The sequence below is a fragment of the Hippichthys cyanospilos genome, chromosome 6 (genome assembly GCF_059441005.1).
Source record: "Hippichthys cyanospilos isolate Australia breed blue-spotted pipefish chromosome 6, RoL_Hcya_1.0, whole genome shotgun sequence".
Classification (NCBI taxonomy): domain Eukaryota; kingdom Metazoa; phylum Chordata; class Actinopteri; order Syngnathiformes; family Syngnathidae; genus Hippichthys; species Hippichthys cyanospilos.
The window spans coordinates 11,502,054-11,642,896 of record NC_142374.1 but is presented as its reverse complement, the minus strand read 5'-3'; the positions used below and the strand labels follow the sequence as shown (position 1 = coordinate 11,642,896).

Sequence of the window (140,843 nt, the reverse complement as noted above, 5' to 3'; positions counted from 1 at the left end):
AAATAAGTCCTAACAATTTAGTTTTCCCATTTGCTGATGTGGTTTGGTTAACGACCCTAATGTTTGAAGGGTTGTGGTAGTCAACTGATTTCTCTAAGTATCAAGCCCACCAGTAGCTTGCTTGTGTTTTACCTTTCAGTTTCTCAATCTAAAATTGTTCCCACAAAAAAATTAATGGAAAGGAGATTCATCATTGGTTCAATATTTTTCCAAGCGTCACTTAGTGAGAGATTAGCTTGGGCGGTGGTCATTTTGGAGCCCTTTATCACTGTAGTCTCTCCACTTTGTTTAAAACCACTACAGAGTTAAAATTTTGTGGTTTTCATTTGTTGGATTGAGTTTAATTGCAGTCACAGACCAGAACTATGGACACTTTGTTTTAATTGTACATTTGTAAGGGTCAAAGATATACTCTTATAATAGGTTCCATTCCTCGCATTAAAATGCCCAATTGCTGGCCCTCAAAGAAACACTCCTTGTGCTTCTTTCACCCTCCAAGCAAAATATGGATAGAAAGACTCTCCTGCATGCATATGTGGTGTTCATTACTTGTGCAACATACCAACCCAAGTTTGTAAATAAAAAAAAAAAAAAAAAAATACACCCACACACGTTTTTGTTTACCACATTGTAAACATTGCTGATGGATCTTTTTCGTTGTATTTTTTTTTTTGTAAATCTGAATATTTTTGGACGTGGTTTAATGTATGTAAGGAATCCAAATAAATGCCACAGTCTCCAGTAAGCTTCTGAGATACCCTTGTATCCTCTTTTGCATGGTGCAATGATGGGCAAAGCACAGCTTCAACTTTTTTGAGTGATAGCCTGAGTTTTTGAAGTGTATAAATAATTTATTATTTATTATTAATAATTTATTTCTTGCAGGATCAATAACGAGGACTACCATATGAAGAAAGGCAGCAAACGTGATGCCACAGCAAACTGGTCAGTTTATCTGAACTTGATACAAAAACAAAAGTAATTTAAATTACATGCCAGAACAGACGAAAAGCCATAGATAAAAAAAAAGAATGTGCGTATTAGTTGATTCCTGCATGGCTTATACATTCTTGTATGCTCTACCAGCTGCGTCCACGCATGCTTTTGATGAGTGGGTGCTACTGATAGAACCAATTCTCGCAAAGCTGCAGCAAATCTCTTGCTCCCGCTAGGGGTCAGTAGAGCTTTGCAGGTTATGGTGTTATGTCAAGGTTAACATTTAGAATGACAGTACGTAGTCTGTAATAAAACAATTTATGTTCATGAAATAGATACATCATTGAATTAACCTAGAAATAAATGTTACTAAATCGTAAGAAAATTTGATGGACAAAATAAATGAGTTCAACACAGCTCATTTTTTTATCGTTGCACATTATGCCTATTGTTTACAAGGTTTATAAGTCATGCAATTGTGTTTAAAGGTAATACAAGATATGTACAGTGCTGTCAAAGGGAAACTATTTTTTTGTCAGTATGACAGTGATGTAAATACGGTACATTTTTTTTTAAACGGCGATTTTATTTCTTGGGAGTTGGGGGGTTCTCTGGCACCGTGTGTGGCTAATCACTTTTTAGGAAAACAGTCCAATTTCGTTAAAAAAAAAATAGAGAAAAGAAGATGAGAAGTTCTTACCTTTGATTACAATTGTAAAATAATTACACCATTTTTAGTTAGTTTTACCATCACTTTGTAGGCGAAACTTTGAAATTAATGAAAATAAAACCAGCGATCATCTGAAACATAATTTCAAAAGCACAGTTGTGTTAGGCAAGCTTAAATAAATAAATACACAAATAAATAAAACTCAACCAACACGAAATAATATTTAGAAATAATTTTAGGTCATGCATACAAGGGCCCTGCTTGAAAGAGTTAATGAACGACTTTAATTTTTGCACATCTTCGAGGTGAGATTGTATTGCGCCCCTCTCCGCACACACACACACGCACACACACACGCGCGCGCGCGCACGCACACTATCAAACAGTTACCAACTGTCTCTGCTAAAGTCCGTCATGCACAAGATTGAAGGCTTCAACATAACCTCAATAATGCTGAACATCACCAGGAAGTACGGTAAACATGCACCATTTGCTTCTGGGTCTATCAGGAGTCCACAAAATGGGTTCACGCCCAAAGAAGATGGCTGCCAAATGTATATGGGCAGCATGACTCAAACACACCACTTATATTTCAACCCAAGACACTAATTGACTATGGTTGTGTTGATCAATCGTGTGTGCTCGTAAGTGCCAAAATGCCTGTAGATGTTTACCACTGTTGCACATAGCCTTGGTTTGCCCAAGTTGTAATGCTTGTGTGACAAGCCTGTCAAACAAACCATGAGTCCTCTATCACTTGTTTAACATGCTGTGGTTGATTTTTCAGTTCTCAGCAATTGCTATCAATGCCGATACCCATAAAATTGTACTGTTTTGACTTTGGGATGAAATGCTGGTGGTCCTTGGGTGCCTTAGAATATGAAATTGCCCCTGTGCACTTAAAACCTGTCCTAAAATATGCGGGTTACGTCTATGTCAGTATGTTTTATATCTGATGTTTAATATAAGCACTCAACATTTACAAAATATTTCAACCATCAGTAAGAATGGCAGTATTTTCTTTTATGAATTGACAAATATTCTGAAAACACTATTAAAATAAAACATTGTCCACATGTCCATGGCAGACTCTCAGACGTGTGGTGTTTTTATGTTTAGTTAGGCAAAGAAGTTTGCTATGGCTTGTTACATGATGGAGCATGTTTTTTGCTTTCGTTTACTTTGGCTGCTGTCGCAGCCGGGTGCTTTGCATTTATATGGTAGGCTAAGGGTTATGTTGGGTGTGTTTTGTTTTACGTTAATCTTACTAATTATTTGATGGACAATTCACATACAGTATGCTCTTCCATTTTCTTGTCTTCTCCTGCCCTCCCACCCACTATATGAGAAAAAATAGATCATCGCAATTTAAAGAACTGACCCTGGCACCTATTTTTGACTGACTTAATTCAAAAGCTGCCCTCCTCGTTGCTCTGTGGTGTGCTTGTGTACAAAGCTTATAATTATGGTTATAAATAAACACAGCAATGTAAAGTGCACTGACCACTGCTGTAGACATGCAATATTTCAGCAGGTAACAAGATGCAACTCGCTCTCAAGCCTTGGGGATAGCAGCAGCAGTTTGGAGAGCAGAAGTGTCAGACCCTCCGAAAGGAACAGAAAACACGGCAGATGGAAACAGTTGGCATGTGCGTTTGTTGGAATTTGTGTCAAACTGGAAACTTGACAACAGTTACAACCCATTCCATTATTGTTTCAATTTTGCTGTCAGAAGTGATGGCATTTCAAACACACGCAACAACATATTACGGAAAATGCATTTTTCTATGACTTGTATAAAGTAGTTGACACCTGTATAGGGAGTCTGTCCACCTATCAAGTGTAAAATTAAGGATCCATGTAAATATTTATTTGCCTGTCTAATTCCACCGGACGAATTGACATGATAGCACACCCGCTGCAAGATGATTGTCCATCTGCTCATTTGCATGAGTTTGGGTGAAAAACAAGCTGAGGTTACCATACAAGAAATAATCTCATTCTTGATTCCTGGGATATTTTGATGAAAACATGTCAGAGGGGACTAATTGGTCAATTATGAGGAACATGCACAATATGTCTCACCGTTAACAGGCAACGTTTGAAGTAACATTCATATCTTAAATGCAACTGTAATAATAAAATCACTGCCCTGAGTATAACCTTAACATGTATGATTTGAGGTGCAGATGAAAGAATAGTGCCGAGGGCAACCGTACGTTATGCTTCATGTTTTTTGACACTGTCTTAAAATGGAACCATTGCTGGGTAACTCAACCCTGAAATACTCTATACTAGAATATTTTCTATGTAGCCCTATTCTAAATAGCGATTCCAAATAGCTAGGTATTCTGTTTGAGGAATATGACTAAAGCTACAAAATTCACATGTTTTTATTCAACTGCCCTCAAAATGACATAACAGTTGCTCAATAACCTCGGCTCAGCTGGCGAAAGTCACATTACCAAATGCAGAAACCTCCCAAACGAATAAAAAGAAGAGGACGTTCCTGTTTAATTACATTCAAAAAGGAACATATGAATCATAATGTTATGTTTGGACTAGTGGTGCAGCACTGAACTTATTTCGGTAATTATTGTTATTTCTGTTCTGTTGTGCAACCTGTGTGCGCCTAAGATGCCTCGGGAGGTGTGCCTAAATGCTGGGTTGTTTTCCTAACCCAATTTGTCAACATCTGTGGAGTTGGAGCAGATTGGGTTAGCAACGGTTGGGGTAATTTCTCTGATCCAGGAGCTGGAGAGCTAGATCTGGTCACCATTTTTGAGTTATGTAGAATTTGAAAAAACTTAAAGTTATATTTATAGGAAACGTTGATAGTCATTGGGCGGTTCAATTCCTCACACACTTGATGTTGGACAGGGTGTGTGTCTTTTTTTCATGATAACCCGCAAACCCATTTATTGGTAACTTAAAATCATCAACATAAGTAACTTTTAACCTTTTAAAAGTACAACTCCAGTGGCATTCTACTTTCCTGCTTCTTCGGTGTGACTTCCTTTACTTCGATTCAAGTGCCTCAGCTAAATGTTGACCATGTTCTCCATTTAAAAGAAAACCCTGAAAACTTTGTAAGGAGCCAGTGAGCCAGAGTCAGGAATGTGTACAGCATCTTGGATGTGAGTGTTCTGCCAAGCAGAGTTATGTGTGGAATTTGCTGATGGCAGTGGGAACAGCGGGTGCCTCTCAGTTACCTTTCTCCGTCTCTTTTTGTGTAACCTCAGCCTCTCCAACCTCTTCTTATTCGCTGTATACGCATCCTGTTCAAAGCCTCTTTCTGTGGCTTTCCCCCACTCTTTTCTTTGTTTTCCTGGGGGTTCCAGGGGTCTTCAACAATACAAGTGTTGTTCTGCCAAAAATTCACAATCCCAGAACAGCTTAACTATCTGTGGGGTTTGGTTCTCCCCATTTCCTCTCCCCCAGAACCCCACACATTCTCCTTACTGCTCTCGCTTCTTCCATTGCTTTTGTGTAAGGAAACATTTTATGCATTGCAGGGCCTCACAAGTGCCTCATGAGTTACTGTTGCAAAAATCAACATGCTTTCATATGCAGCTTTCATGCTAGTGCTTAGCTCTTTTATAATTTTTCAGGAAAAATCGATTTCTATGGTGTACTGCATGCCTGTTTACCACAAGATGAAAGCACGTTGGCAGATCAGCGTGGGGTCGGTTAAATCAGTGATTCTCAACCTTTTTTCTTTTTAATGATCCTCTAACCATCGCAAAAAATAACCAAATAAAACAAAGTGTCAGTGTTTTTCACAACAAACACTTTAACACAATTTACTACTAAGTTGCTTCATGTTTCATGTCAATTTCTCTTGATTAAAAAAAAAAAGCTGTTGCTGTCAGGACATTAACTCATCCAATCTCAGACATATTGTCACTTTTGGCTAGAAGAGGGTCTAAAACGGCTGGTAAATTAAAAATAAGCATTTGATGAAGTACTAATGTAATTGATTACCGGGCACTTTAGGTACTAACAGTACTAAAATACGTGATCACTTTACATACCCAAATATTAAAAGAAGTAATTAGGTATTTAAGAACTGAAGCAATTAATTACTTTAAGTAATAAGTACCAAAGTAATCAAGTACTTTAGGTACTCAAGCAGTAAATTAATAGATTATTTATGGTACATATAGTAATTACTTTAGTTTCTGTGGACCTATGAAAGAACTTAAAGTAAATGATTACTTCGATGCATAAAGTAATGAATAACTTTAGCACTTAACTACTTAATGCAATTGATTACTTTAGTACCTAGTTCATTGAGTACCAGTCATTCTTAGACCACTTGAAAAATAAGACTTATTATTATGATTTTTTTTTTTTTTAATAGGTACCTGGAATTGAATGTCTGGACTCTTAAAAAGTAAAATAGAAATATGTCTTTGGATTTGAATGAGTGAAGAAGCATTAGATTTGCTGATGCCTGCTGGAGAAACTTTTCCGAAATGTAACATACCGCCAACCGTTGGATTAAATAGAAATTTATTTGACTGAGGAAGGCTAACGCTCATCAAAACCATGTAATTTCAGTTGATTGTTATGTATGTAATTTTTTATCCTTTGCGAGTTTGACCCAAGAGTCTCAGAGAACAATTGGCACTTGGGAACAGTTTATGCGTAAATATACGTGTTATATCTCCATGGATATTGCCAGTGTGGCTATTGAGGGTGATGTCGCTCCCGAAGAAATAACAACGAATCTCTATAGCACCTTCAAATAATTGCGTGATTAACTCATTAATATTTGAATATTTACTGTTGTTTTAAATAATAAAAACATGTAAAAATAAGAAAGCTGGTCAAGTTCTTTAAACCCATCAAGATAACAGGCACATAGTGTGAAGCCCTCACAGAAGCAATCACAGATAAGTGAGTAAATGAAATGAAATGACTTTTTCAATTGATTGGGTGCACATTTTGACACTGTGTATCTCAACTATCTCAAATATTTGCTTGCACTTTGCAACTGTGATTGCTATGGGATGCCAGATAAAATCACACGGTATGGTGTGAGGATGGTACACTTGGAGGCTGTTAGCACGTTTAGTTTACATTTACAAGGTTGTAGGTTCAGATTCAACGCAAAATGTTTTTTTTTTTGTGATAAGTAATGAGATAAACTTCATCCATCCATCCATTTCTCTAGCGACACCCTGGGCTGGTTGTCAGCTAATCCCAGGGCGATTGCATGGAATAAAGATGATCAGCCTTTGGCACAATTCAGGTTTTATTGTAGACCCAGTTGCTTTGACACTGGTCTTTAGATTGTCTGTGTTTGGGGGTTTATGCTGCCTCATCTTCAGCTTGACTCTTGCATAGATTTTCAGAGGGGTCAGATGAGTTTGCTGGCCAAACGTGACCATAGTTATCAAACCGGGCGGAGGTATAGTTTTTTCCTACTGGAAAATGAAATGATTGTTTCTTCAATAGCTCATCAGCAGTGGGAAGCTTGAAGAGCTCTAAAATGTCACCACCAAATGGCTCACCAATCTATCAGTGACTGTGGAAGCGTTACATTGGATTTGAACGCTTTGACTGTTGTTGATGTGAAATGATGTCAAAACAAACTCTACCCTACCGCCATCATTTTTTTTATATGAATGGGCAGAGAATTTTGCTTTTGTGGGAAGAAAAAAAAAACACTAGCTGTGGCAGGAAGAACATGCAAACTCCACACAGGAAAGCCAGCTGGATTCAAACACAAGCCCCTAGAACTCTCAGGCGGACACTAACCACTGCTCCACAGAACCGCCCAATAATAATAATAATAATAATAATAATTATACTAATACTACTACTAATAATAATAATAATAATACTGTTGAAATTAATTGTTATCGTTCTTTTTTTTTTTTAAAGGCCAGTATATCTATTGCATCCTGCCTAGTCATAAAAATCGAAACAGATGATAAAGTCCTGAAACATTTGGCATTATTGGACATTGTATTGCTCTTTACATCAAAGGCATTTCACATCAAATTGAAAACATTTAAAGTAGGAACTAGGGAGCGGAAATCTCACCCAGATGGTGACAAGATGGCACTTAGTTATCACACTACCAGGAGTATGCCATCCAGTAGCTAAAACACTGAGAATGATGTGGAATAAAATGACACAAAAATGATCAAATACAGCGCAGAGGTTTGTTCTATTTGTTTGTGGCAATCTCGTCGAACATAATGTTTCACTTTCCGATACCAATTACTGAAGTAAACGATATTTCTCTCTCTCTATTTTTTTTTTTGGGGGGGGGGGGGGGGGGGCGACCCACCTGTATGTAAAACTTGCAAAACTTTGATTTTATGATGTGTTCGAAGGCGGGAGGGGGAGGGGGAGGGGGAGGGGGGGGCGCTGGGGCGCGCTCCCGAGGCAAACTTTAACAAGCGTGCGCGAGCCCTAGCGGCTGCTAGCTGCTGCTACTTAGCGCCTTTGCGCCTGCCTCCGCTTCACGAGCATTTGCGAATGTGCATCCCTGCAGCTAACCAAGGAAACACGGACTACACATAGCCGCTGTCGGCCTCCTCTGTGCACGCACGTCGTTTTACCTGCGGCGAAGTCAAGGATATTTCTTTCGAGGTAAGACGGGTCGTGGTATCGATGACGATTTTTTTGGAGCGAGTGTGCCGTGGTCAAAACAACAGCGTTAGCTTTCCTCCTATTAGCGCTAACATTAGGTAGCCGAGTTGCTAACTTGTTTGCGAGCGTCACTTGTTCAATGACCCTGTAGTTTTCACTTTCAGGCTAACAGTACGCGCTGCGTTTTGGAAGTGGGCGCTTTTTCGTTTGTTATGCATTAAGCTCTTTAATTATCAAGTAATCCATTTCTTGAGCTTCCATGCTAAGGCTGCTGTTGTCCGTCACGACAAGGCCTTGTGTGTCTGTAACACAAACAGAGCAAGTAAAAATGTCGTTGTCTTCCAAATGTGTCGAATTTCTATTCGTTATGTTATGTCGACGTTAATAAATGCACTTGTCGGAATGTCTGCCCGTTAAGAGTTCGTTCGTTGAGCGAGAGCGTGAAAAGATTAACACTGACTTGGCTGTGGTTGCCGCGAGTGACTTGGCTCCAAGTGGAGGCTTGAATGTCAGCATTGAGCATGAAATGTAATTGAAACGTCTGCGTCCAGGAACATTATCTTATCTTTTTGTTAGAGTGCTGCAAGTAGACCTGGTCGAAACATGTACGCAGGTATATGTGTATAGTGAACAAATATATGGAGGGTACATTGACATTACCTCCAGCGTTTTGTCTTTAAGCGTCTGTTCTTGTGGGGATTAATACTCCTGTGTAAGAGAAGCTTTACTCCGTGTATCAGCATTACGAGTAACCAACTGTTGTCCTGACCTCATCGTCAAGCTTGTATGTATTGCTGAAATCAGCTCAACTATTGTTATCAAATGAAGGAAAGACAATGCACCAAAAGAGGTAGCAATTTGTCATATTGCACCTTATTTTCATTGGGCTCACGAATAACTGTGGGTGATCAGCTGAGTAGCCTGTTGCCATAACAACTCTCACTGAGTCAAGCATCAACAGCGGCGGGTTCACACCGCTAGAAGTGTATTTTGTCTTTCCCAGCATAGGTAGAACAGTGTGATGGAAAGCATGATTTGTGTTGTTGGCGTTGTTCTTGGTGGCAGTATGCATCCTGTACTTGTCACTTGTCCATGTGTCTTCGGTTGTTAACTTGTTAATAAGAAGACAAAGTTTGTCATTGCATCGGTTTGCAATCAAAATCAAGGTAAAGTATTACAGTCAAAAACTTTCTTCTGCGTGCGGAATTATTTTTGTTTTCAAAGGGTCCAACTATGATGGAATTGACAAATAAAGATAGACATGCAGTTCTGGCTATCTTGGACGTGCTCTTTTTCCTCCTCGTCATCTCGTCAACCATGCTCGTTACTCTTCCACGGGTTGTCATCTTTGGACCTGTCTATTTTTTTTTTTTTAAATAATGGGGGTCTTCAGAAATGCTGTGCTGAAGCCTTCTTTACCCAAATGATTACTGTGTAATCCTGTGCCTGACAGTAATACATGCCCTTAAATGTGGTGAGTAGTCCATCCAACGCTTCAAAATTATCCTTCAATCAATCTGAAGAATGTATAGACGCCATTGCCTTTGTATGCTATTATTTCAGTTTTATATTCTCCCAGATTGAATCGCGTATCACAACTTCTGACTTAATTACGCTAACATTTTTATGTACGGTGCCCGTTACCCCAGCGACTCTCGTGAAGGTAAGCGGTTAAGGTGGGTGGATTGTGCCTGTTCCCAGTATTTTTTGCAATTTATTTGAGATAGCAGCACTTAGGTACCTTAGAGAGCAGTTGAATTTGTTTCGGAAGTATCTAACTCATATTTTTCAGTTTTTTTTTTTAAGCATATACATTCCATCCCAGGTTCTTGTTTGTCTTTTCTTTTGTTTTTTTCCTCCATTTTTTTTTCAAGTGTTCATTTCATGGAGGGTCTAAGAATGGCTGGCATTTTTTTTAAATTAAGTTCTAAAGTAACTAATTACTGATTGAATAAGATGTTCTAAATCACTCTTGCACGCTTTGATGCTGATGACCTGACACAGTTGCTGTTCTTACTGATCTTTTTTTTTTTTTTTTTTTTTTTTTTTTTTTTACTAACAGGCCGACACGATTGCATGTTCTGTGGTATTGACTTTACTTCGTTTGATGACCAAAATGTATGGCAAGCTGTAGAATTACAGGATGCTTCAATTCACTTGTGACGATATTTTGCTTTTCCAGTTGAAGAAGAGGACGTTAAAAGTTTTGCATATAAAAAAGGAAGTTTGGAAACACTGCAAAACAAAAAAAAAATATGCTAAGCACCACAGCTAACATGGGCTGCATGCATTTGTTAAACTATCTCAACTGCATCTGAAAAATGAGCCTGTAACAAAAAGTTACTCCTCTTTACACTTGCAGGCTAGATCGTTAATTCTCCTCCTCATGGGATTTGTGTCTCTTCCCATTCTTAATAATTACACTAAATTGTATTAAAAAAAAGAAAGTATTCTTAGACAAACCTTCAAATATCATTCAGTAAATATTTGTATGAAAAATACTTACGATCTGTCTGTAAATCAATCAAATGGAAATGTACTAAGCACACCAGTAACTTTTGGGTGTCACAACTTTCTTACCACTACAGAAACTATTAATTGTGAAATTAATTGTGCGCCCATATTAAACTTCAAATTTCACAAGTTAATGTTTGAATGAAAACTACTTCAAGGACCCCAATACATGAAAATTAAATACACACAATAAGTGCTTTAGTAACTAAGTTTACCGTGCATCCTTGTGCTGCGTTATGTATCCTTGCAGCTGCAGTTTATTGCATGCCCTTAGTAGCCTCAAAATGGCACTACTTGGTAAATAGTTTGATGAAAACCACTTCTGTGACTCCAATAAATGATAAAGAAAGTGAACAATTACTGCGCTTATGAACATTTGTAACATCAAAATGCCACTAAGTATTTGTGTGCAATGTACTTATAACAAATCAATACAAAACATGGAAACATTGTACTTAGCCTGGTAACTGAGCATGCTTTTTTATGTTGCGTTTATTCTTTCCCTAACCCTAACTTTAGGTCACCAACCTTTTTGAAACCGAGAGCTACTTCTTTGGTACTAATACGAAGGGCTGCCAGGTCATGTTATTGATTCCTCACAATAATTAAGGAACAGCTGTAGTAAATATGTAAATCAAGTGTTATATGTAATGTGTATGTCATATATGCATAATCGTTACAGGTCTGCAGGCGACTCATGGGATACTAGGGGGCTACCCTTTGCCCGCGGGCACCACTTTGGTGACCCATGTTCTCAACTGTTTTGCATGTTCTTCTTAGATTTTTAGTACAATAAATTTTGGACTATTAACTGCTACTTCTTTCTCACTTTGAACCCTGCGACTTATAGTCAATTGCAGTGTATGAAGCTTTTTTTTTTTTTTAAAAGAACCACTGGGGGCACTCTCCTCTAGTCCCCTTGACAACTTCGTCCGTCGTGTTTATGATCTTGCGAAAAAAAAAAAGAACACAGCTTTGTTTAAATAAATGCGGTTCACACCATGAGCCTCATGGCGTCAGATGATGATCAAGGAGATAAAGAGTAAAAATGTCACCAATTAAAAACAAACTTCACATCGCACGTCACACACTACTTAGTATAGTTATTCATTGCTACGGATGGAATCAGATGTTGGTTCGGTCTGCTTGCTTCTTTTAATGAAAATAATGTGGTTCCACTTTGGCTAACAAAAGCTGCTTTAAGCAACTCCTCTGGGTTGTCTCTGATTGGATTGTTCTGTAGTTGGTGACTTGTTTCCCAGTATGATGAGAACTGCCTCCTTTGTGGCAAGAAACTGCTCTTGTATAATTTAAAGAATCCGCCTGAGACAAGCTAACAAGCAGACACCAAGGGAGGGAAGGGGCTTTTGTTGTCACCTTTCTCAACTCTATGTTCAAAACTAAAAGACTCTGTCACAATTGCTTAGAAGGAAAGGCAACCTTGTTTGATTCACCACAGTAAACCGCATAAAACATTATTACTTTAAAATTGAATATTACAACACAAAATGATGACTAGGGCTGAAACAAGTTCTTCAGTAATTGGAGTACCTTGGTTAAAAAAAAAAAAAGAAAGAAAAAAGCTCAGCATATTTTCTCACCCCAAGTAAATTATGTAAAGTATCAAGAAAAATGTCAAGCCAATCGCAGCAACAATTGTTATGCTGCAGCATGACAGTAAAACACGCCACCAGTGTGGTGAGAAAACCAACTTCAAAATAAAGCTTCACTTCACTAGGCTAAAATTCTTTGATTTGCTTTAATTTTGAAATTGTGTCCTTCAGTGTGTCATGGCGTAACTGCTGACTTGACTAGTCTTGACTCGGGAAGCGAGCACGCATTGAGTCAAGTGGGACGACGTTACGTGTTTGTTTTCATATAAAGACATGAACAACGAACTTTTGCATTTTAAAATGTTCTGTTTTATAAGCAAAGTTTTGCAAAAACCAAAGAAAGCAAGCACTGTATTTCTGCTTTGCAATTGACTCCCGATTCCTACAATGACCACTCACGCGGAAATACATCTAAAACATCAACAGAAACACTCAATAAATGCACCAAACAGCAATTGTAAGCACATGAAATTGGTACAGGGAAATATTTTATCATTTATTTGACCCATCAAAATCAGAGCAGCTCAAGATGCACCAGCAGTGGATGCAAATTTTCTCAAGGGAAATCACCTATGTGGCAACGTTTTGGTTTTCCAGTTGAGGAAAACGATTCTATTGGCTCATAAGACGTACATTTTATAAACGGCGAAAAAGAACAAATACATCACGCATTGCACAGGTAACAAGATTCGGGCAGTTTGTTAGACTATTCAGGAAGAGGAAAGAACGCAGCATCATGTGATGAATGAACATGTAACAAAAGTGACTCCCCTGCTTGCATTTGCATGCTATAGTTCATTTTCTTGCAGTCTGCTAAATGAAAAAAAAAACTTTTTTTTTTCTTTTTTTTTTTAAATCTTGTCTCATTCTTGTGGACTCAATCTTGTGAGGCATCTCGTCTCATTTTTTTCTCATCCCATTCCCAATGTTAGCATGTGTAGTTTTTTTTAATTACTTCTATCTGCTTTTTTCCAAATCGGTCAGGGTTTTTAAAGATTGTGGATTGGTTACTAGCCCTTAAAAAGGAATCAATGCACTCCTTGTAAAGAAGTAATTATGGTTAGGAATTTAATGCTTAATTTTTGTCAATTTTGAATCAGTTAAATAAGCAGGTTGTCAACCATGATGCTGGGTAATTCCATCCTGTGTTTGTGTTTCTGTTCAAATGTGTCCAGGCCAAAAGCATTTCATGCACGTTGGTATTTGTCTTTAGTTTAGCCGATGACAACACTTCAGTTCATGACGGCGACTTAAAGAAATCTTTTGTGGCCAACCTCACAAGAGTTGTCGGTGAGCCATCACATACAGAGCGAACAAGGGAAAGTGCAGCGCATTTGTGGGGAAATCCCTGAGATTATGGTTCCCGACTCCTGGGTGAAACCAAATATACAGGCCTGCTAAGCGATCCGTTGTTATTACTGTACTGTATGAGAAGAAATGCTTTACATTTAAAATGGCAGCCAGTTGGCAGCATCTTCCAGCCACTTCACGGGGGGCGTAATGTAAATGCGGTTGTATCACTAGTGAATGAATGATCATCTGCACGTGCAGCTGCTGCCTGTGTGTGCAATAGGTACTCAGATGTTCAAACAGAGCCTAGTCAATGACCTCTTCTGCCCTATTGATGGCCGGCTTTGTTCTCATTCTTCTCCATTCGTCCATTTATCTTTTCTCTGTAAATTGAATTAAGCTCATGGCTGAAAGTGTCTTGATAAAACCTCATTGTTGCTGCTTGACAAACACTTTGATTTGATGATGCGTGCATTATTTGTGTCAGCTGCGACGCCTGCTCATAGGTTCATACTGATCGAATCTCATTTAAGCATTTAAATGACGATTTCGCTGTGATCCAAGGGCGGCGGCGTCTCTCGGAAATTCAACCATGTTCGATTCATTGCATTAAAGGCGTTGCGCAACGTATTAAATCGATGGACGTTTTGATAGGGATGCCTGATCCCACTTTTTTCCACACATACATGTATGCAAATCCGACCTATACCACAGGTAACATTTAATACGCAAAAATGAGCCCTATTATGAATGTACTCCTGCTATTAGGGGACCGGTTACGCCTAGACCTTGCAAATAAACAGGATTCCACTATAATGGTTGGTTGTCACTCATTTGTCTAAATTCTGGTTGACCGCGTTTGGGTAGTCTCATGTGTTCAGTGAATGTAACCACAGTGTTAATGGATATGTGTTACTTGAAGCTTACATGTAAATAGACTAAATAAATGAAGGCACCAAATTCAAATTGGACACCAACACTTGTAGTCTACTGTAAATTTCAGCCTTGTACCGGAAGGGTGTATGCAACATTGATAAGCAACCGTATGAAAGTAAAATTTGTGTTCGTAAAGAATTCTGTCAGTTGAAGTGTTGCTAACATCGAGGAGGGCACTGTTACTTTGTTACCGACTTTATATGTGTGTGTGTGGAAAGTAGGTTTTTATTTTAATGCAATTAAACACCCTTTTGAGCGGGAATTAGTTTGGATGGTGAAGCTATCTTGAAAAGTTCTTGGCCAGGTGTCTGTGCTGTTTGTAATCAGCAAGTACATCGTGAAAAGAAAGTGAGCTTTGGTGTCAGAAACGGCAGCTGGTGGTAGAGCCTGCAAACAGCCAAGGGTGAAATATGAGCCCTGCACATCCAGTTGGGCTTAGGGAGTGGCGGGTGGAGGTGGCAGGGGGAACGAGGGAGAGAGAATGTCCACGGTGGCAACAGAATGAAGTTGAACACAGCTACTGACTTGAGAAGGGCAAAAGAAAAAGAGAAAGATAAGAGACGCAAGTAGAGATTGAAGGATTATTAGTTTGGCTAGTGTATCGCTGGTCAAGAGGTCAGAAGGTGGGTGGGGGGGGAGTGAGCGAGCGAGTGAGCGAGCGAGAGAGCTCTGTTAGTGCTGACATTGGACACCGATTCGGCTTCACACCCTAGAGTGACACCTACCGCACTTCAGGAGTGGGAGTGTGTGCAAGTCAGACAGTTTGGGAATTCCCCTCCTCCTCCTCTTACAACTGCAGCCTTTTTTTTCCCTCTCTGGAACACCATGTGGGCAAATATGTTTTGCAATTTTTCTTCAAAACGGCACCGTTTTACTTTGCAATTGCTGTTTTCCATTGGAAAAAGGCAATAGCCCTTGAAGACTGCAATAAACTAATATCTTTAATATGACACATGAATGATTTCAAAACATTGGAGTCCTGTGTTTGAAAACAAGCCTCAGTGATTTGTCATTGTGCATGTGGCTTTTGCTGGCTTGAACACACTGAAATACTTAATAGCTTCAGATTTCATTTGCAGTAAGCAGTCTGGCATTATCTGCAGTAGTACCGAGCAATGTGGCAAAACAAATCTGTCATGATACTGGTCATTTTATATCATGGAAATGATATGCCACTATATAGAATTTTCAGTTATCCTATAAATCATATAAATGAAGTCACTTTTTTCCTCACTTTTTCAAGACCTGTATCAAATAAGAACATTCATTCAGTAGTGCTCCTACAGGATATCCCATTATCAAATCTAAAGAGGGACTGTAGTCCACATATTTGTGCGCAAATGTAACCATCAATCAAATGAGGAGTCAAAAAAGAAAGACATTCTTACTAATAAAATAAAAATGCAAATGATTTATCAAAGCGCACAGTTTCAATTTTCTTCTTTCTGGTCCCTAGTATTTAGACAGAACAGAAGATCTACATCTGTAAAATTGCACAAAAGACAGGTCAAATTACGTATTTGGAAGTCAAACCCTTTTGTCATCCCAAACTTGGATGTATTGTCTAAAAACATCATTTGGAACGGATGGACACACAAGGTACATTTTGCCATGCGACAAAGTTTGACCATTTAAAACAGGTTGTCCGTTCTTTTGTAACCATTTGATTTCATGTATCACGTCAACCATTATACTAATTCTGCTTTTTTTTTCTTTTTTTGAGCGGTCCCAACTTTTCAAGAGAAGACGAAAACCTTACTTGGAAATCATATGGACGAAGGTGAGTGCTTTTCTGTTTTCGTTTGTTTTTTTTTTTGTTTTTTGTTATGTATTGGTAGGCATATCTTAACTAATAAAAGGCAAGGCTGCACTCAAGGTTAGTGTGCATGGCATAATTTAAAATGTAATATTTAAAACCATTCAGAAAAAAGGTACAGATGTGTGAAAGCAAGGGAAATATGTTAAAGCAAAGAAAAGAAATAAAAACCAAAAGAATATGTTTAAAGCAAATCAAATCAAATGCAGTGGCTTCCACTCTCAGCTTTTTGGTTTCCTTTAAAAGAGGACGGTTTCTATTCCAATAGGATATTTAAAGTCGTTTAGGACTTGAATCTGCTTGAATCTCATGTAACTGGTGCTCGAAAGGAATGGTATATAATAAAGGAGCTAGATCATTATATTTTTACACTTTTCACAGTTTAATATATATGTCTATAAATTACATCTGGCACATTGCTGTTTCAATTGATTAAATATGAGTTGCTGTGAACTTAAAATCAAATTGTTGATCTGAAAACATAGTGGCGGTGCGTGCACAACATGAAGCTTGGTTTTCTTCAGTTTTCAAGCCAGCAGTCATATTCCTTCTCATTTCGGCTCTGTTTTTGCAGAAAAGCTTGCTTGGCTTTTACATCATACGCACTCCCGCTTCCTCCCACTCTTCAAACACATGCATGGAAGTTGTATTGGACATACTAAATTATCTTTTGGTGTGACTCATGAGGTGGAACCTGCATCGGAACTTTAGGTAATTTCAAGCAAAAAAAAAAAAAAAAATAGCTGTGATTAGTTGACTAAGCGAAAAAATAATCTCTGATTAATCGTGACCGTTTTCCTATTACTTTACGGGGGGGGGGGGGTCACCAAGCAGTTTTGTTGCTAACACGAACGATCGTCCTATTCCTATTAGGCGTACCTTAAATAAATACCCAGAGCAAGCTGTTTTAAGATATGCACTCTTTGTAATGCATCAGTGCCACTCTTCTCCTTGATTTGTCCTTAAAATAGTTCAGGCAACTTAGTCACGGCCTCCGAGGACCTGCCTTAGCTTGTTATATCAGTTGCGCATGCAAACTGACTGTGACCTTGGCCTCGGACTTTGTCGGCGCCCTGTGCCAATTTGGTCCCGTTGCTCTGGCTTCTGTCACTGCTGCTGGTATGCTTGCCAGCTAAAAAGCGCTATTAATAGTTGCTACGCCATTATCCCCTTCGTAGCAGATGTGCGCATCAAATGGGCAAGCACGATATACTTGGAGAAGCATTAACCTTGCACATACAGATGTTGTGATCAACCTGGATAGATAAAGTCTGCATAGTTGTTTTCTTTGCGATGCAAAAGAAATACCTAAAATAAAACAAAGTAACGGAAATGTTTTTTAACACCTTTTAACTCATGGGATGCTTTTCAAGTTTACGAAGAAATGGAAACGCTTGTCAGTCCTGCTTTTGTAGTCCGTACTAAGCTTCGATGTCAGTCGTAATCATAACGCGGCTATATTAATGGCTGCTTGTTTTTTTTTTCGACCAGAAATGAGTCGCCAGACTGCCACCGCGCTGCCCACAGGAACGTCCAAGTGCCCTGCCTCCCAGCGCGTGCCCACCCTGTCGGGGACCACTGCCTCTAACAGCGACCTTGCCAGCCTGTTTGAGTGCCCGGTGTGCTTCGACTATGTCCTGCCCCCCATCCTTCAGTGCCAGTCGGGACACCTGGTAATGTCGGCTTGTCTTTGAACGTTTCTAATGAACGGATCCTTTTGTGTGCCACAAATGCACGCCTTGGTGCCTTTACACAGTTAATAGTATTCCAGTCCAAATGAGCAACTATCAGTTTTTTGTTTTTTTGTTTTTCCACAAAATAGTTTGGAATGGTCTCGAGTAACCGTGAAGACGACAACATTCTGGTCCGCGTTTAAAAAGCGCTGCGCAATAAATGCACCTGTTTGTTTTGCGATCCGGGCAATGAAACAAAATCAAAATACTTTCGGGGAAATGAAAGCCGCTGCTGCAACAAGTATCCATCAGTCTGTGAGGGCTGGCCGACATTCTGTTTTTCATTTCGAACTCGCGGGATAACAAGGAATACCGAGAATGCTTCCTTCTGGCCCGCCGGGCGGATATAAAGTCAATTTCTCACCGACTGCCAAGTCAAATGAGTTGTTGCCGGCCGGACTATTAAACATTCGTCTCTTCGCGATCCAAGACGTAACACAAAGCAGAGGAAAGCGCCATTCGACGTAGCGGCTGCAATTCCGGCCTGGGTGGCAGCCGACCGTCCCTTTCCGCCCGCTCAAAAGTTGCGTCTGCCCTCGTCAGGTATGCTCCAACTGCCGGCCCAAACTCACCTGCTGCCCCACCTGTCGAGGGCCCCTGGGCTCCATCAGGAACCTGGCCATGGAGAAGGTGGCCAACTCGGTGCTCTTCCCGTGCAAATACGCCTCGTCGGGCTGCGAAGTCACGCTGCCTCACACCGACAAGACGGAGCACGAGGAGCTGTGCGAGTTCCGGCCGTACTCCTGCCCGTGCCCCGGCGCCTCCTGCAAGTGGCAGGGCTCCCTGGACGCCGTCATGCCTCACTTGATGCACCAGCACAAGTCCATCACCACACTGCAGGTCAGCCTTCATCTCGACGCTGCGCAGCGTGTCCACGCGGTGGCGCCTTTGTCAAAGTTTTGCCATGTTTCCAGCATGACCAGTGCAGGGGCGGCTGACTGCATTATTAAAACGCCTGCACTTAGATTAGTTCTGTCCAGAGATTTGAGGAATGAGGTGATCCGACGAATCTCTTTTCAAGCTTGTTTCATTTTGTTTTGAGAGAAAAATTTTAGATCCATTGTTATTTGTGCAAATCAAAAGCTTGATATACAGCTACTTCAGCCATTTAGCTTCTGCTGTGTTTGAAACGAGTTCCAAGTTCCCGCCGCAACGTTGCGTTTCGACCGTCAAAAGGAATGTCGCTGTTTTCGTCTGTCAATCGCTAAGTAATTGTGAAACGACATAAAAATTCAACATTGTGGATTCTATCCATTGCAGGCTTGCTCAAACATTATGCACAAAATACCCTTAGATCTTTGGTAAAATCAGTCTCTTCTGTTTTTATTTGAATGGCTCCTGCTTGATGCGTAATTTCATGAAATGTCATGCGATGCCTTTCTAAATGAGGTAATAGGGAAGAAATATTTTGCAGAGGCCTCGTGTCACCTGCACTAGTGGGCATAATAAGTGAGCGCTAGCCTTACAATTGTTTTGTTTAATTGTACTCAATTAGCATCTTAGTTATTTGAATCCCCCTCCCGTTACGATCGGATTGCAATCAGGGAGCTGGAGCCTTCAAGCGACGGTAGATAGGCGGCTGATGAGCTTGCCGGGCTGTCTTTTCCAGGGGGAGGACATTGTGTTTTTGGCCACAGACATCAACCTGCCCGGAGCGGTGGACTGGGTGATGATGCAGTCGTGCTTCGGCTTCCACTTCATGCTGGTGCTGGAGAAGCAGGAGAAGTACGACGGCCACCAACAGTTCTTTGCCATCGTGCAGCTCATCGGGACTCGCAAGCAAGCCGAGAACTTTGCGTACCGGCTGGAGCTCAACGGCCACCGGCGCCGCCTGACCTGGGAGGCTACGCCGCGTTCCATCCACGAGGGTATCGCCACCGCCATCATGAACAGCGACTGCCTGGTGTTTGACACGTCCATCGCGCAGCTCTTCGCCGAGAACGGGAACCTAGGCATCAACGTCACCATCTCCATGTGCTAAGAAATCGCCGGATAAGCCGACGGGGTTGGGGGGGGCGGAGTCGTTGACTTTTCAGATGAGTTGGCCGGGCATTTTCGCGGGGCGGAGTCAGTTCGGCTCGGGCTCCCCCCGACTCCTTGAAGACACTATGGATGCGGAATAGGACCGCCTTGTCTGGCGGCCGCCAGGGAGCGACGGCGGGCGGATCCACGTGACGACGGAACTGCGTGGAGGTGGCCGTCGCCTTATGAACACGCACGAAACAAACGCACTCTCTCGGTTTCGCCCGGTTAGTCGTCAAGACGTTCGTCATGTCAGTCTCTCCTAGATTTGTTGCTTGGGTACCCGCCCGGCCGCTGGCTTACCTCCACCGCCGCCTCTCACACACACTACCTGTCGACGCGGACGCCGGTCCGCGCTCGACACTCATGCGAACGGACCCCTCCTACCCGCCGACGCCTCGGGTTCCTCAGCCCTGGACCAAACCGCTCGTCGCCGGGGACGCGCGGCCCAGTTACGTAGCTCCCGGTTCCGCCGAGGACTTTGTAACTCGGCGTGTCCTCCGGCCCGCCTCCCTCCACCCGGAATCCCGACAACTGTGCAACGGACACACGTTTAAACACCTGAGTTGATTGTTCTTTCTTGATGTTACAACACGCTCTCCTCACATCCGTGCGACGCCTCTCGGATGATCTCACCGGTCGGTTCACTTGATGCTAAGTGTGTGTATGCCTGTGTTTGGTTTTGGGGGGGGCGGGGGGGTCACAGCATTTCAGATCAGATTTTCTTTGTGGGATTTCTTCAGTCTGTCGAAAGAAAGGCGAATCAATCGGCCCGCTTAACTCCACCGGCTCTTCAAAGTGACCGGGATTGATGTTACACGGAAATGAATTTAACGTTTGTCGAATGACTTTCCCAAAACAACAGGCGGTTGTCAAACTTGTGGCTAAACAGTGTTTTTGTAGTTAAAAGGCAAGTTGTGTTGAATAACCCACCTCTCCCTCCTCCCCTTTCTTCTATTTGTCAGTCTGTCCTCTTGTGGTATGTCTATTTTTGTTGTTTTTAAACAAGCATTCTCTTCATGTGGAGTTTCCATCATCTTGCTGCTCTTCCTCAACTGGACCCTCCCTTGACCTTTTCTGTTTTAACATTGTCATTAAATAAATTTATCTTTTTCATACAAGGTTGTCTGCTTTTTTGAGTGCTTTTATTTTTTTCCTTACAACTGAAACTATTCATTTTAATTTCTAAGCGCTTGCACCGTCGCGACCTCGTTCACATGGTCTCTCCAGCCATGTTCCCCAAGCACGCTTGTTGAGACCGATTGTAGATCGCACGTGAGTATTTAAATGGCCATGTGTTGTCGGCCTCTTAGGGCAAAGGGGACCATGTATATAAGACAATGTGTTTTAAAAGATGTATTTTTAAATAACTGCATACTCAAGGCTTTAAGCACACACGCTCATAAGTAATGCTGAGACTTTGTCAAGAGTTGGTGACGACTACCGCGACCCGATTTTACAAATATTGAATTTTGCAAGATCACAAATGAAAAGACTACTACGTCGTTTGAAAACTAAAGTGACCATTGGCGATAAAGTTTGGACAAGTTCCGTCCTCGCCAATCTGCTGTTAGCAAATACCTTTGGAGGCATCAAAATCGGCGAGCCGCCCCGGGCATCCACAGTGCTTTGCATGCCACATGAGAAGAACGGAGAGGCTTTCAAAATGCAATTGAACGGTAACTCATACTGTGCATGCTTTTTTTTTTTTTTTTTTTTTGGGGGGGGGGGGGGGGGGGTTCAGCTGTCATCACACACGTGTTATATGACTTTGCAGCATGAGTTCAAGAAGAAATAATTTTCCTTTCTTTCAACGTTCGAAACGACTTCGGAATGATGATATGAGACGAGAGTGCACAAATTCTTGCGCTTTGATCTTTACAGTGGAAAGATGGTACTTGCAATTTATGTGCACCTGAGGCGTGCTTTCATCAAATGTATGGAAATTAGATTGGCGTTTGCAGGTGGGCTGGCCAAAATCCAAACGTGAGTCGTTGGTAAGATCAGGCCGTCATTTCATATTGTGTGCATTACAGTGATAGAAAATGCTCACTTGCTGTAAATACATATTTGGAATATGGGGGGAAGATAACAGCGCGCATTCCGTCACGTTCATGCTTGTTTGAGCTGCGATGCTAAGCTAATGCCCATGCTATAAATTGCGTTTGATGAATGCCAAAATATTCAACAACTGCAGAACTACTGCTTACATTACTTGTAACACGAGTTTTAAAATAGCCGTACGAGCAAGTTTCGCCTCATCGAGCCAAAGTTATGGCGTGATTGGGACTAGCGGTCACTTCTGATTAGTATCCGTGGTACAGAACAGTGCCGCGGAGGAGAAGCCTTCTCGACTCTGACATTGTAGTGGAGAACACACATCTGAGTTCATTTGGCAAAATGGGCTTCAAATGAAATATAAACTCTCCCTCTGTTTCTGATCAAGACAGATGACTGCGAAAAAAACAAAAATGTGACGTTACGGCCCCCAAACCTGATCAAAGCTTAAGGTGGATCTTTGGGGTCACTGGCTCATGACTAACACAAAGAGCGGCGCTCCTCTGCAAATATGACGGCTGCTCTGTGTCGAGCTGCTTTTCCACTTCGACATTTGGAAGAACTTTCCAATTATTTGTCAGGTGTGGAGGCGGCCCATAGAAAGACTGATCTGGGTTCAGCGGTTGCCCGGGTTGCTGTTTTTTTTTTTTTTGTGGAAAAGTGGTTTATGTGGGGCAAATGGGTGTTTGCTGACATGTTTTGTGGAAAAAAAAAAACACACCTAAAAACAGCATTTAACCGAGAAGTCACAATCTTAAAAGACTTTGTTTTAATATAAAGAAGTGTTGATTTTTCAAGCATTTATTCTCTTTACCAGAAGGGTCTTTAACTCCATATATTGTGGGTTAAATGGAATATTCACATCTCAATTCAGTTTGAATTTCCAAACAACAAATTCCAGAATTTGAGAATATAAAACTGGGGCCAAGATAAATCATTTCAAATCTTGATTTCTTTTTTTTTTTTGGAGTATGTAAGTAAAAACAAAGAATAATGTGGTTGCACAAGTATTCCCATTTTGGTTGCTTGTTTAGTAAGGGTGGGAATCTTTATCTGTCTCACAAATCGATTCTGATTTTGGGCTCTCCAATTTGGTTCAGAATCGATTTTCGATTTTTGGATTCAAGATGATTCCGTTCAAAATGATTTCTGCTTCAATCTGTAGACGTGCTAAGAATGCTACTACTTCAGTCTGCTTTACAAGCCAGAACAACAAGAATTTAGACAGTATTCTCATTCTTTCCACATATGTGAGTAATATGTATTTGTCACTTAATTTGGAGTTACATTGCATACATTGTATGTATTATATTTTCTTTGATTTTATTTTGTGGACATGCAGATGTTTTGTGTTGTGTTAATTATGCAACATTTGCTTTCTGTTCTTGATGAATATTTGTTCCCAGGTAGGGAATTTAATTCACGTGCGCATGAGAGAGAGAGTGAGGCGAATGCTATTCCTGTTGTTGTTGATGTATATGTACAGTATATAGTAGGAAGGTAACATAAAAACGTATCACGGCTTCAGCATGAAAAGAATGCATATACAATCACCAGACCTGAGACTGTCAAACTCTATTTGTTAAAAGCGGAGTGAAATGTTGCATTCACATTCGCGGCCGTGTGGCTTTCGTGTGCCACGTGAGTTTGTAAAACACAACAAGACTGCTTTCGATGAGGACGGGGCCTTTGAATTTCCTCCATTGGTTTTTTTTGTGTGTGCGTGTGTGTCCTGCCCCACTAGCTCGATTTTCCAGAACGGGCTGCGTGGTGACAACATGGCAAAGTCGACTGGAAAAGGATCGTTAACTTCTAATATTTAACATCGATTTAAGGACATTTTAAATTCTTATATAAATCGATTTCTTTTCTGGCACACGCCTAGTTTTAGCAAAAATCTTCTGTATGATGGCAGACCCGCTGCAACCTGCAGGCTCCACAAAATTGAGGAAAACAAACAACACACACACACAATAAAAACAACTGCCAAGAAAATTATGCAAACATGTTCCGAAAATACAGCAAAAAATGTGCATCTACTAAAAGGAAATGGAAACAAACTTGCCACAAAAAAGTGCTAAAAACACAGCGATTAAAACAGTTGCAAACAAAAAAAAGCAAAAGGTTTCAAAACGCTGGAAAAAAACAAATGCAATCACAAAAACATCATGGACGCAAGCTTAAACGCAATGCAAAAACAAAAACACAAGAAAAGAATATCCTGGCAAGAAAACAGTTGCAAAGGCAAAATATGCTGCCAGTTGCTGCGGCACAAAAGAATTGACGAGAGTACGGTAAAGGACCAAAAGGCATTTGTTTTCACTTTTAACTTATCACTCATTTTGTTTTTGTGATTTTTTTTTTGCTGCATCTTTGTACCAATTCCTTGTGTTTGTAGCCTTGTTGCACATTTGATGGGCGAGCAAGTGCTTCAGTGATCCAACATTTTTGTTTAACAAACGTTGTAAAAGTCCAATTTCCATAACGTCCCCAACTGCCATAATAAGACCCAATTTTAGGCACTTACATCATTGACCGCTATGTGGCTTTGAGTTGGAATGCTAATATTGTATTGTACTAAGCTGGCGGCCTAACTTAACCCTTGCGCACACACTTTGCAAACTATACACATTGCATTTTCCCTAATGTTGTAAATGCTTCTAAAGGCGTAATAATTAAAGTTATTTATGAATATTTTTTCCTCAACCACTCAAATTGTTCAGTGGCATCAGTTCTATACATGCATATTTAGGATACATTTATTAACACCCGCAAAAAAAATTGATGGTGTTGGAGATGGTGTCTGTAAAGTGATGGTGATACTTTAAGGCATAGCCTTTAACTGGTCTCCAACGCCATCCACTGCCTTGAAGTGAAACATGTCAACAAAGAATGTTCTGTTTGCTGACATAGTTTGAGCGCCGCTCAACGGTATGTTGCAAAAATGGCAGAAAAGTCAATGTAATAAATCCTGTTAAAATGCATCTCAAAAATGATAATTATAATGGTTTTATATGGTCCAAAATTTGTACAACGATTATTTTTGTACACAGAATCTCACGTGTCTAGCTGCAATCGCATAGAAATGTCAGAATCGTTGCATTTGAAATTGTACGTTTTAATCATCTGCTGGAAATTTCAGCTCTCTAAGTGTGTTTTTTCTCTCCATTGATTCTTTCCTGATATCATAAAAATACCAAAGGAATTTCCATAATTTGTAACATAATGCCACAAGGTTAAAAAGCAAGATAAACACCGGCTTGATTTTTTGCAGGCGGCAAGGGTTGGGTTCTTACTCGGGGATGGAAGTTGACAGGCTCTGTGATCGACTAACAGCCAGTTCACCTTAATGTCGGCTCCTCCAGACCCTAAACACAAAAAGGCGAATAGAAAATGAACGAAAGGGCGACATGCACGCCTATCGCCTTTGACGAGGATGCACGCCGAGGGCCCGAACCTGTCCAACGTTCTGCGATGTTACAACTTGCTGCCGAGCTGAGGGCGTCGGTGCACGCCGCCCGTTCCGGGGAAGCCTCCGTCAAATGCGCCGTTCAGCACCTGATCCAGGTCGGCGGCGGCCACGAAGTCCAAGTCGTTTCGAACGTTGGCCGGAAGCTCCTCCAGATCCTTCTCGTTACGCTTGGGCACAATGACTCGCTTGACCCCCGCCCTGTGGGCCGCCAGCACCTTGTCTTTTATACCGCCCACCTGAGGAGGACCACCCAAATATCTGATTGAATCTGTGCATCATCCATTCCCTCATTTGGAATTGCCAAACCTAAACATGAACATGCATACATTTTGAGCTGAAAATGAAGAGGAAGAAGGGAAAAAAAAAGCGTTTTTGGTTTTCGACCTAAAGACAACTCCAAAACACAACACAACTAGGTAGAGGCGGTGGGGCGGGGCGGGGCGGCGCGCGCGGCGTACCGGAAGAACCAGGCCTCTCAGCGTGATCTCCCCGGTCATGGCGACGTCCGATCGGACCGGACGTCCACTGAACAGGGAGGCCAGGCAGGTTACTATGGTAACACCGGCAGAGGGGCCATCCTTGGTCACGGCTCCAGCGGGGAAGTGAAGATGGATGTCGGTCCCCTCTAAAGGATCCGGACCTCCCGCCACTGTTTCCGACGTAAATTCACGTGATACATTTTCCGTACGGCGCGGGTATGATTTGAAACGCGTCGACGGACTCACTGTTGGTTAGCTGGTAGCGTTTAGCATTAGCCCTCAGCCAGCTGATAGACAGATGCGCAGATTCCTTCATCACGTCACCCAGCTGACCCGTGAGAGTCAGCTGACCCTCGCCTTCCGTCCGACTGGCCTCCACGAACATGATCTCGCCGCCCAGAGGGGTCCAGGCCAGGCCCAGGGCCACGCCGGGCAGAGTAAGCCGCTCCGAGACCTAAACACACATGCGCGCGAGACGCATTCGGCGGAGCAAAAGTCGTTCTCCGTAAACGAGGTCATGGATTTGGACAACGAGGTGACACGGAGTGACGAGGAAATGAAAATGTGATGAACAGCAGATGTAAAAGCTAAAAGACTCACGGAAACAAGTACTTAAGACAGACGACAACATTTGGGGACCAGTCGAGCGCCGCTTTTGGATCGTTCGCGACACGGCGAGAGCATCGGCGGTATCGTAACCATCTGCGCGTGCGCTTACCTCCGTGTCGAAGGGCGGGGATCCCAGGATGTCTTTTAGGGCCCTGTGGTCAATCACGATGGGCATCGCTGGGGGGGCTGCCTTCTCTGCTGATTGCAAAATAGTTACATCGCGGTCGGTCATGTGCTAAAGGCGTCTGTTTCACGACCCGAGGGTGTTGAACCTTGGCTCTGAGTGTCCTTTCAAACAACAACAACATGCGTGTTAAGTTAACTGCAGGCTCTTAGTAACCAACAAAATGAGCGTAAAAGGCTCTTTGTGGTCTGGCGACGCGTCATCTGCAAAAATGACCTGGATCGGCACCAGGCCGCCCAAGTCTTGATTCCAGATAAGTTTCAGCGTAATGTGCAAAGACGAAAAAATAGCACCGCAGCAGTACCTCTGGGAAAAACAAAACGCAAAGACCATCTTGACATACGGCTGCATTGTTTGTCTTGGTGCACCACCTAGTGAGCGAATGGCTGATGCGATACGTTTGCTCAAAAAACGCTGACAAATTCATTGGCAAGTGGGCTTTTGGTAAATACAGTACTAGGAGCTAAAAAGGTAGGAACCCCCCCCCACAAACGCACGAGGGCTGTATTATCTGAGAACGTGACCGGTCACTGCAATCTATAGTGGCTCAGTTTTGCTTGTTCAATTTTTAACCACTAGGGCACAGTCAAGCTCCAAAGTTGCCCAGTCAGCCCATCAAGAAGAAGATGAAGAAGAAGAGTGGAGAGGAATTTAATGACCTCGTAGTAGCTAACGGGAAGCTCCTCTCTCGAGTTGACACATAGTATATTGATGAAGCACCATCTGTAAGAGACTTGAAGGACAGTAGTACATGTGTGATGTATGTGTAAACTAGATGTGAGTTCGTTTTAGTTGACCGTAAATGGTAATCTCTCGCACAGTGGTTCTTTGATGGGGGTACGGGTACACCTTGGGGGTATTTGAAGGAATTCAGGGGTTACGGGGACATGCAAATATCCCTTAAAAGTAATTATTTAACTAAATATATGTTCATAAAAGTTTTTAAAGTTCATAAAACATTTTTTATTTTCAAGAGGTTATTCAATTTCATTATTTTAAAAAGCCAGATTGTCCCCCATACTAGAATGGTTTGACCCAACTTCTCATGTGCCACCTCTTGTTACCTGTAAAGTCAATTTATTTTTGTGGACAGATTTCCACTATGATCCCAAAAGAGGACATTTTAAGTTGAATATTTTTCTTTGGGGGGGGGAAAAAAAAATAAAAAAATAAATATATATATATATACACACATTTTTTACAAGGTCTGATGCTTTATGTTGATTTTTTTTGGGGTTAAATATTTTTTTATAGTTAATGAGAGGATGCTTTGTCTAATATTTTTCTGCAGACAAATATATATATATATATATATATATATATATATATATATATATTTTTTTTTTTTTTTTACAGCAGGGCTGACACTTGATTATGACACTGACACTGATTATTTTTTGTGGAAAAATATTTATTAAAATTTAAGTTAATAGTTTATTTTTGTGAAAAGAACTCTACTGTAATGCCAAAAGAGGACAGTTTATGTTTAATATTTTTCTGTGGACAAATATTCATAATTATTTCTGGTCTGTCACATTATGTTGATTATTTTTTTGTGGAGAAATATTTATTAATAATTCAAGTCATGATTTATTCTTGTGCACAGATTTGTAATGTCATACCAAAAGAGGAGGCTTTATATTTAACATTTTTCTGTGGACAAATATTTATTTATAATTATTTCTTTTTTAGAACAGGTATGGCACTTTATGTTGGTTATTCTTCGTAGACAATATTTATTAATTAAGCTATTTCTTTTTGATAACAGATCTCTTCCGTGATCCAAAAGAGGACACTTTGTTGATTATTCTTTTGTGCACCAATACAAATGAAGTTTGAAAGGTTCTAAATTTTAATAAATCAGGCACTGATGGCATGCCTTTTTTTTTTTTTGTTAACCAAAAATGCTTTACACTGGTTAAGAGGTACTTGACTGAAAAGATATTTCAGAGGGGGTGTCTAAAAATAATATGTAGCATAGATAATACATGAGTAATAATAAATAATACATGAGTACGTAATTATAGCCACTCACGTCAACTCACGATCAAAAAAAAAAAAAGGATCCTTGATCGATAGGTTATTTGATTTGAAAAAGATTCAATAGTGTCAGCCCTATTGTGAAAAAAAAAAAAAAAAACTTCTGGATTTGCCGGGTGAAAGTGCCATACGAAGGCCAGGCCGAGACGCTGAAATCATTCTTCTTCCCCTCAGTTATCCAGATCATCATGTGCCCTTATATCTGCGGCCCACATCATTCGACGGCTCTGCAAGTTGTCAGGACATAATGTTCACTCGCTCTTGCAATTTGTAAACCTCGGCAGGCCTATCTTTGGCTTGATCGCCAAAAATACATACTTTAGTGCACAACTGCCACTTTGCCAACTTGTAAATGTCAAATTGGCAGCCAAAAAAATAAAAAACAAAAAACATTGCAAAACGTTTGCTTTATAGGTCACTTGATCAGAGGCACTGCCAACATGAGCCATCCATGCATTCATCTTTGTCTATAGCTGCTTATCCTCACCAGGGTGAGCCAGCAGGCTTGCCGGCGTCTATTGCAACAGTCTACGGGCAGTCGGCGGGGGACATCCTGGACTGGTTGCCAGCCAACTGCAGACTGGCAACATGATGTTAAGTAATTCAACACAGATAAGTTAGAAGCCAGAGAATGATTATAAGCGCTCTATGTTGCGCCAATGGGCCACAAAAGTACTGTCCCATGCACCCTTGGGAGAGAAATTCAACGTTTTGGCAATGGGCAAGAATCAAAACAGTCCTTGGAAAGGAACCCAATTAAAAACAACAGATGTTTGAAAGAGGTACATCGTGCCTGAAGCTATCTCACTTTGGCAAGCAGTTTACTGTACATGATCATGATTTTAACAAGCCCAAGGAATTGGCTTGTATTATTTCATTTAACTTATGGCAGACAGAATGTTTACAGCATTCGCAGAGCACATCTGAGAAGCATTTTCTGGCCCATGGGAATCTCAACGCAAATCAACAAAATCTATTGTAGTCAAGTATGATTATCTTGCAAAAAAGCAATGCCGTAATAATGTTGCTCCCTAATAATGATGATCTTCCCTGGTTTACTATACTAGAAATCTGATGTCCCAAAGGAAATGTAATGAACTGATATAAACTTCTTAAAAGCTATAAGGTAGCCCAACAACATTCTATTCAGTCAAAACTGCTTAAAAGCTGAAAACGAAGACAAAGTTCATGTTTCAGCTCTACCAACAAGCCAAACAAAAATTGGAAAAAGGCCCAAACGCAACACTTGAATTCAATTTTTGCAGATTTGGAACATGCGAAGCATGGAGAATAAAATCCAGAAAAAGTGTTAAATGTTGAAGGAGGAAGGAGGGTGTACAATGTTTCTGAATGTATGCACACATCAAATCATCCATTTTGGACTTGTTTGAGCTTATTAAATCATTACCTGAAGTCGACCTCAAATGACTTTGGCCAAGTGGCCACTGGCATCCTGGACTGCTTAGCAGTCAATCCAACGGGCATTAAAGACAGACCACCAACGCACATCAATTTGTAAAGAAGTAAAACTGCATCGGTTGGAATGAAACAACGCTGAAAACCAACATGAAAACAGTTTGGTCTTCTGTAGTCCCTTCTCAGCATGTTGCTGTTGGCTACGATAAGGAGACAAAGTTTATTGGAGGGGCGATTGAGGCGTATAAACAGGCAGCTGTAGCATACAAGTGGCCAAATCTCTTGTAAAGCATGGGAATTTATCGCTAACCTACACTAACACCGTAGGAAAGTGGTAACTACAGTAAATATTTGCATGGCACTGCAGTGCACATTTGAACGCGTAAAACGGAGCCGCTATATATTGTTTGTAGCGACAAGTTATGTTCTCGGCCCTAACGATGCAGTCCTTATACTTTTATTTTGGGAAGCTCCGTATTTTAATATTGGCTTTATTGAAAGTTCACTAGTTACTGAATCAATAAGTGTTTTTGAGCAAACAAAAAGCATCAACCATTTGGCCACTAGATGGTGCACCAAGACAAGCATATCCGTATGACAAGATGGTCTTTGCATGCAAGGTTTTCTTTTCCTCAAGTACTGCTGTGGTATGCAATTTACACTTTGCAATAACTGAACATTATTATTATCACTTTTTTTTTTTTTTAAATTGGAAATGATCCCAAACTTGTGAGATCCCCTGTCCCATTCTTTTGGAGGAGACTTTCTCTCTTGCCACTATTGCAGCATATATTATATTAAATCTAAAATCTAAAAATATATATATTTTTAGTCAAACTGTTTTGGAAACTAAGTAGATTTACCTGACTTAGTCTTTTTTATTTGCAGCCCTAGTATGCGACACTGTCTTGTATATGTTGGCAATGGTAGTGTAGTCTTTTGGGATTGTCACGTGAGATGCAGTAAAACCTGTGGGAGATCTGAAGAAAGAGTTCGCCTTGTTTTGTTTTCATTTGGACAACGGGTTAGGTTACAAATCTTTATTTAAAATTAAAATACTATTTTCCTCGACCTTTACATTCCAAATCGTTCTTTTAAACTGTTGAAGTTTCAAAGGTTTCAAATGCTCCTGCTTACAGAAAACTTGAACTGTGTTTGAATCAAATTATACAAATACATTTTTAATCTGCTGCTTCAAATCTCTTGAATGCAGCAGGAGCGCTTCTAAAATTGGCACACTATTGTCAACGCACCAGTACAGCCATGAACACGTTCTTGGTGAAGGTGCTGTGTGGCCCGCCGTCTTTAGGACTTTGTGCTGTTTTGTGTTATGATGAAATATGCAGAATAACTTGCTGTGGAACGTCATCTGCTCTTACATTTAATATTCGCTCTAAGGCTGAAGGACCGAGCATTCCTGCTTCGTCCCTCATTTCACAAAACTACAATTCCTGAAAATGATTTGTTTCATGATGTGGGCAAGTTCCAATGTTTTTGATTGCCAAATAATATTGGCATATTTCCCGATGTTCTGTCCTTTGTCATAAAAGCATTCTTGCTTGTGTAATCTTCACAATCTTACCCCCCTGCTCTGCGTGACTCTCAGGAGGCAACTCTTTAATCTTAGAATCTTCCTGGGATTCAGCGATCTTCACAGCAACAGCTCGACAGATGGCTCCAATCTTCCTCTCCAGGGAGCGCACACCAGCCTCACGGGTGTACCTGTTGCAATGCAGGCAATACAAACAAGACCATTAAGCACTTTCTTGAGGACTAAAAAAAAAAAAAAGTCACATAAAAAAAAAAAAAAAGAGTGAAGTGGCTTCAATAGGTGATCTTGAAACTTCAAAACAATTTCTTGCAGATCCAAGGTGATCTTACATAAAGAAGCCTTCCCCAACAATCCAGGGCTTTCGCTGTTGTATTTTATGCTTCATAATGCGACACACTTTCTAAACAGGTCCAAATTGCAGGCAGGTCATTGTAGTACCTGCACTCACTCTCTGGTTTGCCTTCATCTTGCAGAAATAATCAGGCGAGGCCATGAAAAAGACATTGCTCGGATGGCAGCACCTTTCTCCAAAACTTAAATGTAACTTTAAGCATAAATGCTTTCTTCCCAGTTGACTAAGTTACTCATGCCATTGACATTAACATACCCTCGCAACATCCCAGATGCTGGCTCCAGAACGGTCCGGTTTTTGATGCAGTACCATATGAGGGATCGAAGATCACAAGCATTCTTTGCTTGCCGCTTATATGCAACCGTTTCTGCAGATTCTCGGAACCTTTCAATATTATAGACCGTAAATCCCTCACAATGGTATGTTGAGGAAAATTGCCCTTAAACTGTTAGACCATTTTCTCACACAGTTGTTCACAACAAGGTGAACCTCATCCCATTCTTATTGTGAAGGGCTGAGCTATTCAGGGAACCTGAATGTTTATTTCAACGTTCCTTTTCCAAGAAAATAATTGGATTTTTTGTTTTCAATAATCTTGGGCGGAGCACAGCCTTTTTTTTTTGCATTTTCTGTGCAAAATCCACTTGCTCTTGCAAGAAATAAAGTTCTTAGAATGCTGTTCAGGTGTCCAGAGAGCATATTATGTCCTTAAAAGACCTAGATCATGGTATCACTTTTCACAATCAAATATATGCATGTACTGCACATTACATTTAGGACATTCATGATTTCATTTCTTATTATTATGGTGTCTTGTTGTTATGGGTCACCAAGTGAAGGGAGGAGCCAAAAACAGGCATTTTACTGAAATTAAAATGCATTACCGATTACCGATATATTGCACTCACTGACACACATTCCCCCTGTCAAATCATTCCGCGTGGGAACCCAGTTTTCATACCAAGAGTCCGCCGGCGGGTGACTGATATTGAATGTCCGTCTGTGCGCTCCCTCGCTCACATTTTCGCCACCTCATCTTTTTCTACAGTTGAAACACTGTAACTGATAGAAAAGCGATGCTGTTAACTTGACCGAATCAAAACCTCTCCTCCTCAAATCCGGAACTAAAATGAAACTTCAAGACTTGGATGAGGTCAGCGGTGCAAGGGAGGTACGACTTCCTTCTGTCGTCAGGAGTTTTTCAGCAAGGAATGCTTCGAAATGCATCAGGGAAAAACACATTTTGGTGGTGTTTCGGGTGAGAAATCAACATTCCAGCATGGTTGAAGAGCTCCAAAAAGTTGGCTTTTCATGGTCGGGCCCCTTTAAAATCCATCCCAGTAATAAAGAATAATAACGGACCAGCCAGACCACCTTCTAATTTGTACACTTTCTAAAAAGCAAATCTGCCATACACATGTTTCGTGAGTAGGGGAAGGATGTTCTCCCCAATCAAAATGTTGCAGTGCTGTGGCGAATCAAGTCACTAAAACACTTGACAACTTAATGACAGCTTCCTTCCTTTAACAAGTAGTGGCGTTGTGAATTAGCCACAGATGTACGTTATTATGAGCTGGAATTGTGAGAGAGGCCTCCTCGCACAGGCACCGGCATTTATCTTCACATTCATGCTCTTTCAAACATTATGTAATTTGAAGAGTTTTTTTTTTTTCTATAGACTTCTGTGCACCTGTTGATAATATCCTTGGTGGTGTCTGGAGGTATATGCAGCTGTTTGGATGATAACCCGTGTTGCTCCATTTGGTTAGGGATCAGGTGCCGGTGACTTATCTCCACCTTTTCCTCCTGCGTGTAGCCTAAAACAACCGTAGACACGTGGTCAGTTATTCAGAACAATGTCAATAAGCCTTTCTAACTACTCTAATCATTATATTGCAAATGCACTTCAGCAGGAAGCAAATACAGCAAAAAATGTGTGTATCGCACACAACTAACTTTTGTATAGTACCACCAACCCGAAACCGTTCTTTAAAATAATATGTTCTTTGCTACTATTCTGATTAATATCCTGAATTAAGCAACAAAATCCACCATTTTTTTTTTTTTTTAATCGCAAATGATAACCATTTGGTCATTTCCTCCTGAGTGAAGCTGCTCAGGGCTCAGGTAAAAGCAGAGACAACTGAGCAACTGTGATGACATTTTTATTCACACCAGGAGGCAAAATGGCTTCCCCGTGATTAAAAAAAAGTTACATTTTGCGACCTACTTAAAATTCCACAAACACAGTAGTACAGTAATTAGAATGTCATGTTTGGACTAATGGGGCTGAGTAAATCATATTACGGCAAAACTTTCCCTTTAACATTACATCAGCAAGGAGCGCAAACCATTTAACGCTTTAGATTAGTCAAACATTTGTAAAAATAACACTAACGTGTATGGACTTAGCCTTCGTATAATTTGTAAAAAAAAAGTAAAATAAAATAAAAATTGTGACATAGGAGGTTTCAACAGGATGTCATATGCACTCTTCTTAATATTCGCTCTGAGCCAGCTAAATTATGACCTCTTTCCAGAATGCTTATGGAGCTAAACTCACCAGGAACCTGCAGCACCTCCATTCTGTCCAGCAAGGCAGGGGGGATGGTCGCAGTGGTGTTGGCTGTGGCAATGAAGAGCACTTGAGAGAGATCAAAAGCCACGTTGAGATAGTGGTCTGTGAAGCTGTGGTTCTGCTCCGGGTCGAGCACCTAAGGGAGCAACGGGAAGTGTCAGTTGATGTTATGCGAAAAAGAAATAAAACACTGCTTATTAAGCATTTCAGGGGAAGAAGAATCATTCTGTTTGATCTTGTATGTTGTCTGGAGAGACCTCGCCATGTTGAGAAAACAAAATTGAAACACTCTCCCTTCACTGCACATTCCTTTGCGTGGAAGAGGTGTCTTGCACGTTTGGCAATAGATGTGTTTTGCGATCATGCGACCACTGCTTTGACAGGGTGATTACACTCATCTATATCTGAAGTCATTCCGACACAAACACACATGCAGTGAGAGGCGCCGACCTCTAGTAGTGCAGCTGCAGGATCTCCTTGCAGGCTCTTCCCCAGCTTGTCCACTTCATCCAGAAGAAAAACTGGATTATTTACGCCCACCGTCTTCAAACCGTTGATGATGCGGCCTGGCATGCTGCCTACATAGGTACGTCTGGAGGCAGAATTTATTAGATATTAATATTATTATTATTACAAAGAAAGACATGAAGAAACATGAAGGCTGGAGTTTAAGTGCCAGTCATTTAAGTGGTTTCATTATTTATGGATCAATTATATTCTTATGAAAACCAGAATAGCTACTCGTTGATCATCTGACTTTTTAATAAGATGCATTCGGCGACTAACTGAGGAACGGCATAAGGTAATAATGAAATAAACAACTTTGTTTTACAACAGGGACAAAAACAAATCCCGGCTGCAATAATAGATGCGAAAACAAATGATTACATTCACTTGTTAACTGCTGATTCGAACTCTATTGCCCAACATATGACAAAGACATTTGTCCACAATCGACCTTTTTATCTTGTCTCAAACTATAGTTTCATCTAACAAGAATTGTATCTAATTTAACTTCAAAGGGCGTTTTGTTTACCTCGAAAGATGTTTCAAACCCCTGGTCATTTGGTATTAGATCGCACAGTAATGTGTGTGTGCGTGGGTATGTGTGTGTGTGTGTGTGTGTGTGTGTGTGTGTGACACCTCACAAGGTGCCAATGTGATTATTGAAAAGAAGCACATGAAGAAACCAAATGTAGCCCCCAGGCAATTATTCGTGTCAAATCCAGCCACAAATAATACTTCACAGTCTTGTGGTGCCACCATACTGAACCGTAGCAGCATTCCTCCACATTTGTTGTAATAAGGGTAAAAAGAATAAAAATATTGCAGTTCAAAAAGATCCAAGAGCAAAAATATTGCCAGTCATATCAGCCACTTATAAGCTAACGATTGAGTTTTTACATGTTCACTGCTTTCACTTCATCATGGAAAACATGGGAAGAGTAACTGCAATAAACTAAGAATTGGGATTGTTTTTTTTTTTTTTTTCAGGCACTTTGATGCACTTGGAGCCATGCCACATCACTTCGGAAGCGCCTAGATCTTCCAGCCAATCAGATGAGAGTGAGGACACGGTCCCAGTTGGCCTGCATTTTAGAATGGCCTTGGAGGATGTTCTGAAAAGTGGCTCGCGGTCACATTTTCAACCACTGGTTTAAAATAATATTAATAATATATATAATCTTTTTAAGAAAACATCAAATGAATTGAAATTCAAGTTTTGCAGTCCCTAGCAACTTCAAATAGCTGAGATCCACTTTACCTGTGTCCTCGGATGTCCGACTGGTCACAAACACCCCCAAGAGCGATGCGGTGGAATTCTCTGCCCAGAGTCTTGGCAATGGAGCGCCCCACACTGGTCTTACCGACCCCTGGGGGTCCAACAAAGCACAGGATCGGGCCCTGATGGCAAATCCAAAGTATGTCAGATTTTATTGTCTTAACAGACATATATGTAATGACGTCATCTGACCTTCAGTGAAGCTTTAAGCTGTCTAACAGCCAGATACTCCAGCACTCGTCTCTTCAGCTTGTCCATTGCATAGTGGTCATTATCCAACAATTTACGGGCAGCTCGGATATCCAAGCAGTCTGAGGCATGTGAAGTTGTAGAGAAGGATGACACAGAGTTAACAATACATCTAATGCACAGACTTGGATACATCATCAGTGTTGTACACTATGATCATCGAGTGTTTCGGGTCTTGCAACAGACACCCTCCTCTAGGCGACCCGACCGAGGAGATCAAATCTCGGCCTGTGTCCACGTGTCCCGCTACACCCACCTGGAGGCTTTTTCTACCGCCTCCACATTGTTACCTATGGCTCTTCTACAGTTCTCATCCATTATGCCTAGTGTTCCATAGGCTTTGCTCAGGGAGTAGCTGGCAAACCCTCAACAGCCTACCTCCACTGGCATGCACCTGGTTTTCCACCCGTTTCTCCGACAGTCCTCCACCATCTCCCGGTACGTCTCCACCTTTCTTTCCTGGGCCTCGGCCATCCTCTCTTCCCAGGGAACAGTCAGCTCTAGCAAGATGAGTTACTTTGTGGCTTCTGAGACCAAGATGATGTCAGGTCTCAATTTGGACTGGGTGACATGTGGTGGAATCTTCAGCTGCCTCTCCAGGTCAACTGTCATCCCCTAGTCTCAGGCCGTGGAGAGAAAACTTGCAGAGCAGTTGCTTGATGTTTTCTCTGGTTTCTGTCCTTCGCTGACAAAGCAGATGGCCTTAGCTGTAGCTTGGATATGTCTGCTGCCCTTGCTGATTGCCCCAGTGATGGATTTGAGAACCTGGTCATGTCTCCGTCGGCGCCGGCTCTCGCTCAGCGCCTTGGAGCAGCTGTTCAGGATGTGTTCCAGGTGTTTCTAGTTTGCCATATGTGTGGAGGTTGGATGGGCTTGGGAGGACATCATAGACCCCCTGGATCAAGAACTCTATCCTCTGGGGATTCCACTGCCTCAAATCCTTCCAGGTGACGCTTTGCTCCATCGCCTGCTCCCACTTCATCCAGGGACCCTGCTTCCGCATGGCCACTGCCTTATTGGTTCACTCTTCTTCGACTGAAGCTCGCACCTCCTCCTGCACCAACCTCTGCCTCTCTCTTCCACTGGCGCAAATGAATAGGGTTGCTGGTTGGCTCTCATGTGCTGCTCTGCCTTGTACCACTGTCCCCAAGATAGCTTTATGCTTCAGCCGTTGCAGACAGTTTCCGCAATACAACTTTTTTTTGTCTTTCAAGAAATACTTCATCAATCAATATACAGAGATTTTTGCACATTCAAATTAACAATGTAATTGTACCCTCGTTGTGAGGGTTGGACAGCGCCAAAGGCCGCCCTTTGTCGCTGATTCTGTTCATAACCTTTACGGACAGAAGTTCTAGGCCCGGAGCATGGAGGGAGTCCGGTTTAGGAGTCTCAGCGTTGCATCTGAGAATGAGAGCAACTGCGGTCATCTCATCAAACTCACTGCATACTGCTATCTACTTAGGGTCCATGCAAGCTAAGCCGTAAGGCGCATGCCCGAATCTAGTCCTCTTCAATAATTTCATTTCCAGAGCATGTTTGTCCTAACTATGATTTGGAAGAAAGGAGAATCACCAAGGGGTGCCTGCTGCTTGCAAGGTAACAGGGATCTCTCGCTGGTAAAATAAAGGATATGTTTTTATTAGCTTTTACGGTAAGTCATGCAGAGTTACTCAGGAAAGTCTTGAGTTTTGCGTTCGTCACGGTGGGGGGGTGGAAGCCGGGAAGTACTCTTTTCTCGACCTGCTGAAATGCTTTACAGCAGTTGCCTACCAAACGACGCCCTTTTCCTTCTCTATTGAGCGTGTGAAATTCAGACACTCGCTGGCAGTGGTTTTTGCATCGTAACCCCTTTTCTCAGGAAATACTTTTTCGGTTTGGATTAACTTTTGGCCGAAAACCGAAAATGCATTTTTTTGGACGGAAAACGTCAGTAGCCGAAAATTCGGTGCATCCTGAGTAAACAATCCTGTCCTACCTTTTTTGTAACGTGTCGCAGCCATAAAATTTCAATAATTATTTACTAATAAATAAATAAAATTCCAGAAAAGTGAATCAGTTTGAACATTGTTTTATTTTACGTTCTACACAACATACTAACTCGTTTGGGATGAACATTAGTATTTCATTTCATTCCATTTCTTCCATACACAGACACCCTTCAAAACATTGGAATAGTCAGGACTATTCCAGTTCAGCTGTAGACTGAAAACATTTGGGTTCGACATCAAAAGATGAATACGAGACGGGATCAGGTTTTATTCCTACGTATTTACAGCTGGATCTTATGTATGACCTAAGGGAAAGACATTCCTCAATTATTCATTTTCAAGCTTGACAGGAGTTCCTGTACAAATGTAGTCTGATACATTTACAGTTAACGTTACCAGGAACCTCAAACTGTGCATTTTGAAAAATATTTTTAAGTTTAATTTTATTTTAATGTTTTAATTTTAATACTTAAATGTTTGCCCTTTATTTAGATAGATATCCACATTGGTACAAAAATATCATGTCTCTGTTTATCTTTGATCATTTAATTTAGCAGCAGTACCGGATTCATCTCTTATCTGATACAAGCCTGTGATGTCTTTTAAAAATTATGTGAGAAAGGATCAGCAGCAACAGTGTTGTGTGTGCGTGTGTGTGTATTTATATATATATATATATATATATATATATATATATATATTATATATATCTTTTTTTTTTTTAAATATAAGAAAAAATATATATAAAATATATAAAAAATAGAAGAAAACAAATATCATTGTATATCATTATGTTAATATAAAATAGTTTTTTTATTACCCAGTACTTCTTGACAAGACTTAAAAAAGAAGACAGACTGCAATGGTGTTTAATCAACAAAACTCCAGAAAACTATGATTGTTTTGAAAAGGGGTTTAATTGGCTGCCTCATGAACTGGTCGGGCCCTAATACATAAGGGTTGGCAAGTGGCAAAAAAAAAAAAAAAAAAAAAAAATACAAATAAAGGAGAAATTTAAACGAGCCTTCACAAAATTGTTCTAACTCACAGGCGTCCCCTCGAGCCTTCGAACACTGCTCGCTTTAAACCTGATCTCACTACATTTTATTTTGACAAGCAAGGAATGACAACGCAATGAGAAAAAGCTGATTTACCTCTGGTGCTTTTGCTCCATGGAAGCTCTACCATCAATTCCAAGTAGTTTCGAGTGAGGGCATATTCAGGCATCGATTGTGGCATCTTCTTCAATCTATATAAAGATGAAAATTGTAAACTTTTTATTCATTTCTTTATTTATTTTAATTCACTCATTAGTGACAAAATCAAGTTTTAGAGTAAGGAGGTACTAATAAAATGTTGGTAATTTTATTAGTTAAATCTTAGTGACACACATTATCTGGTCAGTCATCAGATGTTTCTGCCTTTAAAAAAAGTCCACTCTTACGACCCACAAACAAGTGTTTTGAAAGTCGTCTTGATTAGATTAATTTAGTCAATATGGATGAGGGCAAACCTTGTTGCATGATCCAAGTCTACTGTCATGGACCAGCTCTTCAATAGGGAGATTCAATACCACATTTTCCGACTAATTCCAGTGACCGATACCAATCTACACATGAACCCCCCCCCCCAAAAAAAGACCCATATATCCTTACAATATATCCTAACTCACCATTTTCTTTCTTAAAACTGCAAGAAAATGTACATTTTCCAGGTGATACTAGCATTGGCTTGGTGATACTAGCACTGACACGGAAACCTGGTATCAGTGTCCACCCATCCTCACCTTTCACTTTCTGTTAACTACTAATTTTTCAATAACATTCAAATCCCTACTTGCTTGAGTTTACTAAATAGTGTACAACTGCGATAGAAAGTAGCCCTAATAAGATTATTACGTGTTGCTCTGGTATTTGTCAGTGCGCAACAAAAAATACATTTTCTTGCCTGCTTTTCTTCAATTTGGCTGTTTTTGTCGCCACCCATTCTCTTCGCTACAAATTTAAAATAGATATAACTGGGACAGGGTGAGAGGATTCTGTTTCCTTCCACTTGGTGTCATTTACGGACTGTGTTTTACCGAAAGCCGTGATAAGGATAAGCTATGGAAGCTTATTACAAATAAATAAATCACCCAAGGCAATAACACTTTGGAGTCGAGTGGGAGCTGCAAGTGGCCCCACTGGCCCATGAGTTGAGATCCCTGAAAGTAACGTAAGAAAATTGCAGCATGAGTAATGTAACAGCAGAAACTTCTGTTTATGCAATTCAAGTAAACAAGAACTTTTCTCCGAACCCTGATTCCTGGCACAAGGATAACCTTGAAGCACAAAATGCACTGAGTGACTTATGTTTGATTTGTGATAGGTTCCAGCTCCCTCTAACTGTGAACAGGATGAGTGGTGTAGACTAGGAAGTAGACTGATAGATGGACGAAATGCGATCAACTGTGATTACTTCCTAAATCTACATTAGATTTTTGAGTATTTTCAATCTGAGTTGTGATACGACTAAACGACTTAAATGTCTTGCTCAAAATATAATAATGAAATATGCTATTATTTATGCATTCAAGACCAAACTGAATAAAAGTAGGCCTTAGCCGGGACCGCTGTAGACAAATATTACTTCAAGGGTTCCAAAATCTGTTCAGTTGTATTCAGTCCAATGTTTGAACTCATAATGAGTGAAAACACATTGCTGCGTGGGGATAATTTGGAGGTTGTTATAATGACATATTCACCTTTTGAGCTCTTTTAAGCAAACTCGGAGAGCCGCCTCAGGCATGTTAACCGCATGGACCTTCCTCTCCAGGGAGGATGTATCATCACTATCCTCTTCCTCATCATCCTCATTCAGATTGAACTGGCGGCCTGGAAACACCCCACCTTTGCGCACAGATAGCACCTGACAGGACAGCGCACAAGAGTTTAGAATTAAGCTCTGGATAATAAATGTTATTGTTTTTTTTCCTTTTCTTTACCTTCTTTTCTGGGTCAGGTATCATTTTCCTGGTTTTCTGCAGCAGTTTAAGTCCTTCTATCTGTCTGGTCAGCATCGGCAATGTTTTCTTAAATCGCTCTTCCAAGCTAATAGCATCCAGTACCTTTATGACAAAGTTCAGTTGCAAACGTTATTGAGCACCATTGGCAGAATGTCAACCTTGAGGATCATCATAGAACAGCTGGCTCTCCTTCAGTTTTTTTCCTGTCTTTTCCGACCAACCTCATCTATGTCTTACAAGTCAATCATATGAATAAGTAAGTATGCATGTATGGAAAGTACTGTAGAAAATAAAGAGACAAACGTGGTATTCATGTTGAAATCAGCCCTACCTGCAATTTTTCTTTGTTTGAAGTGCGGATCATGGAGGCAACTACATCAGGCAGCGTATCCTTGGGAAGGCTGTCCAAAAGACGTCTGAATTTGGCCACCACTGGAACAGACATGTCCAGCATACCTAACAACTAAAAACATGGGTGCACACACACACAAACAATAAGAATAAAGACCTTAAGTACATATGTTTAAATAAATATGATCCAATACATGACGTGACCTGGTAATGAGCCATCAGCCATGTGGAATATAAAACCTTAATACCCACTGTATCTCATTTGAATTCCTGACAACCTGACCACCTAAAATCTAGAGATTATTATTTGATTATAAGGAATCTCTTTCTCTCCTTTCCTCATTTCCACTGAGGATCGCTCTTGATGTTGTGTAACATTCTTGCCAATACTTGATTAAACTCTTTGGAAGGACAACAAGTACAACCACACGTTTCTTTGGTTATGTTCAGACAGCAGTTTGAAGTGACCCAATTGAGTTTTATTTTATTTTTTTTCCCATCGCCCCTGTGCGACTTGTATCTGATCTTTTAATGGCATCTTAAACAACACAAAGGCAATTTTTTCAAACGTGATCCAGGTCACTTGGGTATGTGGTCGCGAAACCAATCCATACCAGGTCTTTTGTCCAGTGAGTTCAGTCTGAACGGGCAGATTGTTTTCCTCTGACCTGCACGTACTTAAGTTGTGTGTAAAATTGCTGTCAGTGAAATGAAGCACATCTCTCTCCCACCACTCTTGGCTTCAAATTCACATCCAACAAGCTCCACAAAATGCCACAGCCAAAAACCTCACCTTTCTCCTCCTAAATTTCCACCTTAAATTGAAGAGATTGAAAAAATTCTGGCTTTGATTTAACACCATTTCAACATGGCCATGTGCTCAATTTGGACATCCCCGGTCAAACTGACAGTTTTGGGCCATTTATTCGAGAATGGATTTTATAAACATAAAATTTAAAGAAAAAAAAAATCTGAATTGAGCATTAGAGGGACAGAGTGTAAGATTGTGATTGTTTTTAATTAAAAGGGAAAAAATTAGACATTTGTAAATTTTAAAAACTTGCAAATGAATGTGTTCTTAATGACCATGGTATGTTTTAAATAGAATCATAGGTTTAGCGATCACTAAATTATATTATACATGGGGGGGTGGCTCTTCTCCGGAGGTGGCCATGTTTGTTATACTGTAGCTACTGTATAGACAATGGTACATGCAGCACCTGAAGCACCTCCTGCTGTCCGTGATGAAAAACTGTATTAATCTTGCACACTATCCCTTTAAGCCCTGCTTTCTGACCATAGACTAAAATATCTTTGGAAAAAGTGGCCCCCCAGGATAGGCCAACATCTCCAAAGTATGACTGACTTGTAGTTGCATTATTTTGGGACAATAGATCAAAACTCAGAGCTCAGCACTTTTTTAATTCAGTCCACACATGGATGTCAACTAACTCCTTTTCATAGCACACAGCAAAGTTCAGTGCTCTCAGAATGTATGCACAAGTTAAACCCTGAAATGAAAAACATATTGGGGGTTGGATAAGACATCTACTGTGAAGTTTGGCCTCAAGGTGTAATTTGTTTTTACAAAGGACAGGAATGTGCAATGTGATTGTGTTATGGAACCTGCTCATTACGACATTCTACTCCAATACATTTGGGGATGGATCGTTGGTCCCCAAGAAACTGACTTCAAGTGGTTGAATGCAAACATTGCCAGGGAAGGAAGCAGGTTGTGTTAAAATGTTCACAATAAAATGCTTGTTTAGTCTTTAAGAATGTATTAAATTGCCTAATCTGCAATTTGATCCAGCTTCCTAAGGAAAATGTGCAACTTATTTTCTTATTATCTAAGTATGCTGGGTAACATCCAATAGAAACATGTCTGAATAGAAACAATTACAATAGAGCTAGTGATTTGTTGCCCTTTTTTATAATCCAATTGAAATTCATCATAAAACACAATCCCCCAACAATGCAGCAAAAAATTACCACAATGAAAAAAATAAAACACTCACGAAGATTTATCTCGCAGAAACATACACCTCATATGTATCTCATACTCCCTGACGCATATTCCCTGAAGTAGATGCTAATGCTGATACATTAAGATCACCTGGCAAAAATGAACCACCAGATAGTCAGATGTTCAAGGTAAATATTAACAATTAAAGGGCACTGCTCAGTTTACAGCTAAAGATGTTTTTTTCATTTTATATTTTTTTTTATTTTTACAATGCATAAAGCTATGCGATTAAAAGCAACGTAGGAAAAACAACACACCTGAAGGGCTGTCTGGTAAAAAATTTGGGACAATTCCTGCAGCGCTGCATCTTCTGCTGAGACATCCTCTGTCGAGGTGGTGTATTGTTCCAGTTTATCTAACTGCTCCACCTGCACATTTGAAATAAGATAGATAAGAGGCTATAGAAGATGGATGGATCGATGAACATATACTGCTATTAAAAAGTGTTTTCCCCCTACTAAAATTATTATTTTGATGCAGTTTCCTTACTTAAGTAGTTTAGACCAACAAAACAACAAAACCAGAGGAAGGAAACATAAAATTGATGTTTTAAATGATGATTTGTGAAAAAAAAAATATATATTCAAAGGTACCTTACCATGTGGAAAAAGTACTTGCCCCGGTTAAATCAGGACTTTCCTCTTGCTAATCAAATTATTCAGTTTATTCACCTAACTAGCAACTGTCTAGTCTACCAAAATGAACTCCCTAAAAGAGATCCAAAAGCTGCAACGAAATGGAAAGAAATTCAAGCGTGACATTTTATGATTTTTGGCAATATATACATGCAAATGCCATAGAAAGTAATCAATATGATGTCACCTCAGCGAGTACAAAGGGTCGTTCCGTCAGCAGGCTTGACACGCTAAACCGGCACAGTCCAGTGATGAGAAGGCTATAGTGTGGCTTTGGCCAGTTACTGCCTACTACCTGCACTGCAATCCCAGCTGTGCCAATCCTGCCCACAAAAACAGAGGTGACATGAGTCAAAGGAGGACAGCAATAACAACAAATAATAACTTATTGAAAAGGAAAAAGCCCTCTTCAGACATTGCTCCTGTTTTAATGAGCCAGCTCTGACTTCATTGACTTAGAACTCTTTCAAACAAAGATTATTTCAGATAACAAATCCTTAACATGCGGCCGACACAGAGGTCAGATCAGTCTACCTTTGTGATGCTCAGATTCTTAGATATTGTATTTGCAGCACAAATGTTGGAAGTGATTCTATCAGTGATTCTATATTGTGATAGCAAATATAATCAAATATGCTTTTGTCTGCAGGGGAGGAGCCTCAGTGTCAAGGATGGCAAATGCATTAACAAACTCAATATGAAGACTGGTGACATCCACAAAGGTTCTTATTTCATACATCGGCCGATAGATCTGATATCGATCTCTTACTTTCTTGAATCTACCAATAACACAGTTGCCATTTGATCCAAGAACCCCATCCATACAGGTCAGGCTCCACCCAAAAGTAATCTTTAATCAATATTAATAGTCACTGCAAACAGCAGCATAGTGCTTATTAAAAAAAAAAAAAAAAAACCTGTTGAGTTACTCCTCTTTTTGTATAATGCAATCTATTTTGTCAAATCTGTCTGGAGCTCATTTGAATTTCAAATTTGCATCATGTATGTAGAGCTTGTTAACGGTTGGCAGAGAGACAATAAAGACTGCAAGCTCGAGTAAAGTTTAATATTTTTAAACCTTTGATATCATCTGAAAAAACTTGAAGATTAATTAACAAGACATTTTGAATTGTCCATAGACTAAACCGGAAGTAGACCAGTAGATCATCACCAGAGATCCCATTAATTTAAAATTCCAGATTTCAATGCACATTCAGACCAGTGACTTATTTGCAACACGTCCAGTAAACAGCTCAAGCCTACGGCAGTCTCTGGTGTCTATTTTTCTTTTGAAGTACAGTTTAATTGATTCAGTTAAGTCATTACAAGCAACCACAAACCATTCAATTACCCTTTCCAAAACAGCATGCTTCTCATTAAGGTAAGTTGGTACATGTTAAGCGTTAATAAAAAGATGAGACAAGGGGTTCTTGTCATCCCCATGCGATCTTAACTAGGACAACTAGGAGAGAAAGTGGATAAATGATTGTTCAGGCTAGTAGAAAAAAAAAAAAAAAAACAAGAGGAAAAAACAGAGTGATCTTGTGCCCGGTTAAAGTCCATCTTTGTGTGCTTGACTGTGTTGAATTACACAGCTCTCGATTCCCCCATAACAGAAAGCAACATGTCCTGAACTAAATAAAAGCATATTCAAGAGTCTGAGGTATAAAGACATGCGCTGTAGTTTTCTATGTTTACAGACACTAAATAAAAAGATACATTTCTCTTTGCTAAATACCCGGATGATATATGAGGTATAAAGACATGCACTGTAGTTTTCTATGTTTACAGACACTAAATAAAAAGACACATTTCTCTTTGCTAAATACCTGGATGATGACAAAGATATGTTTTTTTTTTTCAACAAAATTTGCATTAGTCTTGAAAGTCTGGCGTTTGCATATAGTATGACTGAGTATGATTACTACAGTATGCCCTTCAAGGTCATTTCATGTCTTAAAAAGCTTCCGATTGGTTTAAATACGTTTATTGACAACGTTTCGGTTAATTGGGTGCACAGACACTGCTTCTTTGTGTAACATCACGAGAAAGTCAAAAGAAAATCGGTCAAGATTTCAGGAAGAGAACTGTATGTCTTGTTTTTCCTGCGTTTTCCAGAAGGCTGTTAGTACTACGTTCATGTGTTCAAACGATTAAACAGACATACAAAAACCATGGGAATATCCAGTCACCAAAAGATTTAGGGAGTCGAAATGGCCATCATGAAGCGCTGATCTCAAGCTAACTGAAAATTGATGGACACCGTGAAAAGGCATGTGTGCGAGAAAGGCGGCCTCCAAGCATGCTTCAGTTATACAGTTCCAGTTTTCTCGAGCAATGGGTCGAAATTCCTCCAAACTTGTGTGAGAAATGAAGAGAGGATATCAAAATATTGAGCCAGACCCAAGTCACAATGTTAAACGTGCACGTCAGGATAGTAGTGATTTGTAAGCAAAAGTTTTGAACTGTAGACCTTATGATTGATGACATTATGACTTCACAGAGATACATGTTGATCACATTGTTGTGGCTGTAACGCAAACGACAGCAGCAACTCTTACGATGCGAAGTGAACGCCTGTCAATCAAGCAATACAGCACAGGAATGGCATGGTGGCAATTTACTTTGATTTGCTACTACTTGCGAGAGTGACCACTCACGTTTCCACTTAATCCAACGCCACTAACACACAGAGCTAATATGGTAATCAACTTTACTTGTGCAAAGTTGGGAGATCATCGCTATCCTTCTCGGGGTCCCTGGTGTTGGGAATAACTCCAATAATGGTGCTTTTCAGCGAAGTCCCCTTGAGCAGACGATGCTTGATCAGGTGCATGTTCCGAGGGCTATCTACGGTGAAACGGACTGTGGAGCCAGGAAGGAGCACCCGTTCGTGGGTCAGAAGCAACGGGAGACGGCTCGGTATCTTAATTCCACCCAAGGAGGACATTTTTGGTAAATAGTTCAGCACATGGAGTCGAATCTTGACAATACGAAGTCAGGCTAATTTGTTAAACAACTTCCAAACTCGCCTAAAGATGTCACACCGGTCGCGAAGTTCACTTCCTTTCCCTATTTTCAAAGTAAAATGACCACTTTTCCATGCAACACTAACCTATGATATAATTATGCCCGCTTCGTTTTATGATTATACTGACAATAAATTATACGCGTGTGCCTAACCCTAAATTACTCAAAGTATGTCTTGTTTTTACTTACTTACTTAAGGAATTCCAACTTCCTGTTTACATCCGGGTTTACAATGGCGAGCGGTAAGTGACAAACGCTGTCCGTCAGTTTTCGCACTTTTCTAATGTAGGGTTGTTAAGTATTGTTTTCAATAGGCTAACATTAATTTTATGCACCTATCACACAGATAATCTGTGTTTTTTTTTATTTCCAAAACAATACTACAATTATAAAACTTTACAAATTTAATCGTTACATAAGTACTGTAGGCTAAACATCTAAAATGTGTCTTGAATATATATATATATATATATATATATATATATATATATATATATATATATATATATATATATATATATTCTTTTTTTTTTTTTTTTTTTTTTACAACGCATTGAAAATTGTGTCATGTCTAAACAAAGGGAGTTAAGGTTTATGTTCTGGACATGAAGAAACACTCACCATTTGCTTTAATCATCATTATTTTAGGTACATGCAATATTGGGTGAATGTTCTTTTTTTCCATGAAGATCATCAAATTGAAGTGTAATGCACAATATTAAATACATTATACATTTATTTCTTAGCTGAAGAACCATTAAAATAAAGACAATACTTTTGACTACAGGATTCACAAGCCAAATAAGCATTTTTTTCCAAAACATTCTGAAATATTAATGAAACAATGAAATCACTTCATAGCAATGGAAACAGCTTTATTTGATAAAAAATAGCAATTTAATTACACTTTCATAAAAGAGCTGTCAAATAAAGTAGCATTATACATATCCAAAAATAAATAAATTCAGCATCCTGTGTATAAGTCTTCTGTTTAAAACAAGAAAAAAAAAACAATAAACAAATGTTGTTGTAGTCGTATTTCTGTTGTCTGATGTTATGAGAGGTGGCAAATAGCACCTCTTGAAAGTGCATTTTGATACACTTTCGAAAATGCTCATGTTATGTATCATTCATTACATTTGATAAAAGGGAAGGGAGAAGGGAGCAAAACATCACTGTGTAGATTTCAGATCCAAAATATGACCAATGACCACAACCCCATAATGATGTCATGACTGACGCATATGTCGGAAATGTTCTCGGACTGGTTTTACAAAATATATTTGAATTGCAAACTACAAGTTCTCCCCTTCAACGTAATCCCTCTTTTGTGCCATGCTGTCATGCACTCCTGGAAGGAATCCACCAAAATTTTCTGTAGCTTTCATCACGGCCACCATGATGCCATCCTCATTTTCAAAAAAGGTCCCTCTAAAGACTCTGGTGCTTGGAGAAGATGAAACATGTGCACTGAGTATAGAGGTTACTTGAGCACCGCAAATTCTCTTTTGGATGCTTAGGGCGTTGTGAGCAGGTGCATGAAAGAAGGAGAAGTTCATGGTCATACCCTCGAATTCAACTTTTCTCACGCACTGAACTCAGCAAACACGTTTTGTACTGTAGATGTCCTTCTTGATTCCCGGGCCCGCCCTGAAGTGGACAATTTGTTTTTGGGTTTTGTGAACACAGTCCTGAAACATTTCTGACACATTTCATGTTTTAAAGCTTGAACATACAATAATTATGTAGATAGGCTTGGAATACAAACAGGATATAAAAATACTTTCAAAAAGCCTTTGCAAACAACAAGTGTGTTCCTTTTACACAAATGATAAAATAACCTGAAGCTGAAACACACACACTTGTGTAATATTGTACCACATTGCATTTCCAGTGCCTTTTCACTGTCTTCCAGCTATTTGAAAAACTTGGGCTTTTTTTTTTTTTAAAACAATATATCACAGAGAATGGTTTCATAATTCATTAACACATTTCTATGAAACTAATAATAGAATGGCATACAAAAAAAACAGTCTAAACCAGCAAGTCAGGATTAAAGTATGTCTAATATGTGCCGTGTTGTTTTTTTTCCACTGCTGTGAAATTTGTTGCAAATGTTCAAAGTAAACCTGAGATAAATATTTGTGTTGGTTATCTTTCGATTCTAGCTTGCTTACCCTGGTTTAGCCCCATTAAGGATTTACAATGTGAACCTAATTATGTCAATTTTAAATTATTTGGCCTTTATTTACGCCACTTAAGATTTACATTAACAAAAAAACATTTAAAAGACAATTTGCACTGGTATTAGATTTTTGCTGCCCTTGAGTACAGAAACGTATCTAACAAAATGCAAATTTTCTAAACGTGTAATATGCCATAATTTATTATTATACAGATTATACCTGTACAGTACACAAGTGCTTAATTTTTTTAGCTCATCACACTCAATGAAAATTCTACTACACTGTACCACAGTCAACTTAAATGAACAGCATTGGTAATGAAGTCATTGTTCAAGTATGTCATAGCTTCTTACCTACAGTGGTATTTATAATGATAAATTAGCATCACAAGAATCAAGCCCGGAAGTCATGAGAATTATGCCATAAAGTTCCATGAAAAAGGTATTTACCAGAATAGTTACCAAGTACTACACGATAAAGTAGTAATTTTATGAAAAATAAATTTATTTCGGGAGAACACACGTGTAAAGTGAGAAGAATTGAAGTTGTTCCAGGTAAAACGTTGTAAAGCTATAAGAAAAAAAATGTCTTGAGAATAACTCACTCCTTCATTGATCGTCGGGCCTGTCAATTTCTCTGTCTCGCACGCACACTTTTCCTTCCAGTGGACATCATCTTTTCAAGCATGTACTTTTTGGAGCACGTCTTAAGAATTTTGCGTATCGTTTGAACAAAGTTGCTCAGTTGGTCACTTGCACCACCTAAATGATTATAAATGGCCATGGATGTACCCAGACACACACCACCTGTTTTTTGTGATTATGGGTTACATTCTCCCATTTGTGAATGAGGGAAGCGACACACAGTTGTCCACTTTTACTGGCAACGCTGGTTCTCCCTTTGACTTACGGAGGTCTGTCACATCTGCACCAGATACTCGGGTGGAGCTACCCTAACATGTGGGTGTTCCTTGTCGAATCTGGACTTGCTAGCTATATTGTACTCGAAGTTTGGATGGCGTAATAACATACACCATCTGTATGATGACTATTTTGGAAAGCTAAGTGCAGCAGAAGTGGCCCACTTATATGGTTAATCAATAAAACCTGCATTCTGTTTTGTTCTGCCGGATGTATTAAAGCAAGCTTAAAACAAAGGATAATTATTTCCTGAAAAACATGCGCACAGCCATGCTTGCCAGAAAGGGCCTTGTTGCCAGCCGTTTTTCTTTCCATTTATGTCCTCAGCAATGTGGACCATTGTCTAGGTGAGACTGTGTCGAATCTGAATAAGTCTCACAATTTTCCAGTCCATAGTGATTGATTGGAGGACTTTTTTTCATTATTCGAAAATTGGGACAAATTTGAAATGTGAAAAAAACCCAAAGATAAAGCATTGGAAAAAAAACAAACAAACAAACAAAAAAAACACAATGAGCTAAAATTTCAGCAAGGATCTTATAACATGTCAAAGTACAAATTTGCCCCAAGCTGTAATTTCTAAACTTGTTGCAGGTGGGAGCTAGAAGATTTAGCTATCTGATAACGTTATGTTTTTGCACTTTTGGTGGCACTGATTCCCATTATAAATCATCATTTTTCATATTCTTTAAACCTGTTGTTTAATCATGCATTTCATGCGATTACTGATTAAATTGCTTCAATGGGACATGAAACGTCAGTCAAAAGAGAACTTAGTGTGTTTAGCCTTTGACCAACGAGACTAGACCCCTATTTGGTCTGAACAAGACGAGCTGTCAATAAGGCTTTCACATCCCCGCCCCCACCCGGCTGTGCACATGTTGTCTCGACAAATAGTTATCTCCAGCCTGCTTTAAAACAAACAGGGGAGCAAAATAAAAAAAAAAGGGCATTTGAATGATTGAAAGCTGTTATTACTGACAAACAATGTATGCTTGTCCCTCTGAGCACCACAACTTCACTTGAATCCTTTTTCGACATTTTCAATGGCCAGTCTCACAAACCTCTAACTTTTAGAATTGCCTTCTAACCGTCAATGAATCACGCCTCAATGGTGTTTCTGTATTCATTCTCAAATTACGTGTGCTGGGCGTGTTAGAAGTCTGGATGGGAAAATACATGTAAAGCAAAATGTGCAAAGTCCAGATGCATAAAAAAAAAACTAGAGCACGGATGTTAGAAGTCAATCTTTTTTTTGTTGTTGTTGCTTTTGTTGAAATGAATTAAACAGAAAACAAGGATTTTTTTTTTAAAAAAAGCATAATTTTGTTTTTATTCCATAAGTTAAAAAAATGCAAAGCCATATGCTGTTTTTGGAATACACTGTCTGATAATCTTCCAGCTCATTCAATATTGCAAAGAAGGTCTCCCCAAAATACTACAGTTGTATGGTCTGGATTACGAGGGGGAGGGGGATAGACCACTGGCAAAGGTAATCCATGAAAAATTTCACTCACTTTACCATTTTTACACATTTTTTCAAAACCATGTCTGACAAGCCTCTAATGCAAAGCAAGTGCATTGTAAAAGATGAAAGTCGGGCCAGATTTACGACACTTTTTTTCCCCATCAGTGCCCAAGTCTCCGTTCATGGCAAATGTTCAGAACAAAATACTGTGCATGGTTAACACATGCTGCAAAATAGATAATAAAAGCATAAGGTAGCCAATTATGCTTTTATTAGCAGCGGAACATAGGGAGAAAAAAGGAGGAGTCGTCTTTTAGAGATGCCGTTCATAGATATGCAATCACCAAAGTGGCGTTTGCGAAGCGAGTACACCTGCCTGGTTGTGGTACAAAGTCAGACGGCAGGTATTATCATAAATCCTATGTGAAGCGCATTGTTATAGAGTCATTTCACGTGAACCAGGCAGGCGAATACACAAGAGCACAAGGTGGATTTTTCATGGCTAGGGAAGCCTTGTCCTCCAGAGTTGGAGTTAACCCTTTCCTGGGCAGGTTGAGAGTCATGTACTCCATTTCAAAAGGACTCCATTTTAGCAAATAATTTAGGACATATATGGCTCATGCATTAGTTACATACAAGTGACCATGAACAAATCTCTTTTCTGAGAAGATATTGTGGCCAAATGATATCCAGCAGGCTTTGGAAAAAGCTAATGTGGAAGTTGATTGTCCTTCAAGATCCCTCAAGGTCAAGGGGAATAATACCTATTTAGTATGATGAGGGGTGTCCTCACCCCACTGGCCTCCTCTCATCTACTTGCCTTTGAGGCTTTCTTCCTGTTTTTCTTACAATGTGAGGACTCCAATTCTGAAAAATAAAAGAACATTTGATATTCAATCTTTTACCCAACAGATGGATATACAGTAAAAAGCATTTGTGATTGTTTACATGTGGAATCTCAGGAGTTTAATTTCCGAAGTTGTAAAGTTTGGCAATGACCAAGATTATTAGGAAAAATATGCCTCTAAAAGTCTCACAAAATCGATCCCCCCCACCCCCCATCATGAGAAGCCTTCATACTTCGGAGTACCAAATTATGGCGAAAACAAAATGCGTGATCATGTATTGCAACATTAGCATAGGCACATATGCACACCCAATGTATGTATGGCTGCTCATTACAATATGGCCCAAGTCAAGCGCAATGACAAATGTTGCACGGAATGTCCAATGTTAAATGAGCCATTAGAAATCAATGCGAGGAGACTTGCCTCCCGAGGTCAGATAAATTGATAAAACAAAACATTGCACATACAATATATTAGTGACTACAGGTTATATGACTGCGACTTCAAAAAAAAAAAAAGTTCAAATAGAAGGTCGACCAGTGTCGTCTTTCAGCAATCCCTGAAGGACAAGCATCTGTTTTCATTATAACAGTTAAAATAAAAAAAATCAACAAAAAACAATCAAATGCTTTGATTTTTCCTCATGGATGTCTGATTAGCATATTGCGATGTTTATCATTTTGTAATCACACAATCCAGATATTCCCAAAAACCTTCTCTATTGAGAAAGAAAACATGTTTTTTGGATGATATATGCCCACTATGCACATTTCAAAACCTCACATTCATGGAGTGTGCTGGTTTGGTTTGCTTTTAGCAAGTCAACAATAATCTGAACAAATCCTCTCCAGAACAGCATAAAACGTTTTGGCAAAGAAGGCCCTGTCAAATGTGTCAATGTTGCGTGGATACTGGACTATAAAAAAGATATGATTTTAGCAATTGTTTGAAATGCCACTGTTCCAGTAACCACTTTATTGGTTTGCACTTTTTTTCAAAAAGTAAGTGGCATCCATTAGTGGTTCATTTACTGGAAGAGTCAAGGCCATTTGACTGACATCATAGTCGAGCCAATAAGAGGCGGTAGCTTATAGTTTAGCACTCTCAAAGTAATTGGTTAACTCAAGTTATGAATTCCGGAGAGACGAGCCAAACAACTCACGCTCCCATTTTGCAGGGGACCTCAGACTAACCCACAACTAAGAATTTCAAGTTCAAATCATCAAGGTGTTTATCAAGTGGTACATTTTCCTTCCTCCCTTTTTTCTTTTTTTTTCAAATTTTAATCACACTCAGGCCAAAATGCTAAACAACAAATTAGGTTATTTGATTGTGTGCCATTACCGGATCCCAATGAATAAAGTTCTCCAGAAGAATACGTTGACATTGTGCTTTGACGGTTTTGACAGTGCTTAACACACAAGCTGCTGTCAAGGGCCCAAGTGACATAGGCTTACTTTTAGGCCAATGTTGATTTTTGACAGAAAAAAAACCTGTGTATTATTTGACCAAGTAATTAAAAAAATATATAATTCATAAAATAGCATTTGTTTCCTCCCATTGCAGTTCAATCTGTGTCATTAATTTGTGGATCTTCACTCGTCTGTTTCCTATTTCCAATGAAAAGGGGTCAACAGAAAATATATTGCAGCAAAAAAGGGACTTTTTTCCGGTTTGCACATAGCACATTTAATGAAGTCATGAGGACATTCACACTTGTCATGTGTGCTTGTCTTAGTAGTTGAATGGGTATCATATTTAACATATGGTTGCTTAATTTATCCTGCAGAATGTACTTCATGATTAAACTGACTTTCGTTTGGATGTACAGTAATTCGGTGACAGCAAGATCAGTTCTTTACATAGCTTCCTTGCATTGCTTATCTAATCATTGGTTGTAAAAATTCAAATGTGCTTTGTTTTGAATTACAGGTCCGCAGAATTACCTTAACAAATTTAAAGATACATTTCTAAAGGGGCCATAACATTAAAAGGAGTTTTGTTCCAATGTTGATTTTTCACTCTAAAGGCACCCAAAGTGTTCTTTTCTTTTCATTGATGCATTTCTAAGCATTCCTTGCTTATTCTGCGCTCTCCCACCGCCGCTTGAGGAGATGAAAACGGCTTGAAGTGAGCTTATGTGAATAGGAGTAATTCATACCTCCTCTACACCTCCCCCGTATCGCCTGTACAAGAAAAACCACAGGCCAACCTTATCCATGTTTTTTAGTTTGGTTTTGGTTCCGGAGCTGAGGAGAAGAGCTTTTGCACCCAGTCAGCCAAGTAAACGGCAACATTTCATTTATTAGCGACAACATTTTCCTGTAGAAATGCTAAACGTGGCCAAAATGTGTTTGGAGCACACAGCCAGACATTAGCATAGTAGTAAAAAATTCCATAAATATTAGTAGTAAATAAGTAAATAATAAATAATAGTAGAAAATAATTCCAGACTTATTATAATGAATACTGGGTTCCCAACGGGGAATGATTTGATAGGAGGAATGCATGTTAGTGAGAGCGGTGTATTGACGCCGTTTTGCCTTTAAATGACAAGGTAAGCTAACGCTGATTTTCACTGTACAATTGCTTTTAATAATAGTCTATAAATAGTCCTGGTCAATATGTATCAAGATGAAGCATACAAAACTCATGTTAAATGCAACGTTTGACACGATAACAATGATGTTGGCTAGCTGCTAACAGTAGCCCCACAGAAACCATCTTTATTTTTGAGAAATACTTGTCCCTCACCCTTGCCGACTGAACTTGAATTTGAATATTAACATTGAAATTGTGAAATGCACTATTTTTGCCTACAGCATAAACAATGCATCACCATGTTGTGAAGCTAAGTAACAAAAGGATTAAAATACAACAACAACAAAAAGATAATTTTAAAAAGAAAAGAAAAAGAAAATTTTGTGTCTTGTCTTTAAAGGTTTACAATACAATACATATGAAATGATTTATACTGTTTTTAGGCTTAAGCTAAACTTTCACTGGATGTGTAATGAGCGTAATGAGCTCCATTTAGAATGGCAAATCCATTATTTCCAGTTACGGTGGTGAGAGGAATATAAAAGTAATGCAATAGTAGTGTAATGCATTACATTTCAAATACAGTAATATTGTAATGTATCTCGTTACTTTGAAATGTCAGTAATAAGTAATAAATAATGCATTACAGTTTTGAAGTGGCTTGCCCAACACTGATAAAGAGCACATTTCAGAGTTCATTAAGTTTTAGTGTGTTAGACTAAATTTGCACAGAAGCACCATTAAATTCTAATAAGAGGAAAATTTAAGACTATTAAAACCATTCCAAAAAGTCTTATTTCACAATGAACAGTCATTGTATTGTTACAACAACATGTTTGTGTGTTGAACACTGTGTTGCCAGCACAGCTAAAAAAAAAGAAGGGTCACACTGTATAGTTTCTATCTTGACTGTGAAGAGTAAAAATGTTGGGTTCATCAAATTACATTATATGACACCTAGTACAAAAATCCTATACTGTACATAAAGTTTACACGTCAATTCAGTTCTAAGTCATTAGTTTCAACTGTGTCTTCAATTGGTGTTGTAAATGTTTTTACCAGTTCAATTTCTGGACTATAAAGATCAATAGTACATTGTCATGATGTGTTATGATGTGTTACAGCTTAAAAGCTGTAGTTATTCAGTGCCCGCAAGCCCCCCCACCCAATGTTGTGAATATACTAGAACAGCTGCATCCTATCAACTATTTGTTTCCCTTTAGGAAGTGCTTATTTTTGTTTGGGGTATTATACACTACATAGCATGAGATCAAATTAGTTAGTTTGATCGAATTGAACAGCTACTAATAGCAATGGCTTCCAAATATTCATTCAGGGCCCTTTTTTTGTGCTCAGGTAGGTACAGGTCTGGTGCAGTGTGCAATCTAAATGTGCACCTGGGTGGAGTTTTCTTTCTTTTGGTAATTTGCTAGGTTTCGCGCATGGTAGAATTGTGTGTACCGGGGAGTTTGCATTGCTGTGCACCAGGGTGGGGTGGAACTAGCTGAGTCGCGCGGCCAAGCCTGGCGTCATACCTCATTTTCATTAGGAATCAGGACATTGCGCAAGTAGGACTCGCTGCTTGACACAATGGCCCACGTTCACACAGCTGTATCTCTTTTTGGAGGATAACTGTGTATGTGCAGTGTGCATGCTTTGAAGACCGCCTTGCAACCATAACCATGCGACCCCCCCCCCCCCCCCCCCCCCCCCCCCCCCAGCCCCTCCAATGGTTATGTCATGCCGTTCAGGACATGCTATTAAAATATTTCTAGGTTTATTGGACTGATTTATACAGATTGTTTGTGTTAAGTTAACTCAATCTAACTCATAGGTCTCGATCTCCAGTCCTCGAGGACCGGTAGCCTGCATGATTTTGAACCCTTTCTTTCAAACACACCTGATTCAAATGTTTAGGATAATTTTCCATTTCCCTGCAGAGCTTGCTAATAAGATAATCATTTGTATCAGGTGTGTGGGGAAGAGAAAACCAGAGAACATGGAGGACACCATGCCATGTTTATTGTCTCTTCTTTGGTAGAGAGCGTTTGATGTAGTTACAAGGAAGCCAACAGGAAGCTGATAAGGTTTTATTTCTTCCCTTATGAAATCGATTTTGGGACATTTTATATTCATTCTGAGAGTATTGATTCTAATGTGAATTGATTTTTGGCACACCTCTATTAACCTCTGTGTCATAATAACTAAAATACAATCAAACTACTCATGGTTTATTGAGCGGTTTATAATCATGTGCCTGGGAGGTAAGTCTCTTCACATGAAGACGCCCGCAGCTGACTTTTCTTAGTGGTCTGTTTTTTTATCGTTTACTGTTGTTGACGTCAATCTATAATTGAGCCGTATCGAGCTGATCAACCAGGACAGAATTTATCACTCAAATCACGATGATCATCACACAGCTTCACTAATCAATGGCGTGATTTTCGGAGCAACTTTAGCAAGTTGATGAATTCCAAGGACCTGAATCAAGTGTTGCTCCATATAGTTCATTGCAAATGAGATCGGTGACCTCTACTTTAGCATAATTCACACAGCTCACTGAAGCGAGGTCTCGCGTGACTTCAGGAATAAACACGATTTGAAATCAGAAATGTCTGTGTGAGTTATGAGGCATATTTTTCAGTTACATATTTCACATGCAGAGGACACGTATTGAAAACTACTCTTAAAAGACCAGTTTTGGCATGCTTACAAATAAGGTGAAGCAAAACTGACATTCAATTCTAAGTTGTCATTGATGGGCTTGGTTGTCTTATACTCACGGTCCTGTGTTTCTGTGGTGGCAAAGCATTCACTGAAGAGGAAATGCATGGTGTGACAGAAATTGTCCAAAAGGGATTTTGGAGAAGCAAACCTCCAGCTGGACTCTGGCACTCTGTCTGACTCTTCTGTTAAACAATCCCAAATGTCTTGGATTGCATCTGGAAGATCCTGCTGGAACACCTGTCCACAATCACACAATTTTTAGTACTTTGTGGCCCTGAATATCATATAAAAAGAGCTATATTGTAATCTTGCATGATGACACACAAAATAAAAATCTTTACCTTAGTCAACCAAACATTCGATGAATAAACATATTCCAAATTACATTAAAAAAACACACACAAGGAGGTAAGTCGTGAGCAACCAAGTGATTTGCAACATTCAGTCAGCACCATAATTTTTATTGGATCAGATTAGATGAAAATGTTATCCGAGTAAATGTAATGCTTGTGCCAACCCAATGAACAGTTGCAAATTGAGGTGAGCGGTTACAAAGAGAGCACAAAACCAGCATCCAGATCTGACAAACTCATTGAGAAATTACCTTTTAAATATGTCAAACTGCACAGATTTGAGTTAAATCTGGACTTCATTAATATCAGTTTTTGGGTCACTTTAATCATTTAAAACTGTAAGATAAGTTAATTATAAACTGGCTGTTGCACTGATGAAGCGGCATTATTTCATGTGCTCCAGCTGCTCCAAGAGCTGCGCCGGCTCCCTATTGTCTATGCATAGACAATGGGATGTGTGAGTTGTCGACAATGTTCAAAGGGCGAGTGGAACCTGCCATTTGTACAATAGCCATGTGATGCCACAGACTGAATCATGAGACCCACCACGACTCAGCAACAACTTTTCAATAAAAGACTGCAGCCGGAGAGCTCGTGGAGAAAGACTGCAACGAGGCTGACACGGTCACGCTCTCCTTCCAGCTCTCCCCACTGCGGTGGTAAAACTAAACCTCTGACTCCTGAGTTATTATTTACACCTCTCCTTGGGTCATTTCTGGGGTATCGAGCCCACGTTAAACCCAACAAAAACTCATCAAGTTTACAAATTAATGAGATTACCAAATATTACAAGGTTTTATTATAGGATTGTAATGATAATAAAGGAGCAACTAACATTTTGAGGAGCAATTTTAGCAGGTTAATTCTAGGGACCTGTAACAATGGATTTGTTAAACATTAAAAAGATTATACTATATAGAGAATATTTTAGTATTCAAATACCCCACTGACAATTCAATCAAATAATTGTGCATTCGACTACCGCAATTCCCCATACATAAAACACACTTTTTTCCCCAAAAAATTAGTGGCCAAATTGGCGCATCCTAAAAACGGAAAGTGAAAAATTAGATTTTTTTTTTTCCGACACCATTCGAATAAAACTGAGCTGTCAGCCACATAAGTCGAGTTTTGACACACAGATGTGCATTTTTATATCGGCCGTATTCTACATAAAACACACTTTTTTCCCCAAGGAATGAGTGGCCATATTGGCGCATCCTATGAACGGAATGTTAAAAATTAGATTTTTTTTTCGACACCATTCGAATAAAACTGAGCTGTCAGCCACATAAACCGAGTTTTGACACACAGATGTGCATTTTTATATCGGCCGTATTCTTACTTAAAATAATTACTGTAACGGTACGAGCTAGAGAGCGGACGTCAGTTGGCTGTTAGCAGCAAGTGCTTGTCGCAGCTAACAACAGCTCATGTTCGCTGAAGTTGTAATTGCATTATTTTCAATAAAAGAAGTAAGGAGACTGAACCATCGTCCAAATCCATCCTTGTTCACACACAGGAATATTACAAAAACAGAAGTTATGAGGTCTGATTGAATTAAGTGGCAACGTATGGACCCTGTGTGCACTGGTTAGAGAACACTGAAAGGTATTCCATTTGACCATTTGTTTATTAATTGTGATCTTTTGGCATCTACACACAATCATGAACTTGATTGAACAAGGATGCTGCACAACTTCGGATATGTACGGCGAAACCTCAAAACGAACTTGAGCTGTATAGAGAGGAGAAGGATAAACAACTGCTTTGAGGGCATGTTACACTGGCGCTGCGTTTACTGACCGCATTAATTTACTGATTTGCACACAAGAAAATGTAACGAGTTTAGGAAGAGAAAATGTATTCTGTTTTACTATAGCTTTTACATTGTTGCCAAAGTGGTGGTGCATCTCATACAGGATAAAATAGAAAATACCAGACTTTGTTCCCAAAAATAAGGGTATGTCCCATACACAGGTGTGTCATATACTTGGGGAATTACAGTACTTTTTTTGCTTAGTTAAATAGCGATTCTGAATGCAAAGGAGAAACTACGACATTGCACTTAATAAATTATCCGTTGCAGAGCTAGCCACTTGTGTGAATTGACTTAAGGAAGAATCTTTTTGATTTTCCGCATTTTGAATACTACGCCAAGAACATCATTGTGGGACAATTATCACATAAATGTTTATGTCTCCATGGTGTCCTTGTTGAGACTATCAAATCACAACACACACTACAATCAAAAGTGTCTAATTTTTCATCATCATGCGCAGGGTCTGTAACAAATTAAAACATCTCTGAAGATTTAACAAACTATCCTTGTGGGTCTCAGGCCTTAATTATTTGGACTTTTGGCGATAATTGTTTCAATTTGTTTTGTTGCTATTGGCTTGATAGAAGACTATCTCAGTCCTACTACCAAGAACAAATTTCCCCAGTTAGCGCTTGACAACCTCGCCTTTAATAAACTCCAATCCTAATCAAATTATAAGAAAGTCACAATTTTATCTCATGATAATGACTGTCCTACCCATTTACCCTACGGGCCCATTCCTCTTTTCATTCCGAATAATCATAAATAGAATCGATGTGACATCCTTGTGCTTCTAAATGGCTCTGGAGCCTTGCGTTCCGAGGCAAACTCAATTACGTGTTAAATTCCTTCAAGGAGCCAGTTAATACAGACATAGTAGGGAAGCATGACCCCTGTCTTACCTCTGCCGGATGAGACTGCACAAAGACCCCCTCGACGTCTTGGAGACGTCTCTCCAACTCTGTCGTGTAGGGACGCGAAGGATGTCTTTCTGGCATCACTCGAATTATCTGTGAATTGAATTTGGATGTAAGGCACTATCCGTCCATCCATCCCGTATGTACCCGTATGTACGTTTGTCCCTCACGACAGTACAGAGTGTTTAAAACAATGCAGCACTTTTGTCATTGCACCCATTGCAAACACGACATATTCTAATGGACACCATCAGAGCTCAGTTTGGCAGACAAAATAAAGAAATCAAGAGTGTTGCTCGGAGGCAAATTCCCCCCAAAAATTGGAAAAAATGGAAAATTGTGCAGGTAGCTATGACAAGCTTCTTTGAGCTGTGTCTGCATCCCTCAGTGGGGGAAAAGTGTCATCAGATTTCATCTCTGTGGATGTCAGGAAAATCAAAACATAACAAGGAAGCTTCACATTGTGGGAGTACTTTTTGCAGACAACATCACACACACAACAAGCAAACATGTGTAGTATGATCTCATCCGCTTGTACCAATTTGAAACAAACTTGAGCAGGCTATGATGCAAATCTTCATTACAGAAATGTTGAAATTTAATATACTGTATTACAGCATTGGAAAATATTAAGAATGTTTGTAGCATGATTGTAAACCATATCAACACAAAAAACATACCCCCCTGTTCCATCTTTTTCCATGTACAGTATAACCTTTTTTCAAAAACCTCCATGGAGCCACTAGAGCGGCGCTAACAAGCAGCATGCGTGTTTTGATACAACGCACGCACACATACATAACACATATGCACAACGCAGACAAACACGGTGAGAGGCCAATAAGTAACAGCCAATAAATAAATAAAAAACTTGTAAAAATGTAGTTAATATTTTATGATTAATAGTGATGTGCTTGTATTATTTTGACAGTACAGTCGGCCCCCGGTTTACGAACACCCTCTTTTACGAACATTTCGACTTACGAGCGTGGAACACGGAGTTTTTTGTCCCCCAGTTACGTGCAAACCTTTCGTCTTACGAACAATCTGACATGCCGGCCATTGTTTTAGTTCAGATATTTTCGCTCTACTGCGTCAACAAAATCAATGGACGACGCTGGTCACGTCAACGTTGAACGCTATTGCTCTTACAATGTCACAGTCACTGTCTCAGTCACGGTGTCAGTCACGGAGTCAGTCACGGAGATGCCGATATGCTATTGGTCGATTTAGGTCACGGTCTCGGTCTCACTCACTGAGATGCTATTGGCCGGCGTCACGTCAATCACAGAAATGCCGATATGCTATTGGCCGAACGCCTTTATCTAGCTTGATGGCACAGCTGGTCGGGATGGAAGGAAGGAGAGAAAATGAGTGAAAAACGGAAGGAAGGAATGTTGTGAAGACTTTGCAAACTTTATCTGTAGACGTGGCTTCTAAAATTGCAAGTGGCGGTAAAGGAAGAAGTAAGAGGATGATGACAATAGAAACCAAGCAGGAGATAATAAAAAAAAAAATACGAAGGAGGCGCATGCATAGTTAACCTTGCTCGTGAGTATGGACGGAACCGCTCGGCAATCTTCTAAGGGCAAGACTTTCCTTGCCGGGGGACGGGCCTCGCTCGACAACAAAATGGAGAGGCTTCTTCTATTATGGATTAAAGAGAAAGAAATCGCCGGTGATATGTTTTAGTTTGAGAAAAGTTCCCGTTTAAGAAAATAAATCAATAAATTCTGCGGGTTGGTCTCTGCTCCCCTCCGCCTCCATCACGGAGAATTTTGTCCCCCACTTACGAGCAAACATTTCGTCTTACGAACAACATGCCGGCAATTGTATATGCAAATATATTTTTGCTTAGCTGCGTCAACAAAATCAGCAGTTGACGCTTGTGACAGTAATGTGAACGCTATTGCTCTTACAACGTCACAGTCACTGTCTCAGTCACGGTGTCAGTCACGGAGTCAGTCACGGAGATGCCAATATGCTATTGGTCGATTAAGGTCACCCGGTCTCACTCACGGAGATGCTATTGGCCGGCGTCACGTCAATCACAGAAATGCCGATATGCCGACTTTGCAAACTTTATCTGTTAGACATGGCTTCTAAAATTGCTAGTAGCGGTAAAGGAAGAAGTAAGAGGATGATGACAATAGAAACGAAGCAGGAGATAATAAAAAAAAAGAGGAAGGCACACGCATAGTTAACCTTGCTCGTGACTATGGACAGAACCGCTCGGCAATCTTCTAAGGGCAAGACTTTCCTTGCCGGGGTACGGACCTCGCTCGACAACAAAATGGAGAGGCTTCTTCTATTATGGATTAAAGAGAAGGAAATTGCCGGTGATATGTTTTAGCATCTCCGTCACTGACACCGTGACTGAAACCGTGACTGTGACATTGTAAGAGCAATAGCATATCAGCGTAACTGTGATAACTTTGCGGGTTGGTCTCTGCTCCCCTCCGCCTCCACCCAGCTCAAGTCACGTCGCCCCAAAGGTAAATGTCATTTTTCCTTTGTATATGTTATTTAATTTAACTGTACAGTAGATTATGTTACTCATTTTTAATATGTGTATAAAGTCGTGATTTTTTTACCTAAGGTTTTTGCACGCGTTGCACGCATTCACTAATTAACATAGGTTTGGATTGCCCGTCATACGAGCAGTTTGAGTTACGAGCGTAGCCGCTGAACGGATTAAGTTCGTAACACGGGGGCCCACTGTATCTAAAAAAATAATAAATCTGGAGTTTTGATTTTAAGTACCAAAAATATATATATATATCATGATTTTATTAGTAAGGCCCACTTGGAAATAGAATTTCCTCTATGCGGCCTACAAGCCAAAACAAGTGTGACACCCCTGGGTCAAAGAATGCAGGTGTTAGGTTTTAAACAGTTTACTGCTGCCAAATAAATGTGTGAATACCCTGCTAAGAAGGGATCGTATGATGGTTGTAAATCTGATTGATGACGTCAGTGACTCCCCAGCCATGAACCTCACCATACGTCATTCCAGTTTAACATTTATCCCCAAAGGTTTTTGAAAGAACCATAGCTTTTAAGTGGCCAGTTGATACTTGGTGCCTTGTTTCTGCTTTCGGAAAACAATTCAAGTTGACAAACTGAATATGGTTCCAAACACCAAACCAATCAAATGCAAACAACAGGCATTCCCAGAAATATAGTTTGCTACATTTCTCTATATCTGTCACAGGTGTTGTTCATAGCTGCTTGTATGAAAATGACGGAGAAAAAAAGTTTCCCTCCTGGGACAGACTAGCTAAGCAAGCTTCCAGTTTTTCTCCGGCATGAAAATGTTGTGCCAAGTATATCTACAACCAGATCCACCTCTTCTCTACCCCTTCTGCCACCGTGGGTTGAAAAAAAAAAAAAAAAAAAGGAAACTATGTCTTGACAGGACACAAACAGGACACAAATCACTTCAGTCAAATTCATAGCATTTTGCAGCAAAATGACACTTGTCAGTCTCTTATTTTTATCCAACCACAGGAAACGGATGCGTTGATTTCCACATAGGGCTGAATAGCGTGCGCACTCTCAAGAGATTATTGGTCTGAGCGCTGAAAACTGAACGGGTTGTGTCCATTTACTTTCAGCTGGCAGGGCCTTCTCGAGCTAAGGTCTCCTGTGGTGTACTTTCATCTCATGTGACATCACAAAGTGACCATTTTGACCATTCGCATTGAAGTTTTGGGAACGCCTAGGTACCTCTGTATTTTTACCATCCGCACTTAGATGTCGAAGAGTACTTACCCTTTTTAACACACCATGGTTAACAAGAAACCACATCCTCTGGAGGTGAAGTTCCTCCAAGTTGTCCACTCGTAACTTCTGAGAGAAGAGGAAGAAGAGCAGAACTCTTATAAATTGAAGGAAACAAATTGGAGTGGAATGTTGACTCAAGCGAAGTAAAGCACTTACCATTTTGCTGATGTTTGATAGCTTAAAAACTTCCTCATGATGGACTCTGATGGTGTAGTTGATGGGAAAGTTGTGCTTCTGCAACGCATAAAGAACCATTATAGTTCCTAATTCATACAAAGAATGACGTGTATTTAATCCAATGTTATTAAACAATAATAAACTATAATTTCATTACAGTCAGGTATACCTTACCTTATTACTTTAAACACATTATACTGAATTATTTCCCAGTCATATCAATTTGCATAAATGCTAAATCAATTATTTCATTAATGTAATTTATTAAATTTTGTAATTAAGCATGCTAGTCACATATGTGCTTGTGCCAGTGTTGTGTGTGTAATGTGTCAAAATTTGTGGGAAAAAAAACATTCAAAATCATTTATTATTTAACATTAAAAAAGGAAGGATTGTTTTGTTTGTTTTGTTTTGTTTTAAATTAAAGGCCTCCCACTATTAAATGCCAGGATCCCTCTGCAACTGTCTTATCGAAGTTATCTTTCAGACCACACTGGGCATTACGGAAATAAGGGTCATATGTTCTCTATTTTCTGTTCCAACCGCTCTCACCATAGGAACTACTAATTGATTTAACTGAATTGAGCAAATTTAAGAAAAGTAGCATCGTTGGGCTATTTTAGGGTGCTTCCTAATTGATTTGCTGTTTAAATAAACAAAGTTTCAGTTGAAATAAACATGGCCTTATACACTCCAATAACATCAGTTTCCCTTCGCTTTAGAATGGGGATAGGCAACTCCTAGAGAGCTGCATACCTGCATGTTTTTGATGTAAAAAACACACATAAAGTAAGTCAATTCCTAAATTTATTTGCTCTGCTGTGACCTGACCTGACCTGACCCTGCTATGACACCTCCCAAGAAGTATGGTTGCATGTTGTATGTAGTATGTTGTATGGTTGTAAACATGCCATCATTCTCTTACCATGTAGCGTCGCCTGTGGCTCAAGTTGTCGCTAAGCGTCTTCAAGGGCGTGCACATGCTTGGTGGTGTTGGTGCCATCAGAACAGGCATGAGCAGAAATAGACCTATGAGGAGGGGAAATGAACACAAACAATATGAATGGGCCAAATCAAGTGTAGGTACTTAAGCCTTTAACATATTGTCAAGTACCTGCTAAGCAAGGGGAGAATATGCAAACTGCGTAAATCAGCACAGGTACTTCTCAATTTATATTTTGCAAGCCCCCACCGAGGAAGGAGATCCCCCCCCCCCCCACTTGCCACATTGACTATAAATAAGATTATTAAGTATATTAAGATTATTAAGTATACCTAAAACATGATCCTTTTTAACATAAACAAAAGAGAAAAGCAATATACAGTGGACCCCTGGGGTACGACATCCCTGCCTCACGTTTTTTCAGCTTACGACGTGATCAACGACGCTTTTCGTCCCTTCTTGATGGTATTTTTCTTGCATTACGACAAAAACCACTGTCGTGACCCTAGGGGTTGGCTGTGTTTGTGTTTTTGGCTCCATCTGCAGGTGTTTTTAAGTGATTGCTCTTATTTTGTGGTCCCATCAAACTACCTGCGTTGCAACACGTCACTCAGATGCTGGTCTACTATTGGCCTGTGTCACGACTCCCTAAGATATTCATCTGCTATTGGTCGGCGTCACTGTCAAAATGGCAGCATGCTACGGACTGGATCGAGTCTGAGTGCTTAAAATAACTATTTATTGTGTATTTTACTGCTTGATTCAAACTTGAATGGGTGAGCCATGGGTCCCAAAATTGCTAGTGATGTTAAAGAGAGAAGAAAGAAGATGATTTAGACGGAAAGGCTAGACTACCCTCACTCGGAAATATGGTCATAACAAGCTTGTCACATAAAGGTAAATAAATCCTTTCTATATTTTTTATTTATGATGTTTTTTAATTGTATACATGTATAGTATATGTACGCAGCACTTACTGTACTATTTTGATACCATTTCGTTTACCATTTTTTAATATGTAGATACAATTTTGATGTTTTTACCTGGGGTTTACATGCATTAGCGAATTAACTTATGTTTGGATTGCCTGCCATATGGCGAATTTGCGTTACGATCCCAACTGCGGAATGAATTAATCTTTTAAACCAGGGGCCCACTGTATATCAACTTTCAACAACATTACTTTAAAACATGTTTTTAAGGTGCCAGTTCTTATTTTATCGCTATTACACTTCACACTACACCACAGAAACAAAGCCTTTTGCCTGGGGTCACCCCCAGGGTGGGGGTCATGGTACCCACCCCCCGCTGTAGGTGATAGATGGAAAGCAGGAAATCTCTTAAATCATCGTTTACACCTGGAATGTATTAGACATACACAGTGGTGCATCTATAGAAAGTTTAACCTGAGGTGGTGAAGGGAGGCAGGAGGTTCATTTGGAAGGGCAGAGGTTATATCCTTCCAACAAACACGCACGCGCGCGCGAACACACACACACACACACACACACACACACACGTTCAGGTTTCATTTTCTGCATTCTATGTTTTATGTATGTTACATGAATAACTTAATGTTGAGTAATAAGCCATTCCTTTCTTCAGCCATTTCTTAACAGTTACATTATTTTTTATTAGAAATGTTTCACGTTCTATAATTCGTCCGTTTCACAAAGTTATCGGTTCATCAGATACATTGACAATGGTCTTTAAGCCAATTCAAGGTGGTAGTCAGCAAAATGTTGGCTTAATATATAGTGCCTTCGCATTGCTTTTAGTTAGGGATGGTCGGATCCGATCTATAGATTCAGGAGCAACCAAGATCCAGGCCAGAATGACTTCATTAGTATCAGATCGTTTTTATTAGAAGCTTTGTGTTGTCATGCTGAAAACACTGCTAAAGGGGACCGACCATAATAAAAAAAAAAAAAAGAAAAAAAAAGCTGTGACGCTAGAGCATTGGTATAAGTATTGGATATGAAAAAGTGGGATGAAGCCATCCTAACTCTCCATACTAATCTCATCTTAATGTATTAATTGTTCACTTACCATTGTTAACTCTAGAGTTTTTTGTTGTGTTGAGAAGTAGTGCTGTGCGATACAAGATCAAGTACAGTACTGTACCTTTAGGTTAATAAAAAAAAAATACAGCATTTTAAATCATTTGCCTGATTAAATACCCTATCCTTTTTTCCAAATAAAACTTTTTATTAAACTTGCCATTATATATTTATAGAACTTTAAAAATGAATTATGAGCAGGAAATAATAAAAATTAAAAAAACATCAAAGGAATACGGGGAGGAATACATGGAGCTTGAAATCAAAGCAGGACTACGAAAGTAAATGTGAAACTGGAATTATAAACGTGCAAAAATGAATAAACAGTTCTCCAAACAGTATTAAAGGATACAGAAAATACAAATGATTGTAGCTATAGCGATACATGCTTTCTCAAATAAAACATTGTTGAGCTTTTGTACATTTGTGCTTTTAGACAGACACTTATCATGAAACATACAATAGTATGAAAAGACAGAGTATTTATTGTCATGTGCATAGTATAGAAACAAGTTTCTCCATGCAATGAAATTCTTACTTTGCCGTGCACTTGCGTACATGTAAAAATTGGCTTAATAATGTGAGGCTATGTGTATCCTCCCATTTTTAATGAAAACGAGTTACTTTAACAAGGACGCAAACACAGTATGCGGTCATGTGGCTGTCCGGCTCCGTTTCACACACACACAAAAAGATTTTAATTTTTTTAAATCCAATGCAATTATATTGGCAGAGATGAAAGTGTAAGAGAAAACGATTGCAATGTTGTCTCTCGTAAGCGAGGCAGCTGAATAAAGTCTGATGTACTGTTATTCTCCCTCCGTGTTCTGTTTAGTCATTATGACCTTTTGACAGGAAAATAACACTCACTACACCACTAAAGTAGAGTTACACGATCCTCGTAATAAGTGAGAACGATGTCTGTCTTTGATCTCTGCCGGAATTTCAATACTGTCAGATCTGGACAGCTCCATGTGCTGAGAAAGTACCGGGATTTGTTACGCCTACAATTGAAATACACTTGACCTGGAGTTTCTCCACAGGGAGTATGTATCCTGAGAGGTTAAACACACCAGATCTGCTGTGCATCCGAGTCAACAGCCAAGCATGAACCTCTTTACTTTGCAAACACCCTTGCGTTCAACTTGTGTACGTGACCGCAAGGGTTGAGATGCGGTTAAAAAGCCATTAGAGTTCACGGACCTGCAAAACACATGATTTTTTTGTGTCTTACTTTAGGCTATTTTTGGCAATGGCAAGAAAGTACACATGATAATGCTATTTACATGAGAGTAGAACAAGCAAACGTGGTGAGACTTCACCAAAATAAAATTATTCCCATACCAAACAGCGCATGGACACCGCTTGTATTTTGATACAAAGGCTTTTATCTTGAAGTTCTTGTGTTTTGATACAAAGGCTTTTTTTGAAGTTCTTGTATTTTGATACAAAGGCTTTTATTTTGAAGTTGTTCCTGGCAATAGCTGACTTTACAAAGCAAAACCTGTTCCCCATTTTTTTTGTTCCCAAACTCTCTTATGAACCATTTTTACCGGCCTCTGATCTCAAAACTTAGGTACGTGTGAGTATGTATTTGCATGGAACTTCACGGTCATTCCGGCCCTCTGACTGAAACTAGAATTACAATGTGGCCCACCAAAAAAAGGAGTTTGACACCCCTACATTACTACATAGGGGTGGTCCCCATTCTAAACAAGCCACCAAGGCTACATTGTGGTGAGAAAACCACTCAATTTACGTTGATCCGGCCTCACAATGACCGTAAAGAAGATAAGCAGTAAAGAAGAGAAAGGTGGCTGAAGCATTTTGAAACCAGACATAAATTGTGGCAGTGTGTTTAGTTACCCAGTGGTCCTGCAGTGATAAAACTGGCCAAGGCTAGCTCACGCCGTGTTTGCAGCGAGAGCTTAATGTTATTACAAGAGTCTGTTTTTTGCAAGCTTGGCTGTAAAAAATATTGAATTTTTTTTTACCTTGCAGTCAGATGCACTTGAGTTTGAGTTTAGTTGCAATATTTCAGTACATTATTTCAACTAACTATCAAGTCAACGTGTTTATTGTCATGTGTGCAGCATGCAATAAAATTCTTACTTTCTCGTCCACACGAATGTTGTAAAAATAAGTACCAAGACAAAAAACAAGGAATACCCAACACACAAGTAACAGGGCATAATTATGAGCAGTAATGTTCGTAGGTTATCTACAAATACCTACAATAATGTGCAAGATAAAATAATGTGCATGCTACCTACAATAATGTGCGTGTGTGTGTGTGTGCATGGTTGGTTAGGTACGGCTATTTACAAGTTGTGTGCAAAAGAAGCAGCAGCGTGAATATGGCAAAAAAAAGTTCAGAAATAAGTGCATTGTCTTGGCATAGTCACAGCTGTATGAGATGTATGAGAGTGATATTATTCATTGTATTGTACAACTAGTCGTATAGCTAGTACTATACCATGCTTAGGAGTAGTGTATACAGTACATGGTGGTGAGTTACTGGTATGGTTTCTTTCTAACAGAGCGGCCTTGTTTTTCTTTTGGTTTTTTTATTCCAATTCATCAGCAGGAAATTGTTGCATTATATAGCATTATATTTTAGTCGGGTTAAAGCAAAAATGAACAGCAAGGTTTTCAGCACAGAATTATATGTACTGAAAGTCTGAGCATATTCTAGGTAATTGTAAAGTTTGTTCCACAGTTTAGGGGCACAGAAACAGAACGCTGCTTCGTTTTGTTCAGTTCTGAAACTGGAGAATTGGAAACACTCAGTCAGAACCCAGTTCCAAGGATTCTATCAGCCAGACGTGCATGTGATGTTTCCAAAGATATCTGTAATGCAGATGTTCATCAGTTTATTTTCCATTCATTCATCTAAAAACTCAATCAAAACAATATCCTTCCTTCAGAAGTTTTCACAAGTCTTCTAAGCTACTCATGTTCATGTGCTGAAATGGAAGTAGTACATATGGCCAAAAATAAAAATAAAAAACAATTCCCCAAGGTCACCAAGGACGGGGATCAAGCCAACATTCTTCTAGCTGGGTTATTAGCGCTGATGCGCTGAGTCATTCTGTGTAATGTTACACAGAACAACAAACGTGCAAAAAAATGGCACGTTTTGAATTGTGGGTCAATGTAAATCGCGTACAGCTTTGTGACACTTGGACCAGACTCATTTGAGAATATGTTTCTCAAACTCCTTGAAGTTACTTAGCATCTCATTCTTCTGTTTCATGAAGTAAACCTTGCAGCATCTTGTGTCGTCATCAATGAAAGCCACAAAATATGTCCTTCCACGTATAGATTTGGTCTGCTTGGGACCACAGACACTGTTAATCAACTGCATCTTGCATTTGGAATGGATTTCTACAATTGACTTGAATGGCTTTTTAGCCAATTTGCCTTCCACACACCCGACACAGAAGGGAATCTCTTTTTCTGCAGAGAAGTTCAGGCAGTTCACCAGATCTTTGAGCTCCTTAAACTTAGTGGTGTGACCAAGGTGCTGGCGCCACAGACTGGGGGCTACTGATGCACTGTGAAATACAGTCTCACCTCCTTCAATATCCAGCTGGAATAGTCCATCACCTCTGCACAATAGCATCCACAGCTAGCATCTCCGTCCCCATTATCATGCCCCATAGTCCTTTAGCCTTTAGCGCAGGGGTGGGCAACTCCAGCCCTCGAGGGCCGGTGTCCTGCATGTTTTCCAGTTTTCTCTCCCTAACACACCTGATTTAAACCATTAGCTCATCAACAAGCTCTGCTGGAGCTTGAGAACAATCCTAATCATTTGATTCAGGTGTGTTTGAGAGAGAAAACAGGAAAACATGCAGGACACCGGCCCAAGAGGCCTGGAGTTGCCCACCCCTGCTTTAGCGTGTTCCATCTGAAAGGGCCATGTTGCCCACTTCTCTGGTCCGCTCAGCCTGTCAATAAACAGGTTACCCTCTATTGTGAAATCCCACAATACTGTTTATCTTCACACAAAGTCCGTGCACAACAGCTTTAGCCACAATCTGGGCGCATAACTTATTTTTGGGCAGAGTTTTACTCAACAGCATGCACATACACAGCCATTAAAGATAAAACGATAGGAAGGAAGTTATTTTTCTGTTCTTCTAAGGCAGACAGCAGAGGTAGAACCAAATGCTTTCTATTGGACAAACTATTGAAAGCAACATCATTACAACAGAGCCAAGCGAGAGCAATCACCTGGCTTGTAGAACAGTGAAGGAGTAACTTGGGATACCTGGTACACGCAATATATACTTCCATTTTTTAAAAGCTGTTGAACTGTAGTTACTGTGCCAAGAGAGCGATAGTGCAACATTAACAGCACGGTATGTAGCACAGTATCAGCAACTGGATTGCATCGTTGAACCTTTTTTTCTGTCACACTGGTTTTGCCGCAAAAGGAGGGACTCGCAACGCAAAACAAAAACGGCAATGGCACTGAAGGAGAAAAGATTAGTGCCGCTACATCCCAGAAAAGACGTGAAATTTCTCAGCAGTGCTCTCCTCTCCCCATCTATGGTAAACTGCACAACAACACCACATCCTGCGTGAACAAGCCAAATGCCGACAGTTAACGTCCGGCAACTGAAAGCCTTCTGAATAACAACAGTGCTGCTGAAAAGTCACTTTTCTGCATATAAAACAGCAGGTCTTTTAAAACCACAAAAATGAACTAAAGCTCAGCAGTATCTAAGGAAAAAATATACACAAAAAACATGCATTAAGGGCAAAAAACGGTTATATTCACATGGCCTGGACTTTCTCATTCGAGGTATGTTCAATTTCCTTCAATCAAGACACCACAGAGAATATGCCCATGCGTGTCTGATCTAACTGAAGATGAGGTCTCGCAACTGGGTTTTGGCGTGTTCTGTTGGGGCCATACTTTCCGTTTCAACACTTAGTCTCAGCAGAGAGAATCCTGTCAAATGAAATTTGCTTCAGGCTCTTTTGTGAAAAACATGCACGGTAGAAGTATTGGACGTACTAAATTGTCTTTAGGTGTGATTGGGTGCATGAATGGTTGTTCGTCTCTGTGTGCCCTGCGATTGGCTGGCAACTGCGATTGGCTGTTCAGGGTGTGCCCGAAGCCAGCTGGGATAGGCACCAGCAAGCCTGCGACCCTTGTGAGGATAAGAAGCCATACAAAATGAATAAATGGATGGTTTGGGTCCCGTTTGCACCCAGAGGAGGAAAATGTCTTCTCAACAGTCTTTCTCAACTCAACAGCTGAAATCAATTAACAATCACCAAGGCCCTCACCTGAAGCAACCACCACTCTTTATGGTCTGCAGTTCCACAGGTCAGGAGTCGGTACAACAAGCAATGCTCCAGGAACATTTGCCTACTGTATTAATGTGCTCAAGTGTTTGCTGAGACCGCGTTGGCTGAGAGGACTTACTGTAGCTGTTTATTTGATGTTATTGTTTGTTTGATTTAGATTTAGCTTAAATTTTATTGATAGCCAAATGGTTTGTTTACTTATTTTTACATTTCTACCTTACCAAGGTTTTTCACCTGACTGTTCACTGACTGTTAACTTGATCACATTCAAAATAGACTTTTCCGGTTCAAAATAAAAAAGAGAAACAGAAATCAGTCTTGTCAATGAATCAAAGGATCGAAGTCTCAGTGGTCCAACTGCAAAAATCCATTTTTCAAGTTTGGCTCAGAGTTTTGGCTCAGAGTCTCTCATTATTGATATCTCTGACAGGAACATACAGAAAACAAACACATAACTTGACATTTGTAGACTTCAGTGGTTCCTATTACAAGGAAAGCATCTTTTAAAAAACAGTCCCATTGGCACAAATTACAAGCCAGTCTTCCAAAATATGTTTGTGTAAATCAGAAATCTCAATAGGCACTTTGATTGCTTTGAAGACGAAGAGGAAATATTTTTAGCCATTCATGTCAAAAAGCAGATGTGGATGTCTGATTCGACAATTACAAGCAAGTTTGGCCTTTCTGCTCCGCTACTCAACAGACCACCCAAATGTCTTTGGTTGTATAAGTAGAGGAGACAATGTGAAAAGGGATATTCAAATTACAATTAATAAAATCTCACAGAAAACAAGGACATGTGCTATTCTTTCACCCCATTATCTGTTTCTCTGTAAACAAATTAGGCTTGAGATAAATTCAAAATCTTCATTTGATTGAACATATTTAGGGTGTATTACTTTTCATTGAAATAATTTTTGTCACGGCCATATTCCCTATTGAGGGTAGCCTGCTTCGGCAGCCATCTTTGTGACCCTGTGCAGCGACCAATAGCAGACCAGCGTCTTCATGACCCCATGACGCCCACCAATAGTAGACCAGTATCTTAGGGAGTCGTGACACCGACCAATAGGAGACCAGCAGTGTAGTGACGTAAGCGGTGACGCGTGTATAGGTGTGTGAGCGTACACTGACCGCCATGTTGGATGTGTCATACACACTGACTGCCATGTTGACTGTATCGTAAGGAGAAAGAAATGGTGTTAAGTGGGGACAAAAAAATGTCGCGGGCCACGTCGTAAGGTGAAAAAAACCTCAGGCGGGGACGTCGTAAACTGGGAGTCCACTGTACTACTGTACTTTTCCCACAGATGCAACAGTAGCACGTTCAAGCAATAGTCGGCTTCACTTCATTATTCATCAGAAGTCATTGTCAATTTTCAGATACCCATCAAAAATAACAGGGTTTGTGGGTTCTTTGTAAGACAGCGATCATGGTTTAGGAACCATTTTGGGACAGAAAACCATTTTTGGAAGACAAGTATTCAAATGTTGGGCCACATTTGAGTAATTTTAATGCAGATATATCTGGAATTCCCTCATCAATCCACTGTATTTTTCTACAGAATAAAGTCTCCTTCAGTTCATGCCATTCATTCGTTAAATCACTAAGTAGTAAGAGTTAGAGTTAAATCCACTGCCCATGAAGCAATTTTTTTTTATCATACCCAAATTGCTTCGAGACTAATCAACAATTCATCATTCATATTTGACCGATCAGTTGACCAGTTATTTTCGATTCACAACCATGTATGTATGAAAAAAACAAGACTGATTTCCCTAATATGAGAAGCATATTAGATTAAATCAATGTTAATTTTACATATCACTAACACTGGGTTTCAGTATTTGATCATGTCCAACAGTACTTACTCAAGCAGAATGTCTATCATATACTTGGTAAGAAATGTAACCTGATGCAAACCACAACAACCATCCCTTGCCAGATTTGATTTAAACATATCAAGTCAAATGCTGCCTTCTGGCGCAGGTACTTATTTCTTAGGCTGTCAGAAAAGACAAAAGCAATGCAAAATATTCAGACACTCCGTAACATATGACAGGCCGAAATGGTTGTCATCAAAGCCCTGCTCATACTAAACAGATGCCAAATGTCTTTTCCCGACATAAATATGTGTAAATCCAGGACTTTTAAAGCCTTCCATTTCTTAATATCATATTTAACTTTTTGAAAATTGCCGGGGATCTGTGCTGTATAGCTCGATCAAGCTTTAATCACAAATGTGTTAAAGCGAGCAGCCTTGTTAGTAATGGAAGAGTGATGCCATGGAACCTCAACTGCTAGATTCTCGGTTAGCCTCAGTGTGAACTGTCTGGCAGTGTTTCCTGATGTTTTTTTGTTTTTGTTTTTTAACACATTCCTTTTCATTCTTAAACAAAATACAGGTAAAGTGCATGGCTCGGCTGCAACCAGCAGCAGCACTAATTTCTGGTGAACTATAGTATGTATGGATGTAAGGATGGATGGATGGATAGCCTTTATTATCATTACACCTGCAAGTACGAGGCAATGAAATCTTAACAAGCTCGGAGAAAGAGAAACATTCAACACAAATGACTGACAGGGGAAGACAAGCTGACACGGCCTGACAGTATTCGCCATGGGGCAGTGCTCCGCTAACAGCAAGAAAACTAGTTACAAAAGGAAAGTGAGGCTAAAGTCAGGGAAAAATATCAATCCATGGGCTAATCTAAATTTCCTCTGGTTTAACTAGTACCGACACCAGCACCATTTATTTTCCTTAGGACAATGCACATAAATAAACAAAGCAAAAAAGGCATCTGTGTTTGCACAATGTGTTTTTCGTATTGCTTCAACACTCCTCTGTGTGTAAATGCTCACCCTCCCCTATTTGTCCCCTGAGGGAAAAAATAATACTGCACCTTGCAAAAAAGGAAAGAAGAGCTCATTACCTATAACAGACCGTATTAGTAGTTAAAGAAACCTTGACTTTTTTTTAAACCAAGTACAGTAATTATTCAACGCATATTACTACTGTGCATAAAGTTTTTGAGTGGGCCAGCCAGAGAAATTCTTTGGAGTGTCCAGAATAGGTTGTGCACAATATATGCCCTTGCAAATCAATTGTATTTGGTTGTTAAGTGTGGTCACTCACAGTCTTTCACACAGTATCCTTCAAAGATCTTACATGAGACAAAAGTGGGTAATAAAGGAGGGTAATAAAGGTAAAGGCACAAAGAGGCAGCTTGTTTAAACCAGATGATGAAGTCAACAACCCAACTTTTCTTTCGATTATCAGTGGAAAGCTACTGTGGCGCTATGTTGGACTACAAAGGCCCTCGGACTGCAAAGGCAGAGAGCGCTTTAGCATTTGCCAAAATCGTCTGCACATTGTTAACCTGTTCCCCACTTCATTAGTCATGAAAGGGTGTGCTATAAGGTCAATGGTTCACTTGTAGAAGTCTTTCTTCTCCATGCCGTTATTCCCATTTTCTAAACAATAATAAAAGGCATGTTAGGTAAATCAATATTGTTATTAGCACAGCAGTCATAGTAGATGGGTTTAACGTATGAGTCTACTATTCACTAAGAACCATTCGGTACAAAACATGTCGCTTTTGCATTCACTTTCATCAAAATATTAGCTTTTGTTTAATAAGACTGAAGAACTTTCACCTCACATCTTGGACTCGACGATCTGTAAAAAATCAGTAACACATGCATAATTGTGTTAATTTGTAAAAACAAAGCAACTGCAAAGTAAAAACCCTCCTAAAAATCATGCGTTTGCCTGTGAGCATCTGCATTGCGAGTTCTACCTAGTAAAGTGCCCTAGTCGGGTTCTACTGTACAAAAAACAGTCTACAGTGCAAGCGCTTGCCACACTCAATTTAATATTTTTTTCTCAATTTTATTGAGCATTGCAAGAACATAATAACAGTCGGAAAAAATACAAAAAAAGCTAACAGCTGATACTCAAAAGGAGTAGATTGAAGTTCAACGAACTTAAAAAATATCCTGACTCCCCAAACATAGAAAAAAGCTGTGTTAGCTTTATATCAGCAATGACTTAGAATAATAGCAGAAGTGTTTTTTCCACATCAGTCAGGTTGCGTTGATGTGTTGTTCATACAGCATGCCGTATAAGGAAGAAACAAACATCTTAATCTCAAAGTACAATAAATCAAAATAAATATGAAAGCACTTTCAAGTCTTTTGGGTATATACCGGCATATCAAGGTTAGGTGGGTGTGGGGAGAACTTCCTATCAAGCTATGTTCAGAAAAGTATCCCATTTTCATTTGTATATAGAAAAGAGCCACCACTTAACTCCAAAAAAATAACCACAAATTACCCAGTTCAAAATAACCCAGAGACGTACAGGTGGAATTGATTCAATGCCCTATTCAGACACATGATCATTTTAGCCCCCTTTTTATGCACACTCCACCTCAGTCTACTGGCTCCCGCACATTAGTTATAGGGGACTCTATCACCCGTGACATTAACCTTAAAGCGCCAGCCACAGCCATGTGTATTCTAGGGGCTAGAGCACCCAACATTGTAGCTAGTCTTAGGGAGCTGACACGCAAGAGGCCTAGACACCAGCGTAGTGCAAACAGCACTAATTACTCAGACATAGTGATACATGTCGGTTCCAATGATACCAGACTGAGGCAGTCTGAGATTAAAAAGAAGAACGTAGCTAGGATTTGTCGCTAGAAAGATGAATCGGCATCGAGTAATTGTCTCAGGCCCTCTGCTTGCGAGAGGCAATGATGAGAGGTTTAGCAGATTTTTTAATTAACCGATCCACTGACGTTCACCAGACCATTGGAAATCTCTTACCTAGATTTCTTTGATAATAAAATGGTATTTGAAGTGTAAACTCTCCATTGTAATCATGTTTCAACATGTACAGATTAGACTTTCATTCAACGTCCGGGCCGCGCTGCTAATATGACCTCAGCTGCGCGAGACCTCAAAGGAAAGGGGGAACTGTTCACTTGCTGTACAGTGTATAAGGTTTAATCAATTCAGTTAAAAAAAAATGTGTGTGTGTGTGTGTATATATATATATATATATATATATATATATATATATATATATATATATATATATATATATATATATATATATATATATATATACACACACACACAATATATATATATATATATATATATATATATATATATATATATATATATATATATATATATACACACACACACACACACATTTTTTTTACATTTTTTTAAACTTTTTTTTCCCCCTCATTTACCGTGAAAAACGAGGGATCACTGTATTTACAGGCATAAGCCATTTTATAACTTTTTTCACCATTAATGTGACCAAAGAAGAAAATATTTGAAGTCTTTTAAGAGAGAAGGTCAAAATAAACAACTGTGATTGCATGTTTTTACAATTGTGCATTGGTAATGTGGCTATGTTCATACTTAACCAATAATATTTAAAGTAATATTAAATGGGAGTCAGCACACACGTAAGATCTTTAAAATGCATTGGAGAAGGTATTGCAGTCACGTTTCAAAAAGCTGTCTCAAAAACCAATAAACGCACAAGAAGAAAAATTGTTTAGGGAGGCTGCCAAGAGCAACATTGAAAAAGCTTCAGGAATTTCTGGCAAGAACTGGCTCTTTGGTATGTGACAAATATTGCTCGTATTCTTTATATTTCTGGTTTTCTGGTAGGGTGGCAAGTTGGCAGCATTTCTTACAAAAAATAACTACACATATACAGTGGGCCCCCGGGTTACAAACTTAATCCGTTCAGCGGCTACGCTCGTAACTCGAACTGCTCGTATGACGGGCAATCCAAACCTATGTTAATTCGTTAATGCGTGCAACGCGTGCAAAAACCTTAGGTAAAACCATCACGACTTTATACACATATTAAAAATGAGTAACATAATCTACAGTACAGTTAAATTAAAAAACATATACAAAGGAAAAATGATATTTACCTTTGGAGCGACGTGACTTGAGCTGGGTGGAGGCGGAGGGGAGCAGAGACCAACCCGCAAAGTTATCACAGTTACGCTGATATGCTATTGCTCTTACAATGTCACAGTCACTGTTTCAGTCACGGTGTCAGTGACGGAGATGCTAAAACATATCACCGACAATTTCCTTCTCTTTAATCCATAATAGAAGAAGCCTCTCCATTTTGTTGTCGAGCGAGGTCCGTACCCCGGCAAGGAAAGTCTTGCCCTTAGAAGATTGCCGAGCGATTCCGTCCATAGTCACGAGCAAGGTTAACTATGCGTGTGCCTCCCTCTTTTTTTTTTTATTATCTCCTGCTTCGTTTCTATTGTCATCATCCTCTTACTTCTTCCTTTACCGCTACTAGCAATTTTAGAAGCTATGTCTAACAGATAAAGTTTGCAAAGTCTTCACAACATTCCTTCCTTCCGTTTTTCACTCATTTTCTCTCCTTCCTTCCATCCCGACCAGCTGTGCCATCAAGCTAGATAAAAGCGTTCGGCCAATAGCATATCGGCATTTCTGTGATTGACGTGACGCCGGCCAATAGCATCTCCGTGAGTGAGACCGGGTGACCCTAATCGACCAATAGCATATTGGCATCTCCGTGACTGACTCCGTGACTGACACCGTGACTGAGACAGTGACTGTGACGTTGTAAGAGCAATAGCGTTCACGTTACTGTCACAAGCGTCAACTGCTGATTTTGTTGACGCAGCTAAGCAAAAATAAATTTGCATATACAATTGCCGGAATGTCGGATTGTTCGTAAGACAAAATGTTTGCTCGTAAGTGGGGGACAAAAATCTCCGTGGTCCACGCTCGTAAGTCGAATTGTTCGTAAAACAGGGTGTTTGTAAACCGGGGGCCGACTGTATATGAAAATAAATAAACCCTGGTTGATATTTTGCAAAAACAAAAACACATGAAATCTCACAAATGTGTGTGGAACATTTGTTTTGGTCAGGTAATACCTAAGATTAACTTTTTTGGTCTTAATTCTAATAAGGTCCCATCATACCACCATAAGAGCACCATCACCAAAGTGAAGCAAGGTAGTGGCAAAATTATGCTTTGGGTCTGTTTTCATTTAGTTAGAACTGTAGCATTTAAGGTGAAGGGAATTATCAACAGTTCATCAGTCAGTGTTCACACAAATCCTTAACAGCTGTTGAACTGTAGTTACTGTGCCAAAATAGCAATAGTGCAGCATTGCGACGTTCAAACGTTTTTGTTCGAGTCAGACGGGTATTGCTGCAAAATGAGGGACATGCAATGTAAAAAAAGGAAGAATAATCCTTTCCGGGTCCACTGTAAAGTGCACAACAAGCTCACTCCCCACCCCTCGTGCGAATATGTGAACAAGCTAAATGCCGGCGGTAAACACCCGGTGAAAAAAAGCCTACCGAATGAGCGTAACAACGCATTTTTCCGCGTTCAGTGTGATTATAGCGGAACACCTCTCCCGAGAAAGCAAAGGAAAAGATCAGGAAACGCTTACAAGAACATCTGAACCTAAATGAAGGTTAATCAAACTGCCTTTAGATCAGAGGTGTCAAATGTACGGCCCGCATGCCGGATCCGCCCCTCGAGGAGTTTTAAAACGCCCTGCAAGGTTATTTCATTAAGTATTACAAAAATGAATAGGACTGGACCCATTAGTCTGCTGTCCATAATACTGTAACAAGCTTGCATGTGTTAGAGGATTCACTCAGCCGTGGTTCTGTAGGAGCACTTCTTTATGAAAGAAAAGAAATAGAACTGTTAACAGGCGCAGAGTCCCAAGCTGCTTTTAGCAGCAATGCTCCGGATAGCAACTAGAGTAGACCTCCTCTACAACGAAATCATGTTTGCAGCTCGAAATTTTTCACAACAGGGGACTTTTCACTATAGCAAATCTAGACATAAAAAAAAAAAAACATGTTGTGCAATCTAAAATCTGACTGAAATTAAAAGCAAAATCATCCAACTAGCCCACATTGAAAAAAAGAAAAAGAAATTGCCACACCTACAATAAGCATTCATGATCATACTTACATCAATTTCTTGCATGATGTCTTTACCTTTTGCTACAGCCGTCTTTCATCTTTATTACTTTCATCCTGTCTTCCATGTGTTAAGCTTGCTTTAAGCATGACGCATCAAGGAGCTGCACGTGGCGCCACACGTCAGAATGACGTTATTTCGGCAACCACGCCCCTCCAGATTTTCTGCAAAGCGTACCTTTTGGATTTTTTTTACGAGCGGAAAACCTGGCGGACGAACTATAGCTCATGGAAGTTTGCCAGTGCGAACATCTTTATGATTCGGCTGAAAAGGACTACCATGGCCTAAATACTGTAAACAACTCCTGGCGAGCGCCGCGTTGAGAAGAGATGAGGAGTCTTAAAAAGCGCTTGGAAGAATTTAGATTGTTTGAATCTACTAGGATTCTCTAGCTCTGCTATAGTGTTGTTTTTATGCTGTAGACCCAATTTACTGCCACCTAGAGTATGAGAGAATATTGTCTGGCTGCGGGGGAAAGCTACACAGAGTATGAAGTGCTGCAAAACGCGTTCTGCCTCGTCAAGCCAAACCAAGCATTAGCATCTAGCTTCATCGTGCAAATACACAGCGCAGGTAAAATCCTTTGATTGCCCGAAAGAGCTTCACAATGGACGTATAATGAGCCATTATCAGACATTCTGCTTTAGTCCGTGCTGTATTATAAACAATCATTCTTGTATTTTGTTTTAAATTTACTTTATTTACAGCTCAGCAATTAGCGCGCAGTGATCCGACGTGACATCATGACTTTTTCTTTGCGAGCTCCCAATGTCTTCTGCATTACAAGAGACAGTACAGCACCAGCACTTGACTGCACTCTTTGCAAAGAAGTTTTACAACCAGTACTTTTGAATGGGGCATTTTCCTTTCCCTGAATATTTATGTTACATTGTATTTGATTATTTCCTCCTATGTGGTCTATACAAAATATGTATTTATGAATAAATGGAAAAAAAAGGTCATGGAAAATTGACATTAATGTCATGCAATTAAAGGATAAATGCTACATTGAGATAAAGAGGGCAGAGAGGGAAGTGATTTTACGATATTGATGTTGTTTTATGTTATTTTCATCAATATATTTACAGTTGACCCCTGTTATTGGTGAGGAATTGGGATCGGGCCTATGCACATAGCAACAAATCTACATATTATTGACACCAACTGTTTTTTTAAGACATATAATATGATTTCACCCGTCCAGCCCACTTGAAGATAGATTTTCCTCTATATGCCACGTTGGCTAAAATGAGATTAACACTCGTGCTTTAGAATGTGTTTGCCGAATTCGGTTTGAAATTTGTTAGAATGTAAATGGTTAATATTAAAGCCAGCCACATTCCCAGTTATAAGCAGGTGTGCACACATGCGGAACTAAATACAGTTTTTTTGGGGGGCAGTACAGTTCTTTCGTTTTTGGGTTTTATTCAATTGAGTTGTATATTTTAAGTCACATAAATGGCGGAAAAGGCTTTGAAAAGATTTCTTTTTTGTCAAAATTTTATATGACAAAGACACGGCACCTCAAACAAGGGTATTATGGCCTGTGAGTTAGTGTGTAGCCTGTCCACAAAGTTTTTCATGGCTTCACAAATTCAGACAGTAGTATTTCACTGGCAGATGTCTGCACGGATAAAACAACAGAACAAAGAACAAGATTTATCCGTCAGCTTGCCTGTAATGTGTCTCGAAAAAGCACTATGGACGAGACATGTTTTCATTTCAGTCTTTGAATGCCATACAGCATTTCATGTACTATATGTTGAACAAAAATATTACCATGTTAGGTGAACACTTCAACTTCGACCACATGTGAGTCTCTCAATCAACCTTCTGTAGCAAGCCCTTGGGTACAGAAGCACTCCAAGTATTTTAACATGATAACTTTATGGACACTAGGCCCAGCCACTCCAGTCAGATGATAAACTGCCATATTAAAATGCTGCTCTCAGATTTTCCAAAACAGACTGCTGAACGGGGGTGATTGTCATTTATAAGCTAATGTTACCATGTGTTCTAAATTAATATGGAGCAGTATAGAAAGGGATGATTGTGTTTGTAAGCCAATGTGTCCATGTGTTATAAATTAATGAGGAACATTATAATCAGCGAGAAAATGTTTTATTTCATTCATCGTCTCTTGAAAGCATAGCTCCCTTAACAAAATGAATGTGGAGTACACTAAATAGTTTTAAACATAAGTTACTTTTTGACAAACAGACTATGAAATCCTTTCATTCCAAATCTAAACTGCTTCCCATGTATGAATGAAGTCACATAACGGCACCTTTTATGGTCCAACGCAATCCCTTTCCCTGATTTATTCAGACTTTAAAATAATCCAAAAAGATATTTTTAATAGAAACCAATAAAAAGATTGTTTTGACTATTTAAAAACATTTACATAATTTAAGTAAGCTAATCACATATTCGATTCTAATATACATCATCTAGAAAGATAAACAAAATGTGTAAAAATGAACTACAGTAAATGTAATATTAAACTCGGGTGTGACTTTACATGTTTCTTTTATTAATTTATTTATTTTTTTCTTGTGAAGAATGATATTGGAGAGGCAATTTGTTTTATGCTCTAACGCGGTCAAACAAGAGTGTGTAGAGCTTTTTTGAGGAATGAAATAAACTCAAACTGGAATGCAGGTGCCACAAAAAAAATTCAAAGAGGAAGGCAAAAAGAAAAGGAAATCTATTTCACCAGTGGTGCCCTTATTAAACATTTTTAAAGCTTTGTGAAATCATTCATTTGCATAAGTTGTTGGAATTTTGAAAAAAAAAATCTTTTGTTTTTCCAGAAATAGTATGGTAAATATGTTCATTAAATCACAGACATTTTTTTTCCTCCAAATTGTGGCAAATGTTTGTGTCATGACATGATATCATTTTGCGGAATGGGCAGAGATCAGGTTCGGGAGGTAGTTGTGTATCCGTGTCTCATAGATGTCTCAGGCCGAACCGCGCCAAATAAACAGTACCGTTTTGACGGTCCGTGACGTCTCTATGAGAGAAAACGTGCATGCGTTTGGTTGAAGAGTGAAAGCCGTGCGATAGTACTACGCTTCATTTCATTAAAGATATGAGGACCACACTTTTCTGTGTTCCTTTTTCTTATCGTGGAGAAAGAAAAAGAAAAACAAGTACTCACTCGCGTACACACGCGCAAAAATCTTAAAAGACATACATGAACTCAGGTTGCAGGGGCAGGGAATACCATTTTTTACGTGCACATCAGTACCACAAGAGTCGCATCGAGTAACACCCCATTTTCAACGTTGTTACAGCAACCCGTCAGACGGATAAATGGTGTGGCCCAATCTGAACAGTGCCAGATCAGATTTGAACCCTTCTAAAAACGGTGTGGACAGTCAGCCCTAAAAATCAGATTTGGGTTGAGGTAATGGATATGCCTGAAGTCTGAACGCAGGTTTACACCACTACAAAGGTTTCAGCACACTACAAACATACTCTAACCTCTTGTATATAATATTTCTCTCTTTACTTTTTGTTTCACTAGACATCCACTGTTGGTTTATGGTGTTAGGAAAATGTTACCCAAAATGCTATAGAAAAAGCAAAGCGTGCCCGGGCTTAGTTCTCATAGGACCCATCGAGGTTTGGAGCATTTGTGACGGTCTTGCAGATTATCGTTAATGACGGGAGGCTTTGTCTATTGGAATAAATATTGCAAAAAGACAAAGAAAGGAAACTCCATGCCAAGAAAGAACCCTTGAGCTGTTGTCACACAAGATTTACGAATGTCATCCATGCTGTGGTTATGAAGGAATATTCTCGTTTGAACGGTTATGGCACAAATTCCTTGGTAAATTGAATTATGCGCTCTTTGCTGAAACCAACATACAGCGTAGTGAACGATTAACTGAACAGAAGATTGCAAGTTTTCATATAGATATTGCAGTATGCTTCTAATGTAAATATTCCAGTAAATGTAGCTTCTGTTTGAAGAGTCATTTTATGCATACCTTTTTACCATACATATATCATATGAAAGACTCAAAAGAGGAAAACAACAGTGAATGGCAAAGGTAAATCCGTCAATGGGATTATAAGCAACCCTTCCCATACTCTGAAGTAGCCTCTGTCAGCTCCCACTATCATATCTCATAACATCATACCATAGATAGTATCCCTCGCCAAGTTTCTCATTTTTTTCAAACAAGCCAATACTGTATTGTGAGTTTCAAATGTATCTTACCCAAGAGGGCTCCCAGCAGGCGGACTGAGGTGGACCGTTGGACCATACTCTTGGTTTTAATTCCTTAGCTCCGGAGTGCTTCGAAATCAGCACACCGTGCGTGTGTGTAGCACATATATATATGTGAATGTCAATTTGTGTCCACACAAGCGGGGCAAGTTGGGCAAACTGCTGTGTCACGGGGCTCTTCAGCGGGTGCTCAGCATGTCAAACATGGGTGGTAGGACAGCCAGTCTTCATTGCAATTCTGGCATATGCTGGCAACAGCAATTCATTTTGATTTGCTGCGCGTGCTTTTTTTTACTTTGGAAAATCTGAAAAACAAAATTGGAAATACAATTACGAAACAGACACGATGCCAAGAATCACATTGAGCACGAAATAAATTTTAGATCCAGAAAATCAGCATCCAATACACTGAAGCCAAGTTTAGTCACGTTCATCTTCTGAGAATCATTTTAATGTAATTTCAAAAACAATTTTATACACAGTTATTAAAGATTGGCATAATAAATCAATAAGTATGGAACTGATAAGTAATTCAATCTTCAAGCAACTGAGGTAAAGTGCAAGACTTCGTTCGGCTGCAACCAGCAGCAGCAGGACTGTTGATTTCATTTCAACAAGATTGCAAAATAGCCAGCACTGTGGCCTACTATTGGCAAATATGTCACACAGTTCTCAGCGTGGGTTTTTGGCAAGTACCTCAGCTTCCTTTCACATTACAAATACATGTGTGGTAGGTTATGTGAACATTCAACTGTCCAAAAATGGGAATGTTAGTGTGGCTTGTTGTTTTCCTGTGTACACTTTACACCCACTTAAATTGGGTTTTACGTTCCAGATCACCTCTATATTATTCGAGCAGATGTTCATGTTTTTTACTTTCAGTTTCATTCCTGGGTTGTGGAGGAGAGATTTTGCACCGAGCCCGCCATGTAAACAGGACAGCAATATTTCATTTATTAGTTGCAATGATTGAAGAAAAGAAAATTTGATTGTATGACTCTGAATATAATTCTTGTTCACTTGTGGACTAATTTGAAAGTTCTATCTTGTGTTGTGTGATAAGAATTAAACTATGTTGTGTTATAAACTGTATAAGAATAGTATATAACAAAGCCAGCTATTTGTCTAGATTCACTGACATACCATCCGCTCGAATAAACGAGAGCCTATTCTCTCTTGCCATGTGTTACTACACGGTGAGCAACAAATACAGTACAGGTAAATGAATGTTGTCACATGCGTGTACTAAGTAACATGTACTCGCGGCATGCGATCAGAATACATTTAAAAAAGCGTACACTGTAGCAAGCATCATTTGCGGGTGAATCGGTTCAGTGGCAATTCCTGTGTTGCCAACCTCAGGCCAAAAGACAGCTTTAATAGGCTCCGGTTCATCCGAATGCACCGGAAAAGTTTTCTTGTTTGACATCTTTGCCGGTATATTCAGGGAATTGAGAATGTTCACTTGCACAGTTTTGTCTGCCCACAGGCCCCAGCAGAAAACTAGCCGGTTAGCAAATAGTTTCATAACTATCAGCCCCCCTTATATTTAGTTCCAGTTTTCCGTTTTCTCAGCTTTTGATGTGGTTGGATTGATTTGTTTCAGTAATTTTCTATGCTATGCGCATCAAAATGCACCAGATGCATCATGGAAAAGCACGCCACCATCATCCGTTTTGCTAGAGAAAACAGGACTTTCGGGGTGAAGAGCGTCAAAAAGAACAAAAACAATCAAAAATCTTAGCTATCCAAATGGAAAATAGAAAAGGCATTTTTGTGTCCGTTAGCCTACAGGGTTTGCCCTCCCTGTGCATTTAACATCAAGCTCCATACCAGCTTCACACTACATGCGCAATCAAATTTACATTAAGAGAAATGCTGTGGAGGGTACAAATAAAGGCTACATTGTGATACATGTGAGATGCAATACATGAGTTGCCAATCAATATTCTGTGTACATAAAGGTAAAAAAACAAAAAAAACAAAAGCCACTTCGAAACTTAATTGTTTTTTTTGTTTTCACGAAATTGCATCATCACAGTCAAAGTGCTAACTACTTAGTAGCAGGACAAATTATTACTTATTACTCATTAAGGTTGGGAATTGTTAAGATTATAAGATTATGACCATTCTGATTCCATTTTTGATTGTTTAACAATTTAATTCTTTTGTGGTTACCTTTTCGATTCTTTTATGGAAATAAAAGGAGAATAAACAGGTTGTACTCAGATTTTATGTAATGTGTGTGTGTGGGGGGGGGCAAGAGAAGAGAGTGAGAAAGCGAGATGAGAGTGAGAACGAAAGATTGTGAGAAAAAAAAATAAACACAAAGCCCCCCCCCCCCCCCCCACACACACACACACACACACACACACACACACACATTGGAAAAACGGTTCCAGTTTAATTCATCTCCTGTGTTTTGGCAGTGCAAGGTGGTAGTAATATTAACCAAGTAGCGTAAATGTAATTGGATGCCAACTGCCACACACAGCAAATCTGTTCCCGACTGCAGCCTAATCTGGTGAGTCACTGCCCTGACCGGCCCCCTTTAAAACTCATTGAAATGGTGTAAAGTCAAAATAAATCCTGCTTCCTAATAAATACAACAAGATGGTATATCTGTCCTCTTGCACAAATATGCGTCATCAATTTCTTTCTCAATATATAGTGTAAGTGATGAGCTCACACAAACCTGAAGCAGTTCTTATTCCAACACCTCTTTTGCTTAGATGAAATTCAATAACTGATTAACATCCTCTGAGAGCAATTACAGAATACTACAGCTGACATGTCATAAAGCGTTGTTTCTCAACTGTTGTCACACCAGGACCCACCTTTTCCCATGGTCAGGCAGCCTTCTGATTTGTCTGACAAAAAAATGTATAGTTTAAAAAATGAGCTTTGAAAATTATGAATGTGACGAAAGGAAGTATATTTTCTTTAAGTGAAAAAATTATCATGAGCATGACTAATTCATATACAAAATGAATAGCTTGGCACAGATCTCTTTTTTAGGAGCGCAACATTGACCGAGGGTTAGGGTTAAAAAAAAAAAAAAAAAAAGCTTTGCCATGGTTTGGCTTTCATTACAGGTGTTTCTACTCAACTGGAAAATAAACGAGGCAGGCATGTAGACCAAAGCAACCGTTACAGATTTAACAGTCTGGGTTATTATGCAATAAAACATACAAATTGAATATTTTTGGGTGAGATGCTGTTTAAATGCATCAGGAAGTTGTGTTAATAACCAAGTATGTGAGATATTTTCCTGCTCCTAAGGTAGCAACCTAACCTGATCATTTACCCATGTTGCAAAAGTAAGATGTCATAATTACATATTATAATTAAAGTCATAATTACAGTAAATATAAGTTGTTGTTTTTTTAAATCCCACACAAAAGTGTCATTTTGTGTGTGTGTGTGTGCGTTTGTGTAATGTTCTGTATGTAAAAATGTATCATTCTATGTCTGACATTTCCAAACCAGACATTACAACTAACCTGGCTACTCTCATGTTATTCTAAATCCATTTATGGAAATCGAGGTTAGCATTCTGACGTCAAACAACAGCAACAACCAAAATGAATTACAATAGTTGTTTTCAGACAAAAAAAAAAAAAGCCCCAAAACTCTGAATTCCTGGTACCAGGTGTTCCTGGTCCAAAGAACTTGTCCGTGGGCTTCACATCCAGCAACTGTGTGTGAGGTCGCCTTTGAACTGGTCGAGGTACTCATGTCAAACAAAGAAACCATGAGCCTTTGCCACCTCTTACACCACAGGTGTGGAACTCCTGTTCTGGAGGGCCGGTATCCTGCATCTTTTCAAACCTCCTCTCACAGACATGCCTGACTGAAATGATTAGGATCATTTTCATGCTCCTGGAGAGCTTTCCATCATGGAAAATCAACCTTTTGGAGCTTTAAACCATTTTACAATATCAATTTGTCACCCTAAACACACTTTTTTTTTTTTTTTTTTTCCTTCATTGATGCATTTCTGGGTATTCCTTGCTGGTTTTGCACAGGCTCCATCCAAGCAGATAAAAATGGCAAGCGAGAGGCGTGATGAAATCAGATCAACGCTGAAGGTTCTTGTATTGCCTCTACTTTTTTTCCTACTTTTATTTTCAGTGTTAAATATTTTTTCATGGTGTCACTCAAGGAATTATTCATTTCACTGCCTTTCATATATTCTGCTCTCTATGTATGTATGTAAAAAAAAAAAAAAAGGCATTAAAGCTATAATGTCTCAGTGACACGTTGAATCAAGTAACAATCTCAAGCTGTCAGTTTTCTATGGGTGAAGTTGTGTAAAGATTTTTTACTTTTCCATTTCTGTATACTGTCGAGGTCCTAACTCCTTCTCTTTGTATGACACTGATGGTGTAAAATGGTTCACTTGCTTGATTTCAGTACAGGCAGCATTTGATTAGGGTGTAATTACCTGAGGAAAGCTTCAGCTCACCTTAAGCCCAAACAAGTTGCGAAAAATTGAAAATGTATGGCTTGGTGGTGGCAGACATTAGCTTTTCTGAGTCCCCTCTTTGCCTCCAACTTGAACCATTTGACCTGCTTAATGCGATGACTTTTAGGGCATTCTTTGCATATGAATTTTGCATCATCAAATTCAAGTTGTTTTGTTTTTTTGTTCCAGCTATCCCCATATTCAAAATGATAAGGTGAAAGTGTAGCCAATTGCATTGACCAAGGCTCTGTTACATTACATGTCTGTTACCCACTTGTTCTTGGGGATAGCTTTAATACAAAGAAGTAATTTTGCTCTCAACAGCTCAAAGTTAAAAGTTAGTCCTTGTAGACTAGCCAACTGGAGACTCTAAAGAAAGTAGAATATCAGCACTCTTCACAACCAACATTCCTGTGATTATGGCGCAGTAATAGCACAGCCCTACAGCTATAAAACAGCAAATTAGCATTGTTATGGGTTCATTATCACATGGATATTGTCGTGGAATCTCACTGTTATAATGACTAAAGACTTCCTGCTTGCTTGAAAAGTAGAGCAGCCTGCATCAAAGTGTGGCAGACAGCCAGCCAGTTGCTGAACGATGATACACTTGAACCCCAAATGATTCATTCATTTATGAGTTAAAAGTGAATTTTTATTTGGTGAATGGATACCTCTTGTTGGGAAATGACACAGAGGAGTAGGAAGTGACTAAGATGAAGAAGAAACTCAAGCAGCATGCCAAATCATCTTGGCACTTCCCAATCTAATCTGAAGAATTTGAATCAATTACTGAACAAGGCTCCTCCATGAGCTGTCACCTTACTGAGGTGGAGGGGTTTGTATGTTCCATTTATCCTAAGGGCTAAGTTGTCTCAGGATCACCCAAGGCAAACCCATGGCAGACCAAGGACAGCTCAGCTCAGGACACCCTAGGCCGCACTTTGATGAACGACCTTGTGATTGTATTTGCCGCCGCATGTTTTGGACGCTCGGGTAACGAGAGGGGCGGAGCTTTCAAATGATCATCACAAAAAAGGTTTTGCCGTTTCCTGATGTCATTTCCAGACAAAATTTCATTCCATTTTCACCCCAAATTAGACCAACACTTTTATAGGGAAGGCTAAAAACCAGAAATTAAGCCACTTTGTAAAAGATGTTAAGTGAGTAATGTTGACTTAACCTTGAGAAGCAAATCCAGAACACATGTAAGTGGAGGATGTCTCAATCAGGTGTCAAACTTACGTTCCATTGAATGTGACTGCAAGCAGTGATGTCAAGGGGGTTTACAGGAAGTCCCTTTATGAGGACTGCTTGTTTCTGAAGGATAAGTTATGATTTGTCAGAAATCAACAGGGAGCTCTTACCATCGCTGATGTAACAACCTCAATGCAGTGCACTGAGACGTCACAAAGCAATCGGCTTTCATGGAAGACAATATAAAATCAATCACTTTTAATATACAGCCATCATAGTCAATAATGATTGTTTTTATGAGAGTCAATGGTAAGTCAAAACCTATCCCAAACTTTTAGTATAGTCATTTTAAACAACAATTAAAACATGTCTGGAAAATGAGTAAGTTTACAAACTTGAGTGAAGAGTGACTCAGCAGCAAATCAGGTGGGTTACAGACAGAAGTGCACTCAATACTTCGAATGCAGCAACTAAAGACAATATCAAATTCCACACAGCCAACTTGACGAACTATTTGAATCGATTATCTACAGATACTTTATACAACGTAGACTTGGTTTACATCATAAATCAGACGCGCTGGTGGTTCAGATGCATACACGCACAAAGCTCATTTCGCGATTAATAAAGTTGATCCTCTGTGATATTGACATTTAAAAAGCTGACGCTACATATCAAAGCAAACACTTTGTCATCCTACCACCAGAGGGCAATGTTTCCCACATGTTTGCGTGTTTGCAAAAGTTTATGCTTTTCTCACCCTAATTTATTATTTACCGGTGTTAAATAGTGTCGTGTTTCTCACGGGCAGTGTTGGCTGTCAATTGAGACCCATTTTGAAAAATCCGATTGGCAAAAAATTATAATAAATTTGGTTTGAAATGACCAAAAATGACATTTTGACTGCTAATTGATTAAAGAAAGTTAAATAAAGTAAATAATGTGCTTGGCTAGGCTTATTTTTTTCATTGGTTTGCACTCAGCAAGTAAGTTAAGAAATAGACATGTTTGACCAAATAATTAATAATAATAATAATAATTATTAATAATAATTGTGATTTCAATATTGACCAAAATTATCCTGATTATTATTTTGGCCATAATCGTGCAGCCTTATTTGGTGCTATTTTTTTTTTCTTTTTTAAGTGACAATGTGTAATATTTAGACACTTTGTGGAGAATTTAGAGTTGTCATTTACTGATGTTATGTGAAAGCAGCACACGCACTACAATATAACAGAGAGACCATACTTTGGACGCATACGCCAAGCGAGGGAGAGAGCAAGCCAATAAAAATACAATTCACCACTGGCTTAAGTGCACAACAGGGTGGAATCGACAATATTTGAGCAAATATGCAAACACGGTTTATTACCCTGGGCTTGCGCGGACATAAAGAAAATGAAAAGACAAGTCCCGCCAATCAAGTCAAATCCAGGACTGCAGTCAAGGTACACAAGGATTAACAGAGGCCACAGAATAAGGTAAATTCTTGTTGTATTGCGATGTCTTAGCTGAAGGGTTTTTTGTGTAGAATGTGTAGAATAATTGGTCATTCTAACTCCCAAACTGATCACCAACCGTCTTGCATCATCATGAAATGTGTGCTGCGAGCGGACACCTCTGCGCCCCCCCTTCCACGGTCCCCCCTCCACGGCCACCTCTGCCCCCTTCATGCCCCCTTCTCTTTCTTCTTCTTTTATTTATGACTGGCAAACAAGCCATCTAGTTCCTTTTTATTTCCGTTTTAGAACCGTGGCAGTGGTCAGGACAAAAGAAAGCAATTGGGAAGACGTTACCATTTTCACTTTGGTAATACGGTAACTTGGAATATTGAAAGTAAACTCTGTTTCCCTGTTATTACTGTATGTTTGATCAGCTATAGGCCCCATTCAAGGTCAACGTCCAAGGGCTGTTATTTCAAGTCCCTTAGTGTTCCCTGACTTTGGCCAAGGGATGGAAACGAGAAGAGTGGGGTTACTGTATATGTTTTAATAATTAAAGATTTAGGTAAATATGTGTGCTGCAGCGAGTTTTGTCTCAAATGTTTAAAGTATAAAACTACTTTTCACATTTAACATTTCTGGTACACAAATACACGTGCATGAAAATTACTGGGGAGTGGAGGCGGAGGTCCTACTTTTCGCGGGCAGGGTTCGGGCCCCATTAACCGCGAAAAACGAGGGAAGACGGTGCTCTACTTCCTGGTGGTGGAGAAGAGGGGTATAGTTTCATTTACTGTATGGCGATTCCAGTTTAAAGTCAATAAATCACGTAACGTGACAATCAGGCAAAACAGTTGCCTACATGTCAGTCAGCAAAAAGGGGTCGTCGGACTGATGGTGGTCTGTCAGCAATACGAGTGTCCGTCGGTCCGACGGGAGGTCCGTAGGTGTTCAAAGAGTGCCCATCTCTGGGATGCAAAAAAGGTAGATTAAAGTTTCACTGCCAAACTGGTCGAAATGGCACTAGGCAACCTTTTAAAAAGTGCCAGACTGATGTAAAACGCAATCTACACACAAAATATGTGTACCATTTGACAGATTCATTCATAATTTTACATGCCTCGTGATGGATAAATTGACACCTTCGGAATCAAAACATTTACATTTTAAGTCATGTTAATTAGTGCACTCATACTGAAACCACAGCCTCCTTTACAATCGAATCGAGGTTTAAAAAGTAGACCCACGTGTGCTCACCGCAAAATTGTATAATACCATACTCTACATTGGTTAGTTGTAACTCATTCATACTCACTGAGTCATCATTGCAAGTGACGAAAGTGAACCTGGACGCCGCAAAACACCTGAATACGGTTTTAAATAGACGCACCTTTCCCTGTCCTTTGGCCCCAAATGCCGTCACACTTCTGTAAGGTGCGCCCAGCTCCAATCCAGGCTGAGTGAGGTAACAGCAAATCCGATCAGAAAATTGTCGAAGTGTTTATTGTGAGGAAGTCCATCACTTGCTCCGCGTGTTCCTGCCTGTGTTCTTCGCGTTAGCGCTGAAGAGAGTGGAGTAGACAAAAGTTAACAGGTTGTCCTGTTCCCTACAAAGTCAATTCTACAGTTGCGCACCCACATCCGGCCTGCTGTCAAAATAAACGTGCGACTCGCCTTTACGCCTCAATAGGAGGAAGCTTTCCATTTCGGTCAGATTTCATGTCTGAAATGGCGTTTATTTTTAAAAATAAATAAAATCAAACGTTCTGACAACTGAACACTGGTTGTTTCCATATTTATTGTGTTATTGTTCATTCATTATTTATTTAGTTAGTTATTAATATACGAATGTAACCTTATACTGCATGTACAAGTTTGCAGTCATGTAGCTTAATACCAACACAGCAGCGCCTACATTAAAACGTACAGTATAGCTATAACCGAGACAATTAAGCACTTTTTTCACTCAAGTACCAAATAACGACCTTAAAATGTTAAAAAAAAATAATAATAATAATAATAATACCCCGTGTAATTCAGCCAAAAGTTAAACTGCTAATCTTTTACTATGAAAGCGCAAACGGGTTTTTTTTGGTGTTGTCGTGAGTAGCTTGCTCCGTCATGGAGACCGCAGTGATCTCCTCACACACTGCGCTCGACTTCACTTAATTTCTTTCACCTTCCGTATTAACTACTGCGAGCCCCCCGCTGTTGCATGTAATTAATCCTCACATTGCACGTTCTGGTTGTCTTATGTATATATGTCGGAATGTTTCACTCAGTGGTCCCTTGAGAAGTGGGCATTCTCCAAATGTCACCCCCTTTTTAAGTAGTAAAGAAAAAAAGGACAGTTTTAGAACCTGTGACATATATGACAATTACGACCAAAAATCTATCATTTCTACAATCTATTATAAAATTATCATGACTTATTTAGAAGGAGTTTGTATTTACAGTATTACTGGTCCCGCAAGCAGAATGGATGGATGTAAAATGTATACATCACGAAACAAACATGTTTTTTTTTTTTAATTATTCACTTTGTTTTGCACTCCACAGGTCAGGCCATTCATTATGGATTTCTACATAAGAGCACAAGAACCAAAAATGATGCATCTCCCGGTCTCTCTCACACACAGTACTGTGATGGCAACAGTCATCAGCAAGACATGGGACCCCCCTCTTTCCATGAACAATCATCATCTCCAGGTGGAAATATGCTCAGCAAGGTGAAGCATACAGAAGATGAGTGAATGAAATACAAAAATTCCCCAAAATAAAGCACAGCTGTGTATAAGACACACCCTTAATTTTGGGGTCAGATTCTGATATTTTCTATATTACCATGTATAAGACACACCAACAATAGCAAAACAGAATTGATAGAATATTTTGAAAACTCTATGTTTAAGCGGCGCACTCCGTGGTTTACGGAGGAAACGCGTACGTGTAAACTGTTAAGTAGACAACTTGAGCGTAAATGGCGAACAACTAAACTTGAGGTTTTCCGTCAGGCCTGGTGCGATAGCTTGCTGAAATATAAAGAGGCTCTTAGGCTAGCAAAAACTAATCACTTTTCCAAAATGATTAGTCTTAATAAAAACAACCCAAAGTATTTATTTGAGACGGTAGCGCAGCTAACACAGCAGCAGCAGGTTAATCAAAATTCCCTCCATTCAGCACACGATTTCATGCAATCCTTTACTCAGCGGATTCAGCTAATAAGGGAAGAAATAAAAAAGGCAGCGCCGCTCACCACCTCAACTGTGATTGTTGATGCTAGTTCGGACAATCAGGTTCATGAAAGTCTGGCTACCCTGTCCCAGTTTGATTTAGTATCCCTGGAGTGTCTTACACAACTAGTTAATGCAGCAAAGCCGACGTCCTGCATGCTCGACCCGCTTCCAGGCAAACTCGTCAAAGAGCTGTTCCCGATCTTGGGGTCGTCTGTCTTGAATATTATCAACCTGTCACTCTCCTCTGGCATTGTACCTGAAGCTTTTAAGACGGCCGTCATTCAACCATTACTTAAGAAACCACACCTAGATCCTGAAGATCTCGCTAACTATAGGCCAGTGTCACACCTTCCGTTTATCGCCAAAATTCTCGAGAAAGTTGTAACACAACAGCTTAGTGATTTTATGATAGACAACAATAGATTTGAACTCCTTCAGTCAGGTTTTAGGGCCAACCACTCAACTGAGACAGCCCTAGTAAAAGTGACGAATGATCTTCTCTTAGCCTCGGATTCCAACATCTCATCAATATTATTACTGCTTGATCTTAGTGCCGCATTTGACACTATTGATCATCATATTCTTATAGAACGTCTTAGATCATGTGTTGGTATCTCGGGATCAGCACTTTCTTGGTTCAGATCTTACATCCTGGGAAGGACGCATAGTGTCTCTTATGGCGACGCAATCTCTGAGTCTTTCTCCGTCTCATGTGGTGTCCCGCAGGGGTCAGTACTTGGCCCCTTACTGTTCAACATCTACATGATTCCTCTCGGCGATATTATACGTAAACATGCTATTAGTTTTCATTGCTATGCTGATGATACCCAACTCTATATGCCCTTAGAAATAACGGATCCGTGCAAGTGCAGTAAACTGGAGGCTTGCCTTGCCGAGATTAAACAATGGATGTCTTCCAATTTTCTGCTTCTCAACCCTAATAAAACTGAGATGTTATTTATTGGCCCTGCTCATCATCAGCACCTGCTTAAGAATACCACGCTGAACCTAGAAAACTGTATTATTTCCCAAAGTAGTTCTGCAAAAAATCTCGGCGTGATATTTGACTCAACTCTCTCCTTTCGAACACATATTAATAACATGACAAGAACGGCGTTTTTTCACCTCCGCAATATAGCTAAAATTCGCCCTATTCTTTCTCTTAGCGATGCAGAAACATTAATTCATGCATTTGTTACGTCGCGCCTAGACTATTGCAACATTTTGTTTTCTGGCCTTCCCATGTCTCACATTAAAAGCCTGCAGTGTGTACAGAATGCAGCGGCGAGACTATTGACAAGGACGAGAAAGTTTGATCATATTACTCCGATTCTAGCTGACCTGCATTGGCTTCCAATACACGTGAGATGTGATTTTAAGGTGTTGTTAATTACTTATAAAATTTTACACGGTTTAGCTCCTTCCTATCTCGTCGACTTAGTATCACCTTATGTTCCGTCCCGACAACTTCGATCACAAAATGCCGGTTTGCTATCGACCCCACGGGCTAAAAAGAAGTCTGCGGGATCAAGGGCATTTTCCATTCGCGCGCCAGTACTATGGAATGCCCTACCTATGGAAGTTCGCGCAGCCACCTCGGTAGAAATCTTTAAATCCCGACTAAAAACACATCTATACTCAAAAGCATTTAGTTAAATTAGCCTGTCTGCAGCCTTCTTCTTTTTTCCTGCCCCCCTCTTCCGGCCGGGAGAGGGGGCTAGCTAGATGGTGAGGGTTGACTTGACCGCCTCCATTGGGTCCTGCGCTGGTCGACCATCACGGGTTAGGAGTCTAGCCGTCTGCGGTCCACCTGGCTGGAATGCGGGATGGTTCCTGCCCAATGGCTTTGCCTGCTGTCAAGACATCACTGCACTATATAGCACAATATGTTTTCTGTAATTTATATTGTTTCTGTGTTCGGTACATGCAGCATCCACTTCAACCTGTGGGCCTGGAAGGGGGCTCCTCCCACCTGTGGTCCCTTCTGGAGGTTTCTGATTTTCCCCAAATTGGGGTTTTTGAGTTTTTCCTTCCCCTTCTGGGAGCTTTGACAGGGGATGCTGTTGTGTACCTTACATTGAAAAGATGTCTCTGTATGACCTCTTTTCATTCTGTGAAGCCCTTTGAGACTTCGGTGATTTAGGGCTATATAAATAAAATTTGATTGATTGATTGATATGTTCTTGTCGTCATATGAGTAAGTAATACATTTGTTCAGCGTTAAGTTAACCGTGTATCAGATTTCCCACGTTGTGACCGTTCAGCGAATGCCTCGCCTGTGTACTGTAATGTGGAATTCCTTCGAAGCTTTTGCTTTTCCTTTTCCTCGTGATGCGCTCCAAGTTCATTTTACTATAAATACCCCAAGTTTAGCAGCATCCCTGTTTCACCAAGTTTATGATTATGTGTATATTCCCAAAGACCGCAATTAATAAACGAGTCAATTGGATTACCTTTCCTTGTTTTCTAACCGCTGCACTCTTAATTGAATCAGCCGGAGAGATCATAACTTTTTCCTCTCAGTTTTAGTGACATTCCTGTGTGTGAACAGGGATGAACTCAGACGTTGGTTAAGTCTGCCTGCTTCGTATATGGAACATAATGCCTTAGCAACCTCAGCTAACACAGGCTGTTGTTAGCTGCACTTGATGCTAACAGCAAATTGACGTCCTACTCTAGTTCGTCCCATTACGAGAATTATTGTGCGAATTCGGCCGGTATAAAAATGCACATCTGAGCATCAAAACTGGGCTTATGTCGCAGAGAGCTCAATCTTCCTCGAATGGTGTCAAGCCATTTTTGAATGAAAAGAGGATATAAAGATTTGGGGCACAGAAAAAATATTGAACACCCAATGATAAGAGTTTGAATGAGCAACGATGGATTTTGAGCGCAGAAAAACGTTTTGCTCGCTTAAAATCTCTGATTGTTCGCTCATGATAATCCTCCCTCCCTTGCTCAACATCGAGCTCTCGCTCGCTCGAATTGTGTCCCCTCTGCGCGCTCAATTTGGCACACACGTTACAAATGTGACACTCTCTAAAAACTAGCCAATCAGAGCTAGTAAAAGTACATTGATTGACTGCTTGGTCTCCATTTTGATTGCTTGTTGTGTTCACCCGGAAAGAGCAAATGAGATATAAGAATTAATGACAAAAAAGTTAGGCATTGTAAACACCTGTTGTTACTTTTCATTGGAAAAAAAAGTAAGGTGATCACCAGAAAACTAAATATTTGTTCTAGTTTTTATTAAGAAAAAATGATTTTAATTGTCCCTTTGTTGGGCTTTTTTTCTGGATGAAGTGGTACAAATATTTTGAGATGAGTGAGGTGCCACTTTTTTATGTTTTCATTTGATGGCAATATCTAGTAAAGATCATGTCAAAAAATTGTCTACTGAAGATGACTTTATGTCATTTGCTACTCATTAAAAAATGAGGCATTTGTAGTCTTGAGCTCATCTCGCCACTATAGATGCTATACAGTCAATCTATATTTTTAATATTTAGATGAATCTGCACATTGCTGACAGTGAGCGGATTGTTCAGTTCACTCTGCATGCCTTCGGGATCGTATTGTCATCTGACCTCTGTGTTTGAAACTTGAGACAAATCTGTGACAGCATTCTGAAAATTCCCCAGGGGTGCTCCTGATGAGGTTCACAAACACATACGCCTTCAAAGCCTGCCCTCCAAAAGCAAAATGTGGCCACGGAGAAATCTAATTTTGACTAAATGTTCAGCTATGATACTATCCAAAGCTTTGCTAAATACACGCATTTTTTTGGTAAACATCCTTTAATAAGCTCTCAGTTTGTTCTACATCTTGCCACAGTTGACAAAGAAATGGTTAAAAGGCAACTACAGTGCAACCTCTGTCTTCACATCTGTCTTAACATTAGAAACATATTTGCATACGCAGTGATTAGTGATTATTTGATATTAGCCAATGACAGAAAAATGGCTTTGTTTGGGTTCTTTGTACAAAATCTCCCACGTTGCTAAACTACACCTCAAGATGTTTTGAAAATTTAAAAAAAAAAAGTATAAGTCAATATTCTTCCTACAGTTGCAGTAACATTAGCTATACCCTTCATGTTAGGCCAAAATATTCTATGTAACATCTTGGTCTTTTGTGTGTGTGCACACATCCAACATTAGACACCGTTGAGAGCACCATTAGGTGTCCCAATGTCAGTAGCAGCTCAGATTTATCAAAAAGTGTCGTCACCGGTGACTGCAATGCCCACCTGCAATCAATATGTTTGGACCGCCCAGTGAGTCTTGCAAATGCCCGTCTCCATCTGTCATTGTCCCCTGGAGGATGTTTTTGCATTATTAGACCCACCAGCCAAATCATTTCAAACATGACAGTAGGAGTCAAAATTCCGCCACCACAACAACATAAGTGCTGAGTTCAGAGGGGAAAGCCCCATGAGAGAATCAGCAACCTAGTTATGGTTGGTTCAACCCAAAAGGGAAATTTCCTCTAAGCAACGTTTCCATGGTCCATTTGAATCACCTATTATGGTTTTCATATCAAACGGCAAAAATTAAACAAACATTGTGCCCCAAATGGAAAGTAGTGTGAAAGGTCAGGAAAAAACAGCAACATGGTCTCGTAAAAACCATTAAGAATGCTGCTGGCAGTCAACAGGAAGTATTGTAATCATGTGCCGCAAAAAGGAAAAGTTCAACTTTGTCATGTTTTTAGGGCTTAAATGAGACAAAGATTTTCCTAAGATTACGTTTTTAAATAGGCAAGAGTAAAAAATAACGAGAGCCTCCAGTTAGCGAAAACCAACTGAAATATGAAACCCATTGATCGAAAAGTAAAATGATTGTAAAATGGTATCATTTCAAGCACAATGCCTTCTCAGACTCAGTTGTCAGGATGCAATGACCGGCGGATGCGGACCTCTAGTGATGTGACGTTCACAAACAAATCGAGGCTTCTGAACGGCTCTTACATGTGAACAATGGGAGCAAGATGACATTCAGATGTTTTCAAACAGCTGATTGGCAGCCCATTTAGCAGATGACTAAAGCACCAGATGGACAGTTGATGTCTTCAGATCATTCTATTTTGTAACTCCCCCCACAGCCAAAGCAAATGTTCTAATATGCTTTGGATTCTTCATCTCCCTCTGAAGCACCAACACGTTTGCCTTTTGAGCTTTCTAAATACTAAACACCAATTAAGCCTGGAAAGGTTTCCAGAAGGTCTTGGAGAGGAATTGCGGACGACACACCACCTTTGTCAGGCCAGTGTGCAATAAAAAGCATATACTGTTCTATGTTGCTCCACAACCTGCTTTGTTTAGAAGTTACTTTCCTGTTTGGTTACTCGAACTCATTGGCGCTGCCGCATAAGTGCAGTGAGTGTATTGAAGTCAAACCTCTACATACCTAAAAAAGAAAATTGATTGTTGCAGCCATATGAACTCATGCTTGGTTCCATGTTTTTCCGATCGTGTTCCACTCACCATCATTTCTAATATTGACCGACCCCACCTTTAAGAGATTGGAATCACTCGGAGTTGAACTGCATTATCTGCTGTCTTTGGGGCAGCTTGTGTGCCATTAAGTAAAACTCCTTTTTGCTTTGCAAAATGGTCTAAAATGCATCAAACTCGGTGCAGTTATTTTTCAGATGCTGGAAGATAGGACATATTCTGTTACGGTCATTGAGTTTAGTGCTGGGTATTATATTAAATATGTTGGAAAATAGTCTTTTGTTCAGGTGAGTATCACTATAGTCAAAAAACCTGTGAATAAATGTCTTTATTTTATTGTTACGGTTTTAAGTAAAGGAAGTGAAGTCTGTTGAATGTTTACAGATTCAAGTGTTTGCTAAGGATGTCTCTCAGTATCATGCCAAGAGTTCATCTCGTCATCTCCTCTGAGTCTCTTTTGTTTTGTTCTCTTTTGTTCATTGAACACAACTTTTTGCTCATCTTTATGTTTATAGTATCTTTTCACGTTTCTCCAAGCCAAATGTCAGAAGGGCAAAACTAGCCTGAAGAAATCCTAATAGATTTATAGATACCAGGTAGTATGAAACGCAGTATCTTGACTAATGTGAATGCATTTTGCTTTATTTTGTTTTTCTGTCTGTTTTTCTGCAGACCTGGCACGCGTGATCACAAATATGTCATAATATCAGCAAAATATCGGAAACTCTGCCACAACAAGGAGCAAAGTGCCTCACCGGGAGGCATGGCATATTCACACACTCTTTGGCCTTGTTGAGGTTTAAGTGCCCCAACGTGACTGAGTTATGTTGACGAGCCACACTATATACACCAAGCAGCAAATGCACGCTTAAAAGCTATCCTTACTTGTTTCAGATGCTGAATTCTGGACTCTGATTTTGAAGAAGAAAGTTTTTTTTCCTCTTCTACAGTTAAATCAGCACGTTATTTCACTTTATGAAAATTGTTTAAGAAATTGTCACATTTATGCCGTATTTTTAAAACGATCTTGTCGTGTAGTTGTCTTAGTCAAATTAAACATAATTTTACATTAGAGGCAGTAATTTACTGATGATAGGAAAGGGGGGGTGTAAAGAGGTCTATAGAAAAAGGAGATTCAACAACAAATAAAATCTTTTTCATTACAAAATCAAAACAGAGTAAATGCTTAATTTAATCAAGGAAGTGTTGCAGCGTAAAGCCTTGTGTTTTCTTAGCAAATACTTTTAACAAAAGGCCCATTCTCAAAGTTTGAAGCAAACAAGTCACACGGTATACAATCTGATTGATGCTGTCAAAAAGCCGAAGGGGGATTTCTGAATCAAAGACTTTGTGCTCCTTGGTCCACCGAATGAGGCAACATGATGCAGCCTTGTCATATGCAAAAGAAGCACATGATCCATTGATGTCAAATCAAATCTCCTCATGGGCAGGAAATAGGAAAAAAAACAAAAATGTATATATATATATATATATATATATATATATATATATATATATATATATATATATATATATATATATATATATATATATACATAAATTGCTGTTATACAATCTCGAAAAAAGGCACGAAATATGGCATTAAGGGCTTTTCTTTGCTAGAACTTTTTCAGTTTCTCTCCAAGCTCATCAAACTCAGTATCCAAGACATACGGTAGCTCTCACTGTAGTAGCTCTCACTGTAGTTTCAGAAAGGTTGTTGACCTCTGGACAAAAGTCACTTAAATTTAGTAACGTCACTGAGTCACATCAAGTCCAGGCATTTTTGCTTAATAGCGGATAGTTCAATAAGAGGATGAGACGGGTCCAAAAATGGATTGACAGAGAAGGTTTTTGTTTGATAGTTAAAAATAAATACTCTATTGCGAGACTCATTTATTACAGTAATAAAATAAGTATTCGGCATTCAGGCTCAAGTTGTTGACGTCTACCCAATTATTAAAATATCCCAATATAATGATTTTATCGTTAAGTACATAACTTAATAGGAAATCTACGAATTTCAATAAAGATGTGGAAAACGACCCATGAGCGAATCACACTGTGACAAATAATGCTGGTCGTTGTGCTTTGCGGATGGGCCTAAATCAACCGGGGCCGGTCCTAATTATAAAAGGCCTAACTGAGTTATCAATCTGATGAATATGATTAGCTAGAATGTGTATGTGGGCATATGTAAAATTCCAAATGTATTTTATGGAAAAGAATCACAGTAAATTGGCAGCATGACTGCCAAGCACTCATCTCGTCATACAGTTCGGAGGTTCTGGGTTTAAATCTTGGCTCGTAATATGTTTCCATGAGTTTCCTCCTCAACTTATTCCTACTTCCCATTTCAGTAACTTTTTTTTTCACTTTCATCGGAGACTAAATTGTCCATAGCTGTGACTTTGTCTGCATGTCCCTGTCTGTTAAATTTCCAGCTCGCTCCTGACGTCATTAGATTTTTGAAAGTATAGAACAGAAAAATATTAAATATAAAGCGTCTTCTTTTGAAATTACAGTGGAGATCTGTTCACAAAAATAAATAATTAACTTAATTATTAACAAATTGTTGTCCACAAAATGTAATCAACATAAAGTGTCAGCCTTGTTCTCAAAAAGAAATAATTACAAATAAATATTTGTCCACAAAAAAATATTTAATTTAAAGTGTCCTCTTTTGGGATCATAATAGAGATGTGTTCTCAAAAATAAATAATTAACTTGACAGGTAACGAGAGGTGGCACGTGACAAATTGGGTTGAACCATTCTAGTATAGGGGAGAATCTGGTCTATAAAAATAATGCAATTGCATAAACTTCTGAACATAAAATTTGTTTGATGAATTCATATTTACCTGAAACATTTAATTCAATCATTATTTTTAAGGGATTTTTGCACGTTTGTTTGTTTTATTTAAAATCTAACCCATTTGAGAACCACTAAACTCAAGCATATCTTAGCTGACCTGGGGCCAAATGTGGACTATAGGTTGGATTGGTCGCCTACCAATTGCAGTGACAGACAGACGTTCCCGCTCACATTCACACCATCCCCCAAGTGGGAAGTGAACCCACACTACTTGCAGCAAAGTCAAGCAAGCATGTCCCTGCAAAATGACTGACAATTTCTTATGCCAAGTGAAAAATATGAGCCAGTCTTAATATTAAGAATTTTAGATGTCACTTTTTAAAATACTGATTCCTGCAAGATTCTGTACTTTTTAATCAGAAATGTTCACTTTATAGAAACTTTATTTTTGCTCTGTATTTTGCCAAAATGCAAATGATCAAAAATGCAAAATAAAACTGGATAAAAGGATTGGGTGATGTAGCTGAAAAATGAATCCCAAAATACTGTACATCATTTTAGACGATGTTCATAAATAGGGATTCTTTCAAACTAATTCTTACCTGATAAAATCAGGAAGATGTCCAAAATAAACATATGCATGAAATACGATAATACAGAAAGTCATCTTACCAATCAAATGAGGCTAAAACAAAAAAAATATATACATAAATTCTGGTAGCAACACACTAATAATGAACTCTAAGCATTGATATGAACCCTATCAAGATACATATACCGACAGAAATTGCAATGTCAACTGCTTATGACAAGGATGCAATTGGACATGCATACCATTTACTTGTTGATAGTACTAGAATAGTAACAAGAGTCTGCGTTAAGTATAAGTGGTATTGGCCGCCTTCCAGAGTCCTGGTGTGGCTACCCTCACTTATGACTTATTAGGGAACTATAATAAAAGGTTTTTCTGTAGTTTTAATAGATGAAATGTACTATACATTGTGCTTGTACATCCGTTACGTCTCGAGATTTTGCAGAGAAGGAATTTGAAGGAATCACAAATAAAAGAAAGGAAGCCAAAGTTGAATTTCATGAACAAGTGTTAACTGAGGCACTTGGGTATCAAATGTGGATGTTTTGTAGGCACCACAGCTGGATAGAGTTTCTTCTTGTGAACCCTTACAATTGGAAGCAAAAAATCAGAAAAAAAAAAAAGAATAACCATGTCTGATGCCATGCAGATGTAGTCCTATGGTCAACCTAATCAAGAATAAAAATAACGTTGTTGCGATAATCATCTTTCAATCAGTGTTTCAAAAGATCATTAATTCATCGCTAATTTGCAGGGCTGCATTTTACACAATGCATTTATGATCTTTCTTCAAACATTTGAATATATTGAAAGCAAATCAAATAATGCTGAGGCACGCCATCACTTTTCAAATGTCTGATGCATTTTGAGGGCAGATATGAAAATAATCAAATCAAGCATGAAATTGGACTGAAAATCTGAGACATCATGTGTTATGCTTTCTATTGTGTATCTAAAAGGGGCCCTATCATAAAAAAAAAAAAAAAAAAAAAAAAAAAATTGGGAGCTTTTGGTCATGTTGCAATTTTGATTTCTCATTTTAAACACCCCCAAAGTGTTATTTTCCTTCATTGATGCATTTCTAATCAACCCCTCACTTATTCTAGGCTTTCACACCAGCCCGGCCCAAGCAGATAAATATGACTTGAAGAAAACTCATATTGTCATTCATATTACATTCTACTCCGTAATTTGCTCAGAATGTAAGTCTATTCATTTATTAGCAGTTCATCATTATTGCCGTTATTGCGCTTACTTGTTTTTTTTTGTTTGTTTGTTTTTGTTTTATTGCCTTCTTTATAATTTGCTCGATTATGGAATGCAGTCTGCTCGGGAAAGTGAACAGAATAGGAATTTCATTGTGTGGTATTGTTATGCATATGACAATAAAACTCTTGAACTTGATATTATGATGAATACTGGGCTTCCACAGGGACCAATTTGATAGGAGGAGCGGCTGTTATGGTCTGGAGTCTCTTGACACTGTTTTGCATTTTAGTGTCGGTTAGACGCCTGTTTTTGGCTCCGTTATTCACTTTGTTGGAATAGTCTCCATCATCCACGAGCTCCATGAGGATGAGCAGTGAAGATGATGGATGGATGGATGTTTTGTGGCCAGCCGGTACTGAACGATGTCATGAAGGGGTGAGCCAGTCACATGGTACGTTGTTCACATCCAATCAAGTGGCCCCCTGTCGTCCATCAGGAGTGAGTCCAAAACCCTCTCCCCCACCCACACCAACCACTTCCGGTAGGGAAAGTTAGTTTGCTCCTTTTTATTGTTTGCCTCCTTCTTTTTCCTTGTTTGCTTCTTTTTTCTTGTTTGCGTGGTTTTTTTTGCGTCTTTTTGTCTTTTTCCTTCTTTTTCTTGTTTGCTTCTTTTTTGTTTGTGTCTTTTTTCTTGTTTGTGTCTTTTTCGTGTTTGCATCTTTTTTCTTGTATGTTTATTAGGGATGCACTAACATGTTTGACCAAAAATGACGATGAGAAACACGTTTTTGTTTTTTTGTTTTTTCTCCATCGCCTTACTCTAGCCAATTGACATCGGGTACGGACTGTAACATCACAAGCAGTGCCCTACACATAATTGATGAAAATGAAACAAATCGGCATACTATAGCTCTGAATATAATTCCTGCTTAGGGTTTTAATGCCTATTTAACAGGAATTAATTTTAATGACAAACGAGACACTCTTCTAACACTGTTACAAAGGCCAACTTCAAAATATTGAATAAACAGTTTTGGTGTGTGACGCAATGTTGTTCGTCTTCTCAAGAAGTCTTTCTCTCCTCCTGTGTGTTTTGTGTGAATTTCAGACAGACTCCTTTTTTTTTTTTTTCGATATAAAAGGGTTGCCAATTTTTTGTGTGTGCGTGTATATGTCAAATTCCCATGTCAATTAATACAGAATAAAACAGCTATACAATGTTGGGCCCCCACTTCACTTCATTCTGCCATGCAGGAGTTACAATTCATAAACCCTCAAGTTCCTCATTAAGACAATTTTGAAAAGATTCCAAATAAACTATTGAGTTGTATGTTTTGAAAGCAGTGAATTCAGCAACTACTTTCAAAAATCAAGTTGTGTTTATCTGTTAATAAACAAAGGTTTTGTATTCAAATCACACTCCTTGCTTTATCCTTTCCTTGCATTCCTTCCCTTCATTTCACTGGACATTGCAAATATTTTTTTTTTCATGAAAATGTTTGAGGATACTTTTGTTTATGCTCATTAAACAATGTTCTCGGTACATAAAATATTAGGTATTATCATTACCACAAATGGCACTAGCCACTGGCAAAAATATGGCGTATAAACATACATTTTTTTCAGTCAACATGCATTATCCCTTTTTACAATAAATCAATATAAAAATGAGTCAATAAAGTGTGGCAAGTTATAAAGCTTCATTTTTAACATACATAATCCAATGAAATTTAATGTAAGATGGTGTGGGTTGCATTGTTACTGATGTTGTTATTGGGCACAGGGATATGTACCTGTAAATACTGTAGCAGTAAAAATGTCTCCACGTTATTAGAGTGCTAGCCTCCTAATGAGTTGATGGGGTGGAAATGACAAATGAGTAACCACCAATGTTACGTAGAAATGTTGTGCTTGGTCTCCAATAACTTCAGGGCTTTCAAATTTGTGTCTTCCTGCTTTTGACCCACTTGGGGCATGAGCCTGGCTCTAACCTTCTGGTCAGTTTTGATGTGATTTTGTAAGTTATCAACGTTAAATACAACAAACAAGGGTGTCTTTGTATTTGGTTGGGGATATTAGGAAACTCTAACCAAATTAGCAGAGCAAAGCCAGGATCACAAGATAAGGCAAAAAGGGGTGGGCTGAACATCATAAATAGTAACAATAACTGGGTATGAACAAGGAGATGTGGGTATAACAAGGAATTCAAGGAGAAAATGTGTGGAGGACGTTCTCATGACGTCAAGAAACATTTTCCCTCAAGAGTCAAATTCCAAGACTCCTCTGTTACTTTTATCGGCATTTAGTGGTCTCCAGACCGAATTGAAAATAATTGGATTTTGGGTTTTTGGGCAGAGAAAAAACAGTTGTTTCTTTTCACATTGCCCATAACTCTGGGTTTGAGGGGGACATCCATCTTACTAACCAACAAAAAGCAAAAGGAAGTGAGCATTAATTATAATCGTGTAGCCCAAGACACTATTGTTATTTTTATTATCACCCATCCATTTTCTCAGCCACTTAGCCTTGGGGGTGGCATGGCTCGGTGGTAGAGTGGTCGTCTCACAGCTGAGGGGCTGTGGGTTCGATCCCCCGACCATCAAGACCATATCGAAGTGTCCCTGAGCAAGACACTGAGTCCCCCAGAAAGGTAGAAAAGCGCTATATAAATGAAAGTCCATTTATCATTAACGAGGGATGATTGAGCCTAACACCTTCAGGCTCACAAGCACACTCAAGGACAACCCTCTACGTCCCACATACCTACCATGCCTCTTTGAGGGAAGGTGGAAGGAAACCAAAATACCCCAGGCAAACACTTGCACAGGGAGAACATGCAAACTCCACACAGAAAGGCCAGACCCGGGAGCGAACCCACGAACTAAGGACCGCGAGGCGGACATGCTCACCACTTTGCCATTATTACTGTTAATATGTTCATATACTGTACATTTGAGTACATGATGACAACAACTCCTTTAGCTAGAAAATATGGCAAGCCAAAGTCAGCGCAATTTATGTGGTCAACAAAGGCATTTCCAACTAACACATGCACACACACGTTCCAAACCTCTGACCCGTGTGTGAAGTGGAGTGGGGGGCTCTAATACTTTGGCTCACTTTGGCTCAGCAATGGGTGTGTATGCACCAGTAGTGATTGATGCATTCAGGAAAAGCTTCGAAATTTGTGCATGAGTGAAAACAAGATTTTAGTTCTTTAAATGGCAATACAAGTATGTGCATTGAAGGACACAATTTCTGCTGGAGTCTGTGCAGGGCATAATGAAACCCAGAATATCAAGACATTCGAGGAAGGAAGCTTGGCCTCAGCCACGCAACATGGCCCTTCCAACAGGATAAAAAACCCAAACACACAGCAAGTCAATAATGCTTAAAAGTAAAATATCAGACATTTTTGAAGACCTCTAATTTCACCCTATCAAATATCAGTGGAGGCAAAAGCTAGCATTCCAAACTGAGGCAATTGGAATAGTTTGCTGACAAGGCGTGGGTTAAGTAAAACAAATAAACTGTGGACAGGTGCGCAAGTCTTTTGGAGAGAGACTAGAAATGGTTTAATTGCAGCGATTGCCTCAAAAGGTTGTGCCACAAAATAACAGGTTCAAAGAGTGCTTATTTTTTGTACGAGCCAAATTCATTCGTTTGTTGTACAAATGATCCTTGTCGGCCAAAATTCAAAAGCTACATTAGTTTTGTTGATTATTGCTACCTTTGGCCAGTCGCATGTTATTTTCAAGCCCAACTTTAACCTGCAACACAAATGAAACATCTGCTAACTTCCACAAAACCGCTAACTTCCACAAAATTGAAGAAATAATTGTTAAAGCTCTCAAATTCCATTGCAGTCATGAAAATTCTGACTAGGATCCAAATTATCTCAAATTACCCCGCCCCAACCCACCAACACACACACTCAATTGCAAAAACTATAAATCCAGCAGCTCTCGGGTTTCCCCCAGTGGGATACAAGAAATGCTGAAATGCCACTGATAGTACAGTCATAGTGTGAAGGAAAAGGAGGCAGTGGAAACCACAGGCCAGAAAATATGATGACTGAGGTATTGACTTTAAAATCATAAAATGAATCGTGACCTGGTAACCTGAGGCAAATATATATAGCGGGGGTGCCTAATGCATTGACGCCTAGCTTTTACTTGCCTGCATTACATTGCACTTAAAAAAAATGTCAATTGAGAAAAAAAATGAAAATCAGTTGGGAAAAAAAGTCAGTGGTGGCTTAATTTTGTTCTTTTCAAAATAGACATTTTGCATTGACGTCCATGTAATATTTGGTGAGTTTATTTTGAAGTTGGCCAACATAGCACTTTGATGGTGTGCTGCGTTATGTTGTTGCGGCCTTCGTTGGCATGACGGTGTGCATCGACAAAACATGAGTGAATGATTATAAAATTGAAAACAAACTTTGCATGCTAGGTAAGCGATTAACTCTAAGACTCGTTTCAACCTTATTTGCAGAAATCTTCCCATACACGCCACTTCTCTCCTTTTCTGCTTGACGTGACTACTCCTCCTCTGACAGTAAATGTGCAATGTCCATTGAAGATTCAGCCTGAACAAAAATGCAAAAAATTTTTTCCCCTAGGAATTCACAAAATATGTCACCTGCACATGTTCAGTACGGATCATGGCTTAAGGCATAGATATGGCTCTACTCTTATCCGGCCAAAGACGCTGACGTTAAGAGGCGGAAGTTCTCTCTGATTGGACAGAATTTATCGTCACTACTGACGCTTGGCTTGCTTGTAAATAAAGAAATCCGCATTATGCAGATTTGTGTGGCAGCGATTTACAAGTCGGACGTTTACATTGCAAACAGCAATGCAAAACTGCTTATTTCTAGTCTTGGTATTCTATATTTGTCATTTGTAAAATATGTAGTCAAAATATGCAGTCAAAATATAGTATATTTTACTTACTTGTACTTGTCTTCCTGTTCCACCTTCAAATGAGCAACTCCAGATCAATACCAGATTAAAAAAAAACAAAAACAAAAAAAAAACTAATCCTTAAATGGTTTTCTGTCATATGCAGCCTTTTTCTGCTAAACGTTTTCAAACTGAGCCAAGGAATTGTTTTAACTTTGAATAGCTTTGTTTTTTTTCCCCCAAAAACTGCAGATATATTTTCCCAGAACAATCAAAATGGATTCACGTTGTTTTGAAGAAGTGCTCTTCAAATAAGACTCGACTGGAGCCAAAGCCCTGGAATTCCCTGACGGTGTTTTGCAGATGAACAGTGTGTCAGACGGTAAACCTGGGCACATTTTAGCAGGCCTCCTCCTACGCTCTTGAACTTGATGCTCTTGGGCTAGGTCTTTAGTTATTAGTGTTGTCAAGGAGATCTCATCCCCAGCACTGTTTGTGCATGTACGTGTGTTTGAAGGTGTGTCTGTTTGTGGAGGAGCCACGAATATTGTGTGGACCATGAACAAGATCCGGGAAATCCAGATTATTTTTTTCCACTGCTATATCAAGACATCAAATGTATTCTTTGATGGGTTTTTTTCAGGAATTACTTAATAAATATTACACCCATAATGTTGCATATTTAACAGAAGACTTAACAAAACACATAGAACACTAATCATTTTCAGCAGTCAAATTTCCATTCATCAGCAGCCAGAGCCTGCCTTTCCTGCACATTGACAATGGGACTGTGAAAAAGAGTACAACTCATCCATGGCTACAGCCAACCCCCGGAAATGTGTGTTAAATTTGTGCGTGTGTTGGAAGGGTGCACGGGACCACAGCTGATCCTTAAAATTGAAACTGAAGCCTCGCATGCAGAGACACAATTTGAGTTTTACTTAAAATATTTTACAAATCCACCAGGCAGTTGCGGATTTAGGTTTAATAGAACAGTAGGCTTTTTGCTATCGCTGGTTAATAGCTGTATTCTCCTTAGTAACGGTCCCATCACAGACGCGTATCCAGATTTTCTTTCATTCAGTGTTGGCTGGACCTCTGAAATTGATGCTCACTTACATGACACAGAGGGAAGGAAGGGGGGAGGGGTGGGCAAAATGGGACCCGTTTAATTTGCGGCAGATCACAGTTAATGAAGACAATTTGGAATCATGGGATGAAGGCAGAGAACACAATCAACTCTCTTTGAACTTCCTGAACTTCAAAAGCATTCAGCCTTGACCGCCCCTGACATATGTTACCGGCTAAACCCGGGACAGCTACAGCGTTTGGTGAATGCATAACCTCCAACGTTGTTCAGTGACGTGCGAATGTATGACTCAGTGGGTGCAGTATTATTAGTCATTTTTCACAGGGGAGAAAGAAAACTTCTCTGAGAGTACTGTCATAGTCTTGTTTACATCATGTTGCGCTTCAAGTGTTCAAATGTCAGTTGCATAAAGAGTTATATCACCACAACTATTGAAGCTAAGTTTTGGCCGATTTTCTGTAAGAGTATGAGTCAACCTTGAGCTAGCAAGAAAATCCTTTAGGCAAAGTTGTGTGGTTACTGGATTTAATTGACTAAGAAGGACGAAAACAATTTGAAACCCACACCGTCGATACACTACTGCGTTGAAGATTGTCACTACTGGATGCAAACACGGCAAACTAGGGTGACCGGATGTCCCGTTTTCTCTGGGATATTGCAATTTTCAGCCTTGTGTCCTCAATCCCAAAAGATTTCACCGGACCCTTTGATTTGTCACCATTTCACTTAGGTCGCGTCCCAATGTTACATTGATTTGTTTGTTTGTTTGTTTTGGCTTGATTCCAGCTAGCCGCCATTTTTTTTTTTTGGGGGGGGGGGGGGGGGGGCATGTGTATATCAATCACAGTTGTCATGATGATTCATATGATAAACCAATTCATCCCTTAATGGCCATCATATCAATTTGGCATGGCATACAAACATTTCAATGTTTTAAATTCTAAATACAGTGGGCCCCCGTGTTACGAACTTAATCCGTTCAGCGGCTACGCTCGTAACTCGAACTGCTCGTATGACGGGCAATCCAAACCTATGTTAATTCGTTAATGCGTGCAACGCGTGCAAAAACCTTAGGTAAAACCATCACGACTTTATACACATATTAAAAATTAGTAACATAATCTCCTGTACAGTTAAATTAAATCACATAAATATACAAAGGAAAAATGACATTTACCTTTGGAGCGATGTGACTTGAACTGGGTGGAAGCGGAGGAGAGCAGAGACCAACCCGCAGAATTTATTTATTTATTTTCTTAAACGGGAACTTTTCTCAAACTAGAACATATCACCGGCGATTTCCTTCTCTTTAATCCATAATAGAAGAAGCCTCTCCATTTTGTTGTTGACCGATGTCCATCCCCTGGCAAGGAAAGTCTTGCCCTTAGAAGATTGCCGAGCGGTTACGGCCATACTCACGAGCAAGGTTAACCATGCGTGCGCCTCCTTCGTATTTTTTTTTTTTTTTTATTATCTCCTGCTTGGTTTCTATTGTCATCATCCTCTTACTTCTCCCTTTACCGCCACTAGCAATTTTAGAAGCCATGTCTAACAGATAAAGTTTGCAAAGTCTTAACAACATTCCTTCCTTCCGTTTTTGACTCATTTTCTCTCCTTCCTTCCGTCCCGACGAGTTATGCCATCAAGCTAGATGAAGGCGTTCGACCAATAGCATATCGGCATCTCCGTGACTGACACCGTGACTGAAACAGTGACTGTGAGTGTAATTCGTGAGCAGTTGATTTCGTTGATATAACAAAGCGAGGTCAATTGTACGTACACATTACTGGCAACGCGCGGTGAAATCATAGTTAAAATCATGAATTTACACACACATTCGAAATTAGTAACATAATCTAATGTAAAGTTAATTTAATTAACATTGATTTAGAAAGGATAAATGACATTTTCCTCTGGGACGACGTGACATGAGCTGAGTGGAGACGTAGGTGAGCAGAGACCAACCCGCAGAATTTATTTATTTATTTTCTTAAACAAGAACTTTTCTCAAACTAAGACTCTCCATTTTGTTGTCGATCGAGGTCCGTCCCCCGGCAAGGAAAGTCTTGCCCTTAGAAGATTGCCGAGCGGTTCCGTCCATACTCACGAGCAAGGTTAACTATGCGTGCGCCTCCTTCGTATTTTTTTTTCTTTATTATCTCCTGCTTGGTTTCTATTGTCATCATCCTCTTACTTCTTCCTCTACCGCCACTTGCAATTTTAGAAGCCATGTCTAACAGATAGTTTGCAAAGTCTTCACAACATTCCTTCCTTCCGTTTTTCACTCATTTTCTCTCCTTCCTTCCATCCCGATCAGCTGTGCCATCAAGCTAGATAAAGGCGTTCGGCCAATAGCATATCAGCATTTCTGTGATTGACGTGACGCCGGCCAATAGCATCTCCGTGACTGAGACCGGACTGTGACTTTAATCGACCAATAGCATATCGGCATCTCCGTGACTGACTCAGTGACTGACACCGTGACTGAGACAGTGACTGTGACATTGTAAGAGCAATAGCGTTCAACATTGACTAAGTAAAACGAAAATAAATGTACGAACACATTGGCCGGCATGTCAGATTGCTCGTAAGATGAAAGGTTTGCACGTAAGTGGCGGACAAAAAATTCAGCGGGCCACGCTCGTAAGTTGAAATGTTCGTAAAAGAGGGTGTTCGTAAACCGGGGGGCGACTGTATTTCCTTGGACTTGAAATTTTAACTTTTCAAACCTTCTTTTAAACTGGTTCTATATGTGCTAGGGAAACACAGAACTAGTTTTAAACCAATAGCAGGGTTTTTAGATAAAAAGCACCTAAAGACTTTAAGAGTATGCACTCAGCATATTTTTCTAAAACCACCCCTCAGTTATATTTCTGGCTGTTGTTGGTATTTTTAGGTTGGATTTTTTTTTTTTTTGGTCATATTGTGGTTTACCGTAGCCTGCTGAGCAGAAAAATAGTTGAAAAGAAAAAAAAATAAATCAATGGAGGCAATACACTTTTTATGTTTTATTGAGGTTGTTATCTAGGTTTATAAAAACTACCTTTTTTTTTAACCACATGGTAATGTCTTACATTAGAAGTCCTCTACTACGAAATCATATTTGCAGCTGCAAATTTCTCACAATAGGAGACTTTTCACTACTGCAAATCCATGTAAACATAAAATGCATGTTGTGCAATCTACAACCTGACTGAAGTTAAAAAAAAAAAAAAATCCAACACTTTAAAAAAACAGAAAAAAGAAAAATATTTCCAGCACATTGCAGAGAGTACGTGGAAACATTTTATTCTTTATTTGATGAAACAAAATCAAAACCAAATGTAGAGGATACACGACATTGATTCAATAGCATCACTAAACAACAAAGTCACTGGTCTGTTCCAGGTGAAAGTTTATTCCATTTATTTAATTTTCAGTAAACTTGCCAGGTTCCAGTATTTAATTTGAAAAATCTGGTCACCCCAGCGTAAACACCACAGACGTGGATGTATCGACTTGTGGCGCACCACCTAAACTTCACAAGTGTGAAATCGGCACCTTTCCAAGCCTATGGCTGGCGACTCGCCCTGACACTGTCAAACACTAATTCCTTTCATAACGCTAGAAAAATAGTGTTGAGTCGGAGACATTTGATAATGATTGCGTTTTATAAGCACTGCCAGGTTATCTATGCACGAGGTATGCAGACAAATTGTGCTGGGGGGCATCTTAACCATTTTTCAGCCATATGAGACTCTTGTGAAAATCAACAGCCACTGCGATTGCCTGTGGATCATTTCATCAGCCAGTGATGACATGCACACCAGCCGAAGGACATTATATTAAATGCACACAAACCAAATGCTGTTCCGCTGCTCTTTACTACGGTGGTCTACTGCTGGGAGGTAAAGAGCCTTGATAATGTGATTTTTATTGGACTTTTGTAGAACTGAAAAAGTAAACACTTTCAAAATACATTTAGAAATAAAGTGTTGCATGTCGACAATGACCTGTTTACTTCGTTGTTAAATCATCAATCATTCTATTCTGAAAAATAGGAAGTTATTACACTTCCCTATCAAAGTCAGCATTGTTTTCTTATGTTCTGGGTGTTTTGTTGTGTTTTGGTTGGTGTCTAGGTTTTCTGTTCTTTTCTGTTCTGGATTTTGATCCCCCACCCCCACCCCCCCATTCTGGGGTTTGGACTTTTGTTCATGTTAGTTCTGTTTCCCTTGTTAGTATGATTCTGCTCTCCGCATTAACCTGCTTCCCTTGTGTTGGCCAATCAGCACCCTGTTCCAATTGTGTCTTGTCCAGGTGCTCCTTGCTGTCTCATTAGTTTTGAGTGTTCAGTTCTTGTCGGGTCATTGTCAATGCTGCATCAATTGTTGCGGTAGCAATGTGTTTTTTTTTTTTTTAAATAAATTCCCTACAAAAGACAATGTGTCCTGTGGGGGGGGGGGGGTGGAAAAATCTTCTTTTCTGGCTTCGCATTTAACACAAATGTGATACCTTTACAGTAGCATTAGTTTGAGCTAGGTCCTAGTTGTTTCTTTCCACTTATTCTGTTACATGTTGGCACACAAATCATGGCACAACATAGGAAGGCAACCTCTTCAGGTCCACAGTCAGCAGTTTATGTGGATCTTAAAAAAAAGGGGTAGCCCATTGAAGAAAACAATATTGAAATTCTGTATGAAGAAGACTGCTGGTTTGAAGTTGTGAAGCAATACATGTGAGATTCGAAAAGTTTTGAAATGTCTACTTTGACCACTTCCCCACTTTATAAGAAAAATGCTGGCACTATGAAGGATTTCTGTTTTTTCTTGAAACCCTACAGAAAATGTGAGTGCTCTGACAAAAATATCTATAGATTTTTTTCCTTTGTGGAAAAAAATTACAAACACAAAGGAGCAAATATAATACGTATCCCCACTTCATTTCGAATGACCCAACTTTTCTTATTTTTGATGATTTTCTTTTCTTAAAAAGATATTGTGTTTAGCAGCACACTACTTTCCTCTTTAAAACATTAAATTTTAGACAAATCATGAATTTCTGAGACGATGAGATGCCATCTGAAGCATTATATTTGAGTCAGCAGAGGTTGTTCAAATGGAATCTATAGGAACGATAACCGTCATCATCGAAATATGCAGAGTCATTGCGTATAGAGCACTGCAAGCTAACAGCTAAATTCTGCTACTCGCAGCTATAATGTAGCCCAGGGGAACGGGTCCCATATGTTAATCTCAATGTGATTTGGTCGTATGATAGCGCCCTGAATCGGCTATACGACATGATTTCGGAATAATGTATCGGAATTCAGGAGCAAAAGTTGCAGTAGAAAGATTGGTCAACATCGTGACACCCTGGCTGCAAAAACTTCAAAATATAAGCAAACCAAAGCGTTCACATGTCAATAAATTATTTAGAAAACTAAAGTTTATTTTGACATTGGCCTTACCACAATGTTTCTGACATGTCTAATTGATTACTTAATTGTTGTTGCGATTGGCTTGACATAATATTTCTGACGTGTGAACCAATCTGCACTTGGCTGGCGACCAGTCCCGTGCCTACTCTCTACTGCACAAGCAAGCCAGCGACCCTAGTGAGGATAAGCGGCGATGTAAAAAACTATTAAGTTGAGCATCCGGGGCTAGACAAAATGCCACATGCATTTTTTTTTTAACTGAGGTACTCAAATTACTCAAGGACTCGTTTCAGCCCGAAAAGAATGTCTCCACCCTGGAGAAAGTTCTAACTAGCAAGCTGTTTGCCATCATTCTGCTGAACGGTCCGTCTTTATGCAAAACATTTATCCATCAGCTGGACATTTATCATTTCTAATGTTTGTCCGATTGCAATATTGTTACTGATCAGTCTGGGCAGAAACGCATACAAAGAAGGACCAACTATAGCTGATGATGCATGAGAGACAATAGCTGGCTACTCTGTTTTTTAAATGCGAGTGCACATGCCTGCAGGGCAGACAGACCTCCTGTTCCAAGTACATTCCATTCTGCCTTTATTATGTAAACTATGTGTTTATTCTTTTATTATATTTTTTACAACTGTAGCATAGCCTCTAATTACAATGGCAATAACTTGTACAAAACCAGGGACATTTCTACTTTGGGCTGTTCCATCGTGCACAACTGCTATTAAAAATTTGCAGTTTCATCTCAGAACTGTTACTTTCCTCTGCTTTATTGGCAAAAATGCCAGTTGTATTTTTACACTACACATTAAGATACACATAGCAAACAAACTAGGAGAAGCTTAGCAAAGACATGAGAATATACATTTCTTGAGATGAATAATTAGACGGTTGAGTGCGCCATGAGAAAGAGTTCTACCAGCAGTATTCAACTCAGTCCTTCTGGGATTAATCTACATGGATATATTGTAATGAGGTAGGATGAATGAAATGACGTAGACTCAACATTTATGGAATTTGTCAAAGACATGTACTAGCTGAAAACAGAAAGGGACATGTGCAACAAGCGACCCAACTGGAATCAAGCCTGAACATGTTTTCCAGCTGGTAATAAAGGCAACAAACAATAGCATTTTTTATCACTTTTTAGAGCTATAAAACATACAACTGCAACCTGTGTTTCCTTCATTGGCCTATTATTCTCGCGTCAAACACACTTTTCACAGGAATGTATCTTATGCCTGTTTGTGTGTCGTATTAGGTAATGTTTTGAAGAAGTTTAAAAATTCAGCTTTTACCTGTATGGTAAAAGATCCTATTTAAAATGGCAGTTGTATCAATGAGCGAATATGAACTCAAATAGTATCCAATTGCCGTGTGAGGATGGAACCTGACACAAACCCGATATTCAAAACACCCAACGCAACGCAAATGTTCTTTGCATGTATTATCAATTCACCCCTGCATTTATGAGAAGCGCTTATCCTCACTCGGGTTCATTTGTTATTTGGGACCCAAAAATACTTGGCTTTTTCTGGAAAAGACGTGTAATCAGACCCTCTAGCCTGATCATTTTCCAAACATCACTGGAGTCAATGAACATCAATGGAAAGCTAGTGGGGATTCGAATTTGGCCAACAGTCTTACACAATGCACAACTATATGACCTCAGTGGCCTCATATACACAGTGGTCTTAACCCAAAACAAATTATTCTTGTTGGCTATCAGGTGCTGAAACGATTTACAATTCATTGAAAAATGCTTAACCACAAAAGCTGAGCTTAAAAGTGACTTTCAGATACAACTGCTCGTGAATAGCACGAGAGAAATGTAGATGCATTTGTGTGAATGATTTGAGACAAACCTCTCCCCGAACATTCGCATTTCACCCCCAAAGGCACATCTCAACATACCTTTGGCCTAAATACACAAAAAAGTTACATCTTTACACTCTATTTTATTATGTTTGCTTGTATTGTGATTTTTTTTTAAATAAAAAGCTCCATCTATGCATTAAACATCAACAAAAATCAAAACGATATGAGTTTTCTGTCAATCTCTCAAAGCTAACATATATCAAGAAGAATAATGGGTGTGAAATTGCTTTGGCAATTTACTTAGTTAAAATAAAAAATGATCCATCAGGTCATTTATTTTTCTGCAGCTAATCAAAAATGGCTCCTGTTTTCCATTATAGTCATTGGTATGTCAGTTTTATACAATAAAATTAAAAAAAATAGGGCATGAGTTGTCCCTACGCTGTGTTTGTGGAAAACAACACTTTAATTCGAAACTTTAATAGATGTAGCAAAAAGATGCTCCAATGTATCGATTTGTCATCCAATTGACCATTCTTTGCCAATCTATAGCTTGAAGCAGAAATCATTGTCCATCAAATCATTTTGAATCAAAACTCAATTCTGAATCGAATCATAGACCCAAAAATCAAAATGGAGTCGTGAAACAGTCAAATATTACCACAACTTGTTTCTAACGCTGAAAACTTTGTATGTACCGACTGTCATAAACAGAGGATCCCCTGCAATCTGTAGAATGGTTATATTTTAGCTCAAAAATGAGGGGATTTTGCCATGACAGCGGTTCCAGCTTTTCAGGTAGAAGCTTTAGGTTGAATTGTTCGTAGTACAATTTGAGAGAATGTTTTGGCTTCTTAGGTTCCACTCTGTAATGTTTGTCAAGCATACACGATGAGGTACAACATTTCTTAGCGTTCGTTACAAAAACCATCACGAGATTTAGTTTAGTGTTCCAATAGCAGTGTAATGGAAGGACTGAGCGTGACCTGGTCTCTGTCGGGTTCCCATGCTGACCCCTCACAGACTAGAGCACAGGACAGGGATATTTATTTTTACAGCTTTTTGCTACTGATGCAATTCAACAGACTTGAGCTTTCTTCATTTAAAAAAAAGAGAGAAACACCCTCATGAGAGGACAAAGTCCGGTTGTTTTCTTTGCTTAGACCCTGAGGGTTTTGTTAATTTCCAGTGTGTTTTGCAATGTGTCACTGAGCTGAGTTGATCTTTAGTTCATCTGTTGGGAAGGAAGAAAATACTCCTCCTTTATATTCTGTCTAATTTGTGTTTAATTCGTTTGGGCAGAAACACACCGTTTCTAATTTCCACAATAAGCGCATCATGCTACTTGTACACACACACACACACACACACACACACACACACACAATAAGTCACTTTTTTTAAGTTTGACTTCATTCTATCTAAATGTTTTAAACTCATTGAAGACCCACAGAGAAACAGCTGTCAGAGGATTATCAAGACATAGAGCAACATGTCCTTCCAAGAGTGAGAAAACTCGGTTTGAGTCAAAGATCATGGGTCCTCCATCAAGACAAATCCCCAAGCCCAAAAAGCACATGTCCAAAAGCACGCAGGAATGGTGGGAAAGGGAAAATAAAATGACTGTTTTAAAATGCCCAGCAAAGAGTCCTGATCTCAATCCTATTGAAAATCTTGGGTATCAGCTGAAGTTTGCAAATGGGGAAAAGAAACGTTCAAACATTAAAGTTCTTGAAAGCTTTGCCAAGAAACAGTGAGAAAAAATACCATCTGAGAAAGTGAAAGAAGTTTGGAAGCGTTTAGAAGCTGTCATCACTATTCACCAAATACTAAAGAGGGCTGGCAATGTTGCTGCACATGCCGTGTTTTCTGTTTATTTCTTTGAAATGACAAAATGTAAGTTGAAGAACAATTTTCTTTGTTAAACTACGGTACTTCTAACATCCAATAAAAGACCCTGACAACATAAATGTGGTACATTTTCATTTATTTCCAAAGCTATTGAAGAGATTATGAAAAAAATGAAGGGGGGCCCATAATGGTGAGCGGGACTGCATAACAGGGTTGCATGGTAGACTTAGGCATTCAAGTAGGGCTAACTATTTGATAAAAATGAAATACAGTATATGAGACATACTTTTTTTCCACTTTTTTTTAAACTGTTTGATGATGTCAAACCTAGTGTTTCATGTGATAGTACAGTATATTTAAAACTATTTTCAAGCATTCTTTGCTTTGCTTCTATTCAACTGCCTGGAAAGGAATCCCTCTGCCCTGGAGATCTTAAATGGGGCATTAATAGCACTGCTAGCACATAATTTGTGCTAGATGCAGCAATAATGAAAAACACTGGCAAAAGGTGTCGATGAAATTCTGTCCCTTTTTCGCGCCCTGAATTATCAATTAAACTTGATTTCACAATAACTGTTCAAAAATGGGCGGCTTGGAAAGTACATGTCACAGAATCAGCTCATTAAAAAAAAAAGGTTGCCAGAAAAGTACATCACCAACCAGTTTACGATGAAAATAGTTTTGCAGAATGGTACCTGTTTGAAGCTGTTCTGTCCTTTAAAAAAAAAAAATCATATGCAACTGTAGAAAATATTTCTCTGATATCAGGCTCTCAGCCTTAAAACCGGCACGAAAAATGCAACTTAACGTGATCTGATATATCTGATAGCATATTCAGCACTGGATGCATTGGAGAACATCGCTGGGGGACAACCAGGAGTTGAAGGGAGGTGGAGAAAGGATCTTCAGGGTCTTCACCAAAGCTAGCGTATTTTCCACACTATAAGGCGCATCCTCAATTAATGACACATTTTAAAACTTTTTCCCAAATGTCAATATGATCAACCTTGTTCAACAGTAAACACACAAAAGAAACAGGTAAAGATTACTTTATCAGTTCATTGCCCATCTACAAACCCCAATCTCAATATCGATCCATATATAAGGCGCACCGGATTATAAGGCGCGCCATCAGCTTTCAAAAAAAATTAAAGCGTTTTGGTGCTCCTTATAGTGTGGAAAGTACGTTAATTACTTACATTTCCAGTCATGGGAAATGATGACTGATGACTCAAGTAGATCTGGTGTTTCGAGGGAGGTTTTTCTGGTGATTTGGATAATGAACCCGAACCAAAGATGAACCTCGGGCAACCAGCGGAAGCTACAGCTGTTTTGCAAGAAAACCTCAAGGAGAAAAACATTTTAAGACACGTGAGTGCACATTTAAAAGACTAGGAATCACATCTCCACATGAATCAAACTCCCCTCGGGTGTTTCCAAAAGTTCATGAAAAAATTGAAATAAAAAAACATTGCGCACCCATAAATAATTCATGTTTTTTTCTTGTTCCTTCAAAGGGTTATACGTTGTTTACTTTACTTCAAAATAGAAGTGCAACAATTAATCAACAAATCATCGCCAATAATTCATTTTACATATTCACTCATTTGCAAACCAAAAATTGTCCCAATCCTCGGAATTTGAGCTTCCTGACACTTTATATGATCAGATATCTTGAGTTATTTATGTATTTATGTATTATCATCATCATGTTGAATCAAAACAACACAAACGTCTGCTTTTATTTTGGAAAATATTTCTATACATTTTCTGGCATATTATAGACCAAGCAAGTCATTAAATCCCAAAATTGTTAGTGTATTTTCTGCATTGCCTGTTGAGAAAAATAATGCAATTTTTTTGAAATAAAAGGATTAGATGATTCATCCACAAGGTGATCAATTATAATTAAATATAACCGTTAGTGGCATCCCTACTTAATAGAATATTTACTACCTCAGACGAAAAAGGTTCTTCTATAAGCAGGGATGGCCGTCAAATGGACAGGGGCACCAAATGAAAAACATTGACTACATGCGGAGGGCCGGACTGCTCGGATGTTCATTTAAAGGATGTAAAATGACACGTGGTGTCCTCTGGTGGCATAAGACTTGTCATGTAACCGGTTTTGTTTTAAGATCTATGAGGAACACAAAAGTGACGCCCAAGATATTTAGTCTCGTGCATTAGAAAAAAACGAGTTATGGTTCTATTTTTCCCACCACACATTGTTTGGAGAAGAAAGCCAAAGAAAAGTCAACAGAACCTTTTTTTAATGCCTGAGCTGAAGGGGAATTGTTACGTGAGTGTGCATGATCATTATGACCTTGGCGTTTGATAACTTTTTCGAGTTACTCCTCATGACCTTTTTAGGGGCATATATATATATATATATATATATATATATATATATATATATATATATATATATATATATATATATATATATATATATATACAGTATATATATATATAACAGTTGCTTAGTCATTCCCCTAAATTATCAAATCATGATGATGACTTCCTCTGTTGTCAAGAGACATTCCTAATTTTATACCCTGTGAACTGCTGCGAGCAGTAGCAGCACGTTGAAATTGTGGTTAGAACGTGTGCTTCACGGAATTTCGCCTCCAGCCCTCATAGGTGGAGTTTTTCATGTTGTGCCATAGTTGCGTTGGGTGTTCCCCCAAGACTTCAGCTTCTCCCCATAATCCAAACGCATGCATGTTGAGTTCATTGAGAATGCCGGTGTGAATTTGAGAGTGAATAGTTGGTTCGTAAGCATTCCAGAATTGGCCGGCAATCATTCCAGGGCAGGGCTTGGGAACTCCAGTTCCTTGAGTGCCATTTCCTGCCTGTTTTCCATGTCACCCATCACACCTGATTCAAATGATGAACTCATCAGCAATCTCTGCCTAATCACAATTCTGATTATTAGATTCAAGTGTCCTTAAAGAGGTGAAAAAAGGCAGGATATGGTTGCAAACGAAACAGAGTTCCCTACACCTTGTCATTCATTGATGCATTCGAAGAATTTCTCGCTGATGCTGCAACGGCCCCACCCGAGCAGATACCAAGGGACTTCGTTCTCAAGGCACTAGTTGGGACCTCCCAGTTAGTTGTCCGTCTCTTTCCTGTGTTTATAGCGTTCTGCCAGTTACCGTGTATTCGCGCCCGTCATATACCGTAAACAGACATTCCGTTTTAATATGGAACACATTTTTCCAAGCTGTCCTTGAATACATCATTAACAGTCACTGTACATCCAGGCTGGTAGGACAGCCCAGTAAAAATGTTAATTGTGTAGCCAAATCATGACAAATTACAGTAGAACTCCTCTACAACAAAATCGTATTTGCAGCCAGAAATTTTTCACACCAGGGTAATTTTTACTCGAGCAAACGAACCAAAAAGATCCGCACGTCAAATGATGTTATTTCAGCAACCACGCCCCTCCGCGTGGAGTCCACGCGGAAAAGATTTTCCGCAACGAGTATCTTCCAGAATTTCTTGATGAGCAGACATCATGACGCACGAACTATTGCTTATGGAAATTCGCCGGCACAAACACCTTTATGATTCGCCTGAAAAGGACTACCGTGACCTAAATACCGTCAACAACTCCTGGCAAGCGCCCTTGTAGGGAGAGATGAGGAGTCAGTCTATTTAATGGGATTGTTTGAATCTTCTCTACCTCTGTTATAGTGTTGTTTGTATGCTGAAGAGTCAATTCACTGCCACCTATAGTATGGGAGAATATCGTTTGACTGTGGGGGAAGCCGCTCCAAGTATTAAGTGCTGTAAAACGTTTGCCGGCGCGTCAAGTATAAACCAAGCTAGACTTTTGCTGCAGGCTTCTTTTTGCCGTGTGCTTTTCAGTGCAACACAAATGCAGAAAAAACATGTTATATTATGGAACATCTTTTTTTTTTATTGTATAAGGAAGTAAAAAAGAGGGAAAGGCTTCAATGCATGTTTTTTTTTTTTTTTGCACTTGCAGGTTTTGTTGTAGAGTTTTACTGTTAAAAGTTAAGTAAATGTTTGTCAAAATTACCCATAGCTATTTTGCATTAGCACTCACAGCCCTTTCTGATCAAAAGTTATGACCTTTTGAAAAATAATATGAGGCTGCTGCTGCTCACTTATTTTCACTTATGGAGAACAATACAATAGTTTGGATTAAAGCCCACATGCTAGGACTAAGACAAAAATAAATCTAAACTATTTTGTTCGTGAGAAATCTACCCATTTATCTTCCTTTGCACTTGTACTCATGAGAATTGCAGACTCGCAAATTCCTGCTGACTTTGAGCGAGAGGCAAGGAAGTGTAGAACTGGTTGCTTTTCGCAAGGACCAATTGAGAGTAAATGGAACATTCATGTGTCTGGAATGCGGGAGGAATACCATAACCACAGAAAATCCAGTCAAACATAGCAAGAACATGTGAGTGGGTCTCAAGCAGTTTGCTCAATGCCACAATGTGCTTAAACAATTGCAAATGCTTCTTTGTTTAGTTTGGTTTTTTTTCTAACGTTTGTCAAGCTTGACCTTGATGCAAGTCTGCTCTCTGAGGGCAGTTTCTGTCAAATTCCCATTTCTATCAATTTGGAACAATTGACAGTCAGATTACATTTCACGTTGAATTTGTAGGACAAGCAGAGAACAGATGGGCATCGTTTGCTTCCACATCGCACGTTCGGGACCTTCAGTTTTGTGATACAATTCGCGTTGGCCTGCCCAATTTTCATCTTGTCTGCAAATTGGACAACTCAAAGTTGCATGTCTCTTGCTTATGTAAACACTCGCATTTTAGCTCATTCGCTGGTTGTGTTAGACAGAAAAATAGGTTTCACACCCAAGGAAAACACGCGAATCTTGCTGATGCATCATTTGGCTGCAGGGCTTCGGTGTTTGTGTCATACCGATGACAGTCGCAAAGATTGTTCATTTTTTGTGTCAGCAGGATTCCTATACAGAACAACACTAGGAAAACATGCATCCCAGTTGTGAGGTTTTACAGGTTTTATGTATTCTTGCGTTGAGCTGTCATTTTGTGCTACCTCCAGTAAGCTTGGTTATACGTTTAGTGACCAGTGGACCCTTGTAGCAGCATATTCGCCATTTTTTTGGGTGGCAGGTCTCAGTGGTAGAGTGTATGTCTTGCAACCGCAAGATTGTGAGCTCGATCCCCAACCCCGGTGACCAAGTGTCTTTGAGCAAGACACTGAACCTTGACATGCTTCCAGTTGACCAGTGGTGTGTGTAAATGGATGATATGAATGTGATCCTTGGTAAACCGCTTTAAGCACCACGTTGAGTAAAAAGCATTCTATAACTCCACCCTCTTTTCAGTAACATTTGTTTCACGATTAACATTGATTTATCAATGAGAGCAAATTATTCTCAATACTTGAGATTGATCAATAATTTGCACTTGTGTGACCAATAGTTCTTATTATTTTTTATTATATTCACCGCAATCTTAAACGATTTTAATATAAAGAAAAGCCTTTTGAGACTTTTTGTATGATGCAATTGAAAAATTATTCAACTTTTGAAAATGATATCAGTTAGTTTGTCCAAATATAAGGATAATAATCCCTCACAGGTGTGCCAGATTAGTTGTTCAAGATCAGGACATTGTGAAGCAGAATTCTAAAGGAGAGTTGCCCTAATTATAACTCAGACATTTGGTCTGGTGAGCACCTGTCCTCTGAAATAAGCACCGTGTTGAGGTCCAAAGAGTCATTTGAGGATTTCAGAAGGACAATTTTGGCTGCTTAGTCTATTGAGGGATTTGAAGAGAGATCAAAGGATTTTGACACAAGCCATTCCACCAAACGGAAAATTGTTAGCAAGCGGGGGACCTTCAGAACAATTCTGCCATGCCCACATTTGAGCCCCAAGCAAGTTTGCCCCCTGAGTTTACCGCAACATGTTAAAATAAATAATAAATCATTCTAAGATACCATTACGGGACCTCCAGCAGGCTCTCGCAACTGTCAAGGCGAAAGTGCATGGCTCTACTATGAGAAAGAGACTACACAAATGTGACTTTCATGGATGGTGTGCAAGGAGGAAATCTTTAATTTCGAGGAACAACAGACTGAAGATTGCCAGATAGAACATTAAAAAGTCCAGATCCACTGGAATAAAGTTACAGATGATTGAATTTTTTTGGACAATAGAAAAAAAGACAGTTTGGGCGTAAAATAGATGCAGCTGCATTCCATAAAAAGATCCTCAAACCAGCTGTGAAGCGTGGAAGTGGGAGCGTCAAGGTTCGGTGATGCTTTGCTTTAGTAGGACTTGGCATGCTCACCATCATAGATTCCACCATAAATTCGACTTTGTATCAGAGGGTTCTTGAAAGACATGTGAAACTGTTAAAAGCCGCTTCACTAGGCCTCTATTCCAAAAATAGATGAGCAGATATGTTTGGACTAGCTGAAACATGCAGGTTATTTATTTTATTTTATTTTTATTTTTTTATGTTCTTTGCGCTTCCTCTGAAGGTAAACCTCATTGTATGATGCTATTAAGCTAAAATGACACTCCCTCGGAGGCGAGGAACAGACGCGGAGTGCGGGGTTAACAGCCCTTTATAAATACTCGAGACCCGATTTCCATCTTTCACTCGGTTTGTTCGCGAACGGCACATCACTACTTAAACGGCTTTTGCATCAAACATACCTAATGTCTAATTCCAGATATCTAATTCCTATCGCAAAAGTAAACAATCCTGCATGGAAACCATCACAATTACTGCTCTTTACAATTCGCTTATCGTTTTCATGTGTGGTGAATTTTTTAACTCGGAGACCAGCTAACGAGTAGGAGGGCAAAATGGATTGGTGAAAAAGAAAAAGAAAATCAAAATAAACGTCAGCTTACGTCATTCTGTCACAAGACTGCATGCGGCTCAAAGGCAATCCCGACTCCTCCAATAGTCAGTTGCCTTGCAATTTATCGATCAGGCAGCATGAGAAAGCAGTGATCTGGAATTTGTGCACCGGTACACGGGTTTTCGAACTCCCTTTTAGGCGTCTGAAAATGAAGAGCACATGTCGTCCAGATGAAGTTCAGGTCAGGGCAAAGATTTGGGACTCCAGTGAATGTGATTTACAGATTTAGGCGCAGCAAAAGTACAAACGAGAACGTACATGGTCCAAATATTTGCTTTTCTTCCGCAGAGACAAACCACACTATTTGTCAAGTAGCATTGACATCATTTGTAAGGGATTACTGCTAAAGTCTCTTTGTATTATTTCTTCCTTGTGGCGTGTAACTAATAACAGCCAGACCTTGCAAAAGATGTCTTTTGCATGCAAAGCCATCGTGTCTGCTCTCATGAGCTGAGTGAGTGATTGGAGGTTTGTCTTTCTGACTTGTTATTTTAATTAATTTATTTGGATCAAAAACACCATAAGTCATATTCGCACTTGCCTTTTTCTATTTGTAAAACAAATGGGACATTTATTTCCCATCTTGGCGCCATTGTCGGTTTTGGGACGTGCCTTTAATTTTTAAACGTTTGCCGTCAGTCCTTGGTTTGGCTGCAAACAATTGATTGAGCTCCACAATTTTATTTTTCATAATCTAAAGCTGTCCAACTGATGTGGCTAAGCGTGACATACGCTTACCAAAGTATCCCAAGAAACAGGTACATGGCAGCTTTTATATCAATTGCCTACAATTTATGTCATTGTTTTTCCGGTTGATGGTATGATTGTAGAATATACAGTACAACTAATTATTTTTAAAAGCAAAGATTGGGTGCCAGAATTCAATCCATTCCAGTTTATGTCTATAAAGATGTCTGGCTAAAATATGAAATTAAAGGCATTAGCATGTCATTGTTAATTGGTTTTGAATATCCTGTTTGATGAGTAGTCCAGCTTTGCTTGTACAAATAATTAGTTTTGTTTAACTAAGTGCTTCTCTATTATGTTTTGCAAGGCCTCCCCCCCAGGAAAGAGAAAAATTTCGCCCCCTCCCAAAAAAAAAGATTATTATTTATGAAAATTGTATAAGTATACCTAAAACTCTATTCTTTTTTAACATTGACACAAGGAAAAGGCAATATAAATAAAATTTTCAACAACTGTTAGGTACGTTTTCAGAGAATTTCTACAGGTTAAAGTGTTGTCGAAGCAGAAAAAACCCAAATGCACCAAAGTGCCTGAAAAAAAAAAAAAGCCTGCGACTCTTTTGAGGATAAGCTGCTCTAGAAAATGGATCGATGGCTGTTACTTTTGGATCCTGAGGTGACTGCTTTATACCCAGTCTCTGCATGTAAATAAAATCTTTTGTTTAAGCTCATCTCATCCCAGCGTCCCTGCATTTTGGATTCATCATGCTGCGTAAACATGACATATATTAACCATGTGTTCCCCCACTTAAAGCCCAAATGCCCTGAAACACTGTTCTGTTCTCAAATGTAGTAAATAAGACATTTCCAACACAAAACATTTCCCAGAGATGGCCCTCTATATATATATATATATATATATATATATATATATATATATATATATATATATATATATATATATATATATATATATATATATATATATATATATATATATAGAGTATTGCATCATAAAAAACACTTTTAAAACGTGCAATATTTTAAAATAATACACCTATGATAGTCTAGACTGCGGATCGATAGGGTCAGAATACATTGATATACAAGTCTCCATCTACCTTAAAGCAAAAGATGAGGGCCTCTGAATCTGGTCCCCACTATACAATGCAAATCGTGAATCCCAAAAGTGGGGGTGACTCACAAACTTCAAAGGCCTGTAATTGAAAAAAACGTTTGAACTCAAAGGCTCAAAATTCTGTTTCTTTCAGCAGACACCAGAAGGCACAAAAGAATAAAAAACAGGCAAACTGGTTATTTACACATTTGTTTGTTTCTTTCTTTATTTGTGACGCTTTTACTACACAAAATCAGGCTTATGTCTCCCAAAATTAATATTGAGAATATCCTTTTCGTAGAAAAGGAGGGATGTGGATTTTTCTTTCCAGCAGTGGAGATTCTGTGCTAGTTTCAGCTAAGCTTATGAAGGCCAAGGTAACAGGTCAATGCAAGGCTATGCCAGGAAACAAGTCTTCAGTCAAAACTGTCATCAGTCTGAATAAAAATGACGAGGCTGAGTCTTATGGATGAATAAAAAAATAATTAAAAACCCCTTCATGCAGATTTTGTTTTCTTATCTCAAGCTACCGAAACAGAAGCGAAGAGGGAAAATCACACATTTTTTGGTGAATAACAAGTTGATTCTTCAAACAAGATTAAATTTCAGTTAAGCTGCTGATATGAGACGGGTCATTTTGACCCAGAGGACAAAGGGTCTTTACAGAAATTGAGGACAACAGGAGGGTTAATTAAACATTAAATGACATTTTATTTTCATTGGATATAAATTATGGGGTACAACAACAATTGAAAGTAAGATCATAATGTTGCTTAATTTTAACAGCGTGTTATTGTTATTGCAGTATGGTAAATCACCTGTGATCGCTCACTTCTTCTCCATAGCCATTTTCTGTTCATTTGATTCTGCATCCTTGAGCGCCCTTGCAGAGGTTTGCGATCTTCATCGGTGACCTGTAGCTTCGTGCGTTGCTGTTGCAGAACTAACATATCGCATTTTTGTTTGTAAATGTTCATCTGGTATGACCTTCAGTATCCGGGTTAAAGTTTGCAATGAAGCAAAATAAGAATAACTTTCCGTTCTTGCTTCTGGTACTTCTGGGTCATCATGCTCAGATAGAGAAGGTAAGTTCCTCAGCACCAGGAGGCCCTCCACTATTTTCCAGTTTTGCCCCAGACCTGCCCTGAAAAAAGACTAGTTGTTGTATTGTGTACAGTGTTATGGCGGGACTTACTCTGCTTTTGGCTATGTTGATGTTGTTTAAACAAAAAACACTGTTGATTTGTGTTTACCCATAGTGCGGTTGGGGCCAGTTGCTTCCAAGACAAACCATACTTTGTACTTCAACTAGTGTTACTGTTCAAAAAGTCATAATAAATATAACTGCCTCTGAGTTGTCATGTGCTTTATTATTCCATATCACTTTCAATAAAACAACAGCTGACTATATTACTTAATATGTCAATAATCATTAAAACGTCAGATTAAAATGACAATGCTCTCCATTTGAAATTTTAAAAGTGTTATTATGATACACTATTATATTATACACATTTTTTTAATTTTACAGGTACATTTTATGATGTTAGTCAGATCTGACCCTCCTTCTATAGCATACATTGCAATCACTTCCACTCAAAATTCCATCATAGCATCCATCACATATAACAGGTCAATATTTGACTGTTGTAGCACTCTCTTAAAAAAAAAAAAAAACTTTTGTCATGTTGCTAATTGAAAACCTTTATTTGACTAAATTAGAATAATTTATTTTTAATCCGTGTTATATCTAACTTATACTTTTAATACAATCTTTAACATCGTTTTTTTTTTTTTTTAATAAAACCCTAACCCTCTAACTCAACAAAATGAGGAGTAACACACGGACTAAAGAGGAAAATAAACGTCGAATTCATATCATTTTTAGGCCAATATTCCAAAACAAATTCAAACTCTCAAATCATTCGTTTTTTCCTATTATGTGCTCCCAACGGTGTTGGTTCACTGTGATTTTGTGTGCTTGTATTGTACTTGACGTGAAAAAAAATACATAAATACATAAATAAATACGTTGACGTGCCTGCCTTAAATCATAGAAATACTCTAAGCTTCATAGAAGCTTTAATTGTCCTTGATATGAGGGCCATTTTTGGCGTGTGTCTTAAATCAGTGGTTCCTAAATGAAGCTTATTCCGGGGGTATGCGAAAGCATTTGCAAAATTGTATGTGTCAGATGTGGCAGGCACGGCACTCTTAAATGCTTTGCGCTGGTTCGGGGGAGACAAAAAAGTTCACACAGTGAACCCATTATCCTAAACAATCCATAAACAAAAAAAAAACCCTCATAAATTGTCATGCATTGTTTTTTTTTAAACTCTGTTATCTTGTTGCAAATTTTAGTTACTGGAGTCCTTTGGTTAAAAATATATAGGCTGTTCAGGTGAAGATACCTGAACACGTTGGTCATTTTGTCAGCCCCAACTAAAGATCACAATATTGTACTGGGAAAGGAGCGGGCTGTTAACGATGTTTTTTAACTGAGAATGTGTTGACTGCGTTCAAACGGACCAGGTCAATGAGAAGCTTAAATGATTCACAAAATGTATTCGTTTAGAGTTTTTTTTTTTTTACACTGATTTAATAGATTGCTTACAAAAGCAAAACGCATTCACACAACAAAGAATTTTATATGGAATGCATAGGCTACACATTCGAAACCTATAAATGAATTCTCGCAACTGACACAGGTGAAACCAGCAAAACACTTGTCAATCCCAGCAAGTTATGTCCTGGAAAACATCAATATTTAATTGTACATTAAAAAAAAGAATAAAAAATAAATTCCTTAAAGGGACACTGTGTAAGATTTGAGTTTTTCATTAGCAGGAGGTGCTGCATTGATCATTGTCCGTAGCTATAACAAACATGGCAGCCTTCGGAGAAATGCTGCCACCCCTCATCTAACATCATATAATGACTTGACCTACGATTGTATATAAAACATAATACTGGTCGCTAAGAACATATTTATTTGCAAATTTTTGAGATTTATAATCATTCAATCTTTTTTTTTTTTTTTTTATGAAAATCGTTCTAAATCGTTCAGTGTCCCTTCAAAAGAAAAACAAGTTAATGCTGTAGTTGAAAACAGGAAAAAACATCCTGCACACATAAGGCAATATGTACCAGATAAAACAAGAACAACCTTAAATAGGGTATTTAATCTTGAAGGGAGCATGTGTAGCACTACCTAAAAAAAAAATATAAAAAAGTTAATCACTCTTTAAAGGAGCATTCTTTATTCCACGATTCCTGACAACAATAAGTAACGCCACTGGCATTTCTACTGTAATGATAGTCTGCCTGAGTGAGAAACTCAAATAAACATCCTTGGCCAGTGTTGAACATAGAAAAAGATAACAATTTGGTCAAGTAGAAAAAACAACTTTATTTACAATACAAATAGCCGTTGTATAGCCCACAAATGGTCGTTTCTTCTACGAGAAGTTGCTGGGAGCTGTTGCGGTCGAGGCGGGGGAATTTACAGGCCTACCCGCACGACACTCAACAGTTCAAAATTTGTGCGCTCATCCGCCCACCTATTTTCTCTGACTCTAAATACCACAATGATGGCAAAACAAGCACCGCAGACAGGAAACAATGTCATTTTCCTTTCGGGTTGTGTATCGTGATAAAACGCAAACCAAAACACATTAAAACAACATCCCATACCACCTTTTTTTGCTTTTGTTCCTGTTTTCGGGTGACATCCGAGACCAGAATCTGTACATGGGAAGAGCGACGCTTTTCCCGAGAAGCATCAATGTGAGAATGCAGGGACGATACACGCTTTGTGCAGCTACGTCCCATAAATGCGGGACATTTGGACATCAATCTCATGTCGGCCAACCTTCTTGGAATTCTCTGTACAGCGCACCTCGTGAAGGCTGACAAATTAACAACGGTTGGAGCAAAAGCGAGTTTTAGTGGCAGGTCTTTTTGATTGATGATCGTAGTCAAGTCTTCATCAGTTCATGTACAATAAAGTCCAATGCTGGGGGAAATACATGTGATGTAAGTTTAAGACCCAGGGGATTTCAAATTGAATATGTGTCTAGATGAAGCATGAGGTCAGCAATTAGAATGCGTAACGTGTACGGATGTCTTCCAGTTTCTTGGAGACCTCAGGCGGCGTCCTGTCCAGCTCCTCTGCTACACTTTTCTGCTTGTGCGGCTCCATGCTGTTGAACTGCTCGCACAGGTCCCCGTCAATCACGTTCTGCAAGCACGGCGCACCGGAACGGTGAGCACACGGGAAAACTAAGGCTGTCACCATCAAATTCTTCCATTGATAAACAATCTCTATCTCAAAATGCTTCAGCTTTCAGGAGAAATTTCTCACTGATCCTGAAATGCACTGTAATCTTTACAGCTGAACTTGACTGATTTTGGTCTTTTTTGTGGATCTGTTGTGAACATCCAAAACGGTTGTGAGTAGTGTAACTTTTTTGGTATGATGATGAACTCACCTTGACAGGGAAGTAGTAGGACCTAAAGCTGAGATGGTCTCTTCCACACAGCGGTGGGAACTCAGAGCGCATGTGCATTTCTAAATGCTGAAAGAAATCGTGGTCCTGTGCAAAGAAAGGTGCTGAATGATGTACAATCTCCAACCACATGGCAATGAAAAGACTGCTAGACGACAGGCTTTTACCTCGTGTGAAGTAAAGGGGACCAAAATTCCGATTCCTCCGGACAAGGTGGTGTAGACCAGTGACTCTGACCCTCCTGGGATGAGCGTGGTTTTCTGCAGGGACAAGATGGTCTCCCCTACGTGGTAGTTGACGATCACGTCAGCCTGGCAAATGCACATTTGCGTTTAGATACACTTGGTTCTGTGTCGGTGACACCCAGTCATTTGCTTGTGTGTGGTCAGCCAATAAAAATGTTGTGGGCTCAGAAAGGCTGCTGAAAAATTGGGACATGTTTGATGGCAATGCGCATCTCTATCAAAACATGGTCACGTTTCTTTTTTGTGTACCAATTAAAGGGTTTTTAACTTGTTAAAAAACATTTGCACATATTGAAAATGGTCTAAATATAGCACAACGGAGACACGCAATCAATTAAATGAGGTCAAAATTGGGGCATACGCAATTTAAATGAAGTTGTTTAAGACCATTCGCTTGTGTTCCCGTCAGGGTTGCTTTCAAGGCTTGTCAAGGCAATTTTACGGTGCTGTGGAAAAAGTGCTTTTCCCCTTCCTGATGTCTATTTTTTCCATCGTGAGACCAATTGAAACATTAGTTGGGCAAGTAAACACAAATGCATTTTGTTTTGTTTTTTTTTTCTCAATTATCAAAAGAGATTTTTATTTATTGGAGAGAATTCTAAGAAAGATGTAAATGCTAAATTGGAACACAAATGAAACCAAAACAAAGACGTTTTTTGTTTCTTTGTTTAGTAAGATTTATTTATAGTTAACCTCAGCTATTTGCAAGAACAGCCTGGTCCTCAAATACCAAAAATTATATAATTAACACCCAATGAAATGCATTGGGGCTGAGGGGGTCTATTATTTTATTTTTTTTAATTAATTAGCCGATAAAATTGATTTAAAAAAAAAAAATCTACCTGAAATGGCAAGGCTCTAAAATGAAATAAACATTACAACAAATACATAAAGAACAAATGACAAAAGTTTAACATGGTTTAGTGAAAGAAACTTGGTTATGAAATATTTGGCAAAACTTGAGGATTAAGTAGAGGAAATCCACCATCACAAAAGAAAACTGGATGACAACGACAACCCCCCCCCCCCCCCCCCCCCCGAAAAAAACAACCCCTACTTATTTATGATTTCTGCATATTTAACAATTATTTTGCTAAAGTAGATAACATTAAAATCCCTTAATATAAATCCAGGAAAAGACTGTCTTGACATCCTCCTGCATGCCCAGCCTGGCCTCTAAATGCCAAGAGACAGGCACTGACTTCTTGATCTTACCTTCTGTGATGCACCATTGAGAAGGCCCCTGTCCCATAGGGCCTTGTTGCCTGTTGGATCTTCATCCACGTCGTCACTGGTATTTGGAGGAAGACGCACCTGAAATGTAAATAATACATGATACTGTAGGTTATGCCAGTGCGTGAGTAATATTGGGATAGGCCAGATCATTTGTTGGTTAAAGGCCCTAAATTAAGGCATTTTAAGCTTTTCACATTTAGAAAAATGAGCATAAATGATGGAATCTTACCTTTGGCGAATTGGGATTAGAATTTCCTATAAAATATGAGTTTTTTTTTTTTTTTTTTGGTGGCTGGATTTCTAACTAGGGAGTAGAATGGCTTGTTCACTGAAACCCTACCTCTTCACCATGTGGTTGTTGTGCCTTCTTCATAACATCATTCTAAAGCAGACTTCCACGACGATACAAAAAAAAAAATCTTACATCGTGGCTATAAGTGATGGTAGTTAGAGCCTTCATGAATGACGTTGAAATGAAGTGGAGTTGCCAACAAAGCAAAAGACATGTCAAGAGAGCACACAGTAACATCTCGTTTCAAAACTAACCCTACTTATACCCACTACAACACAGTTCTGCAACAACAGTTCTGCCTACGGGTGAATTGTTAACTACAAATGTTGATCGCCTGGCCGTGTGCTCTGATACACACATTTTTCAGCATTTGGACAATTTGTACACTAAAACTTTGAAACTAATAAATGAAATGTTGCGGTTTACTTGGCCAACTGTGAAAAATGCCCTCTCTCCAATCTTAGAATGAAAACGAAAGCAAAAACATGACTGTCTCCTTGTTTAAGGTGGGCGGCTATTTACTCTTGTGCAGGCAGTACGGGGGCTTTCTATGGTCATGATGCCTCTTGCAAGTTCTGTTTATCAGCTTGGGCGCGGCGGTGCTGAGTGCGGAATAAGGAATTCTTGGAAATAAGTCAATGAAGGAAAATAACACTTTGGGGGTGGTTTAGGATGACAAATTAATATCGTGAGGTGGTTAAAAACTTTTTAAAGTTCAGTTTTCACGACACGGGCCCTCTAATATTATACCCTGATGCATAAGATGCATATAGTATGAACTGTTTTCTCTTCTGATGAAGGTTCTCAGATAATGCCATGCATTTTGTACTTTTTGCATTGTTTTGAGGCCCAACAGAAAACAGAATACAGATTACACTTAGCTAGTTTGTGCGCAAATTCATTTTGATTTTCTTGTGTTCGCAAGCAGATAGTTGACATGTCCATAGTATATTACTAACAATGGTTATGTTCCCAAACTTGTCAGCGGAGGCCATGGTGTCATAGTCTAGCAGACATGCTGTTGTCACCCAGCGAGGACATGTATCGTCGGCGAAGATGATGAGCTGGTTCTCATTACGCCTGTAGCGGACCCAGAAGAGACTCTCCTGTACGTCCGAGACCACCACACGCTGGCCAATCGTGTGGATGCCAGTCACCAGATTAGGAATGTGCTGGGGTGTAAAGAAAGACACACGTAAATTTCAACCTAAAGCCATGCATGTTACAAGATATAAATGATGATTCGTGTCCAATGAAAACCTTTTGGCCAAAGCTGCTCAATACTGTGAAGCTGTCGGCAACGTACCTTGTTCTCACACTTGCGCAGCAGTTTCTTTTTGCCCATGTCGTAAATTCTCAGGAGTTTCCCTACTCCCACCAAGGCCCGTCCTTGGAATGGTGCAATGGCCAAAGGCACATCCTCTACTGGCGTCTGTCAGAAAGATAAGAAATAAGGATTTGGAAGCCGATCACTCGGCTGCTGGTAAAACTTTGATTGCCAATATATACATGCTTTTAAAAGAAACAAGAACCCACACTGTCTCATCTAATAGCCTCATTATTATATAATCTATTAGCTTCATTGGAGCATTTGTTGTGGAAATTTCTATTTGTACACGTGAGATGAAAAGTTCCAGATTCAGACAGGTCTTTGGTTATAAGAGAAAAACAAGTACAAGAAAAGTGTGCCTTCAGTAAAACATTTCCTGTCTACCTGCTTTGGCCTCAATATCATGGCAGTACCATCACAGCTCAAATTGGGAGGGGGCTGCTCTTTGTTACACAATTACTTTAAGTCTTGCATTTAAAATGTTCACAACCTTTTTCTCTTCATCCTTTTTTCTGCACCATTTAATTTCAAAGCTTCTGTTACATTTTTCTTTTATCCATTAGTGTCCATTACCATAGAACTGACAGCTTAAAATGCAACTATGCCCCCGATTCTAGTTCAAAACAATGATTCATATCATACGCAGCAAGGGAAATGCCAGCGAAAGCCACAAAATGCAGGGGGGAAAAAATTCAAAGATAAGAAAAGCCATGTATTAAATAACAAACATTTTACATAGGAACAAAAGTCCAGAGTAAGGGCATTGCAGATCTTCCCGCTTTTGGTAAACCTCTAGGTGGAGAAAAACCGACAACTTGGATATTATTAATCCATCCATTGTACCACTTATCCGCATTTGGCTAATTGAGGAAATTAGTATATTTGTGGTTATTTAAAGCATCTTTTGATTTGCCAAATTTGTGGACTTAACAATTCAGCCCCGGTTATACTTTGTACAGTTTAAGGGTGCAAACGGCTACCACAGTGGTGCAGTCATGATTGATACACACCAGAAACATGAGGGTTCAATCATATGTTGATCACTTCCACGGTTTCTTTTCTTCCTTAGGAATCACCCAAAGAGTGAGTGTTGAAGCCCAAAGAAGGGACTAGGATCTGTGTGTGAGGTCATTTAAATCATGGCCTTGACTTGATTGATCTGTCTGGCTGATCTAAATTCACTTTGTTTGCTCCCACAGAACTTAAAAGCGACTGAGAAAGTAATCTGAAAATTATGTAACATCCTGAACCGAGCCAAACATATACTATACAGGGCAAAGGTTTCAACACACTTTCTCATTCAATGCATTTTCATGACTATTTACATAGCAGATTCTGACTACAGGTATAAAAACAAAGAATGAGCATGCTTTATATGTTTTATATTCTAGAGGCTACAAAATAGCCAGCTTTTGCTTTTATTACTGCTTTGCACACACTTTGCATTCTCAATGAGCCTCAAAAGGTATTCACTTCTCTGGTGTGCTTTATCGGGTTAATAAGTGGAGTTTCTTGCTTTATCGATGGGGCTGGGACCATTACAGCCCTAGATCATTCAACAACTGTTAAAATTCATATTATGGCAAGAACCACTCATCTTACTAAAGAAAAACGAGTGACCATCAATAATTTCAAGAAATTGATAGAGAGGTGCCCAAGCCTTCGGCCTGTACTGTATGTTGTAACATTATGTGTCTGCATAATGACACAAAAACAGAGCACGGCAAATGACCCAAAACAACTGTAATAGTCAGCTAATTCAGACCCACCTTATGCACAAATTCGAGCTTTTCCCCTCCGGTGGTGAGGCGGTAAGTGTAGATGAAGCCGCCCGCAACTGATCTAGGGTTGAGGATCATGTCTCTGGCCACTCCCACCAGGACATACCAGTCATCCCCTGCATTGTGGAAACGACATACTGCAACACTAGGAAAAAGTGCAAAAAAAAATATTTATTCATTAAAATAGGACATGTAAATGGATATCATGCAGTCTGTATCAATCAGGCTTATCAAAAGTCTAAACCGGTGTTCGGCAACCGGCGGCTCTGGCTCTTTAATTCTTATGTTGCGGCTTTTTATCATTTGGGAGAATGAATAATGCTTGGTTCAGATAGACGACATGGACAACGTAACAAGCAATGCATTTAGATTGCAGTCAATGAAGTTCATGTGATTGGGTCATAGGGTGACATCTATAGGACATGTTTGGTGCAACAGGACATTCAACGTGACACGAGACAGGCAATCAGTTTCAGGAAGGAAAAAACAGTAAATGGAAAGATAGCGCAGCCTTCCAGATTAAAAGCACACAAAGTAAGCTATAACATCATTAAAAACTCAAGTGCTTGAAGAATTCTAAACACAAAATAAATATCATTATGCCACTGCATGTGAACATGGATGGACTCAAACGTTGGGTCAGTCTGCTTTTTCTTTTCTTGAAACTAAGAAGGCAACAATCTTGGTTAACACGAACACCGCTAAGTGCTAAATGACGAACGGAGAACGTGAACAGGAAATACAGCGCGACGTTCCAGAATAAAAGCAAAAATTTCAAAAGATAACACTGGTAAGTAAACAATCCAAACTGGAGTGCTTGAAGAATTCTTAACACAGAATACATCTCATCTTAACGCCCCTCTTTGTGAACACGGATGAACCGAGACGTTGGTTTGGTCTGCTTGCTTCTTTCAATGAAAATAATGGGTTACAAACTTGGT

The 140,843-nt window shown here is 39.3% G+C and overlaps 4 protein-coding genes and 2 long non-coding RNA genes across 11 annotated transcripts in view; 2 read left to right on the top strand and 4 right to left on the bottom strand.

Moving 5' to 3' along the window:
- The first annotated feature begins 8,032 nt into the window (after window positions 1-8,032).
- siah1 (siah E3 ubiquitin protein ligase 1) lies at window positions 8,033-21,260 on the top strand. The gene is made up of 5 exons (XM_088417981.1): window positions 8,033-8,215; window positions 16,292-16,348; window positions 17,876-18,057; window positions 18,661-18,957; window positions 19,727-21,260. Exons 2-5 carry the CDS (start codon window positions 16,339-16,341, stop codon window positions 20,096-20,098), a joined length of 861 nt encoding a protein of 286 aa, XP_088274107.1. The 5' UTR covers window positions 8,033-8,215; window positions 16,292-16,338; the 3' UTR covers window positions 20,099-21,260.
- Window positions 21,261-22,982: 1,722 nt separating this feature from the next.
- Window positions 22,983-47,992, bottom strand: lonp2 (lon peptidase 2, peroxisomal). Of its 3 annotated transcripts, none has more exons than XM_088417870.1 (18): window positions 47,636-47,992; window positions 45,106-45,241; window positions 44,541-44,651; window positions 42,238-42,369; window positions 41,886-42,008; window positions 41,646-41,809; window positions 40,057-40,151; window positions 36,855-36,973; window positions 36,645-36,784; window positions 35,330-35,471; window positions 34,865-35,015; window positions 33,992-34,118; window positions 31,980-32,119; window positions 26,867-26,955; window positions 26,395-26,602; window positions 26,128-26,318; window positions 25,655-25,905; window positions 22,983-25,565 (listed from the first exon to the last, which is right to left on the bottom strand). In XM_088417870.1, exons 1-17 carry the CDS (start codon window positions 47,866-47,868, stop codon window positions 25,675-25,677), a joined length of 2,532 nt encoding a protein of 843 aa, XP_088273996.1. In that variant the 5' UTR covers window positions 47,869-47,992; the 3' UTR covers window positions 22,983-25,565; window positions 25,655-25,674. The 3 variants fall into 3 exon arrangements, with proteins under 3 accessions (XP_088273996.1, XP_088273997.1, XP_088273998.1); XM_088417871.1 differs by having other exon boundaries at window positions 26,867-26,952; XM_088417872.1 differs by lacking the exon at window positions 47,636-47,992 and adding an exon at window positions 44,882-45,009 and having other exon boundaries at window positions 45,106-45,199.
- An 873-nt stretch (window positions 47,993-48,865) lies between these two features.
- Window positions 48,866-94,931, bottom strand: il34 (interleukin 34). Of its 4 annotated transcripts, none has more exons than XM_088417821.1 (8): window positions 94,794-94,931; window positions 86,285-86,598; window positions 66,619-66,722; window positions 65,673-65,750; window positions 65,505-65,582; window positions 61,716-61,823; window positions 58,695-58,875; window positions 48,866-53,389 (listed from the first exon to the last, which is right to left on the bottom strand). In XM_088417821.1, the coding sequence occupies exons 2-8, from the start codon at window positions 86,328-86,330 to the stop codon at window positions 53,331-53,333; spliced, it is 654 nt and encodes a 217-aa protein (XP_088273947.1). In that variant the 5' UTR covers window positions 86,331-86,598; window positions 94,794-94,931; the 3' UTR covers window positions 48,866-53,330. The 4 variants fall into 4 exon arrangements, with proteins under 4 accessions (XP_088273947.1, XP_088273950.1, XP_088273948.1 ...); XM_088417824.1 differs by having other exon boundaries at window positions 58,787-58,875; XM_088417822.1 differs by lacking the exon at window positions 94,794-94,931 and adding an exon at window positions 92,007-92,077.
- Window positions 92,173-98,811, top strand: LOC148422161 (uncharacterized). The gene is made up of 2 exons (XR_015865956.1): window positions 92,173-92,267; window positions 95,963-98,811. It is a non-coding gene; the product is annotated as an uncharacterized LOC148422161 (long non-coding RNA).
- A 24,198-nt stretch (window positions 98,812-123,009) lies between these two features.
- On the bottom strand, window positions 123,010-131,638 carry LOC148422160 (uncharacterized). The gene is made up of 3 exons (XR_015865978.1): window positions 131,329-131,638; window positions 128,697-128,849; window positions 123,010-123,145 (listed from the first exon to the last, which is right to left on the bottom strand). It is a non-coding gene; the product is annotated as an uncharacterized LOC148422160 (long non-coding RNA).
- A 1,474-nt stretch (window positions 131,639-133,112) lies between these two features.
- sf3b3 (splicing factor 3b, subunit 3) overlaps window positions 133,113-140,843 on the bottom strand; it is a 26,802-nt gene continuing 19,071 nt past the window's right edge. The window contains exons 21-27 of the mRNA XM_088417578.1: window positions 139,891-140,047; window positions 138,098-138,223; window positions 137,751-137,963; window positions 136,479-136,577; window positions 135,186-135,329; window positions 135,001-135,105; window positions 133,113-134,750 (exon numbers count right to left, since the gene is read on the bottom strand). Of these exons, the coding sequence (XP_088273704.1) occupies window positions 134,610-134,750; window positions 135,001-135,105; window positions 135,186-135,329; window positions 136,479-136,577; window positions 137,751-137,963; window positions 138,098-138,223; window positions 139,891-140,047 (985 nt within the window). The 3' untranslated portion in view covers window positions 133,113-134,609. The remainder of the gene's footprint in view (window positions 134,751-135,000; window positions 135,106-135,185; window positions 135,330-136,478; window positions 136,578-137,750; window positions 137,964-138,097; window positions 138,224-139,890; window positions 140,048-140,843) is intronic.

What these genes read in the sequence shown, in the direction of transcription:
- il34 (XM_088417821.1), bottom strand. Translation starts at nt 86,330, where the DNA reads ATGGTCCAACGGTCCACCTCAGTCCGCCTGCTGGGAGCCCTCTTGG. An exon ending in ACCATGGTGTGTTAAAAAGG is followed by an intron (nt 61,824 to 65,504) that starts GTAAGTACTCTT and finishes TTCAATTCACAG; the next exon opens with ATAATTCGAGTGATGCCAGA. An exon ending in TGCAGTCTCATCCGGCAGAG is followed by an intron (nt 58,876 to 61,715) that starts GTAAGACAGGGG and finishes GATTGTGGACAG; the next exon opens with GTGTTCCAGCAGGATCTTCC.
- lonp2 (XM_088417870.1), bottom strand. Translation starts at nt 47,868, where the DNA reads ATGTCCTCCTTGGGTGGAATTAAGATACCGAGCCGTCTCCCGTTGCTT. An exon ending in CAAACAAAGAAAAATTGCAG is followed by an intron (nt 42,009 to 42,237) that starts GTAGGGCTGATT and finishes TTTGTCATAAAG; the next exon opens with GTACTGGATGCTATTAGCTT. An exon ending in GGAGGTGCTGCAGGTTCCTG is followed by an intron (nt 34,119 to 34,864) that starts GTGAGTTTAGCT and finishes CGGTTGTTTTAG; the next exon opens with GCTACACGCAGGAGGAAAAG.
- siah1 (XM_088417981.1), top strand. An exon ending in AGTGCCAGTCGGGACACCTG is followed by an intron (nt 18,058 to 18,660) that starts GTAATGTCGGCT and finishes TGCCCTCGTCAG; the next exon opens with GTATGCTCCAACTGCCGGCC. An exon ending in AGTCCATCACCACACTGCAG is followed by an intron (nt 18,958 to 19,726) that starts GTCAGCCTTCAT and finishes TGTCTTTTCCAG; the next exon opens with GGGGAGGACATTGTGTTTTT.